This window comes from Coregonus clupeaformis, chromosome 29 (genome assembly GCF_020615455.1).
Source record: "Coregonus clupeaformis isolate EN_2021a chromosome 29, ASM2061545v1, whole genome shotgun sequence".
Taxonomy (NCBI): Eukaryota; Metazoa; Chordata; class Actinopteri; order Salmoniformes; family Salmonidae; genus Coregonus; species Coregonus clupeaformis.
The window spans coordinates 44,435,954-44,541,444 of record NC_059220.1 but is presented as its reverse complement, the minus strand read 5'-3'; the positions used below and the strand labels follow the sequence as shown (position 1 = coordinate 44,541,444).

Below are 105,491 nucleotides of genomic sequence, written 5' to 3'. Positions count from 1 at the left end.
AGCGCATCTACAGATGGACTATTAAAATAAAGTGCAACCCATTAGTCTGAACTAGGCCAACCCATCAAGTTTGCAACTGCGTTATTGATCCAAGCCACCAGCACAACTATAACCCTGCTACTAGACTGTTCCCTGTAGGGGAACAATCCTAGCCTTCTCACTGCCTGGCAGTGCTGTTTAATAGAAAGGTGTGTGTGCTGACTGGGCATTCCACAAGAGTTTGTGGTTTCCTCCGCTCACCTGATGTATTTGCCTAATTGGTCTGCTCGTTTGCTTATCGTGAACGTTGTCAAAAGCCTCTCTTTAGCCAAGTCTCAATTGCAGGTGATATAAAAGCAATGGAAGTGTTGTTCTCACCCAAACACACTCGGGTGCAGTGCACTCACATGCTAGGTAGTGGCGCTGCCAAATCCAAGCATGCAGAGGCCTTTAAACAAAAATTAAAGACAAAACACTGTTGAATTGATTTTTCTTTCCTGTAATACAGATGCACACACAGTACAGGTGCAAAGTACAGTCGACACGGACACAAAAACATGGTTACAAACAGGTTGGTTTTTTATTTTATTGGAATACATAGTCCGCTGTACAGTTGGCAGCTTCGAGAGACCTACATGCAGAAGGTTAAACATGCAGAAATGTATTATTACTCTAGGACAGAAAAAGCATCCTGCACAGTTTGCCGTGTATTACTGACACACAGAAAAGCTTGGCGCAGTGACGCCCATAATAACCCTTATGATCTGATTTCATAACATACATTTCTCTCTTCCTTATGACTGTCAGTTCCCTCCCCCCATTTAAGAGGCATTTCTAAACACATTGCAATATAAAAACATGACTTCCAACTCCCCTGGTTGATTGTACAGGCCAAAATTCCTTTGTGTGGGAGTGTGAGTGCGTGTATGTTGGAGAATATCCAGTTCTTTATAAGTCTGTGTTTTTGTGTGTGTGTGTGTGCATGTGTCTTGAGGCCTGAACATCTTTTTCTTTGGCAGCACTTGCAAACAGCACACAAGATGAACAAACCCTGAATTTATGAGGGAGGAAAATAGAGTAGCAGAAAACCTGGAAGACTGACTGATTCCTGAACCGCTAATAAAACAGGACACCACATGGCAAATGACTTAAGACTGCGTTGACTCCTAGCAGACCCGCTCCTGATAAAATGTAAATTTCTCTCATTCTTCAATGACTATGACACAAGGCTGGCTTCTGACAAGTCTCTGTCCTCTAGCCATCTCATAGCTCAAGGTCATGAGACATCTCTCGCATTAAAACAACAAAATAGGAAAAGTACTCTCCAGGAGTGCATTAATGAGAAAGATGCATACAGTATCTAGCAAAATAAAATCCTTGCAATCAAAGAGGACTTCATATATTTCAATAAGGCCCACTTTACAAAATTACAAGATTTTCTTAAATAAAATCTATCCGATACAGCTTCCAAAATAAGACATCTTTTGTTTTACAAAACTGAAACAAAATACATGGGCGGAAAACAAAAGAAAAACCCTAAAATTGAATATTACCCCTTATTTCAGCACAAATATTCGAAGAGACAGGGTATCCATCTTGGAAAACACTGGCGCTCTCTCACGGACTGTAAAATGGAAACAGTGTGGAATGATTTTGGCACAATGTTAGAAGGCAAAGACAGGGACGTGATCGAGTGCCATGCCTCACGAAATCATCACAATTGTTTAAAAATATTAAGCACTTTATAATAATCTGTACAATAAACGTGACAGTCCACAACTCTTCACGCTATCGGACGAGTTGTTGCTCCAAGCAACTTTTTCAATTTCAATCAATTTCAATTTGTCCGGTGCAAAAACACACACACACACACACACACACACACACACACACACACACCTTTGATGACCATACATTCAGCGAAGAAAAATACATCAAAAGTGACTTTTGACAAAAAGGGGCTTACTTATGTAGGGTCTTAAGTTAAGTGCTGGTTAAGTGCAGATTACCGTTTCTGAAGTCTATTGACACCATGAACCCTCCACTTACAAAGGAGGCCTTTGAGGACCAATGCCAACTCACTCCAAAGAGCCATTTCCGCTCTCTGGCCTCCCTCCGCTAAGTACATTCTCCGCTACTTTGTAAGAGAGGAAAAAACAATGACGTGTAAATAACAGATGTTTATACACCAGAAGTTACAGAATGAGGAGTGTTAACCGTTCAGTTCTCATCTCAAAATGGTGGAGGTTCTTCCTGTCAAAACCTCGTCTTTCTCCGACTTTCTCCTATCATACCTAATCTGACAATCAGCACTGGTTACTTTGATTATCTGAGCAGACAAAATATCTGTGATACTCACTATACCCAAACAGAGACATTTGGTTGGCTCTTCAGAAATCCTGCAATGCCTTATTTTGAATTCCAGCTGAGTGTGGACTCTCGAAAGACTCCAAAACAACATTCGGTAATACCCAGTTACACGTGAGGACGTTGTGTGGTAAGGGGTGCTGATGGCACACCCTCATCCCCTCCCTCTTCCCCAAATCAGATGAAGCCCCTCTTGCTAACCCTTAGATGGGCACAGCGAGGCCATGCAGCGGTGGAAGTTGTGGTAATGTTACAGTGAAGTGTTCATGTACACAGGGGCCATATACGGAAGAAGTGGACGTGCGTTGCTGCTGGGGGGGATGGAGTTTCAGCCTTGCCCTTTAAAAAGCTTATTTCTTTGAAGCCAGTCTCCTGGACGACCCTTGGAGAGCACATAAAACCTATGGTTTCCGACAGCTGCTGTCATCCTGGGACCCCCAGACTCCCCTCGGCATGTAGGGGGGCAGGGGAGACTGTATGGCGGGGGAAGATGTTAGAGACATTGGGACAGGGGTGCTGGCCTTGCATCATAGGATCAATGATATGATGATACCCGACACATGGTGACGTACGTCTATGGGAATGACAGTTGATGTGCACGTGCCTGGGCTCAACTTTGACACGGACCTCCGAAATCCGTACCTTCTTAAAAGGGGCTCAAGCTCACTTGCTAATTGCCTACTATCAAAATATCCCCACTGAGTGATTCGCATCGAGAGTCTGCACAGACACTTTTATATGAGCATTACACATAAATCCCTTGGCTATGATGGACAACAAGCATGTGGATTTTGGCACATCAGAGCGGGCCAGTTGACTGGACACCCATCGACTGCCTCTGTTTCGGGCTAGTGCTGGCCGCTGCCAAATCGTCTCGATTTCCCCCCAGTATTTATAACCCTCCAAAGTCGAAGGGAAAGACGCGATTAGCTCCAGCCTTGACCTTTGACCTTTTGGTTATCTGGGGGCTGTATATCAGTGTCTGCCGGCAAGCTTTGGCAGCCTGTAAAACGGCTCTCAGAACTAGCAATGCTTATCACGGTCGTTATGAATCAAGGCATTCTTGAGGTAGGGGAATGGGGAGAGGAAGGGGGGAAACTGGAACCACTGTACTCTTCCCTTCTCAGAACCACTGTATAGGACAGAAGTGACAAGGTCGGAAATACAGATTTGGAACAAGTGGCCGGCAGGCGGTCATCATGCTGGTAACCAAGGAGGACTGGTCAACAATATAAGCCTTTGGAAGTGGCTAAGCGGGGCCAAGTCATCCCGTAGTGCTTGGCACATCAGCCCAGGGCTTCTGAACAGCATCAAGCGGTGTGTGTTTGCACTAAACACATGTTCGCAGATGGGCCAGTAGCCGTGTAAGGGGCCACATGGCAAAACTAATGCTTTATGATGCTGAGCCGAGCCAGAGCCCTTCTGACAGGCGAACCGAAAGGGTAGAACATTTTGGGCAGTGAACATTCGTTTATGGGTCCCAAAACAAAACTATTCAATTCAAAAGATTGAAGGGTCTTGTTATTTTCTGGAAAATTTTCATCAGTTGAAACCAACAGTCTTCTATAAAATATTCTCTCAAAATGTAAAAATCTTTGCAAATGTGTAATGAGCATTCATTATACTTGTCCACACAATAACCAGTAGACAAACCTTGACTAAAGTTGTGTACTAGTGTCAATATATCCCACTCCCCTCTCGCTCTGTCACTCAAGGCACCAATATGTTTAGATATCATTCTAGAGCAGGATTAGAGGACCACTCACAGCATTGACAGTAAGTGGAGGAATAATTCTTTAAAAAGGAAACGAGTAATGTGTAGCTAGTAGAAGGAGGGGAATTGCACCTCACATTTCCGCAGGGTTGGCGGAATACATGGTGGTGATTTCATGGTTGGGGGGGGTCATTCTTTTTGTATTCTGTGTGATGACTTCTTCCATTTCCCATAATCAATACACTATCAAATCTAAATGATTGTAAATGATAGGTCCCCATCACCAAACTGCAAAGTTCACAATGAAAAATAGGGATATGCATTTTGTAGTAAATAACTAAATAAATATGAAAGCTACAGTGAAAATGCTGGTTGGCTGGTACTGTACAAGTAAGGCTAAATTACAACAACTGACCAGTATCATGGGAAAACTTCTACCTCTCTGGTCAATCCCACATAGTATACTTGAGATCTGACTGGCGAGAACTCTAAGAGAACTAGTGAACAAGCTGGTCGTGGAACAATACTACCACCTGTATTACCCTATTCTGTATCCAACGTCCTAGTCATTGCATGGCGTAATAATACAGTGACTCTCCAATAGGATCTGAGGGGGAGATTAATTTGCTCTTTTGCTTTACAATGACAGCCAAGCAAAGGCCATTCTCAGGTTCAGCTGCCATTCCTGACGCGATATGGCACCCCTCCTACCAGAGTTTGTAGTTAGGAGTTCACAGAGTATTGCCTGTATGAGTATTGTAGTGTGTATATGTAAGAGTATATCAGACCTCAAAACTAGACTGGTTGTGTTTCAATGGCACCCCCATGATTCCTAGGTTTCTGGCCAGTGACAGACAGCAAACCCTCCCTAATCCAACAACGAAAAGTCAAATTTTAATATTAAAACAAAATACATTTCTATAGAAAAAAAAACATGGAGAAGTTGAGACGATTCGCACTGCGAACCCAGTCGCGTACATTTGGACTGATTGTTCCTTGTGGTGATTGGACAATACGAGCCCAACGCTTTGCTTCCTATGTCTGATTGGCTGTTCACAGCAGCGCTGCAGAGTTTACTGCTAGATCCAGGTCAGCAGTTCCAGTTGGAGCCTCCAGTCCAGGGAGGAAGGTGCGCTGAAGCAAAGCACCCTAGGAATAGTAGTCCTCTTGCAGATGACTAATATTCGGTATATGTCCCCTCCACCCAAGCTAAAATATGTGCATTCCATCATTCAATGAATGCAGACAAAAGGGGTGGACCTTCTTTTCTGCCGTTTGTCCCAACAGACCATCCGCTCGATTCCACAATTCCAGTTAAGGAGGGGGAGATGACGAGGGTGAGCAACAGGGAGTGAATTACTGAGAAACAAAATGAAGCACAATTTGAAGGTTTGATCAAAGTCCTTGGCAATCATCTTCCGTTTTGCTTAGGTACTGATGTTGAAGAGGATGTTGTATGCAGCCTATAAGTAAATAAGAATGTGCATATATGACAGGGTCCTTTGTTGTTCTTAAAGCAGAGAGCATGCTGGGACACTGGAGGCACATAACTTCAAAATGCTCCTCTTATACAGTACGTAGAAACATGCAAACTTCCGCAAATCCCTACATTCAATCCTCTTTTAGGCCCACATTATGCATTCTCTGGGACGATAGTCATGTTTTGTAGGTTAAAAATGGCTATAGGTGTGTAGATGTGTGTGTGTGTGTGCGCGTGTGTATAATGTGCAAAATAAAAGCCTGCAAAAATGCTATGGTGTCAGTAGAGAACGACCGATAATCGGTCAGCCAATATTTTTGGGCCGATATTAGCCTTTCCTATTCTATCGGCGCAGCCGATTTTCCCTTTATAGCCCGAGCGCACTCCTGCAAGCCGGTACCGCTCATTGCTAGTTAGCCTGTCCTCAAGGAACCTCTGGGCTGCTTGCTAGCTACCCACTCATGCTGCATATACATTTAGCACACTTGAATAATGCCACGAGGAATGTAGAAATGTTTAAAGTGATAATTTACTGTTTAGCAAAACAATGTCCATACAGGCTGCAGCACTTTACAAAGCAACAAACCAGTAGCTTGCATTCATAGAGACAACTTTTCTAACTATAAAGCTAAAGTCAGTTCATTACCCTAGAACTTTACTTGTGATAGCTACTATAAAGCAAAACATGCTAATTTCAAAGCTGATTGTCACCAAACATTTAGTTAATTCACTGCTAAATGACTTGTCTTTCGCTTGCCGAGCTGAACTCCCTGGCTAAACGAGTGGCCAGAGGTTTCTTCTCACGAACTGTCTGGCTACATGAGTCCTGAGTGTTGTATTTTCTCTTAAAGGTGCTACACCTAGAATTTCTCCTCTATGTGGAAGCTAGGTGAATTGCAACAGCACTAGGCTGCATTTAAAACAAATCTCCCCCCCCTCCCCCGCATCCCATTTCCCCGTAATATGGCGGAGGCTTGCGCTTGAGCCTTCATCCACCAGCTTCAAAACAGCTGTAAAAAATATATTTTTTGTTATTGAAAATATATTTCACAGCGATTTAGATGGTACAATCATTCCCTACACCATTGGTCACCTACCGGTCGATCGCAAGCGACTGGTTGATATCCAAGCATTTCTGTAAAAAAAACAACGATAAAGCCTATTTTTTTTATTGGTTTCTCGCCGTTGACGGTAGGTGTACTTGATTCAGCAGCCGTAGCGCTGGGAAGGTAAATGTATCCCATTTTGAACCATAGCCTACCTGGCAGGCCCAAAAAGCAAGTGCACCTATAGGCCTACCGATGGCCAATCAGATAGCTCAGATCACTGCACTGTTTCCTCGAGCAATAGACTGTAAAAAGAAGCATCGAACGCACAGCAAAGTTGATACTGTGAGATTTCAAAACTTTTAAAACCATGACTAGACAGAGACTCAATGAATACAGCAAAGAGTTGCCATTTCTATGAGTAAATTCATGTTTAAGTTGCTATTCAGCACTGTCAACACTTTGTTTAACACTTTCATAAGCCATAAAATGCACGTTCTCCCTACTTCCACTCACGCTACAACCAGCACTGCAGCTGGAATAAATGAGTATAGCAAAGTGTTTTCCGATAAACTTGTGGTGTTATTATTAGTGGCTTGTCTGGCAGGGCAATTCAAGCATAGCCTTGATAATGTATAGGGCCTATAGCCTACTGCACAAACCTCATTGCTACAGAACTGTTTTTAATTGGTTAATGTTGCATAGGCTTAAGTTTTTTAAGTAATGTTAAAAGAAAATCTGAGCGGTAGATCACAGCTTGCATTTTGACTCAGAAAGTGATCTTGACTCAGAAAAGGTTGGTGACCACTGCCCTACACGATTAAGTGGTTGTTTTTTCACATAAACTGAAATTGAGCAACAGTGTATAATTTTAACAACCAGTAAATGACGGAGCAATTTCTACATTGGCCGCATGACCCGCTTTCCACTAGATAACACAGCCACAAAGTCAAAACAGCTTTCCCAGATGCAGCTCTGGCGGGAGTAATTACTAAGCGAATATCACAACACTGGCGGGTAAGTAATACTGTGAAACACTATCATTCCACTATATTATGAACATTTTCTGAAATTACAATGCAAAAATTCCGAAAAATCCTATGTGTAGCACCTTTAAAGAGACCACGCACGTTTATAAAAGAAGAGAATAGGCTACCTCTTAACATTTTGTTGATCTGTAGGCTTAACAGGGTTTGGTAGGTTACTTTCTAAATGTAATCAGTAACTTGTAATCAGTAACGTACCTTTTGGATTACCCAAACTCAGTAACATAATCTGATTACTTTGTTACTTTTGGATGACTTTCCTCTTAAGAGGCATTAGAAGAAGACAAAAAGGATCCATCAAACACATTTGGTGTCATCATAGTGGTCTCTGACTTGTGGTCAGACTACCTCAGGTGGAAAAAAACTTAAACGTGCACCTTTTTTCAATGATTCATTGAATGTCATTGAGAAAACCGAAAGGTATCCACAAACATCCTTTCTGAATTTAAAAGTAATCCAAGAAGTAATCTAGTTTTTCAAAAGTACATGTAATCAGTTACTCCCATAGACCACTGAAATCAGCCAAAATGAGTTCAAAAACTCAACGCATGCACAGTCTTATTGGGTATGAATTCACCTGTATTGTGAGTAGGCAGGCCTATGCCATCTTGATTTACCCAGTTTATCAAGAGATTAACCATTCAAATCAATGATTACCATTATGTTATGTAGATAGATTGTTAAAAACAAAGTCAAATTGATTGTATGGTTGTATAATTGATTTATGGCTGTCTCTGGGAAGATTTATCAAAATGCTCAAATTTAATTATATTAATTATCGGCATAAAATATCGGCCATCGGCCTCCTTGACCTCCAAAAATCAGTATCGGTATAGGCCCTTAAAAACCCATATCGGTCGTTCTCTAGTTGTCGGTATGAAGCAAATGCATGGTCTAAGCGCTCACCAAATTAAGTTTGAATAAATCAAAGATCAGCGTACATTTATTTTTAATCCAAGTAATTCGCTCCCCATTTCTGGTCGCATGGGTACATCCTTTGTGCAGCTCGGGAGCTCCGCTGGGAAGTTACAGTGAGGTCTTTTAACGGTCCACTCCGAAAGACAACAAATCCTTCCTTCCTGTGTCTCTCCCTTTCCTGCGCCCCACACACACACCTCTAGGCCCAGTCACCCGAGTGATCGTCTCTCCCTTGTCGAGTCTGAGGAATACATTATAATACATCCGGTAGGAGAAGAAGCGGAAGAGGGTACGTTCACTGGTGGTGAGGTCCACACCAGAGCGATACTGTATATGGGCATATTATAATACAACTGAGCAAATGGAGGGTGTGGTTGAAGGTTTCAGAGGGCGGCCATCTTGTTTTTGCACTCCACTTGGTGCTGGACAGGGACTTGAGAGTTGATTATTCTTCTGTGTGGCTGCGACTGCTGTTGCTGGGTGATTTAGATATGCTTGATGCAGTACCTTCCACCTTGTTAAGGGGCTCCAGGCAGTTTGGGGGTATGGAGAGCTCTGGAAAAAAAAGAGTGCACAAGTCGTATACTAAGAGAGGGCTGGGTGGCGTCATTAGAGTAGGAGTAATTCAACTTACACTTCCTTTGATTAAAGTAAGAAGTGCAGTCAAGTAGTCTCCAGTGGCTCAGTCTGGAGTCACATATTTATCCTCTGACCGAGTTCTAAAAAGATTCCCACCATAAAAATACAGTAGTTGTAATAGTCATGGCTAATACACAGTTTCAGTGAGATGAGAAGATAATCCTTCATGTTATCTCGTCAGGTGATAACACTATACAGTATCAACCTGTATACACTATCAGAAACTATATCAGAAATTAAAGATACTCTTGTCAATTAACAATGCTAGGCCAGAAAGAAGGCTCCTCGGACATCCAACTGTAAGTCGCTCTGGATAAATCACAAAATTGTCAAATGTAATATCCTACCTGGACATTATGAAGCGGAGCTACTAAGACGGTTGGCCGGTTTAGTTGTCGGTCTGACGGTTGCTCCATGGTCGATTGCCGCGCCTGGTCATCCCCTCCGCATGGCCAGCCTGACCCCTACTGGACCACAGCTCTGGTCTGGAAGCCGTGGTTCCCTTTCCTCTGCTGGCCCCTAGGTCAGGCCTGGAGCCCCTTGCTCTCTCCCTCTCATAGGTACCCAGGTCACCGGGCGCCGGCCTCGTCCTCCGTGACCCAGGGCTCGGGTCTGTGTCGTCAGCAACCTAGTCACAGTGAAACAGAAACAACAAACACTTATAGGTCATTAACTCAACGGTCTGTGAGAAGAAGTGAAATCATGGCAAGCTGCGGCGACTGTGGATTTTACCACAAAACAGAGGGAGAAAAAACCTTAGACCGAAAACAAGACACCCCGGTGAGGGATTTATAATTTATATGGGGCTCGACTAGCAAATGATCCCCCTATAAATCTTGCTTGCATACCTTCACGCAACCTCAATGACCTTGTTCTAGGAAAGTGTGAGATGACAGTGCAGTTAGTAAACGTCTGAAAGCAAAGGCCTATGATTTCAGTTTTAAAAAGGCTGTAGCACTGTAACTAGTGACAGGCCGCTGGAATCCCATCCTGCCTACCGCAGCAGAACGTTGCTAATTGCCCTTAATGGCCGCTCTGCGTCTCCCGGGGATAACGGGCAGGCAGACAAGAAGCCCGTTACGATGCGAGGGGCTGCCAAACGGGCAGGGCAGACCTAAGATGGCAACTTCCTGTTCTATTCATCCCAAAGGGAGGAAATGACCAGAGCACATTCTGCATTGACTACAGCATTACTGCTGAAGAGTTGGGTTATGCTCTATTTTGAGTGTAACCATATGTAAATTAGGCTTCATGAACACCAAATAAATGTACAATGGTCATGTTCTTTTTGGGGGAATCGTTTAACACCAAACCACAGCATTATTTTCTGAGCCATTGAAGCTGCAACTCTTGACATTTTCCTGCGGATAGTGGAGATGACTCCTTATTCTAGAAAAATATTATTAAAAAGGTTCCGGGTTGGATGGGCCTACAAATACAGGTCTAACTTAAATCTTTCAGCTGAGTGGCTTAAATAAGCAATGAGTGCAAAACCCCCAGAAGGAACAAGTTTGTTCCCTCTGTGTGAGGTACTAGGGACATTTTCCCATAACTAAATCTTAATTTCAGAAAATATTTGTGCTTGTGGAATGTCGGAACATTATAAATGTTGGTTAGACAATTTGATCTGCCACATGAGCAGAGGAAATGTACTGGGAATGCCAAGTGCTGAAGCCCTCATCACAAACCTGCTTTGTTCCCGCTTCACTCAAATACCTTATGATTGGGGGCTGATTTTTTTGTTGTTGAAAGTAACGATAAAAAAAAAAAATCAAATCTGGCCCCACTTTTTGTTTTGAGAACAAAAGTAAAACAGTTTGGGTGGGGTGTATTTCTTGCGTTAAGACAGACTTTTGACAAAGCCTCAGAAATCCACTCAGTTCTGAAAACACCCCTTCAGGCAGTAGTCATGAAAACATTTTGGCTTACATTACAGCACAGAATCATGGCCAACTACATAGTTTACCTCGAGGACAACACAAATTGAGTGTTACATGCATTACATGCCTTGCAGAACACGCCATTGCTTTGACATTAAATCTGTCTAATTTTGGTTGCGTTTCAAAAGTACATCACTTTCGTTCCATGTTAGAAGCGACGTGTACCAAAGCTAGTCTCCAAGCAGACAATGCTCACTACACCCAAGGTAATTCATTTCAGAGAAACCTTAATTCAATCCGCTTATAAAAATGTATGTCTCTAGATCATTGTCCAGGGAAGACTTTAATAGCTCTAACATACCTTGTGGAACCCATTTCTCAATCACTTTTCTTACAGGCCATTGGTATCTCCTCTGATGTTTTAACCACCTACCAGCTCTCCTCCGTGGAATCGTCCAAGTTTAACTCCAGCGCAGATTGTTTTCCCAGGCTTTTTGGTTCAAGTCGGGCAAAAACCAACCAGAATGACCGTATGGGCCATGCATTTCACCTTGTTGCCACTGGGTTTGACTGATTCACACAAAGGATGTTTTCGTATCGCAATCAGACAGATCGAGCAATGGTCCACAGCCAACCATAAGTTCACAGACCATTCACATACCATCTGAGGTTTCTTAGTTTTACAGTGGGCTGCAAAAAACAACACTGACGTTCTGTGCTGTACTTGGAGGTGAGAATGAAGAGTTAGTGAGGCTGTATGCTGTCAGTCGCCATTTTCCCACTGGCCATTAAAACCACACAGAGACCCTTATAATCTGATGCTATAATGCTGTCACAACTGTGACCTTACAATGGAATAAGAGATGTCCCCTAGGATCTCTATGATGAGGGGTCAAACAAATGACAACCAAATAAATATGAGATAAATCGCCAATCAATAAGCCATCTACTGACAGATAGGGACCCTCTGTACCTAACGACATCAAGTTCTGGGTCTTCTCTTCAGTGACGATTGATTGTGTGGGGTTAGCCTGACAGAGGTCATAACAGACAGAGGGTAAAACGTCAGGATCAACTTCAATTTCTATAAAAACAACTAATAGAAAAATGTGGACGCATAAACTATGGCTGATCAATGATGGGAGATAGAGGCTTCATGATTGACAACAATGCACGGTAGGTCTGCCTAACACTGATTGATATAGCAAACCTTATAAATTAAACGTCACCCTGGGACAGCAGAGCTGTGTATAGACTAGGGCTGACTCCATTTAGTCGATTGTTTGGTCGATAGGCTGTTGGTCGACCGAGATTTCTTTAGTCGAGCAGTTGCAAGACACCAGGTGCACAAGATACCTGTCTGATTGGCGCCTGTCTCAGTGGACTAATCCATTGCGGAGGCCACAGGGATGGCACAGTCCATCACAAGACATGTGATACTGAAATTGTATATGGTTATACAGTGGGGGAAAAAAGTATTTAGTCAGCCACCAATTGTGCAAGTTCTCCCACTTAAAAAGATGAGAGAGGCCTGTAATTTTCATCATAGGTACACGTCAACTATGACAGACAAAATGAGAAAAAAATCCAGAAAATCACATTGTAGGATTTTTAATGAATTTCTTTGCAAACTATGGTGGAAAATAAGTATTTGGTCAATAACAAAAGTTTCTCAATACTTTGTTATATACCCTTTGTTGGCAATGACACAGGTCAAACGTTTTCTGTAAGTCTTCACAAGGTTTTCACACAGTGTTGCTGGTATTTTGGCCCATTCCTCCATGCAGATCTCCTCTAGAGCAGTGATGTTTTGGGGCTGTCGCTGGGCAACACGGACTTTCAACTCCCTCCAAAGATTTTCTATGGGGTTGAGATCTGGAGACTGGCTAGGCCACTCCAGGACCTTGAAATGCTTCTTACGAAGCCACTCCTTCGTTGCCCGGGCGGTGTGTTTGGGATCATTGTCATGCTGAAAGACCCAGCCACGTTTCATCTTCAATGCCCTTGCTGATGGAAGGAGGTTTTCACTCAAAATCTCATGATACATGGCCCCATTCATTCTTTCCTTTACACGGATCAGTCGTCCTGGTCCCTTTGCAGAAAAACAGCCCCAAAGCATGATGTTTCCACCCCCATGCTTCACAGTAGGTATGGTTTTCTTTGGATGCAACTCAGCATTCTTTGTCCTCCAAACACGACGAGTTGAGTTTTTACCAAAAAGTTCTATTTTGGTTTCATCTGACCATATGACATTCTCCCAATCCTCTTCTGGATCATCCAAATGCACTCTAGCAAACTTCAGACGGGCCTGGACATGTACTGGCTTAAGCAGGGGGACACGTCTGGCACTGCAGGATTTGAGTCCCTGGCGGCGTAGTGTGTTGGTAGGCTTTGTTACTTTGGTCCCAGCACTCTGCAGGTCATTCACTAGGTCCCCCCGTGTGGTTCTGGGATTTTTGCTCACCGTTCTTGTGATCATTTTGACCCCACGGGGTGAGATCTTGCGTGGAGCCCCAGATCGAGGGAGATTATCAGTGGTCTTGTATGTCTTCCATTTCCTAATAATTGCTCCCACAGTTGATTTCTTCAAACCAAGCTGCTTACCTATTGCAGATTCAGTCTTCCCAGCCTGGTGCAGGTCTACAATTTTGTTTCTGGTGTCCTATGACAGCTCTTTGGTCTTGGCCATAGTGGAGTTTGGAGTGTGACTGTTTGAGGTTGTGGACAGGTGTCTTTTATACTGATAACAAGTTCAAACAGGTGCCATTAATACAGGTAACGAGTGGAGGACAGAGGAGCCTCTTAAAGAAGAAGTTACAGGTCTGTGAGAGCCAGAAATCTTGCTTGTTTGTAGGTGACCAAATACTTATTTTCCTCCATAATTTGCAAATAAATTCATAAAAAATCCTACAATGTGATTTTCTGGAGAAAAAAAATCTCAATTTGTCTGTCATAGTTGACATGTACCTATGATGAAAATTACAGGCCTCTCTCATCTTTTTAAGTGGGAGAACTTGCACAATTGGTGGCTGACTAAATACTTTTCCCCCCCACTGTATTATGTAAAAATAATGGTGCAACACTAATAAATCTAATATTATAACAAATGCGCTTTCTCCCACGTTGGATATGGTCGCTGTCCGCGGTCCTGAATCATAATCTTCAGTGCGCTGTAGAAATGGCGCTTTTCCCTATGTTGCTATGTGCATAATAGCAATAGCAAAGCATATTGGGATTGAGAACAATGCGGCGGAGGCAGCAGCAGCATAAACGAGGAAACAGCCCTTGCCTTAGCCTACTTGTCTAAGAAAATTGAGGAGACAAGAAACCAACTTAATTAGGTCTATAATCAATAGCCTAAATGTTAAATGTACCTGGCTTCATAAATCATCCATATATATCTATCTACAGAAATAAGACAGATCTTGATTCTGTTGCCTGTTTGAGTGTTTGTTTAATAGCCTACTGATTCCGTGAGCACCAAGCCTGATGCAACGGCAAAATGTCAGATAAAGCAATTTCAAAGATTCGGCTGTTTTTAATCTTTGCTATGCTGTAATAAAGACATAAAAAAAAAAATTCAGTCAGAACAGACTGGTATTACTTTATTTAGTGTTGTTTACACTGTTTCTAACGGGTAGAAAAATAATATTGTAATCTAACAGCACCTATTTGTCACATAATATGCACGCAGCTCTCGCTCCTATACCCTCCTTTTTCGAGATCTCCTTGTTATTATTACTATTATTATTATGATCGTCATTATAATAATTTGTCACGTCGTTATCTTTAGTAGGCTTTGTATAGGAGCCTTGTATAACCACCATCGAGGTGTAGGCCTAAGAGTGCGTCCGGTTTAGTCTTAATACCGTAACTTAGGGCTATATTTCAATATATAGGCTACTGTATCAATCAATCATTCATTCGTTCATGCCGTCACACAGCATACAAGACATTCATGCTTTGAAATGCAATCAAGCATTTTAGTTAAATTAAATAACAAAGGGAGCTTTGAATAATTAACCTAAACAATAAATAAACCACAATTCATGAATGAATCTGTTTTTAGTCTGCTGTAATAAAGGCTTTATATATTTTTTTCTCTCTCATTAGAACAGACTCCCTGGTATACTTATTTATTTAGTGTTGTTTACACTGTTCCAAATGGTCAGAAAAATCTATATTGTAATCTAACATCAACTATTTGGCACACATAATACTCACACAACGCTTGCTCCTATACCCTCCTTTTTCTTGATCTCCAGTAGTTTCCACAACTACAGTACCAGTCAAAAGTTTGGACACACCTACTCATTCAAGGGTTTTCTTTATTTTTACATTGTAGAATAATAGTGAAGACATCAAAACTATGAAATAACACATATGGAATCATGTAGTAACCAAAAAGGTGTTAAACAAATCAAAATATATTTGAGATTTTTCAAATAGCCACCCTTTGCCTTGATGACAGCTTTGCACACTGAAGAATCTCAAATATAAAATATATTTTGATTTGTTTAACACTTTTTTGGTTACTACATGATTCCATATCTGTTATTTCATAGTTTTGATGTCTTCACTATTATTCTACAATGTAAAAAAAAATTTTTAATAAAGAAAAACCCTTGAATGAGTAGGTGTGTCCAAACTTTTGACTGGTAGTGCAAGTCAAATGTCTTCCACAGATCTGACTTCCCGTTTCCCTCCTGAGCAACCAGTAAACATTCGCCCGTTTAGAGTTTGTTTTTCACGTCCTCCGCATCCATTTTGCTGTCACGTGTTACTGTGTTCGGAATCTGTAAGAACTAATTTATTGATGTGATTATGATAGGCTTATAGGTCAAGCCCTATTGGTCACATGCATGCGATGCTTACATGTTCCACGTAAAGAGAGCAAGGGTAGAGGGAATAGGGAATGTTTTTCCTAAACAAATTAGGATTTCAGTAACAGAACCTTTCAGTCTGAAACAAGTAAGAAACTAAATGGCTGAAATGATGTTGCAACCTTTGCACTGACACACTTTTTTTTTTAACAGTGTGACCATCGGGCTCTTTGAGTCATTTGTGTCTTAATTCTTTTCTCAAACAGTGTGCTTAAAGCATCAGACAATCTCAGTGCATATGTAGTTGATTTTATTCCAACACATAGGGTGTGTGTCTATATCTGGAAAAATAAGTTTAAACATTTCGATTGGTCGAAAGAACAGGACGACTCTCGGTCTACCAAGATTTCTTTTGGGTCTGAGACAGCCCTAGTATAGACAAAATGAGAGAGATGTCCATGGTGGTTATTGATGGTCAACTAGAATTCCCTTCTATATCCTAATGTTGAGATGCACATCTCCATGACAGTTGACATTTGACACTGCAATTACTGTTCATCCTATTGCCCTTCACCCAATCAATGGCTCTACAATGATACGGTATTGATGCCTCAAGCCCTTTTCTTTTGAATACTAAATACACAACTGGAATAAGAGAGGACGACTGCCTTTGGTGAAGTTAACAGAGAGGCATTTTGGAAACAAGCGCTGTTGATTTATAATAATTTTCCCTTTGGGAGGGTGCAGAGGTGACAATGAGTGATTGGAAGAGAAAAAAAATCACAACAAATTAGGTAGTTCATCAGCAGCACACAGCTGGTTTTGCACTTTAGGAAGAAGTCGGTTGCATGGAAAGAGTTCATCCTACCAGGGATGGCTAATGTGAGTAATGGGAAAGAGGGTGGATGGAGGGGATAAGATTAATGAACTGGTCTCTCTCTCTCTCTCTCTCTCTCTCTCTCTCTCTCTCTCTCTCTCTCTCTCTCTCTCTCTCTCTCTCTCTCTCTCTCTCTCTCTCTCTCTCTCTCTCTCTCTCTCTCTCTCTCTCTCTCTCTCTCTCTCTCTCTCTCTTCTCTCTCTCTCTCTCTCTCTCTCTCTCTCTCTCTCTCTCTCTCTCTCTCTCTCTCTCTCTCTCTCTCTCTCTCTCTCTCTCTCTCTCTCTCTCTCTCTCTCTTCTCTCTCTCTCTCTCTCTCTCTCTCTCTCTCTCTCTCTCTCTCTCTCTCTCTCTCTCTCTCTCTCTCTCTCTCTCTCTCTCTCTCTCTCTCTCTCTCTCTCTCTCTCTCTCTCTCTCTCTCTCTCTCTCTCTCTCTCTCTCTCTCTCTCTCTCTCTCTCTCTCTCTCTCTCTCTCTCTCTCTCTCTCTCTCTCTCTCTCTCTCTCTCTCTCTCTCTCTCTCTCTCTCTCTCTCTCTCTCTCTCTCTCTCTCTCTCTCTCTCTCTCTCTCTCTCTCTCTCGATGAGGGCAGAGAGCCCATAGAGGTACGGGACGCTGAAAGGACCTCTTGGGGGGTGGGGCCAGGCTTAGGTGTTAGGCTGATTTCATTAAAGACGTCCTCCAGCGATTCTTCAACTTTTCCTGTTATAAAGGGATATCCCAAGTATAAATACAGTCAAGTACACACACTAAAGGGTCAAAAAATATATGTTTTTAGCAAATAGTGTTTTTTTTTACAACTGCAAACTTCAAGGTGTAGGGCATTCAAGGAGTTGGTCTGATGGTCAAATGTGATGTCATCAGCCTCCCCCCTTGCTTAAGGAGCAATAGAAAACAAAAGAGGAAACACCCACACACACCCTATTGATGGCTAACGAGGGGGAGGGGCTATAGGGGGCATTATAAAGCAGAGCGTGACAGTAATTATAGATCTAAGGGCCGTGTTGCCGTCATGTTATTTATTAAATGTCTCGCTCGGCTGGAGATGAAAAGGTTGGTGGAGGGCTGGTGACGCTTGGCATCTGAGCCCTCTGTTTGTTTTGACTGCGAGAGGAACTGGTTGAGTTGAACAGAATCAAACAGAGCCCCATCGGCCAACCAAACAACCAGCAGTGAGACAATGACACATCTGCAGCTTTGTTAAAGAGGGAGCCCTGACCCCCTTGACCCCTGACCAGTCAGGTCACCGTGGGTTTGCGACCCCTAATCCCCTCATAAACAGCTGGACCCAGAAATGTACAGTTCAGAGGCTACGACCACAACAACAACAAGCATCACTGTTGTGTGATGACCCATAAGACCTACTCATGCCTGCTTAGTGCTTGTATTAAGTAAACATAACTTGAGCTAGTAGGAGCTATGAAGCAGACACAAAGCAGCCCAGACAGACCATTCCAATGACATCTTTATCAATAAGCTTGTTGTTTTCCCTTCATAAGATATGTGCCATGGAAGATAAATATGAACATGGCTGATGGATGATAGGGGTGAGGGAGTATAGGGGGGTTTGTGACTAGCAACATCAATCTTCATCCCTGGTTATGTCCTGTTTATCTGCAGGAAAACACTATAATCCCATCCACTGGGCTACTTTGTCAGTGTGACAAATGTAGATGTTTTTGTAGCCAGCTTCCCTGGGTTTGTTAGTTTTAGTGTAGCCATTTGACAAACAGCACACTGTTGGACAAGTCACTTATTACTGTGAGACAGTTGTCATTTTCACCTCATCTTTTTGACGCCCTGTATAACCTTTAGTACGTCTATAGTTGTGCTGTGGATAAGAGAGGGAGAGGGGTTCCCAAACTTTTTAACTCGGGGGCCCTTCCCGCATTGTGGAACATCCCCCCCCGTCTATTTCTATGGGTACAAGCATAGAAATAGACGTGGCACCCCTCTTGTTAGTGGTGAGAATTTTGCAGGTTTAAAGCTTATTTCCTGTAATTCTACACATTTTGTCATGGGGTGCAAAGAAAATGCTGCAGTTTTAAAGCAAATTCTATGCATTTTGCCATGTATAATGTGTATTCATGTGATATTTGAGTGTCAAAAAAATTACAACAATATCTATGGGCTAAAAAACCTAAATATTATTTTTTTGCTGACATGGGCTAGTTGATCTGGCCATTTCTGACAAGCTATAAATAGCTCTCTAAGGTCTGCAATGACTAACATGTCAAGAAGAACTGCTGATGCACAACCCAATTTTGAAATCGCACTTTGTGCATTCCACTTATAAACTTTCAAGAGTAAGTTTAAAGCTGAACTGAGTTCCAAACTTTTTTGGGGTTTGGGATCCACTGGGCTAAAGTGTACTTGTAACGATCCCGGCAGTCTGAGTCGGGTCCGGTCGGTGTACTAGTTTTTCTGCTCGTGATCTCCAGTTTCCCGAGGGTTCTGGAACGCTCCCTGCCTGGTTGCCGGGCAACGTTGCTAGGCGGGAGCTCTCTTGATTTCCGCACCTGCATCCCATCAGCAATCTGCACACCTGGTCCTGATCATCACCCTTCTTAGGCTCTGGCCTAACATCCATTCCCTGCCGGATCGTTAGCCATGAACAGTAGGTTTACCAGAGTATCAGTCTTAGAGCTTCTAGCGTTAGTTTGTTGTTTTGCACCTTGTTGGTTTGTTGTTTACTTACCTCCGTTTTGTTCCATCTGCAGTCACTCGTCCGGAACCTTCATCCAACCTCTGCCTGGTGGTCGGCGGCTGCCGAGCCATGATTGGATCAACCACTGCACCCCCAACAACTAATCAACGCCGCCCGCTCTGTTCCCTGGATTATTCAGCATCACTCTTGAATTTGTAAATAAACACTCACCTTCGTTTCAACTTACCTTGTCCTGGTCTGCTTCTGGGTTCTGGCTTTGTAACTCGTGACAGAACGATCCGCCAGTAATGAACCCAGCGGACCTGGACTCTGTTCGCCATGCCATTTCCCATCAGGAGAAGATGTTGGGACAACATAGCACGGCACTACAGGAGATAGCGTTGTCAGTTCGGAACCTTTCTACCGGTCTGACGGAGGTCCAGAACCAGCGCAAGTTTCCGGTGGAGGATCCACTACCGGTTTCACCCATCTCGCCTGCCGCGTCTGGAGCTGTGTCCTTCCATGAGCCCAAGGTTCCGACGCCGGATAAATATGAGGGGGAGCTGGGAAGATGCCGTTCTTTCCTTATGCAGTGTGGGTTAGTGTTCGATCTACAGCCCTACTCTTATGCCACAGACAAGGCTAGGATAGCCTTTGTGATTGAGTTGCTGCGTGGTCGAGCGCTGGAGTGGGCTTCAGCCGTTTGGGAACGACAAGACCCCTGCATGGCTTCATACCAGGGGTTCACGGCCGAGATGAGGAAGCTCTTCGACCATTCCGTCCGAGGGAGGGACGCAGCTAGGCGCCTGTTTTCGCTTCACCAAGGAACTCGCAGCGTGGCCGACTTCGTGATCGAGTTCAAGACGTTGGCTGTGGAGAGTGGGTGGAATGAGGAGTCTCTGCAAGCGGCCTTTTACCAGGGTCTGTCGGAGCAGCTCAAGGATGAGTTGATCTCCTATCCGGAGCCTAGTGACCTGGACAGCTTGGTAGCCTTGTCTATTCGGGTGGATAATCGAGTCCGAGAGCGAAGGAGGGAGAAGCAATGGGGTCCGTCCAATCGATCAGCTTCTCAGTTCCCAGTCGGGTCGGGTGGTGGACCAGAACACGTCGATCATTCTCCACCACAAAGGATTAGTGGAGAGGTCCTCTCTCCCGATTCTGAACCCATGCAAGTGGGGCGGCACGGGTTAACCAAGGAGGAGCGTCAACATAGACGTAAGACCAACTGCTGCCTCTACTGTGGTAGCTCGGGACATTACATCTCCACTTGTTCCCCGGCGGTCGTCAAACTGCCCGGCTCGCTAAAGTTGGGAGGACTTTTAGCGAGCCAGTTTCAACCTCTCAGTACCTCTGTCAGACCCCGTTTCCCGGCTACCCTTGTGAACAGGAATCAGAGCTTAGCGATTAACGCTTTTATCGATTCAGGTGCCGATGGAAGCTTTCTTGATGCCGAGTTGGTGGAACAGCTGGGGCTTTCCAAGGAGCAATTGCCGGAAGCCATTGAAGCGACCACTCTGAACGGCAGTAGTCTGGCACGTATCACGATGAGGACTGAACCGGTTAAGATGCTGTTGTCGGGGAATCATTCGGAGATGATTTCATTCTTCATTCTGCCGTCTTCCCAGGTTCCTCTGGTCCTTGGATACCCCTGGCTGAAGGAACACAATCCCACGTTCGATTGGGTGACGGGCAAGGTAACGAGTTGGAGCCTTGATTGTCATGCTAACTGTCTCAAGACTGCCTGTCCCCATTCGGTTCCCAGTCAGGTGATTGAGGCTAAACCCCCAGATTTGTCCCTGGTTCCCGAGACATATCACGATTTGGGGGGAAGTGTTCAGTAAGCAGAAGGCTCTGTCACTCCCCTCCCCACCGACCATATGATTGTGCCATCAACCTGTTCCCTGGAGCTGTCTACCCCAAGGGAAGGTTATACAGTATCTCCCGCCCTGAACGTGAGGCTTTGGAGACCTACATCAAGGAGTCCCTAGCTGCTGGTCTCGTTCGTCCCTCGTCATCACCCCCTGGGGGCAGGATTCTTCTTTGTGGGTAAGAAGGATGGCTCTCTTCGACCGTGTATTGATTATCGGGGGTTGAATGACATCACGGTCAAGAACAAGTATCCCCTGCCCTTGATGAGTTCTGCCTTCGACTCCTTACAGGGTGCTACGGTGTTCACCAAGCTAGACCTACGCAATGCGTATCACATGGTCCGGATCAGAGAGGGAGACGAGTGGTTGACGGGTTTCAATACACCGATGGGTCACTTCGAGTATCAGGTGATGCCGTTTGGACTGACCAATGCTCCAGCGGTATTCCAGAGTATGGTGAACGACGTCCTGAGAGATATGATCGGTCTCTTTGTGTTTGTTTACCTGGATGACATTCTGATCTTCTCGAAGGAACCTTCCGACCACGTCCAGCATGTCCGGCAGGTTCTGCAGCGATTGTTGGAGAATCGCCTGTTCGTGAAGGCCGAGAAGTGCGAGTTTCACGCCCACACGACATCCTTTCTCGGGTACATCATCTCCAGGGGAGAGATTAGGATGGACCAGGAGAAGGTTAGAGCGGTTCTGGAATGGGCCCAGCCCGGTACGAGATTGCAGCTCCAGAGATTTTTGGGGTTTGCGAATTTCTACCGCAGATTCATCCGGGATTACAGCCGTGTGGCCGCTCCGTTAACTGCCTTGACTTCCAGTATCAGGAGCTTCAAGTGGAATCCGGAGGCGGATCGAGCGTTTCTGGATTTGAAGAGGCGATTCACCAACGAACCGATTCTCTCTCAACCGGACACGGCCCGTCAGTTCGTCGTTGAAGTGGGACGCGTCTGATGTGGGAGTTGGCGCCATCCTGTCGCAGCGATGCTCCACGGACAGTAAACTCCATCCCTGCGCCTACTACTCTCGTACGCCTTTCGCCTGCGGAGAGGAATTACGATGTGGGTAACCGGGAGCTTCTCGCGGTGAAACTTGCCTTGGAGGAGTGGCGCCACTGGTTGGAGGGGCGGAGCAGCCGTTTATTGTCTGGACTGACCACAAGAATCTTGCTTACGTGCAATCGGCTAGACGTCTCAACTCCCGTCAGGCCAGGTGGTCGTTGTTTTTCGGACGATTCAATTTTTCCCTGACGTTCCGACCTGGATCTAAGAACGGCAAGGCGGACGCCTTGTCTCGGATGTTCTCCAAGACGGAGGAGAGTGGGTCCAAGACCGAGACAATTCTCCCCCGGAACTGCGTCGTGGGAGCTGTTAGGTGGAAGATTGAGGAGGAGGTGATGGCGGCTCTTCGGACGCAGCCCGGTCCCGGTAACGGTCCACCCGGTCGGTTGTTTGTGCCTGAGTCGGTTCGTCCTGCGGTCCTCAAATGGTCCCACGCCAGCAAGATGGCTTGTCACCCTGGCGTGGCTCGGACGATGGCGTTTCTTCGCAGACGTTTTTGGTGGCCTGCCATGGCCGAGGATACTCGGGGTTATGTTGCTGCCTGTCCAGTGTGTGCGCAGAATAAGAGTACCAATCGGCCCAGCTCTGGACTACTTCACCCCCTTCCTATTCCCCGCGACCATGGTCGCATCTGGCCCTGGACTTTGTCACTGGGTTGCCCGCTTCTGAGGGGAACACGGTCGTTCTGACTATCGTGGACAGATTCAGCAAGTTCGCCCACTTTGTGCCAATTGCCAAGCTTCCCTCTGCCTCGAGACGTCCGAGATCCTGGTTAGGGAGGTTTTCAGGGTCCACGGGTTGCCCAGTGATATCGTTTCCGACCGTGGCCCTCAGTTTACCTCTGCTGTCTGGAAGTCCTTCTGTTTGGCCATTGGAGCTACAGTCAGTCTCACATCTGGTTTTCACCCCCAATCTAATGGTCAGGCGGAGAGAGCCAACCAGAAGATGGAATCCACGCTACGCTGCCTGGCCTCTTCCAACCCCACCTCCTGGGTCTCTCAGTTGCCTTGGGTTGAGTATGCCCACAATACTCTCCCTACATCTGCCACTGGGATGTCTCCCTTCCAGTGCCTGTATGGTTACCAACCTCCCTTGTTCCCTTCTCAGGAGAAGGAGCTCTCAGTGCCTTCTGTTCAGGCCCATATTCAGTCGTTGCCACCGGACCTGGCATCGGGCCAGAAAGGCACTCCTTAGAGTTTCGGACCGGTATCAGCTCCAGGCGAATCGTCGCCGGATCCCCGCTCCCACCTACACCATCGGGAGATCGGGTCTGGTTGGCCACACGGGATCTTCCTTTACGGACTGAGTCTAGGAAGTTGTTACCGAAGTTCATTGGTCCGTTTGTGGTGGAGAAGGTGATCAATCCGGTGGCAGTTCGACTCAAACTCCCGAGGACGCTCAGAGTCCATCCCACCTTTCATGTCTCCTGCCTCAAGCCTGTTTTCCTCAGTCCTCTGTTGCCTCCTCCGCCTCCTCCTCCTCCTCCTCGGATGATCGGAGGTGGTCCTGCCTACACGGTGCGACGCATCATGGATTCCAGACGGCGGGGCCGGGGTTTCCAGTATCTCGTGGACTGGGAGGGGTATGGTCCTGAAGAGAGGAGTTGGATTCCGCGGCGACAGATCCTAGATGCTGACCTCATTCGTGACTTCTACCGCCTCCATCCTGGCGCTCCGGGAGTCCGCCCGGTGGCGTTTCGTCGGAGGGGGGGTACTGTAACGATCCCGGCAGTCTGAGTCGGGTCCGGTCGGTGTACTAGTTTTTCTGCTCGTGATCTCCAGTTTCCCGAGGGTTCTGGAACGCTCCCTGCCTGGTTGCCGGGCAACGTTGCTAGGCGGGAGCTCTCTTGATTTCCGCACCTGCATCCCATCAGCAATCTGCACACCTGGTCCTGATCATCACCCTTCTTAGGCTCTGGCCTAACATCCATTCCCTGCCGGATCGTTAGCCATGAACAGTAGGTTTACCAGAGTATCAGTCTTAGAGCTTCTAGCGTTAGTTTGTTGTTTTGCACCTTGTTGGTTTGTTGTTTACTTACCTCCGTTTTGTTCCATCTGCAGTCACTCGTCCGGAACCTTCATCCAACCTCTGCCTGGTGGTCGGCGGCTGCCGAGCCATGATTGGATCAACCACTGCACCCCCAACAACTAATCAACGCCGCCCGCTCTGTTCCCTGGATTATTCAGCATCACTCTTGAATTTGTAAATAAACACTCACCTTCGTTTCAACTTACCTTGTCCTGGTCTGCTTCTGGGTTCTGGCTTTGTAACTCGTGACAGTACTTAAAAACACATTTCTAGAAAGCATTATAGCTATGTGAATTGACATTTTCTTTATATCAAATATATTATTTATATCACTGGCACGCACGCTTATCTGCGTGCGTGCCAGTGCATGTCAGATTGACTCACTTTCTACCAGTAAGCGTGAACAAGCTTGTCTCTCGTGTCAGTTTTAATAAAAGTGAACGTGTCAGACAGTCAGCCTTCTCTCAGACATAATTGACCAGACTACATGCCATGCTTAATAAGCAGCTAAAGATCTGACACCAGTTGTATGCACTACATATTGTGGGAAATGGAGTCAAATGGAGGCCAGCTACACGGAGGTGTGCCTTTGAACAATGCCCATCTTCAATTATGTCAGGAATAGCACACCGGCTGGTAGGTCACAGTCTGTAAGCTCTGGCACAAAAAATACAAGCAAGGGGAGAAAAAAATCCTTGAGGTTTTTGTAAAAAAAGAAATCCTTATTTTCATCCTCCTCTTTTTTGTCCCACCCTTTTCTCTTTGTGCTGACTTCGGCACCAGGAATCAGGCTCAGAGAACTGCTATGCTAAGCTTGAAGTTTTAGGCCTGGCGTCAGTGAAAAATAGTGTCTGAACACTCATGCAAAGTGGACATACCAGAAAGCTAGAGTTGGTGTTTTCTGGAGTTTTCCAAATAGCAACGTAGGTACACACATTGCTCTAATTGCGGGTGTACACCATACCCCTTTGTTAGCTTAAAGATGCCCTCCAGTGATTTTGTTAACTTTCCCTGTTGAGAAGCAATATCTCAATTATAAATACAGTGAAGTACACACACTAAAGGAAATAAATATATATGTTTTGAGCAAAATAGTGTTTTATAGACAACTGCAAACTTCAAGGAGTAGGACATTCAAGGAGTAATTGGCCTCCCCCTTGCTTGAGGAAAAATAGCGGAGCAATAAAGAACAAAATAGGAAAGTCCCCCCCCACCCCACTTGTGCCATGTCATATCTGGCTCACCTATTGAGACATGCCTTTTGTTAAGTAAATCAGGTGTTAAATGAGATGAAAAGGAGAATGGAGTGCCACTAAGATTTAGCCGTAACTTTTTTACATCTTGAAAATCTCTGAAATCCTTAGCAGAGGCACTCGAGACAAAAACAAAAGCCGGGCCTGATTGAGAAGAAGGGAGGGGAAAAGGGTCAATCGTAATAGCAGTAGCCTATCAACATACTGTACAATTCCCTGTGTGTGGTGCATACACGGGGAATTGTACAGTATGTTGATAGGCTAGAGCAGATCTATCGGTCGGGCAGCAAGAGTGTGCAGCTCAAACAACTGGTTGTCCTGTGGAGCAGCTCACAGACGAACGACAGCGGTAGAGTAGTTCAATTGAACTAGTTTCTCAAAACTCATGAAAATAATGCATCAGTGATTCCTGCAACTTTACGCCTGTTTGTGTGCGCCCATGTGTGTTGTGTAGCCAGTGCGCATGCCGTCAATTCTAAGGCTTTCCCCCCCAAAAAAAGTCCCTTTTATATGTTGACTCCAAAGTAGGCCTACCAGGCAGAATATTATCATGATGATTTGCAACCTATCAATCGGGTGGTAATTTGTTTTTGCAAACCATCACATGTACACTACTGTACATTGTACAGTACAGAAACCAGGCAAGTAACCCGTGATACAAGTCAGTATTCGACGTCCATCCATGCCTGAGGACATTGGGAGATGACGTGGAAACCGGCCACTAGGGGCAACAGTGAAAGGTTGCATCCAAAGGTTGCATGTTCAAATCCAGCGATAGAAAGTCGTTTTTTATATTTAAGCCTATCCCAAACCTTAACCAGTCGGAGTTAATGCCTAACCTTAAGAATTCAGAGATAATGCCTAAAATTAACCTTAAACCACTTTGAAATTTGAGAAACATGGATGAACATCTAATTCTGACGTGAGACAGAGCTGAGACAGAGCTTGTTGACAGAAACACTGCTAGCCAAACAAATGGTATCTTGCTAGATGCACAATTGAATTAAAGGTCAACTACACTTTTTTTTTTACAGACCTCAAAAGTCGCCTGATGTGATTTAAGCATTGTTGTGGACTTCCAATTTAGATTTTTTTTTAAATATATAGTGTGATTTTGAGAGCGAAAACCGGAAAAATCTAGGAAACCGGAAATATGCTGAAATGCAGGCTCCAGTCAGCATTTCAAATCAAAATGTATTGGCCACATACACATTTAGCAGATGTTATTGTGGGTGTAGCGAAATGCTTGTGTTCCTAGCTCCAACAGTGCAGTAATACCTAACAATACATACAAATCTAAAAGTAAAAGAATGGAATTAAAAAATATAGAAATAATTGGACGTGCAATGTCAGAGTCCGGAGTATAAATATATATATACTGTACATATGAAATGGATAAAACAGTATGTAAACATTATTAAAGTGACCAGTGTTCCATTATCAAAGTGACCAGTGTTCCATGTCTATGTACATAGGGCAGCAGCCTCTAAGGTGCAGGGATCAGTAACCAGGTGGTAGCCCGGCTAGTAACAGTGACTAAGTTCAGGGTAAGGTGCTGGGTGGAGGCCGGTTAGTGATGGCTATTTAACAGTCTGATGGCCTTGAGATAGAAGCTGTTTTTCAGTCTCTCAGTCCCAGCTTTGATGCATCTGTATTGACCTCGCCTTCTGGATGACAGCGGGGTGAACAGGCAGTGGCTCGGGTGGCTGAGGTCCTTGATGATCTTCCTGGCCTTCTTTTGACACCGGATACTGTAGATGTCCTAAAGGGCAGGCAGTGTGCTCCCGGTGATGCGTTGGGCTGACCGCACCACCCTCTGGAGAGCCCTGCGGTTACAGATGATGCCGTTGCCGTACCAGGCGTTGATATAGTCTAACAGGATGATCTCAATGGTGCATCTGTAAAAGATTGTGAGGGTCTTAGGGGCCAAGCCAAATTTCTTCAGCCTCCTGAGGTTGAAGAGGCGCTGTTGTGCCTTCTTCACCACACTGTCTGTGTGGGTGGACCATTTCAGATTGTCAGTGATGTGTACACCGAGGAACTTGAAGCTTTTCACCTTCTCCACTGCGGCCCTGTTGATGTGGATGGGGGCGTGCGCCCTCTGCTGTTTCCTGAAGTCCACGATCAGCTCCTTCATTTTGTTGACGTTGAGGTTATTTTCCTGGCACCACTCCGCCAGGGCCCTCACCTCCTCCCTGTAGGCTGTCTCGTCGTTGTTGGCAATCAGGCCTACCACTGTTGTGTCGGCTGCAAACTTGATGATTGAGTTGGAGGAGTGCGTGGCCGCGCAGTCATGGGTGAACAGGGAGTACAGGAGGGGGCTGAGCACGCACCCCTTTGGGGGCCGTGTGTTGAGGATCAATGTAGTGGAGGTGTTGTTGCCTACCTTCACCACCTGGGGGCGGCCCGTCAGGAAGTCCAGGACCCAGTTGCACAGGGCGGGGTTCAGACCCAAGGTCCCGAGCTTAATGATGAGCTTGGAGGGTACTATGGTGTTGAAGGCTGAGCTGTAGTCAATGAACCGCATTCTTACATAGGTAATCCTCTTGTCCAGATGGGATAGGGCAGTGTGCAGTGCGATGGCGATTGCGTCATCCTTGGATCTATTGGGGTGGTATGCAAATTGCAGGGGGTTTAGGGTGTCGGGTAAGCTGGAGGTGACATGATCCTTAACTAGCCTCTCAAAGCACTTCGTGATGACAGAAGTGATGGGGCGATAGTCATTTAGTTCAGTTACCTTCCCTTTCTTGGGTACAGGAACAATGGTGGACATCATTGCCTCCAACTTTGACCAACTAACATTCCCCACACATCTGTTGAATTTATTTGGTCTTTCACAATAGCCAATGTTAGTCAGTGGAACAATTCCCATTCTTTACAATCGACTAAAATATAGGGTAATTATTGTGCTTGTGTCAGAACAACACTACTGTTATTCTCCATACTTCTTATATTATTCCACTTCTTCCCAGTTTTGCCAGCTACTTGTTTTAAGCTGTCCTGGACAGTATTGTAAGTCATATTCTTTTTTTAAAGCTATTGAAATGCCCTTGCCTCAAGTATGTTTGTACTTTTAGTACTTCAAACCAAGTTGTCAAGTTTTGAATGTTCATTCAACGTTAAAAGCATCCTGAATACACTTGTGATTTTATTATATTTTAATTCCACCCTTGTCATAGGCATAAGCCTCCCAGGAGTCTTCAGAACTGACCAATTAACAGCTGCTTTTATTTAAAAAAAGATGCAGGACAGGTGGAAGCAAAATAGCACCATAACATCAAAGATCCACCACCATATTTTACAGTAGGTATGGGGTAGGGATGGGTACAGTTACTCGAATATCCGGATGTGGGCAGTTCCACAGTAACGGAATTACGCTATGACTCATATTTTCGACTTTAAAATGTATGCCAAACAAAAACCATTGATTTCAAAGTTTAACAAATCATACAACTCTATGTACAAGTACCACTTTGAACAATTTACACAGAACATTTCACCCAAACATTTACTGGAAGAACTGTGCTTATGCAAAAGTTAAATTACGGTAAAATCTCCCTCCGTTTCTTTTTACACAACCTCGTTTTCCAAAAACTGTCAAATATCTGCTACGAATTAAGATTCAAAGATGTCTGCAGAAAGAATGGGGTGTCAGATGACATGACACCTTGAGTTTGAACAAATGTATTTTGGTTATTGAACTACAGTAGGTGAAGTGGATTTACATCTGGTAACGAAATTACGGTAACGGAATTACATCATGGGTCCCTGACCTGTACTATACAGAAATGCATAATTATGGATATAAATATCATTCTCTTCATTATGATGTATCCTAAATAGGTACACAAAGGTAAAAATATGCATATTTGGGTATTATTCTAGACACTGGCTGTTATTGTAATTTGGACCAGACCAAATCTGAAACAATCATAGACGTCTGTTTCAAAAGCACAGTAGAGTACAATACAGTACATTATACTGTACTCTAGTGTGCTCTACTGTACTATACTTTTCTTTACTGTGTTGTGCATTACTGTACTTCAAAGGACTGTCCAAACTTGTGAAACATAGACATCTATGATTGGTTCAGATTTGGTCCGGCCAAACTTTTCAACGTCCATGGATGTCAGTTTTTGGTCGGGGCTCAGTGGGTGAGGATGCTTGCTACAGCAAATGGAAAGAGGGTAAGTGGTAGCTGTCATGGTAGGCATCAGTAAGAGCCGGGAGAGGTGACATTAACTGGAGAGAGGAGAGAGAGGGGGAGAGTGATGGGTGGTCCAGGGCCCAGTTTCCCAAAAGCATCTTAAGACTTAGTTCATTGTTAAAACCTTTGTAGGAGCATAGTTAAATCTCTGAGCGGTTTCCCAAAAATCGTTATTTACGTTGCACTTGAAAACGCTCGTAATTTAATGCCTGCCTCATAGATGCTTTTTTGCCCTCCCGCGTCACTTTATACACAGAACATCTCTGCTAAACATAGAATCACATGGTTTATCACTGTGTCCGCCAGTAACTTCAGAACAAAGTTGACTACAAATACAAAGCTGCCAATGTTTTTGCAATTGATACAAACAAGCGACATATAAAAATGTGCTTCAAATGAAAACTGAGATGACGACAAAAATATAAACAGTAGGCAATAGGCCTATTTCAATCACATTTTAATCCATTTAATGTTCAATCTATTGAGTTCTATTTTGCTTCTTGTAGGCTACTGTCTATAATTTGTCTCGATATACAGTGGGAAAAAAAAGTATTTAGTCAGCCACCAATTGTGCAAGTTCTCCCACTTAAAAAGATGAGAGAGGCCTGTAATTTTCATCATATGTACACGTCAACTATGACAGACAAAATGAGAAAAAGAAATCCAGAAAATCACATTGTAGGATTTTTAATGAATTTATTTGCAAATTATGGTGGAAAATAAGTATTTGGTCAATAACAAAAGTTTCTCAATACTTTGTTATATACCCTTTGTTGGCAATGACACAGGTCAAAAGTTTTCTGTAAGTCTTCACAAGGTTTTCACACACTGTTGCTGGTATTTTGGCCCATTCCTCCATGCAGATCTCCTCTAGAGCAGTGATGTTTTGGGGCTGTCGCTGGGCAACATGGACTTTCAACTCCCTCCAAATATTTTCTATGGGGTTGAGATCTGGAGACTGGCTATGCCACTCCAGGACCTTGAAATGCTTCTTACGAAGCCACTCCTTCGTTGCCCGGGCGGTGTGTTTGGGATCATTGTCATGCTGAAAGACCCAGCCACGTTTCATCTTCAATGCCCTTGCTGATGGAAGGAGGTTTTCACTCAAAATCTCACGATACATGGCCCCATTCATTCTTTCCTTTACACGGATCAGTCATCCTGGTCCCTTTGCAGAAAAAACAGCCCCAAAGCATGATGTTTCCACCCCCATGCTTCACAGTAGGTATGGTGTTCTTTGGATGCAACTCAGCATTCTTTGTCCTCCAAACATGACGAGTTGAGTTTTTACCAAAAAGTTATATTTTGGTTTCATCTGACCATATGACATTCTCCCAATCCTCTTCTGGATCATCCAAATGCACTCTAGCAAACTTCAGACGGGCCTGGACATGTACTGGCTTAAGCAGGGGGACATGTCTGGCACTGCATGATTTGAGTCCCTGGCGGCGTAGTGTGTTACTGATGGTAGGCTTTGTTACTTTGGTTCCAGCTCTCTGCAGGTCATTCACTAGGTCCCCCTGTGTGGTTCTGGGATTTTTGCTCACCGTTCTTGTGATCATTTTGACCCCACGGGGTGAGATCTTGCGTGGAGCCCCAGATCGAGGGAGATTATCAGTGGTCTTGTATGTCTTCCATTTCCTAATAATTGCTCCCACAGTTGATTTCTTCAAACCAAGCTGCTTACCTATTGCAGATTCAGTCTTCCCAGCCTGGTGCAGGTCTACAATTTTGTTTCTGGTGTCCTTTGACAGCTCTTTGGTCTTGGCCATAGTGGAGTTTGGAGTGTGACTGTTTGAGGTTGTGGACAGGTGTCTTTTATACTGATAACAAGTTCAAACAGGTGCCATTAATACAGGTAACGAGTGGAGGACAGAGGAGCCTCTTAAAGAAGAAGTTACAGGTCTGTGAGAGCCAGAAATATTGCTTGTTTGTAGGTGACCAAATACTTATTTTCCACCATAATTTGCAAATAAATTCATTAAAAATCCTACAATGTGATTTTCTGGATTTTTTTCCCTCAATTTGTCTGTCATAGTTGATGTGTACCTATGATGAAAATTACAGGCCTCTCTCATCTTTTTAAGTGGGAGAACTTGCACAATTGGTGGCTGACTAAATACTTTTTTTCCCCACTGTACACTGAGTGTACAAAACATTAGGAACATGCTCTTTCCAGGACATAGACTGACCAGGTGAATCCAGGTGAAAGCTATGATCCCTTTTTGATGTCACCTGTTAAATCCAATTCAAATCAGTGTAGATGAAGGGGACGAGACAGGTTAAAGAAGGATCTTTAAGCCTTGAGACAATTGAGACATGGATTGTGTATGTGTGCCATTCAGAGGGTGAATTGGCAAGACAAAATATTTAAGTGCCTTTTAATGGGGTATGGTAGTAGGTGCCAGGCACACTGATTTGAGTGTTCATCAAGAATGGTCCACCACCCAAAGGACATTCAGCCAACTTGACAACTGCGGGAAGCATTGGAGTCAACATGGGCCAGCATCCCTGTGGAACGCTTTCGACACCTTGTAGAGTCTGTGCCCCGACGAACTTAGGCTGTTCTGACGGTAAAAGGGGGTGCAACTCAATTTTATGAAGGTGGTCCTAATGTTTTGTTCACTCACTGTATTTCATGATGTGTAGCCTAAAATCGGTGATTTAGTGCATTTTTAGAATAAGCCACCTCAATATTTGCAGCCGTAGGTGGTAATATCCTCTACGAGCTGATCCATCGTCAGTATTGTGAGATAATTATAATGTTACGGAAATATTTGAATGGAGAAAGCTTATCCAAGAGCAGCGCTCCCCCTTTCTTTCGATACTATCAGTATCGACACATGCTCCAATGACGCACTTAGCGGCCGTTCTCTCTGCGTGGTGTTTAAGGAAATGCATGTTACATCTTCGGCCGTTGTGGGAAAAATGCATTGTTAAAACACTTGTAAGCCTAAATTCCATCGCTATCGTGAAACCGGGCCCAGACTGTTTTGACAGTCTTGCATTGACCACCAGACGAAAGAAAGAGAAAAAAATACTTATGAGTTGAACATAACAGTATGCCAGTGGAAGGTAGGACAGTAGCAAGTGACCCAATTGTGGTTTGTGACAACTATGATTTCCCATTGTAGCCAATGCAATTGCAGTAATTCCATTACTGAATTTCTGTAATTCCATTACCGATTTGGTAATGGATTTACGAGTTTTAATCACTTAATAATTCAGAAACAAACTTGAGATCAGTAAAAACACTGACTAATTGGTAGGTCTACCTTTACTTCTTACTTCTGTGAACTTTCATTATCCTCATTCCTCATGAGGGAGAGAAATTAGAAAATATCTTAAAGATATGTGGGTTTTTCGTAACGGAATTACAAGGCTCAAGGCAATGTTTCTTAAACTTACAGAAGGCAAATCATTTCTCCAAATATAATTGTTGATATTAGTTGGCTGGGGTCTTTACTTCAGCATTGTTGTGTTTTGATGTATTTCTAATACCTTTTAAGGTAGACCCCTTTTCCATCTGTTTAACTAGAAATCAAAGCATTTGCTTATTCCACATTTTTGGGATGGAAAACGGTTGGAAACAAAATTGACTCCGCTTTCACTTGACACCCAATTTGCACATGCGCCTATGTACTTCACGTTAGCGCTTATGGGTCCTTTTAGATGGAAATGCCCATATCCGACCAGACGTTAAAAGGCCTATTTTAACGATGAATTAAATCTAAATTAAATTGTCCATGTTACACACATGACATTTGAAATGCTTAACTTAATAAAACAACAAACTTTCAAATGTAGTATTTAACTACTGCTGCTTGAGACGTCATGCGGCTTTGACAGTAGCCTACATCGTTTACAGTTGCGGACTGTAAATGTAACCTAGAGTTCTGAGGAGGCGCAAAGTGACTGTTTTATTTTCAAGCTAATTTTCTCTCTCATGGGCTATGAGTTGCGTTTTACATGAAAAGGCATTTTACTATTATAGGCCATTTAGCCCTTCGGTCAGCCCTGACAATGGTATGCTATTGAAATAGGGATTATAAACTGGGTGGGTCGAGCCCTGAATGCTGATTGGCTGACAGCCATGGTATATCAGACTGTATACCACGCGTATGACAAAACATTTATTTTTACTGCTCTAATTATGTTGGTAACCAGTTTATAATAGCAATAAGGCACCTCAGGGGTTTGTGATATATGGCAAATATACCACGGCTAAGGGCTGTGTTGTGTCGTGCGTAAGAACAGCCCTTAGCCGTGGTATATTGGCCATATACCACACCTCCTCTGGCCTAATTGATTAATTAGCCTACAGGCACACACCAACGGAGGGTCCACAACACAAGACACAGATCAATGCAAAGCACTCATCAGAAAACTTTTTTTGAAACAGAATCAGTTCTATTGTCGCAAACATACGACTTCTGTTTCACTGTTGCTGTTAGCCTAACCATAGCACCGGTTCCAATCCACGTGCCAATGCCATTTCGCAAACTCCAGTTTGTTGGATGACATGAAAATGGCAGGAGCGTCGAAAACAGCCGCCGATTTTAATTGGCTGATCTCTCAGTTTATCACCATCTAGCTCAACCCCTTAGAACCTCCCCCTACCTTGTGGACTTCAAAGTGCAAGCAAAGCAGCGAAAGTGATTTAAACAAGGAAGTGAGTTCGGAAAATCTGAAAGTACGCATCTTAGAAATAGTTTTCATATATAAACGTTATATGCCCAAAAATAATATGGTTACGGTGATTGGCGATTTTCGCAATCTAATACAACTGTCACAGGCTCGCTCCCTCACGATTTCCACTAGCTTTCCACAGATTCCACAGCCAAAAATAAAAAAAAAAAGAAGAAGCTTTTTGGTCATTTAAGTTTAGGCATAAGGTGTGGTTAGGTTTAAAATCAGATTTTAAGAAGAGAAGTTGTAGAAATACACAGGGTTTATGACTTTGTGGCTGTGTTAACTAGTGACGAACCTCTCCCGCCTCAATTCAGAGCTACGCCTGATTAGTTTCATTTACTCAGAATTTGAATTGATTAGCATGTCACTGAGTAAATCCACACTCCCTAACTTCCAAACAGTCCCACACTGTTACTAGGCTCTATGCACTGGCAATTCAATCCTGGGGTTAAGATCCCTCCCAATGTGTTCTCCAATCTCATAAAACATTTTAGAAAAAAGCTCCGCGCCTTTACTCTCACAAGGTGAAGTATTGAAAGGTATTGAAAACATTATTTTGAAGAAAATAAAAGTATTACTTGTTAAACAAAATCTTTCTCTGAGCAATTGAATTATTTCACTATTTGAATATAATTTAGAAAAAATGTTGAGGATATAAATATAGCTCAGTATTTGTATTATTTATTTTATAGTCTTTTTTGCAAAAAAATTTCAAGGGTGCCAATCATTTTGGACCTGACTGTATGTACTGAACACCACTTCAAGGAAATTTCAATCATATTAATAAAGCCAAACACAGTTCCTCTGTACATTTCCTTGCCAAGACTCAATGACCAGATATGCAACATGCTCATGAGCTATTGTAAGCAGATGGTATAAGAACACTAGCTTCTGTTGATTTTGAAGGGAGTATTTTTTCCGTTCTTCAAAAGACTGAACATCCTGAGTAAATATTATTTGCCAAATGCTGCCAGTCTGAAATTAAACACATGGTGTTTCGTTTTTTGAGTCAGATTAGTGAAGTGACAAATCTAAAAACACTGAGCAGAATTATTTCCTCATGCTTGATACTAAATTGTGGGGCCTCCACAAGGTCTGCTAATACTTGTCTGAAAGACAGTTTGTACAGAAGTTGTACTCACCATGGGCCGAGTCTGCCAGGGTGTGAGCTCCTGAGAACTGACAGGCTCGTGGGGGATACTCCTCAGCAGACCTCCCTCAGTGGGCGACAGGGAGCTCTTGCTCCGGCGCACTGGCTCGGCAATGTCCCTGGTGGTCACCACACTGTTCTTAATCCTGCGCATATACAGCTCTGCTGGTGACGGCTTGGCTGCCCATGATATAGAGGCCCCTGTGGCATTAACCGTCTCCTCCTTGTCCAGGACAGTGGTGGCGCGGTAAGCCCTCCATGTGGTGGCAGACTCTGCCTCGTCCTCAGAGGCCACCCCGTCCATCCTGGCCCCCTGGCCAGGCTCGTCCACGGACGCCGCCCCCCTGTTTTGCCAAGTGCTCCGCACCGTCAGGTTTCTCATCTCTGGGAGGCTGTCGTCCTGGGAGGTGTGGTGGCCGTGGTGGTGGCTCCTCCAGCTGGTGACGGTGGTAGTGCTGCTACTGCTGCTCTCGAAACCCGACTCGGTGTCGTTGTTGAAGTCTGAGGTGGTCTCCGGTGACTGGAGGCTGAAGCTGCTTCGGGAGAGTAGGTGCGTCTCCGCACGGGCCATCCCTAGCACCCCTGGTTGATCTGTTTCGTCAGGGCCATCCATGGATGGCCGGAGGGTGATCTCACTCTTGGGAATGGAGATCTCATAGGGGATGGAGATGCTCCCCCTGTGCTCACTGGGCCCGATGACAATGTTGCTAGTGGACGTGTGGCGTTCCTTGACTGGTGGCTCGCTGGATACACTGCTGCTGCGGCTGCTGGTCCTGGAAGAGCTGGGATCGTTGGGGTAGATAGTGATGCTGCTGGTCATCTTGCTGGTGGTCAGGACGGGTTTCGAGGAGATTTTGGGCTTGCCATTGGAGGTCAAGCGCTCTGCCCCGCCTCCAGATATCATAACTTCCTTCCTATCGATCTCCACAATGGCCGGCTTGATGACTGCCTTTGACCTCAGGGCCTCCCTTGGGCTGCAGACCCTGTGGATCGCTATCCCTGATGGGGTGTGAGTGGGCTCCAGGGATCCTCCTTCTGCCACCAACTGCCTGTGCTGCTCCTCGTCAATCGAGCTCCTGGTGGAGGAACCCTCTGACTGGGAGTCTTGTAGGCGAGAGTATCTAGAGTACTTGGGAGTGGTGGAGGTTCTGCTACTCAGTGCTGCCACCTCAGACACAGGCTCTGGTTCTGAGGGCCTGGACCCAGTGGATTCAGTCTCAGAGGCTGAGGAGTGACCCTCAGAGCCATGATCAGTGACCAGCGGGGACACATGGGACTTGTAGGCAGTGTACGACCCATTAGCCTGTGAGAGGTTTGACACTGGAGGAGCCTCTTGAACCAGGTCCAAAGACTCCGGGTCAGACGCAGATGCATCCTTTTCAGGAGGGGAGACTGTGTTGCTGTTGCTTAAGCTTTCAAGCACCACATCAGAATTATTCGACTCACTGTCACTACCAAAATACAATCTAGAAAACTTATCCACTCTGCTCTTTTTGCCTTCACTTTCACTTTGTTTCTGAGCTGTCTTCCATGGCTTCTGGTCATTAACTGCTGGAGGGTAGCGATTAAGAACCGAGACCTTCTTGCTGTCACTCAAAGATGCGCTAACTGGAATATGGGCTCCTCCCATTGTTATTTTGTCCTCCAGCCCTCTCCTTATTTCTTTTACTCCATTGTCAGAGGCAGTTGAGGCTCCAGTCTTCGGTGTCCTCCTGCTCTTGTGTGCAGGACTGAGTGCCCTCCTGACAGACTTTGGAGAACTTTCCTCAGAGTTGCTCAGCTCTTTGCTCCTCAGCTTGGTCTCCCTCTTGTGCTGTGGGGATAGCTCTCTGCTCTTGTACTTGGGGGTGGCTGGCTCTGCAGCTGCAGCACTCCTGTACTTAGGCTTGTCCTGCCTGAACCCACCCCGGACATTAATCTCCTCATTCTCTGCCTTGCCATTCTCAAGGACCGTTGCTGGACTGCTAGGCCCTCCATTGCCGTGACTGCTGCCACTGCACAGCTGCATTCTAAGCTGCTCCACCTGATCGTTGAGGGCACGGCTGCGGGACCTCTCCTGTTGGAACTTCTCCTGCAGCTCTCCGTTCTTGGACTCCGTGTTCTTGAGATCCTCCTCCACCAGTTCCAGTTGCTTCAGCCGGTTCTTCAGCCTCTCAACTTCCTGGGTGAGTTCCTTGACTTTGTTGTCTTCCTGGCCATCAAGGCTGTTCTTCTCGTTCTCAGACTTCTTCCTTAGCCCAACGTCATCGCCCAGTTTCATGTAGTCCAGGCTCTTCTTGAGCCCCAGCTTGCTAGTCAGGCCAGATGAGAGGTCGTCTTCAATGCGGAGGTTCCTCAAGTCTGAGCGGCTGGGATCTGCTCGGCCGAACCTGTTCTTCTGACAATCCAGCTTTTCTGTCAGTTTTAGTATAAGCTTCTCATCCTCCCTTTGCTTCTCCAGGAGCCTCTTCCTCTCACTCACAAAAGTCTGACTGACACCCTTGAGCTGTTCCAGCTCCCCTGCCAGGAACTTCTCAGCCCGGTCCAGCCTTACCTCTGATGCATCCATTTCCATCACACGGGCCTTGAGGGCCTCTAGCTCAGAGGAGAGCTTCCGGGTCAGATTCTTCTCTTCGTTGAGATTGAGGCACAGCTGGCTGCAGTCTGACTTGCTCTTGCCGAAGGCCTCTTCCAACTTCTCCAGCTCAGCCATCCTCCTCTGTAGGCACTCAATCTCAGACTTTAGGTCCTTGGTCAAGCTCTCCTCCTCCTCCAGTTTCTCCCTCACTGTGCGGCAGAGATCTTCCGCCTTGCACACTTCCTCGTCTTTGCCTTCAATCCTCAGCAGGCGCTTGCGCAGCGCCTCTACATCGCCCAGCATGGAGGAGTTGCTGCCCTCTGCCTGGATGATCTTGTCCTGCAGATCCAGCAGCTCATCTTCAGACTTCTGGAGCTTGTTGGTGGCCTCCTCAAGCTCGTCCAGCCGTCGCCCCAGGCTTTGCAGCTTATGCCGCAGGTGGCGACTCGTTATGTCTTTGTTTTCAGACATCACAGAGATTATTGCTGTTGTCTTCTATATGGAAAGGGGAAATTATTTGACTACTTTTTGGGAGGTCCACATTTGTGTGGCAGTCCTTCTCTGGTTAAAATTATGAGTCACAAGTCCGTAATGTTGAGTTGTGTTCAGTCCCTTTCTCCTCTCCACACAACGTCGTCTCCCTGTTTCTTTGGTTGGTTCGTATTCCTTCAACTCCCCTCAGCTTGATGGTCAACATGGGTGTCGATCACCTGAATGAGAAAAAAAAAGAATAGAGTTGCAACAAAATTCACCACAGTATTGAATTACATTTTACATTTAAGTCATTTAGCAGACGCTCTTATCCAGAGCGACTTACAGTTAGTGAATACATATTTTTTTATACTGGCCCCCTGTGGGAATCAAACCCACAACCCTGGCGTTGCAAACGCCATGCTCTATCAACTGAGCTACATCCCTGCCGGCCATTCCCTCCCCTACCCTGGACGACGCTGGGCCAATTGTGCGCCGCCCATGAGTCTCCCGGTCGCGGCCGGCTGCGACAGAGCCTGGATTATTACTGACTGACCTCAATGACAAAGTGATTCAGAGGATCAGCAAAAATTTAAGTAACTGTTGAGAAATAACACATAACAAGAACAGTGAAAGAGTGTAGTCCAGAGAGAGTGAGAGATGGTTTGACTTTAATTGATTGCACAGTGTAGCAGACCTGCACACTCAGCATATGATTTCACAGTTCCGCCTGATTACTGCAACACAAACCATGAGAAAAGCTGGGCCGGCCCAAACACACCCAGTAATGCAAAGGGCTGGGGCAAATGGGTGGGAAAAAAGAGGAGCAGCGTAATTCAGCACGTACACACATATGCAAGTGCTCATGCACAGTAACCTAGACTGATTATTAAGAAGATGACGACAACCAAAATGACATGCTTTGACTGCAATTCTACGAAGATACATTTCACCTTGCCTGGTCGTATGGCCACTGGAGAGTAACATTAAAAAGAACGCTACTCCACCCTTCTTGCCTCCTGCAGCCTCCTCCAATGTCCTAGCATTGATTTATCTGCCGTTTATGCTGACAGCAGTATATTTCAATGACACAAGCATCCACTCACATGGCTGTCACCACGGAAACACACACAGGGCATTGCTACACACCACTCATGATTAGGACAATGGAGACATACACTGAGTGTACAAAACATTAGGAACATCCTCTTTCCATGACAGACTGACCAGGTGAAAACTGTGATCCCTTACTGATGACACCTGTTAAATCCACTTCAATCAGTGTAGATGAAGGGGAGGAGACAGGTTAAAGAAATATTTTTGAGCTTTGAGACAATTGAGACATGAGTTGTGTATGTGTGCCATTCAGAGGGTGAATGGTCAAGACAAAATATTTAAGTGCCTTTGAACAGGGTATGGTAGTAGGTGCCAGGCACACCGGTTTGAGTGTCAAGAAATGCAGCTGCTGGGTTTTTCACGCTCAACAGTTTCCCCGAGTGTATCAAGAATGGTTCACCACCCAAAGGACATTCAGCCAACTTCACACAACTTTGGGAAGCATTGGAGTCAACATGGGCCAGCGTAACTGTGGAACGCTTTCGTCACCTTGTAGAGTCCATGCCCTGACGAATTGAGGCTGTTCTGAGGGCAAAATGGGGTGCAACACAATATTAGGAAGGTGTTCCTAATGTTTTGTACACTCGGTGTATACAGTGCCTTAAGAAAGTATTCACACCTAGGGCTGTGGCGGTCATGAAATTTTGTCAGCCAGTGATTGTCAAGTAAGTAACTTCCGGTCTCACGGTAATTGACCATTAATTAACATAAACACATTTAGCATCTCCTGGCTTCCACGCATAGCCTACAAGCCACTGATGCAGACCTTTGGAACAGTCTAATAAATCCATGTAATGTAGCCTACACCATCACAATAAATCCATTATTTATTTTAGACAGGTCTAAGGAAACATGATATGAAGAAAATGTAGTCTATTTCAGAAGAACAGAATAGCATACTCTGAGTTGTCCTTATGTTAGGCACTGATCTGGCTATGCCCTACACTAGTTCATTTAGCAGACAAGATTTGCTTAGAATTCCGTGGCATTATTTTAAAGTATGAAGAATATAATTGAACAAAGCTGAATAAATTGCGCACATGCGGCCATTCCATGTTGAGTGGTTAACAAAGAAACATGTACTCCTTTATGCTTAATTTAGTTATTTACAGTGCATTCGGGATGTAGTCAGACCCCTTCACTTTTTCCACGTTTTGTTACGTTATAGCCTTATTCTAAAATGGATTAAATTGTTTTGATTTTTTCGTCGTCAATCTACACACAATACCCCATAATGACAAAGCAAAAACAGTTTTTTTGTATTTTCTGGACATTTATTAAATAAAAATAAAAAAACACAGAAATATCACATTTACATAAGTATTCAGACCCTTTACTCAATATTTTCTTGAAGCACCTTTTCGCAGCGATTACAGCCTCGGGTCTTCTTGGGTATGACGCTACAAGTTTGGCACGCCTGTATTTGGGGAGTTTCTCCTATTCTTCTCTGCAGATCCTCTCAAGCTCTGTCAGGTTGGATGGGGAGTGTCACTGCACAGCTATTTTCAGGTCTCTCCAGAGATGTTCGATCGGGTTCAAGTCCGGGCTCTGGCTGGGCCACTCAAGGACATTCAGAGAATTGTCCTGAAGCCCCTCCTGCATTGTCTTGGCTGTGTGCTTAGGGTCGTTGTCCTGTTGGAAGGTGAACATTTGCCCCAGTCTGAGGCCCTGAGCGCTCTGGAGCAGGTTTTCATCAAGGATCTCGCTGTACTTTGCTCCGTTCATTTTTCCCTCGATACGGACTAGTCTCCCAGTCCCTGCCGCTGAAAGACATCCCCACAGCATGATGCTGCCACCACCATGCTTCACCGTAGGGGTGGTGCCAGGTTTCCTCCAGACGTGACACTTGGCATTCAGGCCAAAGAGTTCAATCTTGGTTTCATCAGACCAGAGAATCTTGTTTTTCATGGTCAGAGTCCTTTAGGTGCCTTTTACGGAGAAATGGCTTCTGTCTGGCCACTCTACCATAAAGGCCTGATTGGTGGAGTGCTGCAGAGATGGTTGTCCTTCTGGAAGGTTCTCCCATCTCCACAGAGGAACTCTGGAGCTCTGTCAGAGTGACCAGTGGGTTCTTGGTCACCTCCCTGAGTAAGGCCCTTCTCCCCCGATTGTTCAGTTTGGCCGGGCGGCCAGCTCTAGGAAGAGTCTTAGTGGTTTGAAACTTCTTCCATTTAAGAATGATGGAGGCCACGGTGTTCTTGGGGACCTTCAATGCTGCAGAAATGTTTTGGTACCCTTCCCCAGATCTGTGCCTCGACACAATCCTGTCTCGGAGCTCTACAGACAATTCCTTTGACCTCATGGCTTGGTTTTTGCTCTGACATGCACTGTCAACTGTGGGACCTTATATAGACAGGTATGTGTCTTTCCAAATCATGTCCAATCAATTGAATTTACCACAGGTGGACTCCAAGTTGTAGAAACATCTCAAGGATGATCAATGGAAACAGGATGCACCTGAGCTCAATTTTGAGTCTCATAGTACAGGGCCTGAATACTTATGTAAATAAGGTATCCGTTTTTTATTTTGTATAAATTGGAGAGAAAAAAAACTCTAAAAACCTATTTTCATTTTGTCATTATGGGGTATTGTATGTAGATTGATGATTGGAAAAGATGGATGAAATTATTTTAGAATAAGGCTGTAACGTAACAAAATGTGGGAAAAGGGAGATCTGAATTCTTTCCAAATGCACTGTATCTAACTTTAGTTGTGATACAAATGTTGGGCTATATGTTTTGATTTTTTATACATTCTAAGGCTGCATGATGTGACTAATCATGATTTGAAAAAAGTTGCATAAAAAAGGCATGAGCTCTGCTTTGTTTTTTGCGCAGGCTGTACACACTTCAGTCTCTCATTCACAATTTGACAGCACTTAATAATGCCTCGAATATCCCGGCTGCATTCCCTAAGGGTGGCCGTAAAACCCCTAAAACAATTCATGCCTTTTTACGGCCAGTGGCTGTTGTGCCATTGGGCTGATATATAATAATTTGAATTCCCTTCTTCCGGCTGCGTGCCGAAGCACCTCTCACTAACAAGGCTCTCCATCACGTGATCAGGTCTTTCTCACAGGCTACAAGTGAAGACAGACACATTGGGAACGCAACTGCGCGCGTCCTTATCCAATTCCGAGGCGCATATTGAAGATATTGGAAGAACTGTCCACATTTACTTTTTGTCAGCCAACAACATGAGTAGGCCTAACGAACAGCAAAAGCACTAGCCTATGTCAATCTACTATCCCCCATTGTACAAACGTTGACCTATTCTATTCTGAGCAAGAAATAAATATTTCCAAACATAGTCTGGGACAGTTGTGGGATGCGATAGATCCCAAATGAATACAACCACTAGCATAAAAAATAACTGTTTTAAGCAATGAGCCTGACGCAACAGATGAGAACGTTTAGCTTAAAATGTTGATCAACTATTAGGCTATTTCTTCACATTATAAGCGCAGAAATGCGCACACGGCAGTAGGCTATAAGCGCAAATGTTCAATTAGCAGGAAAACACCATTCTCAAAAGTGACCGCAAATGCGATTATGCATGTAATGCTTTTATTGTAAAGTAGCATTTTTATGGTGAAAATTATCTTCCCCAAACTTGAAACTCAGACGTTGCGTATCTATGCCAGTTAGGCTCTACACCCGTTGTAAAGCGGATTAATGCGTTTAATTTTAAGAAGTTATTTGGCCACTTTAGTTGTGATACAAACATATAGGCCTATGGGTTTGGTTACATGAGGTGTTGCAGAAAAAAGTAATGCCTGTTTCTTGCCTTAAGCTGGGCATAATTCACAAGTGAGAATATATCATTCACAAGTGATAGGCTAATATTGTCACCCATTAGACTATTCCTGATTTAATCTTGTCTTTACATATACTAAATAATATGTGTGAGAAATTTGTTTTGATTTAGAATGGACTATTAGCATGGACCTGTCTCAAAACAGGGGCAGGGGGAAAAAATACATGTCATCTATGCACTTAAATAGCGAATGGAGGATGCTTTTCCAGTGGTTCATTTTCATGCCAGCCAATTAGGTCATACTCCTGTTGTAAAGAGAAGCAATGTGGTTAATATTAGGAAAGTTGACAAATAAATATAGTAGGCCTAGCTTATAAAAAGCTGATGGGATCCTCCTCTTTTCACGCAATTGCATAGCCTATAGAAATGGTGAGCAACATGGGCTCTCATGTGGTCCTCTGTAGCTCAGCTGGTAGAGCACGGCGCTTGTAACGCCAAGGTAGTGGGTTCGAACCCCGGGACCACCCATACACAAAAAAAAGTATGCACGCATGACTGTAAGTCGCTTTGGATAAAAGCGTCTGCTAAATGGCATATTATTATGAAGTGTTTGATTCGATTTTCGATTACATTTGCATTGATGTCAGAGTGATTAGAGGGACAATAGAGTGCTGAGTACCAGGCAGTTAGCAAGTTTGGTAGTTACTAATGACCATCAGCAGCATCAGTGCTTGGAGAAGCCTAATTACCGTGACTAAACAGTCACGTGGAATTTTACTGTCGTCATGACTCATGACCGCTGGTGTGGCGGTAATATGGTCACCGTAACAGCCCTATTCACACCCCTTGATTGTTTCCACATTTTGTTGTGTTACAGACGGAATTTAAAATTGATTACATTGAGATTTTGTGTCACTGGCCAACACACTATACCCCATAATGTAAAAGTAGAATTATATATATATATTTTTTTTTTTACAAATGAATAACAAATGTAAAGCTGAAATGTCTTGCGTCAATAAGTATTCAACCCCTTTGTTATGGCAAGCCTAAATAAGTTCAGGAGTAAAAATGTGCATACTAAGTCACATAAGTTGCATGTGTTTAACAGGGCCTAAAATGTACTTTTTGTTCCACCAGCCACTCAGATTATTCACCAGCCAAAATATTTGTTCGCCATAACTACATAAAAAAAACTGACGCCCATGCTTTGTAATGTTTCTAAAACAAGAAATGTATTCGTAAAAAGTAATGTGGTATATTTCTCAATTTCATTTCATTTTTTGTGACCCGAGTCTTTTAATCAAAATATCAGAGACAAAATGTAAGGGTGGGAGGTTACAGTGGTAACGGGGCCACTTGAGCCATGTCACTGTCTGTGTGAGTGGATGTGACTACTAGTAGACAGCGTCTATTCGTTATCAGTTGAAGCAGCAGATTCAAACTAACATTGAACAAAACAATGTGAATAGACAAGAAACACAAGGACAAAGTCTCACTTCGCTGATGAGTAAATGAGACAAACTTTTATGCCTGTGCCAGCGCCTCCAAAAGTTCATCTATCAGCGCTTCACTCAGTGCGCAAAGCTGTTGCTGTGCGAGGTGGGACGTAGGATTCATATTTATTTGTGTGATTAGCAGCTATGAAACAAAACAGCAGAAATACTTTGAAAACAGCTACTTCAAAATTTTTCTGCTAGAAATTGCAACTTGCTCATCCTTAACTTTTGACCAGTGGTGTAAAGTACTTAAGTAAAAATACTTTAAAGTACTACTTAAGTAGTTTTTTGGGGTATCTGTACTTTACTTTATTATTTATATTTTTGACTACTTTTACTTCACTACATTCCTAAAGAAAATAATGTACTTTTTACTCCATTAATTTTCCCTGACACCCAAAAGTACTCGTTACCTTTTGAACGCTTAGCAGGACAGGAAAATGGTCCAATTCACGCACTTATCAAGAGAACATCCATGGTCATCCCTACTGTCTCTGATCTGGTGGACTCACTAAACACAAATGCTTCATTTGTAAATTATGTCTGAGTGTTGGAGTGTGCCTCTGGCTATCCGTAAATTAAGAACATTGTGCCGTCTGTTTTGCTTAATATAAGGAATTTGAAATGATTTATACTTTTCATACTTAAGTATATTTTAGCAATTACATTTGCTTTTGATACTTAAGTACATTTCGAACCAAATACTTTTACTCAAGTAGTATTTTACTGGGTGACTTTCACTTTTACTTGAGTCATTTTCTATTAAGGTATCTTTACTTTTACTCAAGTATGACAATTGGATACTTTTTCCACCACTGCTTTTGACTCACAAATGCGAATGTAATGCTTGCACTGTAGAGCCCTGCAAATAGACCACCTGCCAATGTGGCTGGTGAAGTAGACATTTTTACCCGCCAATACCCAAATCTACCCGCATTTTGCGGATGTAGATTTTATGCCCTGGTGTTTAACATGATTTTTGAATGACTACCTCATCTCTGTACCCCACACATACAATAGTCGAGCAGTGAATTTCAAACACAGATTCAACCACAAAGACCAGGGAGGTTTTCCAATGCCTCGCATAGTAGGGCACCTATTGGTAGATGGGTAAACATGTTTAAAAAGCAAACATTGAATATCCCTTTGAGCATGGTTGCAAATGTTGCAAAGCAATACACTTTTTGTCCTGAATACAAAGTGTTATGTTTGGGGCAAATCCAATACATTACTACGCTCCATATTTTCAAGCATATTGGTGGCTGCATCATGTTATAGGTATGCTTGTAATCGTTAAGGACTGCTGAGTTTTTCAGGATAAAAAATAAACGGAATGGAGCTAAGCACAGGCAAAATCCTAGAGGAAAACCTGGTTTAGTCTGCTTTCCACCAGACACTGGGAGATGAATTCACCTTTCAGCAGGACAGTAACCTAAAACACAAGGCCAAATCTACACTGGAGAAGACAGTTAATGTTCCTGAGTGACCTGAAAATGGTTGTCTAGCAATGATCAACAACCACTTTGACAGAGAAAATAATAAAAAATGGGCAAATGTTGCGCAATCCAGGTGTGGAAAGCTTGTAGAGACTTACCCAGAAAGACTCACAGCTGTAATCGCTGCCAAAGGTGATTCTAACATGTACTGACTCAGGGGGTTGAATACTTATGTAATCAAGATCAAATTTAATTGTTGATGTTAAAACTATAAAAAATGGTGAGATTAGTCCTCAACCCATTACCACAACACTGTTTTTATTAAATAATCCACGTGACACCTATACAAAGCTACTAAACAGGCATCTGGTAACCCCCTGGTGGGCTGCAGGCCTCTCTGATGATGAGAACGTGGAACATTAACACAGAGTCAGTCTGTCAGCATGTTTCCTATAAAATCGTTGGTGCTTTCCTCTCATGCATGATTCAGGTGCTGGTCTACAACCATCTCCACCCTCCCCCCACCCTCCTCCATACCTTTCCTTCTTGCCTCCCTCTTCCCCATTCAATGATCATCACTTCTAAAAGCACAGCAGTTTCTAGCAGTGAGAAAGCCAGAAGGAAAGGGGCTGACCTTGGCAGTACAGAAAAAGGAATACTAAAGGGATTGAGTTTCTGAATCACCAACGTCAATGACCAACAAACTAGGCATCAAAGTATAATAATCCTAAATATTGTGTCTGTGTGTATGAGTAACACACTTAGTCCTACTTGAATCCTTCCATCTGTCTTTTGAATGTTGGTCTATTGTATTCCAATGGGTAAAACTGTTAAACTGTTATTAGGGCCTATTTCAAAAGAGACCATTCTTTTTTAAATCTAATTTCATGTATTGCCCCAACCACTCCGCCCACAATTCATTAATTGGCTTGTTCAACATGAATCAAGTGAGTTCCCAGAGAGCGTAAATATGGCAGTGATTATTTCATAAAACATCACATTTTAAAATCAAAGCATTTCGCTAAAGCAGTTTAATTATTCTCCTCTTTCATGAGGTCTGGTGGTTTTGTAATCTTTTAGGGATTGTTGGGAGTCTATAAACATTTTTAACTTTTAAATTGAAAATAATGCACAATGTATTTGCGGTGGTTCCCAGAACTGCCTGTCCAGTCCTAGGCCAAAACACCTTTCAGATTTTTGATTTTTTACTATATCGTGTAACATCATTCAGATGTTGGCTTTCAAGTCTGGTATTCACGTATGCCATTCCCTCTTGAGTGTGTCTCATAAAGTCAAGTCTCTTGGGTCAGAACAGCTGAAAGTGCTCTGATCTCGGGCCAGGCCTGGTCCAAATGGCCCCAGTGGGCAGGACTCCCGTCTTGGCAGTCGCCCCCCTATTGCTGTGCCAGGTCGGTCCCTGCCTCCCCGTTCTCAGATACGCACGCCAACGAAACGCTTTTAAGAACCAGCAGTGCGTGCAAAGCGACTCTGGCAAGGCAGCATCTGCCAAGGCAATCAACATACCTGCGCTTATCGGCGGTATGGCCTCATTATCTGCATTCATGCCAGCCTAACGGAGGGGCAAAGGAATGAGAGTCTGGGGCACAACGTGAAACGACAAGACTGCACACCTGGGTGCCCACGAGGAACGAGAGGAGCTACACCCTTTCGTTTTTTTGGCTTCTCTAGACACCCAACCCGTCACACTGTGCCGAACGTCAAACATTTTGAATGATTACGCGATGTGATCACAAGATCTCTCTTCATTATTATCGAACAATGGCAAAGGTGTGGAGTTGTTTGGGTAAGAACAGGTTTGGAAGCAGTCGGGGTGGGATGAAGAGGGTGCTGCTGAGGCAATTACAACAGGGACCAAATAGAACACGCTGTTTCATTCCTGAGAGAACATTGCTTTGTTTGTCAATTATGAAAAACCTGGAGGGGGCTAGCTACAAATGCCTGTTTTCCTGAGCACATTCCTCACAAGTAGGTCTGTTCAGAACCAGCCACAACACTGCAGTTAGAAAAACAGGAGACTGAGGGACAGACAGAAAGAGAATACTTACCATTGCCTCTGAGCAAGTGAACAACAGACGTTGGTTTAACCGAGGTTCCATCATCTGAAGTCATCCCGGTCAAGTACATCCATTCAAACTTCTTAAAAATACCTAAACACCTAAAAACATGTCCAGACCTCGTGTTGCCTCTGTACTGTACTCAACAGCAAGGGAAACATTTAAAATAGGGCGCCTGAACTCTCTCTGCTCCCGTTTAGGCTCCCTCTATTTCCTTACTCTAATTCATGTCATTGAGTTAAGGGAAAAGGGGGAACTGAGCAACTTCCAAAAGGAAGAGAAAAAGGGGTATTCTGGGTCAAATAAAATAAAAGCCTTGAAATGCCTTGGTTGAAAGGGTCCAGGTCAGAGGGATAGAGGGTTGTTTGAGGTGGGGTGGGGCTCTGTAAGGACCGGTACCTACAGAGTGGTAGATGAAGTCACTGCAGACTTCACAAGGAAGAGGCAGCAGAGAGGTGAAGACAAGCCAGAGAGGACAAAGAGCTAAAAGAAGAGTGGGAAATAGAAAACACACAAAAAAAAGAGAAAATGGAGGATTAAGAGTGTGTCATAAAGACCAGGAAAGGGACAGAGAGAAAGTGAGAGGAGTAGAAAGAGAGAAAAGAGTGAGAGAGAGGGGCCAGATCGTGTACTGGCGCCAACGACACCAAAGCGTTTTGGAATTGAAAGCGCTCCCAGCCACTGGAGAAGCGAAGTCGGCCGCTGTGCTGTGCTGCACCAAGGTTACAATCATGCACCATATCATTAGGGCCTTAGCCACTCTCTTCCTGCCTGCAGCTCCCAGTACATTCTGTTCCCTCCATGAAAGAGGGAGGGAAAGAAAAAAATGAGAACTTTCCCTTGCACTTGACTTTACTTTGGAAGTCTAGCCTAGGGTTCTTATTCCTCAAACATTTGTTAATAACCGGGGCTCGGTGCCCGTAGCCAATGACAATGGCTTCAACCTCATCTTCACATGGTCAGTCTGTGTGTGTCTGTTTGTAATAGTAGCTAATACACTGATGCCTGGAAGTATGGGACTCTTGGCCATCCTCAGTTGCACTTCTGGATACTGGCAGGCCAGTGGAAGCCACAAGATGGTTGCAACCTGATGCTTGTGCTGCATTTTTTAGTTTTTCCAAGAAAGAGAAAACCATCCCATAATGTTCGGTTTGTCGTTTTTTGTGCTGTCATTTTTCTTGCTGCAAAAAAAAAAAAAGTAATGAAAGGAAGTTTGATGTTTCAATAGAGTCGTGGTTCAGGACTGAAACTGAAGGCCTGTAGCTGTTCATAAAAGACAACTGAAATGAGTGAAATTACTGTATACAGTATGAGTAATGAAATGTGGTGCAATAGTTGGTAAACAAAATGTCCTCCTTCATAGACAAATAGAGTTGTTTATGCTCAAGTACATCTGTTCTGACCACAGTGACATGGCGACTAAGATGCCTCTTTTCTGGGATCACATCAATACCAACTTTTCTGAGTCGTCTAATTGTAAGCTTTCTGTCAGGTTTTTGTGGCTTTCTCGTTCCTTATTGGAAATTTCAAATGTTCTGTGAATGAGCCAAACACTTCATCACTATGTGTTTTTCTGTCCCTGGTTTTATGCCAGGTTAACCGAGGACAGAGGAAAACTGTAAACAAACATGGTAAAACTGAAAACCAATGACGATGAACCATGTTTACTTCCTTTGTGCCTGATAACAACTAGGTCAAGAGTGTGACTCTGCACCGGTACCCCCCTGTATATATATAGCCTCCCTACTGTTATTTTATTTTACTTCTGCTCTTTTTTTCTCTCAACACTTTTTGTTGTTTTATTCTACTTTTTTATTAAAAATAAATGCACTGTTGGTTAAGGGCTGTAAGTAAGCATTTCACTGTAATGTCTGCACCTGTTGTATTCGGCGCATGTGGCCAATAAAATTTGATTTGATTTGATTTACATGTCCCATTACAATATTGATTGCTCAATGTCACCATTAAACTGCAATGTTGCTATGTTGTCTGTGCCCTTTCACAAAATAATATACAAAAAAAGTAACTACTTTAACATTTTCATAACAGGTTCGTCCGTGCTACAAAGCAATGCTGAATAAAAAATCAAATCAAATCGACAATAGCAAACACACATATTAAACTGATGCCTTCAAGACTTATTCAGTAGTTCATCATTATTTCCCCCCAATCACTTTCCAAATCTCTCATTCAGTGTGTGCGGCATTCTTGAAACGCAACCATTCAACGTAGTCTTGTTTTGATTTGGAGTCGTTCGAAATTGTCTGAATACATTGGGGTTTTCTAAGAAGAACAAGCTGGCCTCTTTACTTCAGGTTCTGCTATTCAGGGAGTGTTTTGTTTTGAGTCACAAAGCCAAAACGTCTGTCCTTCCAAAGAAAAGAGGGAGAGAGAGATTATTGGATAAATATTTGCATGGTACCAGAAGGCGAAAAAGAGGCCAGTCTAATCAGAGTAAATATGCCCAGCACGCGCGCTATAATCTGCTCTGTGTGGGTGACTGTCTTCATGGACCCAGGTGGCCTGTTTTCCACCATCCAGCTCTCTCTCTGTGTGTGTGTGTGTGTCTGTATTGGTCTCAAAAGTGTTTGTGCAAGGCAAAGTTCGGTAGCCGAAGTCTACGCCCCTTCGTCTGTTTTTGGTCAACAGTAGGGATTCTTCAAATGAAATGTTTGTCATTCAACGAGACAACTCATTTTCATGCAAATGTTTTCACATCTTAGTTAGTGCCTTCGCAAAGTATTCAGACCCATTTACTTTTTCCACATTTTGTTAGGTTACAGCCTTATTCTAAAATAATCTACACACAATACCCCATAATGACAAAGCAAAAACAGGTTTTTAGAAATGTTTGCTAATTTATAATAAACAAACAACTGAAATATCACATTTACATAAGTATTCAGACCCTTTACTCAGTACTTTGTTGAAGCACCTTTGGCAGCGATTACAGCCTCAAGTCTTCTTGGGTATGACGCTACAAGTTTGGCACACCTGTATTTGGGGAGTTCCTCCCATTCTTCTCTGCAGATCCTCTCAAGCTCTGTCAGGTTGGATGGGGAGCGTTGCTGCACAGCTATTTTCTGGTGTCTCCAGAGATGTACGATCGGGTTCAAGTCCGGGCTCTGGCTGGGCCACTCAACGACATTCAGAGAATTGTCCCGAAGCCACTCCTGCATTGTCTTGGCTGTGTGCTTAGGGTCGTTGTCCTGTTGGAAGGTGAACCTTTGCCCCAGTCTGAGGTCCTGGGCTCTCTGGAGCAGGTTTTCATCAAGGATCTCTCTGTACTTTGCTCCCTTCATCTTTTCCTCGATCCTGACTAGTCTCCCAGTCCCTGCCACTGAAAAACATCCCCACAGCATGATGCTGCCACCACCATGCTTTACCGTAGGGATGGTGCCAGGTTTCCTCCAGACATGATGCTTGGCATTCAGGCCAAAGAGTTCAATCTTGGTTTGATCAGACCAGATAATCTTGTTTCTCATGGTCAGAGTCTTTAGGTGCCTTTTGGCAAACTCCAAGCACGCCGTCATGTGCCTTTTACTGAGGAGTGGCTTCCGTTTGGCCACTCTACCATAAAGGCCTGATTGGTGGAGTGCTGCAGAGATGGTTGTCCTTCTGGAAGTTTCTCCCATTTCCACAGAGGAACTCTAGAGCTCTGTCAGAGTGACCATCGGGTTCTTGGTCACCTTCCTGACCAATGCCCTTTACCCGATTGCTCAGTTTGGCTGGGTGGCCAGCTCTAGGAAGATTTTTCCATTTAAGAATGATTGAGGCCACTGTGTTCTTCGGGACCTTCAATGCTGCAGACATTTTTTGGTACCCTTCCCCAGATCTGTGCCTCAACCCAATCCCGTCTCTGAGCTCTACGGACAATTCCTTCGACCTCATGGCTTGGTTTTTGCGCTGACATGCACTGTGGGACCTTACATAGACAGGTGTGTGCACCTTTCCAAATCATGTTCAATCACTTGAAGTTGTAGAAACATCAAGGATGATCAATGGAAACAGGATGCACCTGAGCTTAATTTCGAGTCTCATAGCAAAGGGTCTGAATACTTATGTAAATCAGGTATTTCTGTTTTTATTTTTTTATACATTTGCAAACATTTCAAAAAACCTGTTTTCGCTTTGTCATTATGGGGTATTGTGTGTAGATTGCGGAGGATTTTTGTTTATTTAATCAATTTTAGATTAAGGCTGTAACGTAACAAAATGTGGAAAAAGGGAAGGGGTCTGAATACTTTCCGAAGGCACGGTAAAATTGCGTGACTAAGACCTCGGCAAAAACGTCATCATTAATTATTTCTTGAGTCATCAGATTAATTCAGACTATTTTGAGGAAGTATATACTTGCTACGGTGCCTCAAGATAATTGCACTGTGATTTTAATGTTGTTGGAAAAAATATATATACTTAATTTTTTGGTTAGGGATTTAACGTCCCAATTTTGTTTAACGTTTAAACGTTCACAACCCTAGACTGATAATAACTCAAACTAATGAAGGATGAAATGAATCAAATGTGAAGACTAAAATATATTTTAAGACAATCGAAAATAGCTGCCAAAATTAACACAAAGAGAGAGGGATGAAAACAGAGTGCACATGCACACGCACGAGGAAAGGGGAGCTCTGGAGATAGGGTTGAGGGTGAATGTACAACATGAGCCCTGTTAGCTTTCATGCGAGAGATGATTCTGGCACTCCAAAATGTACAACCTGATCGAGGACATGACTAAACAGTACCAATATAACTCAGAGCCCCTAGGAGCCAGGCTGGCAGCCGAACAGCAGCAATATTAACGCATGTCTCCATCAAAAGAAAGCACCAAAACATTAGCCCTTTGCTAGCTAGCCCTCTTGCAATAGCAGACCATAGAGGAAGAGATATGGAGATCTGGGGAAGCTCAAAGAGAGACAACTTGATCAAGTGGAGAGTGGGAGGACGTGAGTACCACATGAATACCACTGACACGACTGACCGCTCCTCCTTTTGGCACGCCAGTCGCAGCAGCTTGTGTGCATCTGAGGGCGACTGCGGTTCTTAAGAGCCTTCATGGTCGCAGTCACCAATGGGATGCGTTTACTGCTACCTCCCGGGGACAGTGATGCAACAATGGCCGCCGTTTCCCCTCAGGGCCTCTCAGCTGCAAATAAAAATATTTGTCCCTCCATACTTTAACGATGTCTGGAATGTCGGCCAAGGCGCTCAAAAAACTTGAACTGTTCCGGGGAACTGGGCAGCAAAACAAACAGCGACTGGAGTGACTGGAGCGTCGGCCCTTAAGTGTCATATACACATTGTAAACAGTTAAATAGTGGAGTGGGTTAGGACATAGGTACTTATGAAATAGCGGGCTTCATTTGGGATGCAGTAAGGGTCTGTGCTGGTACCCACTTACATCTAAATACAAGATGAGACTTATTTACAGTGCTCGGAGATGACATGGCGTCAGGGTCTCTTGAGCTATTTCCCAACTCTACAACTCCGTGATGCAGTCTGGGGTCGAAAGGCCAGTTTATGACACTTTGACACGGAGACGCCACATGACTCCTAGGCCCTTGTCCTCAGGTCACATTGGAGTCACAGACAGACATATTGACTACGCATCGAGACTGTGTGTGTGTGTATATGTGTATATATATATATATATATATATATATATATATATATACGCCCTTCAGACTGGCGTCACAGACAGAGACATTGATTACAAAAAGCGGGAAGTGTGATGATGATTGTTATAGTTATTAATGATTCATAGGCCCACATTCGAGAAGGGCTCATTTGTGTGTGTGTGTGTGTAGCTGTTGTAACAATGGGGATTGATGAATATGAGTAAGAAAGATAGCTTTTAATTGAGGAAGTGTTGGGAATGTAGGCATGTTGATCAGAGGTAAGTCATGTTGTGAAACTAGCGGGTAGAGGAAGTGTACCAGCCATTGTGAGTCCAGCACTAAACACCCCCTCCCCTTCAGTAAGTAATGACGTCATCAGAAGCAGGCAGTCTTGGGCAGTTAAAGGAGAGAGAGAACAGAGCTTACGCAACAGGCAGGTTCGCTTAATGGGAACAGACAAGCAGAGAGGGAGAGAGTATGGTCGTTATTGGGAAGCCTGACCCTGCATCGCTCACATATGGCTACTTGTCTGAGCACACTGTACAGGTGCTAGGAACATACTGTACATACTTACACTCACATGATCGCTCATGAACACACATGCTAACTCACATGGCCTCTAGTACACGTATACACTAATGGAAGCGCTTAGCGCATGCACACTCTACAGGTCCAATGAATACATATCGTACATACACAGCTTCAATAACCCCAACACTTAACTAGGGATGTGCACTAGTTATTCGAATATTTAAACGGACGTTAGTATACGAATACTTGAGAGCATTCATTCTTGCCAGACAAAAAATTATAGCCTAATATAGGCCTATTTTAACCAGATTTGAACACTGAAAAGGCTTTTTCTAAATTAAATGTAAATATCCATGTGACATTGTTACAAGGATATACCATAACATTTCAAATGATTAATTTAATAAAAACAACAAACTTTTCAATGTAGTTTTTATGATGTGCACGGTGCGCCCCATAAAAAGACCGGTAGCCGACCGATAGCCTTCATGTGTGAAGCTTGTTGTTTATGTTGGCCAATCAAAGCAGCAAAGAGCCTCAATGTGTAGCAAGTGTAGTGAGAGTTCACTAACGCAATGCAAGAAGTAGGCTACAACTAGCAACCAACAGGTAGGCTGTTGTTTTATCTGAATGGGGTTGGGGAGAAAGCGCAGCATGTGGCCTCTATTAGCCTAGCTAGATATATGGCTGTAGCCGAGTTGCCTTTGCATCTCTCTCTCTCCCTTAGTCTGATCGCTACACACACCGCCCCATATAACCTCCGCAGGCAGCTGCAGCAATAGAGTGACAGCCTCTTCCTCACACAGCAGTGCTCAGGTTAAAACCATACTTTTAAACTTGGATGAAAATGTTCATTTTCATTCTCTGTTGCAAAACGTTTTGCTACGATGTGACCAAATAAACAGGGCCCTGGATGTGTTTGCTCAAACAGACTTAATTAGCGTACACTGTTCACATCACAGTTAGGTAAGAGCCTCTCTACTGGAGTTCTAATCGAGACTAATGTCAGATTGGCTGCCTATGACGTGCTCAGGCAGGAATGCAACGTATCACCCTGTGTGGTGCTGATAACTGATAACGCTGTTTGCTGAACATGGCAACATTATGGTGATTGTTGCTTGAACATGCTGTAACTAGGAAGAGCACTTAAGTTGATAAGAGTAGTGGTGATTTGAGACCGTACTCATGGCCAGAGAGAGGGATGAAAAAACGAGAGATAAAGGAGAAAGAGAGAGGAGAGAAACAGAAAGAAAAGAGAGAGAGAAATGCCCACTGTGTGCCACTAACTGGCAACCTACTGTTTACTTTGGCCGGCAGCAAACAAACGGTTTACAGAGGAAGGGACATCGGGAGCTCACTCACTCAAAGAACAATAACTTAGTCTCTACCCCCCACAGACTGTCTGACATCCAACAACCACTGACACACATAAATAGACATGCTGAACTCCAAACTGTGGTGTACATTCAAACTCATACCAACACAACCAAGGTCTCTGCTAATTTATCATCAGACTAGATACACACAGCTTGAAAATTCCGCTTCTCTTACAGCATCAATCCATTTTAATAAAATACACAAGCATTTTCACATGTGCAATAAGAAATCCACACCAGTTAAAAACAAACATTACACGATACCTAATTACGTGGGCTATACTAGACTAAATGGTATTTAGTATCCAGCACATTTACATTGATGTGAAGACTGAAATGTTGTTGATTAATGTCCACTATCCCTGTCAAATAAATACATTCCTTAAAATGGAGAGACATTCCACTGCTTTTCTATATCCAAGGCAGCTGAATCATCTCTGCTCTGTCCTCTCTTCTATTGACTACCATCCACGTTCAAGGACAGAGCGAACAACCTCATTATGATTCTTCCTCCGCCTACCCCTCTCTCCTCCCCCTCTCCTACTAGCCCAGTAAGGAGATGAGGGCTAATCAGTTAGGTGGTCCACAATGATGGATGGAGTCTTTACTAACCACTAAAGTCTCCTGACACTTAACTGACTGCTTCCATACGTTGTCTATGTCGACACACACACACACACACACAAATTAGGACACATTCAAAAAAGACTTGAGTGAGCACCAACCACCACGGAAATCTCCCCCTCCTCCAACATCAACCCCCCACCCCCAGCCCACTATTTCTGCTATCAGCCTCCACAGACACTACCACCACCAGCCATAACAGATGTGCCTGTCAGCATCAATGGAGGGGGGTTACAGGGAGGACCCACTGGCACCGAGGCTCAATAGCAATACACCAGCTCAAGGTTACAGCACAACACGAGGCAGGGACAATACAATACAGCAATACAACCATCAAGGACAGTGAGAGGACATTCTAGTACAGGGGCCTTCAACCTTTTCACTCCAAGGCAAACCGGCAAATGCACATCTTGTCTTATCATCAGGTGAATGATAATGGCAAGGAGAAGTAATGAACATTTTAAAATGAATAGATTTGGTAGATATCGTTTTTCATTATTTTGACCTCCCCACATTATAAATGGGAGAGGAAGTGTAAAATAACAGCCTATTAGCTTGAAAGGAAACTCCAAACACAGTTTTGCTTTGAGCAGCTGTTTAGCTGGTTAAATAAAGGTTAGCCAAAAATGCATGTCTAAGTGAAGAAAGCTTACCAGCAGCCAGCGGCACTTGCCGCTCTGGTAGCCTTTTCAAAGCATATGTCAGATACTCCAGTAAGTTTAATCGGCTCCAATTAGTATCATTTGCTCAACATTAGGAGTTGAGAAATAATGTTGATAACATTAGAAAGAAGATAGTCTCCTCTTTTCTACTGTAGCTACAGTGTCTTCAGAAAGTATTCACACCCCTTGCCTTTTTCCACATTTTGTTGTGTTACAGCCTGAATATAGAATTGATTAAATTGAGATTGTGTGTCACTGCCCTACACACAATACCCCATAATGCCAAAGTGGAATTATGTTTTTTTTTTTTTATTAAAAGCTTGAGTCAATAAGTATTCAACCCCTTTGTTATGGTATGCCTAAATATATTCAGGAGTAAAAATGTCCTTAAGTCATATAATAAGTTGCATGGACTCACTCTGTGTGCAATAATAGTGTTTAACATGATTTTTTAACCTCACACATACAATTATCTGTAAGGTCCCTCAGTCGAGCAGTGAACTTCAAACACAGATTCAACTACAACGACCAGGGAGGTTTTCCAATGACTCACAAAGAAGGACACCTATTGATTTACCACAGGTGGACTCCAATCAAGTTGTAGAAACATCTCAAGGATGATCAATGGAAACAGGATGCACCTGAGCTCAATTTCGAGTCGCATAGCAAAGGGTCTGAAAACTTATGTAAATAAGGTATTTCTGTATTTATTTATTTTATATACATTTGCAAAAATGTCTAAACCTGTTTTCGTTTTGTCATTCTGGGGTGCTGTGTGTAGAATGATGAGGGGAAAAAATAATGTAATCCATTTTAGAATAAGGCTGTAACGTAACAATGTGGAAAAAGTCAAGGGGTCTGAATATGTTCCGACTTTAAAACAGTTGCAAAGTTTAATGGCTGTGGTAGGAGAAAACTGAGGCTTGATCAACAACATTGTAGTTTTACTCCACAATACGAACCTAATTGACAGAGTGAAAAGATGGAAGCCTTATCAAGAAGACAGTGAATGTTCCTGAGTGGCCGAGTTACAGTTTTGACTTAAATCTACTTGAAAATCTATGGCAAGACCTGGAAATGGTTGTCTAGCAATGATCAACAACCAATTTGACAGAGCTTGAAGAATTTAGAAAACATTTATGGGCAAATGTTGCACAATCCAGGTGTGGAAAGCTCTTAGAGACTTAACCAGAAAGACTCACAGCTGTAATCACTGCCAAAGGTGCTTCTATAAAAAGTATTGACTCAGATGTGTGAATACCTATGTAAATGAGATTTCTCTATTCATTTTCAATAAATGTGTTAACATTTCTAAAAACATGTTTTTCTCTGTCATTATGAGGCATTGTGTGCAGATAGGTGAGAAAAAAATCTATTTAATCCATTTTGAATTCAGGCTGTAACAAAATGTGGAATAAGTCAATAAGTAGCTCCGGTTGAATACCCCTGCACTAGTAGGAGCCCAGTAAAATGGCTATTGGGACCAAGGCCTAGATTTAACTCTGATGGAGTCTTTGAGCCTTGGACAGTTTGTGGGGCATCGGATATGGGTGTAGTACAGTACAGTCGAGACTCTCTTTCTCTCTGTGTGTGTGTGTGTGTGTGTGTGTGTCAGGGTTTCCGTTAGCCAGCAATCACCCCAAAACATATGAGAAAGCTGTTGCCGGCAGAAATGACTGGGAGAAAAAAAAATCCCATTGCTAAAATAACACTTTTTATTCCTTGATGGAAATACCAGTCATGTAAATACATTTGACCGTCATGCTTATCGGTTTCTACGCTAATTTGCATAATTGAGTGGAATGATCTTATTTATCCAACACCTATCAAACGCGCACAGCATCCAGAGCCTATTTTGAGCAGGATTTCTCCTGCAGCTCCTCAGCTGGTTGATGCTGGAGTAAAACGTGCTTTTGTAAGCCCATTCATTGTGCAACAATTCTAAATGCAAATCGTGTGTTTTGGTGCACAATTAAAAAGAGCTACTATTTTTTTTTCTCAGCTGGTAATTGAAGCACGTCTCCCATTCGCCATTCAAGTGCAGGCAACAGGCTATCAGCGAATCACCCACCACTTTATAATGTGAGCTGGAGGCAGTATGCATTTTGAAAACATACTTAATTGTTTGAAACCTGAATGTTTTATTTCATATTATGAGGCATGTCTTACCTTGCTTCAAAGTAGCCTATAAGCAGAATCCGACCGTGTAGGCGGGCGCACCCTTAACCTAATCAGGACAGAGAAACCAGACACATGCTCATTGCTCACATGGAGCACTCCAAACAAAAGACAATACAAAAAAAAATACAAATCTTGTAAATGATGGTTATGAAATAACCCAAAAATGGTTTCTCACAAGTGTAGCAGGTTGTAAACCCCGCAAATAACGTTGCCACTCGGAGAATGAAAACGGTAAATGACTAATTAAATGACTAACGGTAAATGACATGCATTAACAGAAATGAATGTAACCAAATGACGGGGATTAACGGTACATTTACTACTAGTGACATATATAATTTATACGAATCAAAAAGGCAAACAATTCACACAATGAATGCGCAAGAATTGGCGGGAGACACCTGAGCCATTCTGGAGAGAGACTCGCCTACAGTGAGGGAAAAAAGTATTTGATCCACTTCTGATATTGTAAGTTTGCCCACTGACAAAGAAATGATCAGTCTATAATTTTAATGGTAGGTTTATTTCAACAATGAGAGACAGAATAACAAAAAAATCCAGAAGAACGCATGTCAAAAATGTTATAAATTGATTAGCATTTTAATGAGGGAAATAAGTATTTGACCCCTCTGCAAAACATGACATAGTACTTGGTGGCAAAACCCTTCTTGGCAATCACAGAGGTCAGACGTTTCTTGTAGTTGGCCACCAGGTTTGCACACATCTCAGGAGGGATTTGTCCTTTATTTTTACTATTTTGTAGAATAATAGTGAAGACATCAAAACTATGAAATAAAACTATGAAATAAAACTAAGCCCAAACCAGATGGGATGGTGTATCGCTGCAGAATGCTGTGGTAGCCATGCTGGTTAAGTGTGCCTTGAATTCTAAATAAATCACTGACAGTGTCACCAGCAAAGCACCCCCACACCATAACACCTGCTCCTCCATGCTTTACAGTGGGAAATACACATGCAGAGATCATCCGCTCACCTACTCTGCGTCTCACAAAGACACTGCGGTTGGAACCAAAAATCTCAAATTTGGACTCCAGACCAAAGCACAAATTTCCACCTGTCTAATGTCCACTACCTGAGTTTCTTGGCCCAAGCAAGTCTCTTCTTCTTATTGATGTCCTTTAGTAGTGGTTTCTTTGCAACAATTCGACCATGAAGGTCTCCTCTGAACAGTTGATGTTGAGATGTGTCTGTTACTTGAATTCTGCAATTTCTGAGGCTGGTAACTCTGATGAACTTATCATCTGCAGCAGAGGTAACTCTGGGTCTTCCATTCCTGTGGCGGTCCTCATGAGAGCCAGTTTCATCATAGCGCTTGATGGTTTTTGCGACTGCACTTGAAGAAACTTTCAAAGTTCTTGTCTTAAAAGTAATGATGGACTGTCATTTCTCTTTGCTTATTTGAGCTGTTCTTGCCATAATATGGACTTGGTCTTTTACCAAATAGGGCTATCTTCTGTATACCCCCCCTCTACCTTGTCACAACACAACTGATTGGCTCAAACACATTAAGAAGGAAAGAAATTCCACAAATTAACTTTTAAGAAGGCACACCTGTTAATTGAAATGCATTCCAGGTGACTACCTCATGAAGCTGGTTGAGAGAATGCCAAGAGTGTGCAAAGCTGTCATCAAGGCAAAGGGTGGCTACTTGGAAGAATCTCAAATATATTTTGATTTGTTTAACACTTTTTTGGTTACTACATGATTCCATGTGTTATTTCATAGTTTTGATGTCTTGTTATTCTACAATGTAGAAAATAGTACAAATAAAGAACAACCCTTGAATGAGTAGGTGTTCTAAAACGTTTGACTGGTAGTGTATATCTTTTTAAACTATATTTTCCTTTATTATTTTCCCCTAACCCTACCACCCCTGGTAGAGTTTGGTTTTCGCCAGGCATTACTGGAACCATGTCGTCCAAAAAGTTATACATTTGAATCATCTGTCCATTGAACGTTCTTCCAGGAGTCTTGATGATCATCCAGGTGCTTTTTGGCAAACTTGAGTCAACCTTTTGGATGAGATGGGTCCCATTATGCCTGGCGAAAACCAAACACTGCATTCCACAGTAAGAACATTATACCAAAGGTCAAGCATGGTGGTGGTGGTGTGCTGGTTTGCTGCCTCAGGACCTGGACGACTTGTCATAATAGAAGGAACCATGACTTCTGCTCTGTATCAGAGAATTCTACAGGAGAATGTCAGACCATCAGTCTGTGAGCTGAAGCTGAAGCGCAGCTGGGTCATGCAGCAAGACAATGATCCAAAACACACAATCAAGTCTACATGAAAATTGCTAAAAAGCAACAAATTGGAAGTTTTGGAATTTACATTTAAGTCATTTAGCAGACGCTCTTATCCAGAGCGACTTACAGTTAGTGAATACATATATATATATTTTTTCATACTGGCCCCCCGTGGGAATCGAACCCACAACCCTGACGTTGCAAATGCCATGCTCTATCAACTGAGCTACATCCCTGCCGGCCATTCCCTCCCCTACCCTGGACGACGCTGGGCCAATTGTGCGCCGCCCATGAGTCTCCCGGTCGCGGCCAGCTGCGACAGAGCCTGGATTCGAACCAGGATCTCTAGTGGCACAGCTAGCTCTAGTGCCTTAGACCACTGCGCCACTCAGGAGACAATGGCCTAGTCAAAGTCCAGACCTAATCCCAATTGAGATGTTGTGGCAGGACTTGAAACGAGCAGTTCATGCTTGAAAACCCACACGTCACTGAGATAAAGCAGTTCTGCATAGAAGAGTGGGCCAAAATTCCTCCACAGCGACGTGAGAGACTGTTGGAGTCATTGCAGCTAAAGGTGGCACAACCAGATATTGAGTGTAAGGGGGCAATTACTTTTTCACACAGGGGAATTGGGTGTTGCATAACTTTGTTTATGAAATAAATGAAATAAATATGTAATTGTTGTGTTATTTGTTCACTTATGTTCCCTTTATCTAATATTAGGTTTTGGTTGAAGATCTGATAACATTCAGTATCACAAATATGCAAAAGTAGAGAAAATTAGAAAGGGGGCAAATACTTTTTCATAGCACTGTATCTCTTAACACCATCCATTTTCCCCCCCTATTTGCCATATACAGTGCATTCGGAACATATTCAGACCCCTTGACTTTTCCACATTGTTACGTTACAGCCTTATTCTAAAATGGATACAATTATTTTTCCCCCTCATCATTCTACACACAACACCCCAGAATGACAAAGCGAAAACAGGTTTAGACATTTTTGCAAATGTATATAAAATAAATAAATAAATAAATACAGAAATACCTTATTTACATAAGTATTCAGACCCTTTGCTATGAGACTCGAAATTGAGCTCAGGTGCAAATCCAATTGATTGGACATGATTTGGAAAGGCACACACCAAGGCACCAATCTGGGGAAGGGTACCAAAAAAATTCTGCAGCATTGAAGGTCCCCAAGAACACAGTGGCCTCCATCATTCCTAAATGGAAGAAGTTTGGAACCACCAAGACTCTTCCTAGAGCTGGCCGCCCAGCCAAACTGAGCAATTGGGGGAGAAGGGCCTTGGTCAGGGAGGTGACCAAGAACCCGATGGTCACTCTGACAGAGCTCCAGAGTCACTCTGTGGAGATGGGAGAACCTACAAGAAGGACAAACATCTCTGCAGCACTCCACCAATCAGGCCTTTATGGTAGAATGGCCAGACGGAAGCCACTCCTCAGTAAAAGGCACGACAGCCTGCTTGGAGTTTGCCAAAAGGCACCTAAAAGGACTCTCAGACCATGAAAAAAACAAATCAGCTCTACTACCTCTTAACTCAGCTATGAGAAGCGTGCAACTACCACCCATGATCCCAGTGAAGAAACAAATCACCTACTTAGGCATTACCATATCCCCCTCTATTCACACTACTTGCAGGAAGAACTACTTAGAAACCTTTCAAAAGATCCAAAAATACATAAAAAGATGGTCTGCTATGGCCACTTCTTTGCATGCTAGAATCTCAATTATTAAAAATAATGTCCGCCCTCGTATCAATTTTATGAGTTCCATGTTACCACTGCCACCTCCTATAGACTATTGGTCTAAACTTGACTGTCATAAAGAATTTAATTTGGGGGAGGAAAGACCACATATTAAACACCAAAGAACAAAAACATCAGGTGGACTTGCAGTTCCAAATCTAAAACTGTATCACCCATCATTCCAAATGACTTTCCTGAAGACCTGGTTAAACCCAGAGGCTTCTGTTTCTTGGCATGCTATAGAAGAGTCAATAGTTTCACCAATTAGATTACAAGATGTATTATTTTCTGGATTGACACCTAGGAAATGTGCATTATTGTTTGGACCCATTATAGCGTACTCAGTAAATGTGTGGAAAACTACAGAGAAGCATATGAGATCTAATCTTAAATGGCATTAATACTCTCCAATATGGCGTAATAAAGAATTCTTAGTGTGTAAGAAACCATTTATATCAGATTCCTGGTCTAAGAAGGGTATTTATACTGTCAAAGACATTCAATGTGAATGGACTCCTCAGTTTCCAGGAATTCTGGCAGTGTTTTAATGTCCCAGGTTCATCATTTTGTCTTTAACTTCAACTCCGCCTATCCATGCGAGCCTATGGGGTCCCCTGGGGAGCAGAATTAGCAGTACATCCATTGGTCAAACTTCTAACGGACAGACACCCCTCAAAAGGAGTTGTTTCTGATATCTATAGTCAATTAATTTGAGCAGCACAAAAACCATTAACTTTATCCACTGTATGGGAAAATGATATTACACTTGCTGACAGACAAATACATTGTGAGACAGTATGGAAAAATATATTTGGATCATCTAGAAACCCCAATCACCAATTAATTAATAAAAAAATGTGCCATAGAACCTAACACCTCAAAAAAGGCACCACATGGGCATTAGTCCATCGCCATTATGTGAGTTCTGCACCACAGGGGACCTTGGTACTTCTCAGCATGTGCTGTGGAAATGCCAGGGGGTGGTTGAATTCTGGGGGAAAGTCAACAATGTCATCTCTGTACTTATAGATAAAATATTGCCATTAGATCCAATAGTGATGTTGCTTTGTGATGACTCTGATTTCCACTTGTCAGAATGCCAACGGAGAGTGTGGTTGGCCAAAAAAATATCTATAAATGTATTGTATGAATCCTGTGAATTGAAATAATAAAAACTTGATGTAAAAAAAGGACTCTCAGACCATGAGAAAGAAGATTATCTGGTCTGATGAAACCAAGATTGAACTCTTTGGCCTGAATGCCAAGCGTCACGTCTGGAGGAAACCTGGCACCATCCCTACAGTGAAGCATGGTGGTGGCAGCATCATGCTGTGGGGATGTTTTTCAGCGGCAGGGACCGGGAGACCAGTCAGGATCAAGGGAAAGATGAACAGAGCAAAGTACAGAGAGATCCTTGATCAGGACCTCAGACTGGGACAAAGGTTTACCTTCCAACAGGACAACGACCCTTAGCATACAGCCAAGACAACGCAGGAGTGGCTTCGGGACAACATTTACATTACATTTACGTCATTTAGCAGACGCTCTTATCCAGAGCGACTTACAGTTAGTGCATACATTATTTTTTATCGAACCCACAACCCTGGCGTTGCAAACGCCATGCTCTACCAAGTCTCTGAATGTCCTTGAGTGGCCCAGCCAGAGCCTGGACTTGAACCTGATCTAACATCTCTGGAGAGCCCTGAAAATAGCTGTGCATCGACGCTCTCCATCCAACCTGACAGAGCTTGAGAGGATCTGCAGAGAAGAATGGGAGAAACTCCCCAAATACAGGTGTACCAAGCTTGTAGCGTCATACCAAAGAAGACCCGAGGCAGTAAACGCTGCCAAAGGTGCTTCAACAAAGTACTGAGATTGCAGTTTTTAATTTTTTATACATTTGCAAACATTTCTAAAAACATGTTTTTGCTTTGTCATTATGGGGTATTGTGTGTAGATTGATGAGGGTAAAAAACGATTTAATCGATTTTAGAATAAGACTGTAACGTAACAAAATGTGGAAAAAGTCAAGGGGTCTGAATATTTTCCGAATGCACTGTATTTTTCAACTGTGCTGTGATGTTTCACAAAAGTTATGAACCTTTATATTCGCATAGTTTCTACATATTGTAAATTATTTTTGCTAAAAGTATTATTATATTATTGATTGACTGACTTATTATTATTTATTTTTTTTAATCACCCAGCAGTGCTATTTGCAGAGTTAGCTCCAGGTAAATGTTGCAATTCTTCAGCCATTCCTGGACCTGCGACCAAAACCAAGCTACATATGGACAGTACAAAAACAAATTATCTAAGGATTCTGTCTCTTCACAGCAAAATCTGCAGAGCTGGGATGGTTGTTATGAATCCGGCGTCGTTTTGTGGATCAGTTCATGAACCATGTGCCATAGAATCGGTACATCAAAAATCTCTTCATCTATTTTGCAATCTATATGGCACAGCTGTCAATTTTTCGGTCCTTAAATTAAAACTGGTATACTTTTTTATTCATCACTATTTTCTTTAACAAATTTTGGTCTTTAATCCAGGGCCGACAGACAAGTTTCTTACAAACATAACACTTTGTATTCAGGACAAAACGTTAATTGCTTTGCCAAATTTTTTTCAGTATTACTTTAGTGCCTTGTTGCAAACAGGATGCATGTTTTGGGATATTTATTTTTCTGTACAGGCTTCCTTCTTTTCACTCTGTCAATTAGGTTAGTATTGTAGAGTAACTACAATGTTGTTGATCCATCCTCAGTTTTCTCCTATCACAGCCATTAAACGCTGTAACTGTTTTAAAGTCACCATTGGCCTCATGGTGAAATCCCTGAGCGGTTTCCTTCCTCTCCGGCAACTGAGTTAGGAAGGACACCTGTATCTTTGTAGTGACTGGGTGTATTGATACACCATCCAAAGTGTAATTAATAACTTCACAATGCTCAAAGGGATATTCAATGTCTGTTTATATATTTTTACCCATCTACCAATAGGTGACCTTTGTGAGGCATTGGAAAGCCTCCCTGGTCTTTGTGGTTGAAATTCCCTGCTCGACTGGGGGACCTTACATATAATTGTATGTGTGGGGTACAGAGATGAGGTAGTCATTAAAAAACACTATTATTGCACACAGAGTGAGTCCATGCAATTTATTATGCGAGTTGTTCCCAAATAGGCATAGGACTACGGGCTTGTGATTTGAAACAATCCGCAGATATTTTTCAAAAGCCTCGATCCTCGATTCTTCTGTGGCTAAGTCAAGCTTTCTGGTGAAGTATTTTGAATGATTTTATTTATTTCTCTATAGACAGAAGAAATTATATAATTTTTGTATTTACAAATGTATTTACATTTACTTCCCTATTGGACCCACTGCTATTGGACCCACCGCTATTGGACCCACCGCTATGCCATTTCTCTCCTGTTCTATTGGTTTATTATCAACTTTATTTTGTTGTCCAGAAGCCAAATGCACAATCCTAGTCATATTTGCAGCCATCCTAGTTGTTGCATCTTTAGATACCCCCTCTTTCTAAGTTTCTAACAGAAACTTTCATCTCTGTCACATATGGAACCACTACCAGGTGTGTTGTTTAGAATTGAGTTTTTCTCACACAAATTGCAATTTGGCAAATGTTTGAAAATTATGTTTTATTGGCTGCGTCATTACATGAGTTGCATGTTCTGTCAAGATGCATTACCATAATCTAAATGTGATTTCTGTCATTCTGAGCAACGTGGATGGACACCCTAATGGGTTATGCACCCAATGCATATGGGTCCGGTAAACTTCTCAAATGGCTGGTAAATTAATATCTTCCCGGTCACATTGTCCGGCACCACATTTTCTTAACGGAAACCCTGGTGTGTGTGTGTAATGTATGTGTCAAGTAGACCGTAAGTATGTTAGTGAGCGAGAGAGTGCTCATGTATGTCTACAACAGCAAGTGAGTGGGAGAAGAATCAAAACAGATGCCCTCAGTTACTAGTGAGACACTTCAAAAAGGGGACTACAAAGGGAAACCCAGCCGTGAGCTGCCCAGTGACGCGAGCCTACCAGACGAGCTAAATGCCTTTTATGCTCGCTTCGAGGCAAGCAACAATGAAGCATGCATGAGAGCACCAGCTGTTCCGGACGACTGTGTGATCACGCTCTCTGTAGCCGATGTGAGCAAGACCTTTAAACAGGTCAACATTCACAAGGACGCGGGGCCAGACGGATTACCAGGTCGTGTACTCAGAGCATGCACAGACCAACTGGCATGTGTCTTCATTGACATTTTCAACCTCCCCCTGACCAAGTCTGTCATACCTACATGTTTTAAGAAGACCACCATAGTCCCTGTGCCCAAGAAAGCGAAGGTAACCTGCCTAAATGACTACCGCCCCTTAGCACTCACGTCGGTAGCCATGAAGTGCTTTGAAAGTCTGGTCATGGCTCACAAACACCATCATCCCGGAAACCCTAGACCCTCTCCAATTCGCATACCACCCCAACAGATCCAGAGATGACGCAATCTCAATCACACTCCACACTGCTCTTTCCCATCTGGACAAAAAGAACAACTACGTGAGAATGCTGTTCATTGACTACAGCTCAGCGTTCAACACCATAGTGCCCACAAAGCTTATCACTAAGCTAAGGACCCTGGGACTAAACACCTCCATCTGCAACTGGATCCTGGACTTCCTGACGGGCCACCCCCAGGTGGTAAGGGTAGGCAACAACACATCTGCCACGCTGATCCTTAACACAGGGGCCCCTCAGAGGTGTGTGCTTAGTCCCCTCCTGTACTCCCTGTTCACCCACAAATGCGTGGCCAAGCACGACTCAAACACCATCATTAAGTTTGCTGACGACACACCAGCGGTAGGCCTGATCACCGACAACAATGAGACAGCCTATAGGGAGGTGGTCAGAGACCTGGCACTGTGGTGCCAGGAGAACAACCTCTCCCTCAACGTGAGCAAGACAAAGAAGATGATCGTGGACTACAGGAAAAGGAGGGCCGAACACGCCTACATTCACATCGACAGGGCTGTAGTGGAGCTGGTCGAGAGTTTCAAGTTCCTTGGCGTCCACATCACCAACAAAACTATCATGGTCCAAACACACCAAGACAGTTGTGAAGAGGGCACGACAACACCTTTTCCCCCCTCAGGAGACTGAAAAGATCCTCAAAAAGTTCTACAGCTGCATCATCGAGAGCATCCTGACCGGTTGCATCACCGCCTGGCATGGCAACTGCTCGGGTGGTGCGTACGGCCCAGTACATCACTGGGGCCAAGCTTCCGGCCATCCAGGACCTATATACTAGGCGGTGTCAGAGGAAGGTCAGAAAAATTGTCAAAGACTCCAGTCACCCAAGTCATAGACTGTTCTCTCTGCTACCGCACGGCAAGCGGTACCGGAGCACCAAGTCTAGGTCCAAAAGGCTCCTTAACAGCTTCTACCCCAAGCCATAAGACTGCTGAACAATTAATCAAAGGCCACCCAGACTATTTACATTGACACCCCCCCCTTTGTTTTTACACTGCTGCTACTCGCTGTTTATTATCTATGCAGTCACTTTACCCCTACCTACATGTACAAATTACCTTGACTAAACTGTACCCCCGCAAATTGACTCGGTACCGGTACCCCCTACATATAGCCTCGGTATTGTTATTTGTTTGTGTTACTTTTTACTTTAGTTTATTTAGTAAATATTTCTTAACTCTATTTCTTGAACTGCATTGTTGGTTAAGGGCTTGTAAGTAAGCATTTCACTGTAAGATCTACACCATTCGGCGCATGTGACAAATTTGATTTGATTAGATTTTTTTGAAAAAGTTGATTAACATATACCCTCTTCCTCCCTCTCTCCCTTTTGTCAGTCTGTCTATGGTTGGCACAGCCTGGCAGCCAGAGTGTTGGCATCAGATACCCGTGCGGCTGCAAGGTGGCACTGTGGGAGCTTCAGATTCACTGCGTCTCTTGTGTGAGAGGCCGACAGAGAGAGGGGTAACTAAGTGGGAGAGTGAGTGGGCGAGTGAGTGAGTGGGCGAGTGGGCGAGTGGGCGAATGGAAGAGTGAGCGAGTTGAAGAGTGAGTGAGTGGGAGAGTGGGAGAGTGGGAGAGTGGGAGAGTGGGAGAGTGGGAGAGTGGGAGAGTGGGAGAGTGAGTGAGTGAGTGAGTGAGTGAGTGAGTGAGTGAGTGAGTGAGTGAGTGAGTGAGTGAGTGAGTGAGTGAGTGAGTGAGTGAGTGAGTGAGTGAGTGAGTGAGTGAGAGATACAAGGCGGTGAGGAGTGAGCCCACAGAATGCTGAGCAGGGCTTTGCCAGACCGGAACACTGCAGCAGAAATGCAGCACTCTCTTGCACTCATCATCATCACAGGCTAGAGGAGAGTGGGAAAGGGGGAGGGAGAGAAAAAGAGGGAGGGAGAGACAGAGAGATATGGGGAAAGGGAAGCAGAGAAAGAAGAAATGGACAGCAAAAAGTGCTAGATAGAGACAGTAGAAAGAAGGGGAGGAAGAAGATAAGAGGAGGGAGAGAAACAGAGGGGGAGTAATGTCATGTTGTGGGTGGTGAATGTGGAACAGACGTCACACTGGCTGGCGTAGCTCTGCCGCTGTGACAGAGCAGAGACGGGAGCCTCACTCCCCCCGTCCCCCTTCTCTTGCCCTATAATGCAGCAGTATTTAATGACACCTACAGTAATAAACCCATGGAAATAACCTGCGGAAAGGGGTGGAACTATTCAGAGTGTGAGGAGGAGAGGACTCTAGGTTTCATCTTACCTGCTACACGAGTCCACACAGCCCCATAAATATGCCTGGGATACACACACAGAGACGGCTTGATTGACACATTACTGTCAGAGCCATCTTTATATTTAGCTGATTACGATATATACGTTGGGATATAGTCACTTTAGCCACTACCACTGGGAGATATGACACAGCATATCACATTCACACAGTCTCTTACTCCAATACAGTCTATGCCCTTCACCATGACAACTAGGCTTGGGCGATATACCGTTTATACCGTACACCGGGGTATTTCGAAATGCAGACGTTATGACTTTCAATACCGTAAAAAATATAATAATAATAAAAAAATTATGTTGAGGGCACCCAGGGGCTGCGGGGGTGCGCGCTACGCCACTGCTTATAACTGTAAGTTAAGTATAACTAGAAGAAATCTATGTCAAATAAATCATATCCTCTGTAGCTCAGCTGGTAGAGCACGGCGCTTGTAATGCCAAGGTAGTGGGTTCGATCCCCGGGACCACCCATACACAAAAATGTATGCACGCATGACTGTAAGTCGCTTTGGATAAAAGCGTCTGCTAAATGGCATATTATTATTATATTATTATATCCAGCTCAGGGCTCCAGCTATGCATTTGGTTTGCTAACTTGCTAGCTAAGTGGCTAGAAGTCAAGATCAAGCTTCTTGGTTACAGCAGAGACATTCAATCCCTTCCTGGATCAAGATCCCTGCTGCCTAAATTGTTTTGTGCAGCAAAAAAATTAATAGTGCTCCTTGTGTGCACATTCGGTAATAGCGTACACCCCGGTATGGTACAGCAACAGTATGAAAATCTGGATACCGCCCAACCTTAACGACACCAACCCACTTTGACCATGTTTTTAATTACACCTAAAGAAGAATTCAACCAAATGGGAAGACCAATTAATAAAGGCCTCTATGGGATTCAACTGTCCCCTTTGGATACTTTTTTCATTTCACCACTCTCCATAGGTAGTATTCATAGATATTCTGCACAGTTACTAGCATGCTGAAGCAGACAGTGCCTGCAGCCTGACTAGACTTGACTTGGACAGTCAGGCTGCATTTAGACAGGCAGATCAATTATGTTCTTGTTTTAACTAATTGGTATTTTGACCAATCAGATCAGCTACAAATAAATATCTGATGTGATTGGTCATAATACCAATTAGTGGAAAAAGTATCAGAATTGGGCTGCCCGTCTAAACGCAGCCTCAATGACCATTTTTTGGGGCTTTTCCCAGTGCAGAGTAAGTTTGACAGAGAGAGCACATTACTGGGAGGGTGTTACCGAGGGCTTCCAGGTGAGCCGGCGCTCTGTGTGTGTGTGCGTGCATGCGTGAGACTGTGCTCTGTATTTGTGTGGGCCTGCAATGTGTGCATTTGCCACTCCTTGCTGACCTATGGGTACAGGGAAGGAAGCGCGGCGCCAGCTTTAGTGCAACACTGCCCTGGCCCACCAGGAAACCAGCTCACAAAGGGTTCAGAGGTAAGGACCGGCCTTGGAATCCGGAACCTTCCCCACCACATTCTGTCTGGGTTTCCTCTTCCAACTGAGCAGCTGCACGCAGACTCATTGCCACGCACACAGTATGGGCATGGGAGTGTACGTACACACACACACACACACACACACACAAGTCCTCTTTAGAAAGAAACAGACACAGTCAAAGGCAGACAGTCAGTCACAGTTTGAGAGAAACAGTAAGTCAAAAAAGGCCAGTCAAGGTTAGAGAGAGATGGTCCTGAGAGGGTGTGTTTACAGACAGACACGCATACACACTAATATATGATAATACAAAGACTGAACTGTAGATACCGTAAGCTTAAGTGTAAACATGGCCTTGACAAAGACATTCAAAACACACACACCGTAAACTTACTTTCTATGGATACATCCTCTTATGTTGGGTGATAAGCAGCTGGTAAATGTGGCCCGTCTGTCACCAGATGGTTTCACTATGGCGCTCCATCCACAAGCCCTATAACCAGAGGAAGACCACAGAGGACAAACGTTACTATGATTCATAGAATCCTTTCACCATTGTTGTGCTTGGTAAACACACTTAAGTCAGTCAACTGACAATGCCTTCAGTGTAAAAGGAACCATTCACATTGAGGCATATTGGCCAAGAGGTGGTCTGAGAAGTCGGTCAGATATGTGCCACATTTCGTTGCCCCTCAATTGTCTTATGCATGACCAGACAACTCGTTTTTGGCTGGCCCAACAGTGCTCCATTCATTCCATTCTGGCCCTATGTCTAGGGCTGTGAATTGCCAGGGACCTCACGATACAATATTGTCACGATACATATTCGATATGCATTGTGATTCTCACGATTCTATATGTATTGCGATTTGATACTGTAATTGTATTACAATTTGATGTTCCAAACATATTGCTCACCATATGTCTGCTGCAGAGGGACAAGAGAGAGCCATGAGAAAACTAGTTTTGATCAATCATGGAAATAAAAAAAAGTGCTGAAAACGATTTGGCTCTCTATTTATAATGGAGAACAAGCTATGAAGGAAAAATACTGTTTTGGTGCAGGTACAGCCAACTAGCGCAAAAATTACGTTGCGATATTGTCAAAAATAATATCCCGATATGTAACTTTATCAATTTTTTCCCCCCATCACTATCTATGTCATGCACTAACTCTCCTCTCAACCATGGGTTGCCACAGGACCATTTTTCATTTCTGACGCATGAACCAGTTTTGCGCAGTAGCATTCCATTTGTTTCTTTAAGCAGAAAGAATCCACCGTTAAGACTATATATATATATGTCTGGTCTGGATTTTCAAGTTGGGAAGAGGGAAAAGATTCCCTCAGAAATGTCTAAAGGAAGAAATGGGAAACACAGGTGTTCTTCCGAAAGCCATAAGCCGGTGAGGCAAGGACAGGGTGACCGCAAAACAACATTATGGGTAAAAGGGGGAGCAGTGACAGAGAACAGGAAATATGGCCGTGAGAAGAGAGAGAAAGAATTGAGGGAACTCAAGTTCTCACAGATGAATGGAAGGAGAGACAAATAACAGGAGGACAGTTTCCAGGTCATTCCTCCCCTACCCCCCAGCTACAGTACACTGGTAACTGCAGACAGACAGACTTATGTAATGTGGACCCCCACCATGCCTGCAGTAGGAATATTCCAGTACACCATTCGCAACAGGGCTGTCTAGGATAAACCCTCAGCATTGGGCAGCTCATGGTAGATTCATGAGCTCTCACATAGTACAGTCATTGCATAAACAGATCTGCTGAATCATGTCACGCACAATGGAGATAGAGTTAAACAACAGGACAGTGATGCATCAGTCAGTTGGTCCAGTTCGTTCAAAAGTGCCCAGCAAACACACAAATGACCACAGAACTAGGGGTGGGAATTGCCAGGGACCTCACGATACGATATTATCACGACACGTAGATGCCGATATGATATGTATTGCAATTCTCACGATTCTATATGTATTGTGATGTTCCAAACATATTGATCACTATACAGTACCAGTCAAAAGTTGACACACCTACTCATTCAAGGGTTCTTCTTTATTTGTACTATTTTCTGCAAAGCTGTCATCAAGGCAAAGGGTGGCTACTTTGAAGAATCTCAAATATAAAATATATTTTTATTTGTTTAACACTTTTTTGGTTACTTCATGATCCCATATGTGTTATTTCATAGTTTTGATGTCTTCACTATTATTCTACAATGTAGAAAATACTAAACATAAAGAAAAACCCTGGAATGAGTAGGTGTGTCCAAACTTTTGACTGGTACTGTATGTCTGCTGCAGAGAAAGAGTTTTGATCAGTCAGGGAAATAAGTGCTGAAAACATGTTGGCTCACTATTTAAAAAGAAGATGGAGAAAAAGCTATAGGATGAAAAATACCAGAGTTTTGGCTCAGGTACAGCCGACTACCACTAGCTAACGATACCTACAGTAGCCATTAAAAAAAAGAAAGTACAAATCGATACTTTGAGACAAATATCAATATAATATTGTCGAAAAATAATATATTGCGATATGCAACTGTATCGATTTTTTCCCCCATCGCTACAAACAATGTTGCCTCAATGTTGACTCAACGTGCAACTTCTCAAAAGTGTGGGTTATGCAAAGAGGAGTGATAACGAAGTCCTCAGAGAAGTATACTGTAATGTTGATATTGTCATGGCTGAAGTACATCATCTCTTTACCTAAATGTAACCACCAATTAACTCTCCTGTTACTACAACGTAAATGTTTCGGATCCCAGTTCGTTGGCACGTCCTTACAGATATTTCAGAGACACCAAAAGACCTCAAACATTGACCAGGGACAAACCCTCAGTTTCACAACCAAATAAAGAAGTAAACAGACTCGCATGACATGACGACCATTATTTCTAAGCCCCAAACATTCTGAAGTGGCCCTTTCCCTCGCTCTGTGTGGTTTCCCTTAAATCATTGAAAACCAATGGTAAACTGAACATCAGCCACATCCTTCTCGAAGGCGGCCTCGGCCCTCATCCTTTACACGCAAAAAACATGCATCCCCAGTCTACGTCAGCTGAATAGCAGGGAGTATTATTACGCCATTCGCCTATCAATTTAAACTACGACCGCTAGCGGAAAGACAGCTTGAGAAAGTACATCAAGTTACTTCTGAAATTGTACCTTTCTATGATTACACCAAGGGGCATGGTACAGTACAAAGAACTAGAAATACCACATTTTGGGACCTTTATGAAACAACATTGAGACACCTTAAAGTACTTCTCAAGTTAAATACAGAGAAAGGCTAATAAAAGTACTAAGGGGAAGAGAGCAGGGGAGAGAAAAAAGTGTGTGGGGGGGGATCATGTACAATGAATGTCCTTCACTCAACCTTTGAGGGCCTTAAAATACATGCAGGGTTCTTTTGCGCTGGGGCTAGTTTGCATGGGAGCCCATTTCCTGCGAGTGATTTGGGGGTGGGGGGGCTGTGGCTCACTCAGAAAGTTCTCTGGTTGTTTTGTCTGCGAGCGAAGGAAAGGAATGCCCAAATGAAACATGCTGAACAGGATGCCCCGAGAGAGGTACAAAGCCGGGAGGGTGGAGGGAGGAGAACAACATGGAAAAGAACAGAACACCAAATAGATTTGTCTTTTGCAGGCAATTTACAAACCGCAAGTGCATGCCTCCTGCTTGTATTTGCATTTCATCAGATAGGGAAAGTGGACAGCAATGTTGTACCATATTGATAGAGCTGTCATATGCCCCGAGGCAAGCAGCCTACGAGCTCCTTCATTTCACTCAAAACCTGAAGAACTTGTTGTAACGTGCTATTATAAATGGGTTATCCCAAGATGAAAAGCACCATTAAGTCTCCTTCTCTTTCAAACGGCTCGGCTTTTGTTCCGCACTGTACGCCCAACAGAGGGAACACAGCGAAACGCAACAAATGAAAATAAAGTACTTGACAATTCTCATCGTTATCACCAACAGCAGAAATACTAGACAACTGCTCCTCTTCATTTCAAAATACTTACAGTACATTCCCCAGGCTAATCCACTCAAGAGTGACTAACTTGGGTAAAAAGGTATTTCTTGGACTTGAACAACAATGCTGAATTGATTGGTATTGCTTTCTTATAAAGGTCTGCTGCCCATTCGGGGCTTTTGTGTTTGGCATGTCTGGGGGACCAGATGCCTCTTAGACATCCAGCTCGGAGGGAGAGCAGATAAAACAGGACTTTAACTGCATTCTTTCATGGCCGACGCTGGGGCCCACCTATCCACACCCATCCTCAGACCAGCATGAGGGCAGGACAGGGAGAAGGAGAGGGAAATGAAGGGAGAAAGGGAGAGGAAAAGGGCAGGAGAGAGGGAGCGAGAGAGGGAGGATGTGAAAAGGGGATAGTTACAAAGAGTTGGTCGGTCCAAGTCGGTGGTCGAACATTTTTCTTGGCCCTTGGCACCACCAGTCACTGTGCCCTTGATTGACCAGGGAGGGGAAAACTCACATCTGGCACTCAGAGGCATGTTTATCAAAGTCATCAAGAGCACCAACACAGTAAAATGAATGACGTATGTCACTGAGGAGGGAACGACCGAGGATGCTGAGTATAGCAGCAATGCCACAGTGAGAAAATGAGAACGCGCAAACTGTGGCTCAATTAAGTAACTGAACCCAACGTGTAGAACCATGACACGGCATTGTTCAGTTCACAGCAAAAGGGGAGGAGGGCCAGTTTGACAAATAAATCCAGACGCACGAGAAGAAGAGAAAAAAAAAAAAGCCCATCATTGTTGGATCATAAAAAAATGCCCGGTATTCCAGAACACACAAATGAGCTAGTCAGGTCTGGGAGTGTTAAGGATTCCTGTGGGGCTGGAGCGAGCTACCGCGGTAGCCAGGCCTTCCTGTAGCCTTATTACTCAGGACAAAGGCAGGCCCATGTCACAGAGGCAGGGAGGGAGAGGCAGGAATGCCAGACGAAGTGCCTTACATATCCTATTATGGGTGTATGCAGGTCCAATAAAACAATCATAACGACACAGAGTAAATCACCTTGTGACATGAAAGTTGGCTACTGTACAGGGAAAATGGCGATGGTGAGCATTTCATGAAACCTACTAGCAAGAGGACAGTGGAGAAAACACACAAATCCTCTCAACTCTTTGGGATTCTCTATTAAATGTTCTTTGTAGTGCAGGACGAGGCTTAATCTGTGTCTGGTAAACCAACCCTACAACAGAGATTTCACACTTAACTCTGGGTCAAGTAGGACATTTTAAGCTTAATATGGAATTTCAACAGCAAATGTGCCGTGACGCGAGTGAGCTACCAATGGGCATGGAAAATAAAAAAAAGAAGGGGGTGAAGGAGTGGTATATGAGAGGCTGCATGAGGGCCCTCCAGATGGCGGGAGAGTGATGCCTCGCACATGGGCCGTGTGTGTGCGTGCGCATTGCCTCAGCAGACCCCGTCGCCAGACCGGGCCAAAGTCAACAAAGCACTCCAACCAGAGAAGTTAGAGAGAATGGATCAAACAGTGATGACGGCCCTATTTCTGTCCCCCAATGCCTGGATACAAGACGACCCTGTGACTTGAAAACGAGCCAGCAGCTTCGAAATATTCATTAAAACAGAGCTAAAAAAAGTGTGGTTCACCAACCATTCTATTTTTATGGCTATTTAGCTCGCATGAGGAGTTCCTAAAGCAATGGGTTGGCTGGGAAGAGAGAAACCCAACCCACTCGTTACACGCTGCCCTTTTTCAAAGCGCTGATTGAGTTCGAGATGGATCGGCTCGAAAAATAACACTGAGGGGGAAAAAAGCGACATATGGGCATGCCATTGCCGAAAGCTTCCATCCATTCACGTTAGCGCTTTTGCTTATGGAAAGCAAAATATAAAATAAGTCACTTGCATAGCGTCAGAAGAAAATAGAGAAGTACACTCGGAGGGGGGTTGGGGGGAGGAAAGGGAAGCCTGGGTCGCCCAAGCGTCTGAAAATTCCTTACCCTGAGAACATGAACATTTTCTGATCACAAGAAAAATTATCCGGAGAATGAATTTTATTCTGAAAGCCGCCTGTTAGATCCCAGGCTTAGAACACAGGAGGAGAGGGAGACAGAAGAGAGACGGTGCAGGGATTCTACATGTAGGCTCTACGTTACAGTGCTGGAGGGAGAACGACAGAAATACAGACCCATATCCATTATCACACAGGATTGCAGTACCATATCAACAAGTGTCATCCCTGTCCAGCCAGCAGTAAACATAATTGACAAAGCTAGTTTTAGACAGTTCACATCAAATCAAATTGTATTTGCCATATGCGCCGAATACAACAAGTGTAGACATTACAGCCCTTAACCAACAATGCATTTATTTTTTTATAAAAAAGTAAAATAAAACAACAAAATAAAATAACAGTAGGGAGGCTATATACAGGGGGGTACTGGTGCAGAGTCAATGTGCGGGGGCACCGGCTAGTTGAGGTAATATGTACATGTGGGTAGAGTTAAAGTGACTATGCATAAATAATTAACAGAGTAGCAGCAGCGTAAAAGATGGGGTGGGGGTGGGGGGGCAGTGCAAATAGTCCGGGTAGCCATGATTAGCTGTTCAGGAGTCTTATGGCTTGGGGGCAGAAGCTGTTGAGAAGCCTTTTGGACCTAGACTTGGCGCTCCGGTGCACGCTTGCCGTCGCGGTAGCAGAGAGAACAGTCTATGACTAGGGTGGCTGGAGTCTTTGACAATTTTGAGGGCCTTCCTCTGACACCGCCTGGTATAGAGGTCCTGGATGGCAGGAAGCTTGGCCCCAGTGATGTACTGGGCCGTACGCACTACCCTCTGTAGTGCCTTGCGGTCGGAGGCCGAGCAGTAGCCATACCAGGCGGTGATGCAACAATTCAGGATGCTCTCGATGGTGCAGCTGTAGAACTGCCTCAAACCAACCTGAACCTTCAACTTCTTAGAGCTAGTACAAAACCCTTAAAGTGCAACTCCGCCACTTTTCAACCTCATATTCATTTTCTCCAGCACCAAACCAGTGTCTACATATGTGAAAAGTGCATTTAAAAAAAAATATATATATAATGTTAAAAAGTTCTACCTGATGACATCAAAAGTTAAAACATTTTAAAAACAGTGATTTTCAAACACTACGAGATTTTTAGTGAAGTGAGGAGCAATAAAATACCCTCCCTCTGGCTAGAAACTCACTTTGTCTTACTTTTAATCCTACCTTGTGATGTCACCCCACATTTTTTTTAGGGCCTTATCTTAACCACAGATCATAGAAATGTGTCCTTTTCACATATGTAGACACTGGTTTGGTGCTGGAGATAATGAATAATTGAAAAGTGGCAGAGTTGCCCTTTAAGCTTGCTAGCCTCCGAAGACTTGGATACATGATCTGGAGCAGGAGCATTACAAATGACAAGAAGAGGGAAAGAAAGAGGGAAAGCACCATCTTTTCTTTGAAGGTACTTTCTTAGTGTTCTGTTACTTACTGCTCCACCCTCACCATCCCCCCTACAGGCAACCAGCACAGACCACGGTACTGCCTGCGAACCGACAGAGGAAGTGAATTTATGAAACCAGTTATGGGGTTGGATGTTGATACAGGTGTCTGTGTCATCCCTCTCTCACCCTCGCTCTCCCGTTTCTTTCCTTTCGTTCTCTCCATCTGCAGGGTCGGGCCAGAGAGGAGGGATTTCTGTCATTCAGCCAGACTAAGCCGGCTTCCAGAAGCGCTCCCTTGCGTTCTCTCTCTTTCACACACGTGTTACAGTGTGACCGACACACACACAGATGGACTGATAGGGATGTGTAAAACATGCTGGGGGGTTGCCACGGCAACGTGAGCCAACGGGTCATAAACCTCCCCTGCTCCCCACCCCCTTCCTGGATCCCAAGGCTGGACGGAGGCCACGGCTGTTATCTTAGGCGCCAAGTGACATCACTCAGTGAGGACTCATTCACATGCAGTCCAGCAGCTCTCCCTCCTGCCCGCTCCCCTTTCGGGCAGATAACAGAGAGGACCAGAGGGAGAGTGGGTGTAAGACCAAGACAGTTGGTTTACCTGGTGCTTTTGTTGGCTTACAGTGCCTTCAGAATGTATTCACACGCCTTTACTTTTTCCAGATTTTGTTGTGTTACAGCCCAAATTTAAATTGATTTAATACACAATACCCCAGAATGTCAAAGTGGAATTATGTTTTTCTAAATGTTTACTAATTAACTAAACATGAAAAGCTGAAATGTATTTTGTCAATAAGTAGTCAACCCCTTTGTTATTGCAAGCCTAAATAAGTTCAGGAGTAAAAATGCGCTTAACAAGTCACATAATATGTTGCATGGAATAATTAGTGTTTATCATGATTTTTGAATGACTACCTCATCTCTGTACCCCACACATACAGATAATTGTAAGGTCCCTCAGTCGAGCAATTAATTTCAAACACGGATTCAACCACAAAATCAGGGAGGTTTTCCCAATGCCTCGCAAAGAAGGGCACCTACTGCTAGATGGGTAAATATATATAAACAGACAGATTGAATATCCCTTTGAGCATGGTGAAGTTATTAATTACGCATTGGATGGTGTATCAATACACCCAGTCACTACAAAGATACAGGCGTCCTTCCTAACTCAGTTGCCGGAGAGGAAGGAAACCGCTAAAAGATTTCACCATGAGGCCAATGGTTACTTTAAAAAAGTTACAGAGTTGAATGGCTGTGATAGGAGAAAACTGAGGATGGATCAACAACATTTTAGTTACTCCACAATACTAACCTAAATGACAGAGTGAAAAGAAGTTAGCCTGTACAGAATTAAAATATTCCAAAACATGCATCCTGTTTGCAATAAGACAGTAAAGTAAAACTGCACAAAATGTGGCTTTTTTATGTTTGGCACAAATCCAACACATCACTGAATACTACTTCATATTTTCAAGCATGGTGGTGCATGTATCATGTTATGGGTATGCTTGTCATCGGCAAGGACTAGGGAGTTTTTTTGGCTAAAAATAAATAGAATAGAGCTAAGCACAGGCAAAATCCTAGAGGAAAACCTGGTTCAGTCTGCTTTCCAACGGACACTGGGAGACAAATTCACCTTTCAGCGGGACAATAACCTAAAACACAAGTCCAAATATACACTGGAGTTGCATACCAAGACAACATTGAATGTTGGCCTAGTTACAGTTTTGACTTAAATCTACTTGAAAATCTATGGCAAGACTTGAAAATGGCTGTCTAGCAATGATCAACAACCAACTTGACAGAGCTTGAACAATTTTTTAAAATTATAATGTGCAAATATTGTACAATCCAGGAGTGCAAAGCGCTTAGAGACTTACCCAGAAAGACTCACAGCTGTAATCGCTGCCAAAGGTGATTCTAACATGTATTAACTCAGGGGTTTCAACACTTATGTAATCAAGATATGTTTTATTTTTCATACATTTTTTACAAATGTTAAAAATGTACCTCCACTTTGACAGACTATTTTTTGTAGATCGTTTACAAATAAAATACACTTAATCAATTTTAATCAAGTCAAGGGGTGTGAATACTTTCTGAAGGCACTTTACGTCATAGAAATAAAATTACCAGATTCTATTTATATGGGCTTACTTGGCTATAGCAGGCAGGGCTCTCTCTGTGGCTAAATTATAAATGAGGTGGGTTGGTTCATAGTTGCTCCAGATTGTTGACCAGATGCCCTCTCACTCTCTCAAACACCAAATACGCTAATCACAGCTCATGAGCGTTCTAGAGGTCATATTTAACAAGCAGCCTACTGTCCCTCCTCCCCCACCCACTCACTCGCTTTCTCTTCCTCTTCTTCTCTCCAACCCTCCCTCTTTCCCTCTGGTGAAGACTAGAATCCAGCTGCCCGAGAAGTAAAAAACTAAGCATAGCAGCAAGGCAAGGAACGAGTTAAGGAGGAACTGCCAAGAATGAAAAATTACACATTTTACCCACGTCTCTCCCTATCTATCACCATCCATCCTCCCCTCACACACTTTGAAGCGTGAGTACAATCTTGAGGCACTTCTGGCAAAGTCAGTCAACCACACATTCGCTGTCGATGTCTTCTCAGAGCTCCTGAGACAGCACAGCAGCAGCTAGCTAGCGCTGTTGGAGACCGAACGCCAACATGAGCAAGCTGGACCGACCGGCCCTCTGCCAACAGCAGGCCCGGAGAACTAAAAACAGAGGACCGTCTCGACCGAAAAGGCAGCAGAAAGTAAGAGACCAAATATCGTAAATCCTGCGAGTGTAGAAAAAGAGATGCGTGGGAACATTTGTACCAAATACCATGGTGCGGGAGTTGAAAGACACCGATTACAATGCTCAAAATGGTACAGTGCTCCGAGTAGAGCTGGGTGATATGGACAAAAATCCAAATTGCCTGAATTGATGCCATAATAATAAATAGAACGATAACTTTATAACAATGTGCACAAGTTTCTTTTGTATTATTATCCTTTAAACTACTACTACTAGTTTGATGGTTGTAGCCATCTATTGGCCAATTAACAATCACACATATTAGCAAACTTATTTCATTTCAAACTTCACATTTCTCTAGTATAGGCTACTTATCGTAATGAACGATATCAGCAAAATGCCTGTGATAAGTGATCGGTGTCAATCATTTTCGGTTTATCGTCCCAGCTCAGAGTATTAACAACTGTAAAGTTCTAGTGAGAGGTCCCAAATAATACAAATCTATTTTCTAATATTCCTTTCTGGTGGAGGACTTTCAGCATGGAGCAGGTTTGTGTGTGTGTGTGTGTGTGTGTGTGTGTGTGTGTGTGTGTGTGTGTGTGTGTGTGTCTGTGAGGCGCGCGGTCATGGTGCAGTAACTGTTTGATGAGGAATGGGCTGTCTTACCGTAGTGACATCATGGGCTGGATAGATGCAGTCTACCATCTTCAGAACTGAATAATCGCTTTGTCTCATAAAATAGAAAAATAAATAATACTGTTTGTTCTATCTATCATAAAGCTGTGATTGAGAATAGCCTATATTAGGCTACTCAAATAATATTTTGAAATGGAACTTAGTTACATTCATTGTTTGATCGGGAGAAAGCAATAAGTAAAACGATTAAGCGTAGCCTTCATATTCATATAGCCTCTCGAATGGAGAGATATGTTTTTGTTTGTTTGTTTTTTTTACAGCCAAAACAAGATAGTTAAGGAGTGTATGTTATTAAAACAATAATAGGTTTAGACTATAGCCTAAAGCCCATGCATCCGACAGAAACAATATTTTCTGACTGGACATTGATTCTTTCTCTGCTCTTTCTGAGCTACATTCCTCTCTTGTGTTCTGTATCACATTTATTGAAATAGACTATAGCAAATAGGAATAGGCAAATTACTTTGAGTGTCACTTGTGTGCTGTCCTGCTGTGTGTGCACTGAGAGACTCCGTTCTTTACTGTGGGGCGCCAGCCAAGTTCAAATAGGCTGAACCATCGTCTGTCACATCACGATGTCATCACCATCGATAGACGATGCCTGTCAATCAGTCGATGCTATCGTAATATCGCCCAACCTCAACACACACAATGTTAAGGACATTAATATGTTTCCGTCCAGCTGACCCAGACATCCCTTTTAAGGGTAAACGGCTCAGATCTCTCTTTTCATTAACTTCCAAAAATACCCCTGGAACAAGCTGGAAAGGAGGGAGGACTCCTCGTGTGAGAACAGCCGAAAGGGACACGTCGGGGAGCCGCAGATAAGAATGGGAAATGTTTTTGTTTTTATTGCCCCTTTAACGTACCAACACAGAAAAATCTATAACATATACGGGTCATCATGTAACTAAGCAGGAAACGTATTCTATTCTGGTGTCGCAGCAACAACATCCACAAAAATCAGTCTCTGTTTCAGTGATAAGGAAATGGAGGATGGCTAAGCAGGCCAAATGAAGACCAGATGATGAAAGTCCCCCCCCCCCTTCTGAACATTCCTTACTTTCTAAATGCCTTCACATGGTTTACAGGTCGGTTCTCTGAGGCTATGATGGAGGATAGCAGGCTTTGGAGGTCCATAAATATTAACTACTGGGGCAACGAGGCGTTTTGTAAGTCTGATGCGTGAGCCTCGACTTTTGGATAATCCCTATTTCAGATATAGGTGCCAAAAAAGATGCCTGAGAAACTTCAGTAAAAATCTGAGGCAATATGTTTTAATCACCTCTGTAGCCTCCTTGTACTGACCAAAATGGAGGCCTTAAAAAAGCTTGCATTAAAAAGCAGTAACAGACAAGTGAGGTGGAGGTAGAGACCAAAAGAAAGAAAGACCAAGCAACAGTTGGTTTACAGCTAGTGGGCCATATGGGTAAATCATCCAGAAAGGTATTTTTTACAGTCTCTGTTCTGACCAATTCCTCACATTCAAACACATCCATCCACCATCACACCTGTTATGCTAGCCGTTAGCGCTCTGTCTGTCAAAAGCTAGCTAGCTCGTATCAATTCACAATACAAACTTGGAAGCCATGGAGAGCTTTTCCCACCATCTACGCTTTTGGAAACGGAAATGCTACAAAGTGCAGGGTGTGAAAATGAAGTATTTATTGGCTCAGGAATTTTATCTCAAGTGGTTTCTTAACTTCCCCATCAGAGAGAGGTAGGTTTAGGTGAATTTAGCAGCAGCCAACTAATGCTAACCGTTTAGTCAGGCAGACAGCCAACTGCCTGTCCTCTACAAAGGAAATAAAATATTTACTATTATTACAATTGGGCACACTCAGAGCCTTTATTTGAGCCATGTGGTTTCTCTTAATTATAAGGAAGGACAACAGTTATCTGCCAAAGCTTGGTATTAACATACTGGGTTGCTAGCTTGTCACAAGAGTAAGAAAGAGCCACATGTATACTAGGGCTGGGAATTGCTAGGGACCATACAATACGATATTATCATTATACTTAGGTGCTGATACAATATACATTACCAGTCAAAAGTTTGGACACACCTACTCATTCAAGGGTTTTTCTTTATCTTTACTATTTTCTACATTGTAGAATAATAGTGAAGACATCAAAACTATGAAATAACACATATGGAATCACGTAGTACCAAAAAAAAGTGTTAAACACATCAAAATACATTTTAGATTCTTCAAAGTAGCCACCCTTTGCCTTGATGACAGCTTTGCACACTCTTGGCATTCTCTCAACCATCTTCATGAGGTAGTCACCTGGAATGCATTTCAATTAACAGGTGTGCCTAGTTAAAAAGTTAATTTGTGGAATGCGTTTGAGCCAATCAGTTGTGTTGTGACAAGGTAGGGGGGGGGGGGTATACAGAAGATAGCCCTATTTGGTAAAAGACTAAGTCCATATTATGACAAGAACAGATCAAATAAGCAAAGAGAAAGAACAGTCCATCATTACTTTAAGACATGAAGGTCAGTCAATCCGGAATATATCAAGAAATTTGGACATTTCTTCAAGTGCAGTCGCTAAATCCATCAAGCGCCATGATGAAACTGGCTCTCATGAGGACTGCCACAAGAAAGGAAGACCCAGAGTTACCTCTGCTACAGAGGATAAGTTCATTAGAGTTAACTGCACCTCAGATTGCAGCCCAAATAAATGCTTCAGAGTTCAAGTAACAGACACATCTCAACATCAACTGTTCATGGTCGAATTGCTGCAAACAAACCACTACTAAAGGACACCAATAAGAAGAAGAGATTTGCTTGGGCCAAGAGACACGCGCAATGGACATTAGACCGGTGGAAATCTGTCCTTTGGTCTGATGAGTAAAAATTTTAGATTTTTGGTTCCAACCGTGTCTTTGTGAGACGCAGAGTAGTTGAACGAATGATCTCTGCATGTGTGGTTCCCACCGTGAAGCATGGAGGAGGAGGTGTGATGGTGCTTTGCTGGTGACACTGTCAGTGATTTATTTAGAATTCTGCAGCGATACACCATCCCATCTGGTTTGCGCTTTGTGGGACTATAATTTTGTTTTTCAACAGGAGACGGTTTGGGATGAGTTGGACCGCAGACTGAAGGAAAAGCAGCCAACAAACACTCAGCACATGTGGGAACTCCTTCAAGACTGTTGGAAAAGCATTCCTCATGAAGCTGGTTTAGACGATGGCAAAAGTGTGCAAAGCTGTCATCAAGGCAAAGGGTGGCTACTTTGAAGAATCTCAAATATAAAATATATTTTTATTTGTTTAACACTTTTTTAGTTACTACATGGTTCCATATGTGTTATTTCATAGTTTTGATGTCTTCACTATTATTCTACAATGTAGAAAATAGTAAAACAATTAAGAAAAACCCTTGAATGAGTAGGTGTGTCCAAACTTTTGACTGGTACTCTATATTGCGATTCTCATTATTCTATGTATTGTGATTCGATACTGTGATTTTATTGCAATACGATGTTCCAAATATATTGCTCACCATATGTCTGCTGCAAAGGGACAAGAGAGTGCCATGAGAAAACGAGTTTGTCAGTCATGGAAATAAAAAGCTATGAACGGAAAATACTGGAGTTTTGGTGCAGGTACAGCTAACTAGCTCAAAAATAATATTGCAATAGTAAAAACAATAAGATATATACAGTGAGGGAAAAAGTATTTGATCCCCTGCTGATTTTGTACATTTGCCCACTGACAAAGAAATGATCAGTCTATAATTTTAATGGTAGGTTAATTTGAACAGTGAGCGACAGAATAACAACAACAAAATCAAGAAAAACGCATGTCAAAAATGTTATAAATTGATTTGCATTTTAATGAGGGAAATAAGTATTTGACCCCCTCTCAATCAGAAAGATTTCTGGCTCCCAGGTGTCTTTTATACAGGTAACGAGCTGAGATTAGGAGCACACTCTTAAAGGGAGTGCTCCTAATCTCAGTTTGTTACCTGTATAAAAGACACCTGTCCACAGAAGCAATCAATCAATCAATCAGATTCCAAACTCTCCACCATGGCCAAGACCTCTCCAAGGATGTCAGGGACAAGATTGTAAACCTACACAAGGCTGGAATGGGCTACAAGACCATCGCCAAGCAGCTTGGTGAGAAGGTGACAACAGTTGGTGCGATTATTCGCAATTGGAAGAAACACAAAATAACTGTCAATCTCCCTCTGCCTGGGGCTCCATGCGAGATCTCACCTCGTGGAGTTGCAATGATCATGAGAATGGTGAGGAATCAGCCCAGAACTACACGGGAGGATCTTGTCAATGATCTCAAGGCAGCTGGGACCATAGTCACCAAGAAAACAATTGGTAACACACTACGCCGTGAAGGACTGAAATTCTGCAGCGCCCGCAAGGTCCCCCTGCTCAAGAAAGCACATATACAGGGCCGTCTGAAGTTTGCCAATGAACATCTGAATGATTCAGAGGAGAACTGGGTGAAAGTGTTGTGGTCAGATGAGACCAAAATTGAGCTCTTTGGCATCAACTCAACTCGCCATGTTTGGAGGAGGAGGAATGCTGCCTATGACCCCAAGAACACCATCCCCACCGTCATTATGCTTTGGGGGTGTTTTTCTGCTAAGGGGACAGGACATCTTCACCGCATCAAAGGGACGATGGAGGGGGCCATATACCGTCAAATCTTGGGTGAGAACCTCCTTCCCTCAGCCAGGGCATTGAAAATGGGTCGTGGATGGGTATTCCAGCATGACAATGACCCAAAACACACGGCCAAGGCAACAAAGGAGTGGCTCAAGAAGAAGCACATTAAGGTCCTGGAGTGGCCTAGCCAGTCTCCAGACCTTAATCCCATAGAAAGTCTGTGGAGGGAGCTGAAGGTTCGAGTTGCCAAACGTCAGCCTCAAAACTTTAATGACTTGGAGAAGATCTGCAAAGAGGAGTGGGACAAAATCCCTCCTGAGATGTGTACAAACCTGGTGGCCGACTACAAGAAACGTCTGACCTCTGTGATTGCCAACAAGGGTTTTGCCACCAAGTATTAAGTCATGTTTTGCAGAGGGGTCAAATACTTATTTCCCTCATTAAAATGCAAATCAATTTATAACATTTTTGACATGCGTGTTTCTGGATTCTGGTCTCTCACTGTTCAAATAAACCTACCATTAAAATTATAGACTGATCATGTCTTTGTCAGTGGGCAAACATACAAAATCAGCAGGGGATCAAATACTTTTTTCCCCTCACTGTAGTCAAAAATAATATCCCGAAATATAACAAAGCCACGTGCTCCATCAAAGCAGACCACCAAAAATACGGCGCTCATTGCTCCACAAACAGTCCTTTTCCTCCCTACCCACAATCACCTGCTGCTTGGGTGAGCCTCAATCCCCCATCAGTGGGTTGAAAGAGAGGTTTGCCAGATCCAATCGGAACCTCCAATAACAGGAAGCCCATTTTACACCAACGAGGCCAAAGTCACCGCAAAAAGGACACGGCAACACGAAGCGACCCAATCATGTTGGCCACGTAGCCGTACTGTACCTTTCATCTTTCAACCCACACACACACAAACCACACACTATCCCTCCGCTTGAGGCATACTCAAACCAAAATGTTTCAGTTCTGAAGGGTTGGAAGACAAAATTAACTTACACCAAATTAAACTCAAGTCCCCCCTGGGCCTTACGTTCCAGCCCTGTTCTACGTTAGGACACCCACCCATGCTTACAGCATGACAACAGTGACAGGAGACCTAGATTAAGTCATAGCGCAAAGCTACACCACGAGGGGCAATCTATTGTGTGTCCCTCACGGGATTATTGGGTCGTTCCATTTTATTATCACTTTTTGACCGCACCCGTTTTGATTTGAACAAAACTTTCTATACATATTTGCCCATGGTAGAAGTGGTCAGAAAGTAACGTTTTCTGAATTCCAAAACATTTAGGAGATAGAAGTGATCAAAGTTTACCCATTTTGTATAACCTACCCTACCATGAGGAATCCATGTCTTCATCACTGGAAAAGATTAACTGAGTTTGATGTCATTTAAAAGCTTACAAACAGGGTTGTCAAACCATTTTATAATTTCTTGAAAAAAACTTTTTATAAAATAGTCATTTTTTTACTTTTAAATGTCAATTATCCCCGCATATGTTGTAGCCCCTATTTTAAATCATCTGAGGTGTGTGTTGTTGTGCCATCAGTTGAGACACAGCATGCTCTTGAATTAAGGGTGGGTGTCATGTTTTGGCTGATAAATGTACTAAAATGGGAATACAATTTAAATTTTAACTTTCAAATGGTAGCACAAAGATGGTTGGGGGTCCACACATCAGAGAATGTTGACTTGGATGGGAAGAGCAGATCTATACTGTCAAACTTCCATAGGAAAGCTATTTAAATATAGAAAATAGAAATTCCCCTTTTAATTTGACGGTGGGTGGACCGGCAGCCATCTTTGTGGTAGTAATTAGAAGTAAACATTTCTATTAAATTTCAATGATGTACCAGCTCAATTGCAGTGGTTTGAAGGGATATGTCCATTCTATCAATTATACACTATATATATATATATATATATATATATATATATATATATATATATATATATATATATATATATATATATATATATATATATATATATATATATATATATATCATATACATATACATATACATATACATATACACACAAGTAGGTGGACACCCCATCAAATTAGTGGATTCAGTTATTTCAGCCACACCAGATGCTAACAGGTGTATAAAATCGAACACACAGCCATGCAGTCTCCATACACAAACATTGGCAGTAGAATGGCCTTACTGTAGAGCTCAGTGACTTTCAACGTGGTACCGTCATAGGATGCCACCTTTCCAACAAGTCAGTTCGTCAAATTTCTGCCCTGCTAGAGCTGCCCCTGTCAACTGTAAGTGCTGTTATTGTGAAGTGGAAACGTCTAGGAGCAACAACGGCTCAGCCGCGAAGTGGTAGGCCACACAAGCTTACAGAATGAGACAGCCAAGTGCTGAAGCGCGTGAAAATCGTCTCTCCTCGGTTGCAACACTCACTACCGAGTTCCAAACTGCCTCTGGAAGCAACGTCAGCACAATAACTGTCGTCGGGATCTTCATGAAATGGGAAATGCGCAATGCCAAGCATCGGCTGGATTGGTGTAAAGCTCGCCGCCATTGGACTCTACAGCAGTGGAAACGCATTCTCTGGTGTGATGAATCACACTTTACCATCTGGCAGTCTGAACAACAATGTGCCCAAAAATGTTCTTAGACACTTAGCAAATTTCAGGTCTGCTGAACACAAACTTCAAAGTTGTGAAAATTCTGTGCAACTTCCAGAGCGCGTTTACTGTGAACAATGAGGCTGTACCCGCTTTAAGTTAAAACTTTAACAGTGGCCAAGTACAGTCGTGGACAAAAGTTGAGAATGACACAAATATTAATTTTCAAAGTCTGCTGCCTCACCTTTTATGATGGCAATTTGCATATACTCCAGAATGTTATGAAGAGTGATCAGATGAATTGCAAATAATTGTAAAGTCCCTCTTTGCCATGAAAATGAACTTAATCCCAAAAAAACATTCCACTACATTTCAGCCCTGCCACAAAAGGACCAGCTGACATCATGTCAGTGATTCTCTCATTAACACAGGTGAGTGTTGACGAGGACAAGGCTGGAGATCACTCTGTCATGCTGATTGAGTTAGAATAACAGACTGGAAGCTTTAAAAGGAGGGTGATGCTTGAAATCATTGTTCTTCCTCCGTTAACCATGGCTACCTGCAAGGAAACACGTGCCGTCATCATTGCTTTGCACGAAAAGGGCTTCACAGGCAAGGATATTGCTGCTAGTAAGATTGCACCTTAATCAACCATTTATCGGATCATCAAGAACTTCAAGGAGAGAGGTTCAATTGTTGTGAAGAAGGCTTCAGGGCGCCCAAGAAAGACCAGCAAGCACCAGGACCGTCTCCTAAAATTGATTCAGCTGCGGGATCGGGGCACCACCAGTGCAGAGCTTGCTCAGGAATGGCAGCAGGCAGGTGTGAGTGTATCTGCACGCACAGTGAGGCGAAGACTTTTGGAGGATGGCCTGGTGTCAAGAAGGGCAGCGAGGAAGCCACTTCTCTCCAGGAAAGACATCAGGGACAGACTGATATTCTGCAAAAGGTACAGGGATTGGACTGCTGAGGACTGGGGTAAAGTAATTTTCCCTGATGAATCCCCTTTCCGATTGTTTGGGGCATCCGGAGAAAAGCTTGTCCTGAGAAGACAAGGTGAGCGCTACCATCAGTCCTGTGTCATGCCAACAGTAAAGCATCCTGAGACCATTATGTGTGGGGTTGCTTCTCAGCCAAGGGAGTGGGCTCACTCACAATTTTGCCTAAGAACACAGCCATGAATAAAGAATGGTACCAACACATCCTCCGAGAGCAACTTCTCCCAACCATCCAAGAACAGTTTGGTGACGAACAATGCCTTTTCCAGCATGATGGAGCACCTTGCCATAAGGCAAAAGTGATAACTAAGTGGCTCGGGGAACAAAACATCGAAATTTTGGATCCATGGCCAGGAAACTCCCCAGACCTTAATCCCATTGAGAACTTGTGATCAATCCTCAAGAGGCGGGTGGACAAACAAAAACCCACAAATTCTGACAAACTCCAAGCATTGATTATGCAAGAATGGGCTGCCATCAGTCAGGATGTGGCCCAGAAGTTAATTGACAGCATGGCAGGGCGGATTACAGAGGTCTTGAAAAAGAAGGGTCAACACTGTAAATATTGACTCTTTGCATAAACTTAATGCAATTGTCAATAAAAAACCCTTGACACTTATGGAATGCTTGCAATTATACTTCAGTATAACATAGTAACATCTGACAAAAATATCTAAAAACACTGAAGCAGCAAACTTTGTGAAGACAAATATTTGTGTCATTCTCATAACTTTTGACCACGACTGTAGGCTACTGTGGCTATTTGATCATAATGTGGGCCGAACAGTGGCCTATCATCAAAAACAATGGAGAAAATGCATCCCATAACATGTAGGCCTACATTCCATGAGACTTTTGGAAAAAAATATGCAGGGCTTGACATTAACCTTTTTATCCACAAGGAGGTGACTGAAAATGTTGTGTTGCTTGATGAAAGAAACCACTTTACAAAAGAAAATGCATTACTATTCACATACCATTATAACAGAGACTCAGACAAATTATGCTAGCCTCTGCCTATTGGCTACCTAGCTGATTCAAGCCTGTCTCAAAATACAACACTGCCCCTTTAAGACAAAAAACACTTATTTTCATGACTCTCTTTTCAAAGACTCACGAAATGCACACGATTTGTGCTCTTGTAGGAAGCAAATCACTCTCCTATTGCTGACTACAAATTATCTATAACTGGGCTAATAACTCACTAACTAGCAAAGGATATGAACAAAATGTGCACAGGTTGCTACATGCAGCTCTTGCTTTGATCTCAAAATAAGTGCATCTACTCACAACCACAGCTGTAAAACATTCCAGTTGAAAGTAAATGGCACAGATCCATATATGGCAGTGGTCTATTTGCATATAGGCCTACTGCAGCTCTGATTGGTTATGCCGCACCGGTCTGTGTAGAGTACGGGCTGAGTCATGCGCAATAGAATCCTACTCCGATGCGTTCTGCCTTCAACAAAATCTCTTGCATAGTTTGTTTTGTTTCGGTATGTAGCATTGAAAGTGGCTAATATTGCGTTGATTCGATCACAATTGCCACAGTAAAGGGAAACGATAGTGTTAACAGGGAAAACTCTAGAAAGTTCAATGAGATTTTTCTTCTGCACTCTGTGTGGCAGTCCAGGGGGAGCTGCTGCGTGGCAGGCTCGGGCTACTGCGCGCAGCTTAGAGGGAACATTGCCGACGGACGAATCTGGGTTTGGCGGATGCCAAGAGAACGCTACCTGCCCCAATACATAGTGCCAACTGTAAAGTTTGCTGGAGGAGGAATAATGGTCTGGGGCTATTTTTAATGGTTCGGGCTAGGCCCCTTAGTTCCAGTGAAGGGAAATCTTAATGCTACAGCATACAATGACATTCTAGACTATTCTGTGCTTCCAACTTTGTGGCAACAGTTTGGGGAAGGCCCTTTCCTGTTTCAGGATGACAATGCCACCGTGCACAAAGCGAGGTCCATACAGAAATGGTTTGTCGAGATTGGTGTGGAAGAAATTGACTGGCCTGCACAGAGCCCTGACCTCAACCCCATCGAACACCTTTGGATGAATTGGAACGCTGACTCCGAGCCAGGCCTAATCGCCCAACATCAGTGCCCAACCTCACTAACGCTCTTGTGGCTGAATGAAAGCAAGTCCCTCAGCAATGTTCCAACATCTAGTGGAAAGCCTTCCCAGAACAGTGGAGGTTGTTATAGCAGCAAAGGGGGGACCAACTCCATATTAATGGCCATGATTTTAGAATGAGATGTTCGACGAACTGGTGACCACATACTTTTGGTCATGTAGTGAATTTCTATGATTGAAATGACACCCACCCTGCATTAAAGTGTATGCTGTGTCTCAACCCATGGTGGGCACAACAAACACCTCAGATTATGTAAAGTAGGGTATAAACTACAATTTGAGTTTTTTTTATTTTTATGCTAAATCAAGAAATTCTAAAATAGTTTGAAAACCCTGTTTGTAAGCTTTTAAATTATATCAAGCTCAACCGTTTTTCTTTTCCAGTGATTAAGACATGGATGTCTGATGGTAGAGTGGGGTATGCAAAATGGGTCAACTTTGAGCACCTCTATCCCCTAAATATTTTGCCATTCAAGTCCAAAATAAGTTACTTTTTGACCAATTCTACCATGGGCAAATATGAATGGTAAGTTTTGTTCAAATCAAATGGAATGACCCTATTCTCAAATTACCATGAATAAAAGGGGTCTGGGCGGATACTCTACTTTTTTAACCCACTCCGTCTGTGCATCTGGGGAAAAGAGATAAATACCTGATTAGTCTTTTGCATGACTCTATGGGCACGGGCTTGGGTTTCAGTGCCCAGAGGCTAGTTCACTGTGTTGTAGTGGAAATGGAATGGAACATTAAAATAAAGTTATATCCGGTTTGTTTAGTAACAACGACGCATAGTAACTAAAAAATCTGAATAAGTCTTGCCAGTGCCAAAGTCACCCTGGCCTATACAGGAATATACTGTAGATCAGTACAGGGTAAATATAGCGTAGTTTTGCCCGGGCTGACATCTTTGGAGTGACCACAGATCTGCCCCAGTAGGTCAAAGGCTGTTCTTTAATGAGTGAGTGAACAGCGGTGTGAACTGGGAACGTTTTACTGACACTCGCACTCTCTAGGACCTGAAGACAGGTCAGCGGTGCAGCAAGAAAGTACAGACAGAGTACAAGTGGTTTGAACTCCAGCTGAAATCAGAGACAAGCCCCGTCACCCACACGCCACTGATAAAAGCGCGGCTGGCAGGAAAAGGGTTAAGGGCCACTAACACTTCCCAGGGTCCTGAACATAGAGGCAGCATTGGGGAAAAAACACCAATAAACACACCCAAAAGGCAAAGCCCAACAGGCAAAGCCAGTCTTAGCAGACTCCATAGAGGCATTTATACACACACACACACACACACACACACACACACACACACACACACACAGTCCAAGGAATGTCAATAGCATAAATCCATTCACCTTTGCTGGCGCTAAGGCAGCAGTGTCCAGCTGGCCTGCGTAGCATCAACACGAGCCCCTGTCCCGGATACTCAGGCCATTATTACATTATCACAATAAATGTGGGCTGTGTGCTTCACTAAACTCAATATGACTCATCTGAGCTATTTCAGGGAGGTCCATTTTAAAGAAACCTGGAACATCATCCTCTGCATCGTTGACTATGCCGTCCCAGGGTGGGGTCGCATTCTTGGAGTGAAAGTACTTCACTAAAATAACATTTTAAACTTATGCAATTAAGGGCTATACGCCATTACAGTTCCATAACACACCAAGTCACCAACACCAGAGCACTTTCTCCTTAATGTGCCAAGTGGTCTGAAAAGCCAAACCACAATTTTCTATTTAATCCCGACACTAGTCATTGAGCCACTCCGTAATCCTCAAGTCCGCCTAGTAAGTCTGATAATTACACTTATTGGACACCCATAATGATTAGTCTTTAGTTTCAGCCAAAGGCAGCAAATGCCATTTCATTGCATGCTTCCATCAAGTGGAAACCTAATCATGTGTAAGCCCAGGTCGTAAAAAGAGAGAAGGGGAGAAATTATTACTTTGCATGGGCGATACACACTTGGCCACTGAACACACTCTGCCCCTTTGCTTGCGTTCACTCGATAGCATAAAAAGTCAATTTGGAATGACAAAGTTAGCAGGCATTCCTACATAGTCACCGTAAGGATTCAAATTCTCAGCAATAGTCTTTATACTACGTTATGTACACTAAGAAGAAGTAAACTGCAAAAGTGACATAACCCCAATGGAAAAACCTACCAAGTGACCAGTCAAAGGTGAAAGTAAAGTTTTCTACAGTAGACTGGTACGAAGAGTCCAAATGGAGGTGGAACAGGACAGCACTCTAGTTTTTGTACACTCCACTTGGCCAACACGTCCACTTGGCCAATGTTCATACAGGCAGGATATGAAGGGATTGCAATTCAAGTGTCGAGCTTGCTTGGTTTGGCATTGTAACCTCTCAGCGGTTTGGCATAGACATAAAATGCCCTTTTCCTTGGCTGTAAGGTCTACCAGGTAGGAAGTGGTTTGTATCGACAACATTAATGCCTGTGTACTTCTGAATTCCTACTTAGGCAGAAATTGATAGGTCATTGCCCTGTATGCACATACAGTAAACCTCCAATGCATGCAGCTATACCTATCTCCCAGTCCAACTTGCTTGTACTAGTGTTCCCACCATCAGAAGGGGTGGAAGCAGTAGCAGAGTTAGTAACTGGCTCTGGGACTTACTGGAAAGCAATCAGTGATTTGCCTTCATGTCTGAAACAGGTCAAGGCAGGTCCCCTCTATTTTTCTCCCTCGCTCTCTTTTTACAGGCCCCACCTTCCAGATTATTATTCCACTGCTGCTACTAGTACTGCAGCTGGGGGAGCATTGCTGTTCAGACTCAGTGTTGCACCTCATTCCTTTGACACTCGTTATATGTAGCCTACAGTGCATTCGGAAAGTATTCAGACCACTTCCCTTTTTCCACATTTTGTTAAGTTACAGCCTTATTCTAAAATGGATTAAATAAAAAATGTTTCCTCATCAATCTACACACAATACCCCATAATGACAAAGTGAAAACAGGTTTTTAGAAATTGTTGCAAATTTACTAAAATAAAAAACAGAAATACATTATTTTGTACAAAAGCTCAGGTGCATCCTATTTCCATTGATCATCCTTGAGATGTTTCTACAACTTGATTGGAGTCCACCTGTGGTAAATTCAATTGATTGGACATGAGTTAGAAAGGCACACATCTGTCTATATAAAAGGTCCCACAGTTGACAGTGCATGTCAGAGCAAAAAACCAAGCCATGAGGTCGAAGGAATTGTCCGTAGAGCTCCGAGACAGTATTGTGTCGAGGCACAGATCTGGGGAAGGGTACCAAAAAAATGTCTGCAGCATTGAAGGTCCCCAAGAACAGTGGCCTCCATCATTCTTAAATGGAAGAAGTTTGGAACCATCAAGACTCTTCCTAGAGCTGGCCGCCCTGCCAAACTGAGCAATCGGGGGAGAAGGGCCTTGGTCAGGGAGGTGAACAAGAACCTGATGGTCACTCTGACAGAGCTCCACAATTCCTCTGGAGTTGGGAGAACCTTCCAGAAGGACAACAATCTCTGCAGCACTCCACCAATCAGGCCTTTATGGTAGAGTCGCCAGACAGATGCCACTCCTCAGTAAAAGGCACATCACAGCCCGCTTGGAGTTTGCCAAAAGGCACCTAAAGGACTCTCAGACCATGAGAATCAAGATTCTCTGGTCTGATGAAACCAAGATTAAACACTTTGGCCTGAATGCCAAGCGTCACGTCTGGAGGAAACCTGGCACTATCCCTACCCATGAAGCATGGTGGTGGCAGCATCATGCTGTGGGGATCTTTTTCAGCGGCAGGGACTGAGAGACTAGTCAGGATCGAGGGAAAGATGAACAGAGCAAATTACAGAGATATTTTATGAAAACCTGCTCCAGAGCGCTCAGGACCTCAGACTGGGGCAAAGGTTCACCTTCCAACAGGACAACGACCCTAAGTACCCAGCCAAGACAACGCAGGAGTGGCTTCGGGACAAGTCTCTGAATGTCCTTGAGTGGCCCAGCCAGAGCCCGGACTTGAACCCGATCGATCATCTCTGGAAAGACCTGAAAATAGCTGTGCTGTGACGCTGTGCTTCAGAGGATCTGCAGAGAAGAATGGAAAACTCCCTTCCCATGTGAAGTAGATCTATACAAATAATAATGGACAATGCCTGCCATCGATCAAGGCAATTCCAAGTTGAAGTTGTCTATCATGTATGAGTCTGATCATTCCCTGCTGTATTCACAATTTGAGCACTGACCTAAACACATTTGATGACTTAGCCATAGAGGTCATGTTTTGAAGATCATTCCAATTATGGCTGTCATCATAGTCTACTTGGGAACTAGCCCTTGATCATGACTCTCACTTCCATTACATTACACATAAGAGTCATTAGACAAAGGCTCGTCTGTAGGGGGGAGTTTTGTTAAGAGCCGAGACGCTCGGTCTGAACATTAACAGGCATCGCTTGCGGTACAGTTTTGGAAACATAAGGACCTTCTCTTTCATATCGTCAAGAAATACTTTTCAAAAAACAAAAGGCTAAATTGATATACACCTTTATAAACTGACGGAAGACAGTGGACTACCTGTGCTAATTAGCCATTTGCGTTTCAGAACACCGGTGTGTAAACGGAAGACAAGCCGCCACAAACGTGTTGTCACTGAAAAATACTGTTGGCTGTTGTTAAAATAATTGTTATGTGATATGAAAGTAGAGCTATTTATGTTTATACAACCATACTGCAATTTAGAATTGATTCACGTTTAGATGGAGTATTTGGCTGTTTTGGCTTCCAGAGCCAATTCGCCCTTTAAAACAGAACATGTAAGGTCCTTGGACTAAGGAGTAACGTTAGGCTCCTTTAGTCCAATATTGGGCTACTTGGGAACCAGCTAAAATATTATCTGTCAATATAGATAAAGGGCTTTTACTGCCATCTTGCTCAGACCAGTTGACCTGTAAAAAACGGTCTACTTTAGGCTGTACTGGGAACTAAATCTTCAAAGTGACAGTGGACTGTAGCTCTCTTTAGTGGACAGTGGAATTTGTCGAATTGTGGAAAGGTGGCTGGCTACTAGTGTTGCGAATTCATTTCAAGAAATCGCCTGAGCCGGATGATACATTGTTCTCGAGGAAAATATTTACTTTCCTGTTCAGAAACCCCAACATTCCATCCAGAGAGTAGCACATCCCCACTGGACGTAAAAGTGGGCTAGCCACTCGTAATCATAATAACGGCTACATTTTGTTAGTGAACTACGAATGCTTAAAACTAGGAGAACTTCAAACTCTTACACATTTTTAACCACCTGGCTGCTCAGAAGGGCACAACGTTGTAGAATATTCAGATATAAATATTGAAATAAATGGACCTGGAAATATGTAGCACTGTACAAACATGTTCTCTGACTTGAAGAATATGGAATCACGTCACTTTTCGTGACATTTCTTTCTGCAACATTCCACACCGTTTGCCTACTGAACGTGGCCCAGGTTTTTAGTCGCAGTCCGGTGTTTCATGGAGGCTTCCTTTTGGCTGCAGCAGCAGAGCAGGGGGAGGAGGGGTAAAAACTTGCCGCAGTTCGGAGTATGCCTTCCCGTGTCGAACTCAGGAAGTTACAGTAACACCGTTACATTTTTCCATTGATGTAGTTATACAAGTAGTTTTATATTTATCAAAACACTAGTTCACCTACCTTGCCATGAAAAAGATCTGCGATAGTCCCTAAATTCATTCGGTTGGTGTCGAAGAGTCAGTGCCGACAAGATGACTCTGTAGGTTTGAACCAAAGACTGAACACAAGCCCTTTCACAGATTTTTCTAGTACACCAGCGGGACAGGTTTTTTTTAATCTCCTGAACTTCCTTGGTTGTTTCTTCCCTCCACTCCCTGCGCTGTAGGATCAAACCATCACATTCCACCGCGTCCCTAACAATGAAAAAGGTGGGTTTTCCTTTGCGCCGGTGGACCCACCCCTTGTGTGACTAGTAGGGTCTGACCGTAACAAGAACGCCCTTCCCTGCTGTAGAGTCCCGCCTCTCCTCAAGTCCAGCTGAATAAAGAGCGAAACATGCCGAATTCAAAGGGGCAGGAACATGAGACATGAGCCTCTCTTTGAATATTAGAGCGTAGGTTTCCGTACATTGCAATGCCCTAAAAAGGATGACAGTGCAGCAGGCCTACGGGGAATGAATGCAAGGAAGGCAGCAGTTTCAGATAACTTTGCAGAAGAAACGTGTGTATGAATTTGGTCTGCCAATGCACAATATGGGATATCATATCATTCACAAATGTATGAGTCTGCTTTCATAAAAGACCCATACATATCAGGCTTTTGGGAAGAGAAATAAGCTTTTTCCATAATTTGGTCACTATGTAAAGTGTCCAGGGAATGGCATTTTGCCTTGTGTCATGCAAACTTTTTTTTGCAACCACCTGGTCATTTGGGGAAATCAAATTCTGATACCTGGTTGCCCAGCTTGGCAACCACATTTCAAAATAAGTGGCTGGCCCTGTATAACTAACATATCTGGCCTGTCAATGGACAAGCAGCAGTACAGTGCTAAGCAATGTGGACCCAGAAAGAGGACCATAACTGTCATCACCACAGACTTATATAATCAACTGTCATCACTAAGCAGAGAGGCCAAAGTACATCTGTGTCTCACTGTATGCATGTGACAATAGGGGCCAATCAACACAATGCGCCTACACAGAAAGTGTTATTTGACTCCTCCCGCTGCCCATAGTCTTGGCTCAAGCATTGACCACACGCATTTGATTGGCTATTTATTAACCTAAAGCCCCAGACGTTGGATGATTTCCCCTACTGCCATAGGCTACACCGTCTCTTATTACCTTTCAGTTGCTGTGACTGAAACTTAACCATGTAATAAAGTATTAGATCAAGTATTTTATCTGTGGAGAGTGTCTCGCCTCCCGTCTGCATTTAGTATCAATGTATTTCAGCAGTACATACTACTTTTTAGCCAACAAGAATTAGCACTTTGATATGTAGACTAGACATGATGTATATCATATCTAGTCTACAACTATCCAGGAGCTAGTTGGGTGATTCTAAAAACACTGGCACTTGGCAAAAAAAATAATAAACACATTTTCCTCTTGGATCACTAAGATTAGGATCTGTAGTTATCTATTTTGTAATTATTGTTATGTTTATTCATCAGATATTATGCATTTTACCACAATTTGGTCCACCCACACAGACAGTGTGGTGAAGAAGGCGCATCAGAGCCTCTTCAACCTCAGGAGGCTGAAGAAATTTGTCATGACACCTAAAACCCTCACAAACTTTTACAGACGCACAATTGAGAGCATCCTGTCGGGCTGCATCACCGCCTGGTACTGCAACTGCACCGCCCGCAACCGCAGGGCTCTCCAGAGGGTAGTGCGGTCTTCCCTCCAGGACACCTACAGCACCCGATATCACAGGAAGGCCAAAAAGATCATCAAGGACATCAACCACCCGAGCCACTGCCTGTTCACCCTGCTATCATCCAGAAGGCGAGGTCAGTACAGGTGCATCATAGCAGGGACCGAGAGACTGAAAAACTGCTTCTATCTCAAGGCCATCAGACTGTTAAATAGCCATCACTAGCACATTAGAGGCTGCTGCCTATAGACATAGACTAGAAATCACTGGCCACATTAAGAAATGGAACACTAGTCATTTTAAAAATGTTTACATATCTTGCGTTACTCATCTCATATGTATGTACTGTATTCTATAATATTCTACTGTATCTTAGTCCATGCCACTCTGTCATTGCTCGTCCATACAGTGAGGGAAAAAAGTATTTGATCCCCTGCTGATTTTGTACGTTTGCCCACTGACAAAGAAATGATCAGTCTATAATTGTAATGGTAGGTTTATTTGAACAGTGAGCGACAGAATAACAACAACAAAATCCAGAAAAACGCATGTCAAAAATTTTATACATTGATTTGCATTTTAATGAGGGAAATAAGTATTTGACCCGCTCTCAATCAGAAAGATTTCTGGCTCCCAGGTGTCTTTTATACCGGTAATGAGCTGAGATTAGGAGCACACTCTTAAAGGGACTGCTCCTAATCTCAGTTTGTGACCTGTATTTAAGACACCTGTCCACAGAAGCAATCAATCAATCAGATTCCAAACTCTCCACCATGGCCAAGACCAAAGAGCTCTCCAAGGATGTCAGGGACAAGATTGTAGACCTACACAAGGCTGGAATGGGATACAAGACCATCGCCAAGCAGCTTGGTGAGAAGGTGACAACAGTTGGAGCGATTATTCGCAAATGGAAGAAACACAAAATAACTGTCAATCTCCCTCGTCCTGGGGCTCCATGCAAGATCTCACCTCGTGGAGTTGCAATGATCATGAGAACGGTGAGGAATCAGCCCAGAACTACACGGGAGGATCTTGTCAATGATCTCAAGGCAGCTGGGACCATAGTCACCAAGAAAACAATTGGTAACACACTACGCCGTGAAGGACTGAAATCCTGCAGCGCCCGCAAGGACTTATTACACGCCTCTCTCATCTTTTTAAGTGGGAGAACTTGCACAATTGGTGGCTGACTAAATACTTTTTTTCCCCACTGTACATGCCCTCTGAAGTTTGCCAATGAACATCTGAATGATTCAGAGGAGAACTGGGTGAAAGTGTTGTGGTCAGATGAGACCAAAATTGAGCTCTTTGGCATCAACTCAACTAGCCGTGTTTGGAGGAGGAGGAATGCTGCCTATGACCCCAAGAACACCATCCCCACCGTCAAACATGGAGGTGGAAACATTATGCTTTGGGGGTGTTTTTCTGCTAAGGGGACAGGACAACTTCACTGCATCAAAGGGACGATGGAGGGGGCCATATACCGTCAAATCTTGGGTGAGAACCTCCTTCCCTCAGCCAGGGCATTGAAAATGGGTCGTGGATGGGTATTCCAGCATGACAATGACCCAAAACACACGGCCAAGGCAACAAAGGAGTGGCTCAAGAAGAAGCACATTAAGGTCCTGGAGTGGCCTAGCCAGTCTCCAGACCTTAATCCCATAGAAAATCTGTGGAGGGAGCTGAAGGTTCGAGTTGCCAAACGTCAGCCTCGAAACCTTAATGACTTGGAGAAGATCTGCAAAGAGGAGTGGGACAAAATCCCTCCTGAGATGTGTGCAAACCGTCTGACCTCTGTGATTGCCAACAAGGGTTTTGCCACCAAGAACTAAGTCATGTTTTGCAGAGGGGTCAAATACATATTTCCCTCATTAAAATGCAAATCAATTTATAACATTTTTGACATGCGTTTTTCTGGATTTTATTGTTGTTATTCTGTCTCTCACTATTCAAATAAACCTACCATTAAAATTATAGACTTATAATTTCTTTGTCAGTGGGAAAACGTACAAAATCAGCAGGGGATCAAATACTTTTTTCCCTCACTGTATATGTACAGTGCCTTGCAGAAGTATTAATCCCCCCTTCGCATTTTCCTATTTTGTTGCATTACAACCTGTAATTTTTATTTGGATTTCATGTAATGGACATACACAAAATAGTCCAAATAGGTGAAGTAAAATGAAAAAAATTAATTATTTCAAAAAATTCTAAATAAATAAATAACGGAAAAGTGGTACATGCATATTTATTCACCCCATTTGCTATGAAGCCCCTAAATAAGATCTGGCGCAACCAATTACCTTCAGAAGTCACATAAATAGTTAAATAAAGTCCACCTGTGTACAATCTAAGTGTCACATGATCTGTCACATGATCTCAGTATATATACACCTGTTCTGAAAGGCCCCAGAGTCTGCAACCCCACTAAGCAAGGGGCACCACCAAGCAAGCGGCACCATGAATACCAAGGAGCTTTCCAAACAGGTCAGGGACAAAGTTGTGGAGAAGTACAGATCAGGTTTGGGTTATAAACTTTGAACATCCCACAGAGCACCATTAAATCCATTATAAAAAAATTGATAGAATTTGGCACCACAAAAAACCTGCCAAGAGAGGGCTGCCCACCAAAACTCACGGCCCAGGCAAGGAGGGCATTCATCAGAGAGGCAACAAAGAGACCAAAGATAACCCTGAATGAGCTGCAAAGCTCCACATCGGAGATTGGAGTATCTGTCCATAGGACCACTTTAAGCCGTACACTCCACAGAGCTGGGCTTTACAGAAGAGTGGCCAGAAAAAAGCCATTGCTTAAAGAAAAAAATAAGCAAACACGTTTATTGTTCGCCAAAAGGCATGTGGGAGACTCCCCAAACATATGGAAGAAAGTTCTCAGATGAGACTAAAATTGAGCTTTTTGGGCATCAAGGAAAACGCTATCTCTGGTGCAAACCCAACACCACTCATCACCCTGAGAACACCATTTCATCGGCAGGGACTGGGAAATTGGTCAGAATTGAATGATTGAAGGATGGCGCTAAATACAGGGAAATTCTTGAGGGAAACCTGTTTCAGTCTTCCAGAGATTTGAGACTGGGACGGAGGTTCACCTTCCAGCAGGACAATGACCCTAAGCATACTGCTAAAGCAACACTCAAGTGGTTTAAGGGGAAACATTTAAATGTCTTGGCATGGCCTAGTCAAAGCCCAGACCTCAATCCAATTGAGAATCTGTGGTATGACTTAAAGATTGCTGTACACTAGCGGAACCCATCCAACTTGAAGGAGCTGGAGCAGTGGCTAGATGTGCCAAGCTTATAGAGACATACCCCAAGAGACTTGCAGCTGTAATTGCTGCAAAAGGTGGCTCTACAAAGTATTGACTTTGGGGGGGTGAATAGTTATGCACGCTCAAGTTTTCTGTTTTCTTGTCTTATTTCTTGTTTGTTTCACGATAAAAAATATTTTGCATCTTCAAAGTGGTAGGCATGTTGTGTAAATCAAATGATACAAACCCCCCCAAAATCCATTTTAATTCCAGGTTGTAAGGCAACAAAATAGGAAAAATGCCAAGGGGAGTGAATACTTTCGCTGTATATATTCTTAATTCCATTCCTTACTTAGATTGTGTGTATTGGGTGTATGTTGTGAAATTGTTAGATATTACTTGTTAGATATTACTACACTGTCGGAGCAAGAAGCACAAGCATTTCGCTACACCCACAATAACATCTGCTAAACACGTGTATGTAACAAATAAGATGTCATTTTATTTGAAAAATTCTCTTTACCGCAATAGTCAAAAAGTCAATGTATAATATTTTTTAACATTCCTCACCTAATGAAAAGCATAACACTGAAAACATATATATTTCAAATGAAATTATACAAATGTATTTTCTGATTAATCTCATAACCTTTTCTGAATCTTTATATTTATATTTGAGATTATATTTGTTATATTTGAGATTCTTCAAAGTTGCGACACTTTGCCTTGATGACAGCTTTGCACACTCTTGGTGTCGAGGTACAGATCTGGGGAAGGGTACCAAAAAATCTCTGCAGCATTGAAAGTCCCCAAGAACACAGTGGCCTCCATCATTCTTAAATGGAAGAAGTTTGGAGCCACCAAGACTATTCCTAGAGCTGGCCACCCGGCCAAACTGAGCAAGGGGAGAAGGGCCTTGGTCAGGGAGGTGACCAAGAACCCGATGGCAGAGCTCCACAGTTCCTCTGTGGCAATGGGAGAACCTTCCAGAAGGACAACCATCTATTCAGCACTCCACCAATCAGGCCTTTATGGTAGAGGGGCCAGACGGAAGCCACTCCTCAGTAAAAGGCACATGACAGCCCACTTGGAGTTTGCCAAAAGGCACCTGAAGGACTCTCAGACCATGAGAAACAAGATTCTCTGGTCTGATGAAACCAAGATTGTACTCTTTGGCCTGAATCCAAGCGTTACGTCTGGAGGAAACCTGGCACCATCCACACGGTGAAGCATGGTGGTGGCAGCATCATGCTGTGGGGATGTTTTTCAGCGGCATGGACTGGGAGACTAGTCAGGATCGAGGCAGATCTTTGATGAAAACCTGCTCCAGAGCATTCAGGACCTCAGACTGGGGTGAAGGTTCACCTTCCAACAGGACAACGACCCTAAGCACACAGCCAAGGCAACGCAGGAGTGGCTTTGAGACAAGTCTCTGAATGTCCTTGAGTGGCTCAGCCAGAGCCCGGACTTGAACCTGATCGAACATCTCAGGAGAGACCTGAAAATAGCTGTGCAGCGACACTCCTCATCCAACCTGACAGAGCTTGAGAGGATCTGCAGAGAAGCATGGGAGAAACTCCCCGAATACAGGTGTGCCAAGCTTGCAGCGTCATATCCAAGAAGGCTTGAGGCTGTAATCGC

The 105,491-nt window shown here is 43.4% G+C and overlaps 1 protein-coding gene across 1 annotated transcript; it reads right to left on the bottom strand.

The window, feature by feature from the left end:
- Positions 1-6,929: 6,929 nt before the first annotated feature.
- Positions 6,930-99,104, bottom strand: LOC121545123 (leucine zipper protein 1). The gene is made up of 5 exons (XM_041855532.2): positions 98,882-99,104; positions 72,292-72,390; positions 35,670-38,944; positions 9,537-9,817; positions 6,930-9,105 (listed from the first exon to the last, which is right to left on the bottom strand). The coding sequence occupies exons 3-4, from the start codon at positions 38,703-38,705 to the stop codon at positions 9,578-9,580; spliced, it is 3,276 nt and encodes a 1,091-aa protein (XP_041711466.2). The 5' UTR covers positions 38,706-38,944; positions 72,292-72,390; positions 98,882-99,104; the 3' UTR covers positions 6,930-9,105; positions 9,537-9,577.
- Between the last annotated feature and the right edge of the window lie 6,387 nt (positions 99,105-105,491).

Coding starts and splice junctions, on each gene's coding strand:
- LOC121545123 (XM_041855532.2), bottom strand. CDS start 38,705: ATGTCTGAAAACAAAGACATAACGAGTCGCCACCTGCGGCATAAGCTG. Junction 9,818..35,669: donor CCTGGCAGACTCGGCCCATG/GTGAGTACAACT, acceptor CACTGTGACTAG/GTTGCTGACGACACAGACCC.